The sequence below is a fragment of the Phaenicophaeus curvirostris genome, chromosome Z (genome assembly GCF_032191515.1).
Source record: "Phaenicophaeus curvirostris isolate KB17595 chromosome Z, BPBGC_Pcur_1.0, whole genome shotgun sequence".
Taxonomy (NCBI): Eukaryota; Metazoa; Chordata; class Aves; order Cuculiformes; family Cuculidae; genus Phaenicophaeus; species Phaenicophaeus curvirostris.
Window position 1 is genome coordinate 73,603,190 of NC_091431.1, and position 121,896 is coordinate 73,725,085.

At 44.1% G+C, this 121,896-nt stretch overlaps 1 protein-coding gene across 2 annotated transcripts; it reads right to left on the minus strand.

Annotated features, from left to right (window-relative positions):
• Window positions 1-57,969: 57,969 nt before the first annotated feature.
• On the minus strand, window positions 57,970-102,516 carry SMAD2 (SMAD family member 2). 2 transcript variants are annotated; one of them, XM_069881009.1, is made up of 10 exons: window positions 102,223-102,516; window positions 77,900-77,989; window positions 76,536-76,729; window positions 75,796-75,930; window positions 71,569-71,643; window positions 70,212-70,265; window positions 68,911-69,123; window positions 65,537-65,674; window positions 63,997-64,141; window positions 57,970-59,910 (listed from the first exon to the last, which is right to left on the minus strand). In XM_069881009.1, exons 1-10 carry the CDS (start codon window positions 102,456-102,458, stop codon window positions 59,787-59,789), a joined length of 1,404 nt encoding a protein of 467 aa, XP_069737110.1. In that variant the 5' UTR covers window positions 102,459-102,516; the 3' UTR covers window positions 57,970-59,786. The 2 variants fall into 2 exon arrangements, with proteins under 2 accessions (XP_069737110.1, XP_069737111.1); XM_069881010.1 differs by lacking the exon at window positions 77,900-77,989.
• Window positions 102,517-121,896: the final 19,380 nt, after the last annotated feature.

Below are 121,896 nucleotides of genomic sequence, written 5' to 3' on the forward strand. Positions count from 1 at the left end.
TGATAGGAATGGCTGAACTCAATGATCTGGTGGGTCTCTTCCAACCTGGTGATTCTATGATTCTAAGTAGAGAGTTCTCTCCCATCAGCAGCGTAGTTGCTTATTGTCGGCTGATGCATGGGAAATAAATTAAATACCTAAGAGTCCCAGTGCTGGATGCATGTGGCAGAGTTGGTTGCAGATAAAAAGCTTTCCTTAGCTATTTCTCCCAACACAAGAGACTGGTTATTTTCACGCCATTCTTGCCCAGTGCCCAGTGACACTTTCTGTGAAAAATCTTTTCCTAATGTCCAGCTTAAACCTCCCCTGGCAGAGCTTGAGGCTATTCCCTCAGTTTGTTGCTCTGCTTGGATGATCTGTTCTCCAGATCTCCACACTCATTTTAGATTTGACCTAATAGAGTGATAGAAGAAGACAGGATGGCTCCTGGACCTGCAGTTGAGCCCCTTCACTGGTGCCTTTGCAAAAATCTGACCCCTGCTCAGTGTTTTAGGGCAGCTTTCCAGCAAAATGTGACTCCATGACACATCCAGGCACCACCTTGCAAAAAAGACCCAGGGCTGTACCCAGCTTGAATGAGCAGAAGCAAAGCCAACCAGCATCGCGGATATCTGCCACTACCCGTTTTGTTCCCAGTTTATTCATGAGGTTCTCATTAATTGAATAAGGAACAAATTAAAGGTACTGCTGCCTGTGCACAACCTGAACTGCCTGATAGTGTGTGTCAGTGTTTTCTTTGGGAGAGCTTAATAATCCAAAGGGAAGGCTTTATTTAAGTGTTAGGGGAGAGGGAATCACTGTCAGCCCCATAATGACCACCCAGCACAGACAGAACTGACCTGAAGAGCAATCGCGCTGCCTCCAGGCTTGGCTGTGCCTGTGGCTCACAGAGGAGCACAGTAAGTCCCACCAGAGGGAAATAAAGAGGTCATTTTTATAGCATTTACAGAACTATTCCAGCATTTACCAAAATATCCCAGGCATCAGCCAAAGGTTCTCCAGCAAGGATGGCCTGAATCTGGTGCAGTGGGACAGGATGAGGGAGGTCAGGGTTCATCCACAGCCTCCATCCCAGGACTTTGCCAAGGACATCCCTTTTGCTGCTAATCCTGGATGAGTGGAGTTAAAACTTGCCCATGTTAAAAAGAGGATATCATGTGCTTAACGCTAAGATGCCGAGGGATTCCTTGACATCAAAGGGATTGCTTATTTTTTTCATTTTATTTTATATTTAAACCAAAAGGCAAAAATATCTGGGGTTTTGTTTTGTTTTGTTTTTTTTTCTCTATATACACCCGTTAGCATTTAAGGCCTTTTTTTTTTTAACAAAACTTTCAACACAACAAGCACTAGAATGGCTCTACACTGCCACCAGTAATGAAAGTCAGGCTTACTAGCCAGGAAGGCAGTTTAACCCCTTGGTCACACCTCGTCTTTTAATTCCCTTTGAATAGGCCTGATACAGTTTTGATGGAAAACGCACCCAGTGCATGGTTCAGAAGGCTACAGAATTGAGAGCTATTAAATACTAAAAAGACAAGGTGAGAAACAATTTGCAAAATCTCCTCTTTTTATAGACTGCAGCTATTGAGAAAAATTGAGTAAATTCCCCAGCTACCAAGACTGCAGTCTGTTTCAAGATTCCATCAATTTTTTACGGTACAATCAATATTTATGAATCCCCAAAGAAATGTTGCAAAGAGAAACATGGTGAAACATTTTCCATGCAGTTGCAAAGATGTAACATGGGGACCTAAATAACTTTTAAAATAATCTCAATGACAATCAAAGTGCCTTACATAGCCAATATGGTTTAATGTCAGTGTTTATATTAGCTCTCTTCTAAAGAATAGATGGAAAAAGGGAAAAAAGTATGGAAAATGTTTGCAGTTTAATCTCTCCTAAAGAAGACATTTTGATATAATAAGTATTCTGTAATTTGGTGCTTAAAAATTCAAAGGAAGTATTATATTGAAAGTTCTTTGATTTTTTTATGCATTAAAAATATTCACCATCATGCAAGCAATGGATTTTTCAGTCAGCTGGAAAAAAAAAAAGAATATTTCTATAAAAACTAGGCAAACAAATCCACATTCCTTTAATGGCTACTTTAGGTTTAATATCTAAACTTATTTAAATAACTCTGAACCCTCCTGCTGAGAAATATTGAAAGTAATGGATTCCTTTGTGTGTAATCTCCATTTACATGTAGAGTTTAATTTCCCTCTGGGCTGAACCTGTGTAAAACTTGCCTTGAAATGTCCCTCTGAAAAAAACCAGTGTTTAGGGGGATGCCTTTTATTTTATTTAAAAATTATTTTGCGCATTAAAAAGCAAAGAGAAAACTCACCTACGAGCTGAGGAAGTGGTGACTGTTGGTACGGAGTTGAAAAATCGATGATCATGGGAAAGGACATTCTGCACCTCAGGTGCTGCCAAGTCCACCCAAAAGCAATCTCAGCCCTGCTGTGCTCATTACACCAGTGACACAGGTTTCTCCATCCCTTGTGTTGTGAAAGCAGCAGGGACAGTTTTGCTACAACTTTTCTCTAAGGAAGTAAAACAGAATTTACTTTTTGGGTGGAGCAATTATAGATTTTAAGCTTCTCTCTTGATAATTAGCTGTGTTTTGGTTCCTTACCTTGTCTCAGTGCTGTCCCACTTGGCATTGTGCACACTTTAGCCGCAAACAGTCTATCGTGTACATTTTTATTTGATTGCCATTATCTTGTTTTCTTTTTCTTCTTTTATTTTTTTAACTCAGAGGAGAAAAACTTGGAGAGATCCCCGTTAATGAACCAGTAAATCAAAGCCTTTAATTACCTAAAACAATGTCTTAGCTTTGATGCTAATATTTTATTTTTAAACATTAGCGAGGGCTAAGGGAGTAAGAAAATCTGATGAATTTGCAAAACACTTTCAGTGAGGCTCCTTTCCCCAAATTAATCAGGCAAGTTGCAGTCCCAGCTATTTATAAGTCTACTTAGGTGTTGCTCCCTTGTGAAGTGTATTTTTTTCCACCCTCCCTTCCCATACTTACTGAGGCATCTCAGTAATTCAGCCTCTTACCTAGATACCTCATCCAGGGGAATCTCTGTGGGAAGATCTGATATCTGATCTGTTTCTATATTTAATGACATATTTCATCATAGGGGAATATTACATTGAATCATCTCCCCTGAAATTGTTGGTTCTTTTTAAAGTGAGATACATGGAAAATAACAATATTTTAGAACATGTTTTTGTTGTAAAACTAACAAACAAAACTCCTCTCTTCTTCCAGGAGGATGAATCAGATTCTGTCATTGGGAGAGGGTGGGTCAGCAAGAGAAAGGGCTTGTCCTCAGAAAACTTGGGGGTGTTGTTTGAATTCTTTAAAAATTACTCAACTTCTGACTTTGAAATGCTGAATTTAAAAATTAAGCAACTGCCTGAGGTTGGGGGTGGTGAGAGGAAGCATCCGCAGTAGGGTAACCCATGAGCACTGCACCATAATGGAGATGGGGACACCTCATCTGCCTGCGCTCCTTTCTGTTAAAGACCAGAAAGAGTTAAAAGATCAAATGCTCTTCAACCCCATGCAGCTATTCAGTTTATAAAATACATATTTTTTCAAAACGTTGTCACTGCTGGGACAAAAAAAAATAACAATAATGCTATTGACTGAATTTGTGACTGAAACCTCCCTCTCTGCCAGGGCAGGCAGGGATGACTTGGCCAATGTTTAATGAATTTACAATGTTACATATCTCTTTATGTTTTAATCCATTTAATCAACAACACTTCAAACAAACAACAACAAGAAAAAAAGATGAAACAACAACAACAAAAACCAATGCCCCCAATTTTGTTTTGTTTCACTGCGAGTAATATTCATGTCTGCATGAGGATGGCATGTAATTAACATGTCATAATCAAAATGACTAAGTTTGACACATTATAATCACTGCATGGAGATTATAGCATAGCCACAGGCGATCTGCACAGCCTATCTTAATATCATTTGCATAATGAAAGCATGGTGGCAGTAATAGCTTTTTTCTCTTGTTATCATAATTTCACCCAGGGCTGCAAAGGGCTTTGGTACTGTCAGATGTTGCCTGTTAAAAGTCATTGCAAGTTGAAGACTCCAGTCCAAGTGACCTAAGTATTTCCATGTGAGCTGTCGCTGTGTGGCTGCATGGAAATACAATGAGATAGGAGGGTGTTGCCTCTGATTTCCCAGAAACGGTGTGTGTGCCTGTGTTTTGGGCTCCTGATGGAGGACTTGTTTCTTACTTGGGAGGCTCCTGCACAAATGAACTGCATTTTCTGGTCCTTTCTCAAATTTCCCATGCATTGGGAATAACAGGGCATGGTGACACAACACCTTCCCTGTAACATCCATGGAGTGTACTTGCATGGTGATGTTCCAGCGCGGCCACAAACCCTCCACAGAAGATGTTAGCAACAGCATTATTCTCTTACCTGCCTGCTTGGAGCAGAGAGACCATGTCCAAGCAACAGGTCATGCTCATGCTACCCACTGAAGCTTTCCAAAGCGATGCTAGGCTGGAAGGTGATCACTTGTCTTTAATCATAGAATCACAGAATCATAAAATCATAGAATCACCAGGTTGGAAAAGCGCCTCAGCCCCTCATCCACCCGTCTGTTAAACACCTCCAGGGAAGGTAACTCAACCACCTCCCTGGGCAGCCTGTTCCAGTGCCCAGTGACTATTTCCATGAAAAATTTTTTCCTAATGTCCAGCCTGAACCTCCCCTGGTGGAGCTTGAGGCCATTCCCTCTTGTCCGGTCCCCTGTCACTTGGGAGAAGAGCCCAACTCCCTCTTCTTCACAACCTTCTCTCAGGTAGTTGTAGAGAGCAATGAGGTCTCCCCTCAGCCTCCTCTTCTCCAGGCTAAACAACCCCAACTCTCTCATTCGCTCCTCATAAGGCCTGTTCTCCTGGATGGAGAACATTCTCTGGTGACCTGTATGGTAAATCAGTGATCACCGTTGCAAACTCCTTAACTGATTCCTATCTGGTGATAAGAGATCACTACTGCCTGCAAAAATCAGAGAAATGAGTGCAAACCCTGGGAGGGGAAATTGACTCAAGGAAGGCTGCACACCACATCCTGGCACCTCAAGGGACCCTGTCATGGGAAGGGTCCCAGTAGCTCCCAAATTTTGTGTGTGGTCCAGAACCATAGAATCACAAAACTGTTAGCACTGGAAGGAACCTTTGAAGGTCCCATCTAGTCCAACCTCATGCAATGAGCACGGGCATCTTCAACCAGATCAGGTTGCTCAGAGCCCTGTCCAATGCGACCTTGAAGGTTTCCAGGGATGGCATATCTATGGACCACCTAAGCAGCTAGACTTAGCCAATGCTAGCCACTGCCTCTTCTGCCAAACCAGGCGTCTAATGACAAATACAGGCATTCATTTGGGCTGGACCATGATCTGGAACCGTGTGTTTCCAGTTTTACCTTTGCTCACTTGTTTGGTTTTTCTTCAAGAGTTCACTTGTACCAGTAATTCCGTATTTTATAACTCAAAATATCAGGCTTTCCTATCATTTCTATATTGTTCCAGCCAGTATACAGTCCAATCACATTAATACACAATAATCCTCTGTCAGACATTACAGCATTAGGAATTACAAATTTATCTTGTAGTAAAGACTGTTGCTGTAGCTTGTGTAACACAAACCTATATAATCCTTCCAGATACACTCACGAAAGTTCCTGCAGAATTTGGGGAAAAGCAGAGGTGATGAGCTACATTAACAGTGCAGTGTCCTAGCAGCTGCATAAAATAGTGCCTCATATACAGAATTATCTAAATTTATTTTAGAACGGTGTACTAAAATGCTTATGTAAAGTTAGGCTGTGAAAATCCATAACTACTTCTGCTTCAGTTCTAGACACCTCAAAGAGACTTCACAACTACTTGCTGATGCGTAAAGATGCTCAAAACCTTTGCTCATCTCATGGATCCCCATGTCAAACCTGCAGGGTCCTACAAAGACCCTTTCATCTTTATCTAGCCACTATTTTTTCCAAACAAAGTATGTTTTGAATTACAGAAAGACAAATTTTCACGTCAATCACGTGTTTGTCACTGACATCTAAAAAAAAAGAAATTCCAGCCTATGTCCAGCACCACTGTAAATTCTATGCTACTTACAACGCATTTCTATCCTGCTAATGTCTGGGACTAATACACATAGATTATAAAATATTTTTCTTCTCCCATAAAGGGACTGAGGAGTTGTTTCCAGCCTAATTCAGGATTTCTTGTAGTAGACTCAGCGGCTGTACCTCAACAGATATTATTCATATGACAAAAGCACCTGGAGATCCTGACTGAACTGCATTCAACTCCTAAACCCCATCTTACAAGAGGGAATTGATGCTGCAGAACCAGATATTTCAAAGCAAAAAAACCTTGAGATTGAATTAAACTGAGCTAAGCTCATAGGCTGGTAATAGAGCAAGTATCAGGACCAGGATGGCCCAGATGTTGCCAGGCACCTTGGTCCAAACCCTCCCCCTGTCAGCAAGGCATCATCTCATAGAAAGAGTTGATGAAAAGTGCCATGTTGCCTCTGCTATTAGGAACATAGAATCATAGAATAGTTGGGGTTGGAAGGGACCTTAAAGCCCATCTAGTTCCAACCCCTGCCCTGGGCAGGGACACCTCCCACTGGATCAGGGGCTCCAAGCCCCATCCAACCTGGCCTTGAACCCCTTCAGGGGTGGGGCAGCCACCCCTGCTCTGGGCAGCCTGGGCCAGGGCCTCCCCACCCTCACAGTGAAGAAATTCTTCCTAATGTCTAGTCTAAATCTGCCCCTCTCCAGTTTATACCCACTGCCCCTAGTCCTCTCACTATAAGCCTCTGTGATCAGTCCCTCCTCAGCTGTCTTGTAGCCCCTTCAGGTACCAGACTCTGCTCTTAGGTCTCCCTGAAGCCTTCTCTTCTCCAGGCTGAACAACCCCAACTCAATCAACCTCTCGGATCATCTTTGCAGGCCTCCTCTGGACCTGTTCCAACAGCAACAATGGAACATCCCAGTCCTGTGCTGAAAACACCGTGCTGTTTTCTCTTCTGGGTTGTTCCATCCCCATTGGCAGCAGCAAGCTATCCGGAACCAACACCTGGCAACTCGCATCCCATGCTGAACACAACAGGCTTTCACCGTGGAGGATGCCTGGGCTCTGAGAGCCCCTCATAAGGCTGAGACACACTGAGTGAGGGTCTTACCACCAGTTTGCCTTCTCCTGACAGCAAAAGCAGTGTGCTGCGCTCCCTCCTGGGGCAGCTCCCTACCACTATCACTGCAACTGCTTCTTAAATTCCCGTTCTTAACTTGGGCTAAAGTCAAAGCCCATCTCGCTGTCATAATTCCAGTAGTTCATGTGTCTTCTAATCACATGTTTTATGGTTAGCAAAAACGCCTCATGGGAGCTGATTAAAGGTTTATGAGAACCAAGAAAATCTGATAGGATTTGGTTTGAATCCGACCAGTTTTTTAAGTTTCCTATCCATAAGCTTTTAAGTACTTACAAGCCATTATTTCTGTCTTTGATGCAGTAGGGCAGTTGTTTTTCTTTTTTTCTTTTTTTTTTCTTTTTTCTTTTTTTTTTTTTTCGTGGGGAGCAACATAAATCTCAGTGTAGAGATTTTTAAAAATGATTATCAGATTTGGGTAAGATTTATCGTCCTCTTTAAAAAAAGCTTTTCACAATCACAATATAAATGCATTAGCACAAAAGCAGCCTAAACTCACATTCAGAAAGATACTGCCCTCCCTCTTTAGGAAAGTACCTGGGACATGAAAGCAGCTTAACTCTTTATTTCCTGGGTCTTCACCAAGACCTTGCCTTGATCTCAGCCAGAGATAGTGGAAATTCAGTATTTCAGGCCCTATGAGGTTGCCTCAGTGGAAGATATTGGTTTGGCCATGCAGCTGTTACACCAATTGCTGGTGCACATGAAGTCTGAGATGTCTTCCAAACGAGTTTCTTCTTTGCAGTAACTCCTTGGAGCGAACCTTTTCTTGGCTCTTGATGGGAAATGCAGAAACGTGGCAGTTTCAGCCTGACTTTGAAGCTGGAAAATGTAACTAGCTCCTGATCAAAGACACCGGCCCTCCACCAAGCCCACCCCATAGCTGACAGTCTCCAGAGCCTCAGAAGATGCTCAGATGCAGCTGATTTAATTACTCAACAGTACACCCACTTGCTGAATAACTGAGCCTCAAATACATCACTTCTGCAATCACAGAGGGATCATCTGCACAGTCAGTTCGTTTGTTTCTTCCCTTCTTTTTCTTCCTTCTTTCTTTTCCTCCCACAGTAGAACTTCACATAGTCTACAGGTCTTGCCATACAGGATAGGTTACTTATTTTCCTGGACTGTATTGGGTACTTCACTTCTCATAGCAATGAAACACATTTGGTTCCTTCCAGGCAAAATTATCCTGGAATTTTAAGGCAGTCTGTAGGAGACAGACTGCATGAGGCAGTAGCTGTTGAGTTGGACAGCTGATTGGTTAACAGCCGTAACATGGAGGCCTTGATTCTGCATCCAACTTCTTCCCTGAGCAGTTTGGTGTGACCCTTTTGGCATTTCATCTCATTTTTTCGCCTACAGAGGAAAGGGTGAGAGTGTTTGATCAGGAATACTAGTGAATAAACAGATTACACCTGCTGAAGCAGCATAATTCAAATTCACTGACATTGTTCCCATTTCACATGATTTCAAGCATAGTTTTGGTGTTTTGGTGCATCTTGGCTTGGATCAGAAACGGTGTGACCAGCAGGTCCGGGGAGGTTCTTCTCCCTCTGGACTTGGCACTGGTGAGACCGCTCCTCGAATCCTGTGTTCAGTTCTGGGCCCCTCACCACAAGAAGGATGTTGAGGCTCTGGAGCGAGTCCAGAGAAGAGCAACAAAGCTGGTGAGGGGGCTGGAGAACAGGCCTTATGAGGAGCGGCTGAGAGAGCTGGGGTTGTTTAGCCTGGAGAAGAGGAGGCTGAGGGGAGACCTCATTGCCCTCTACAACTACCTGAAAGAAGGTTGTGGAGAGGAGGGAGCTGGGCCCCTTCTCCCAAGTGACAGGGGACAGGATGAGAGGGAATGGCCTCAAGCTCCAACAGGGGAGGTTCAGTCTGGACACCAGGGAAGAATTTTTCACAGAAAGGGTCACTGGGCACTGGCAGAGGCTGCCCAGGGAGGGGGTTGAGTCACCTTCCCTGGAGGTGTTTAAGGGATGGGTGGATGAGGTGCTGAGGGATATGGTTTAGTGATTGATAGGAATGGTTGGACTCGATGACCCTGGAGGTCTTTTCCAACCTAGTGATTCTCTGATTCTGTGAAAAACCAACAGGAATCAAAAGTATCAATTGAGAAGTATTTTTACAAAAATTAGTTTGACACAGGAATAATATCCAATGCCAATAAGAAGAGGAGACCAGCATGTGCATAAATACTCAAAATACTTTCTCAAGGTCTATGGTACTCTCCTGGCACCAGCAGCTGTTAATTTGATGTCAGTTATTAACAGCCAGATACCTATTGGGCATTGAGCAAATCTTTGTGAAGAACAGCAGATTCTGGTCCCACATGTCCCTTTTTTACCCCTTAAAATGTTTACTCCTGTCCTGATAACCCTGCAGCTCTGCAAACTTCCACTTGAGCCACTGAAGAGGAGGTCCATGACACCACCTGGATGTTCCACCATCAGTGTTGGAGGGAAGGTCTAAGAAGCATAGGAAAAAAAGGGAAGGAAAATATTTACTCACTTCACTAGCACTTAATTGCCAAAAGACCCTTTTATCCTACAACAAGAAAAAGTGCTTAACAAAAGCCATAAAGTGATGGCCCTACAGAAGGACCTAGAGACATGTGTTTCTGCAGAATGTGGACTTACCACGCCTTGGTGTTCAAGCACTGCTCCCAGGCTGCTCTCGGTGTGGACAGACCTTTTGGGAGTGGCAGCGCCAAAGGAAGAGGCTGGGTTCAATTCACATCATTGCCAGCATCAAAGATATAGAAATACTTTAGCTGATGTGCGCTCTACTCTGGTGTTAACAGAGAGCGACACTAACTTCTGGAAAATAGAAGAGCCCCAGGGCAGGCTAATAACAGCACTACTTAAGAATGTAAGACAATTATTACCTCCAACTGTGAAGGAGTCTGAGTAATTAAAAAGGGTTCTTTATTTTGATTAAAAAAGATTCCTTTCAGTCTGTTTGAATCTTTAGTAAAAGCCCTGGATGGTATTTTTAGATGCCAGAAAACAGATTCTGCAATTGATGCAACATGCATAACAAACTCATTTGAAAGATTGTCCTATTATCATCATCATATTGTCCAAAATCAATTAATTTCTCATTCTTTTACCCACATCACTTCCTGGAGACAATGCAGGTCTAACCCAAAGCTTCCGAAACCTTCTTTGGATTAACAGAAATTCAAAATTAATTGGGTTTAATTACTATAAATTTCCTTCCCAATAAAATCTCAGGAATTTCCAATCATGCTGATTTATTTGAGTAATTAGAAAGCCATTCACAGATGTCACACTGTTAGGTAGTGCAGATAAGACAGGATTTGCTTAAATGGATCCTGAGACCACAGCACTGTGAAGAATGACAACTTAAAAAACTCCAATAAAAAGCAGGAGATTAAGGGGAGGCGAAAGACACAACCTCAGGTGGTGCAGACAATGCCAGCAGCTTCCTGTTGGAAACTTTCTTCTGTCTGCCATCCCTCTCTGTGTCTGTTGCTCCAAAATAACTTGCTCTGGTCCTTAAATTTTTCACCAGTAGGTCTTGAGAGGCTTCGCAATCATCCCATCTTTTTCAGAGGAGGAACCCAAGGCACCTCCAGATGGTGCATCTAAACTAGGGTCACCCAGAAGGATCCTGTCAGAGCTGAAGAAGAATTCTCAGGATATTGGGCAGTTCCTTCTCCATGGGGGAAGCTAGTGCAGACCTTGTGGACCCATAGTCTTATTATTTTGTGAACCTGTATTATAAATGGGATTGTGCTTTCTTGCAAAGGTATTTTGCAAAGCTGATGTCTCTGTGTGTGCCAAGTTGGAATTCATTCCACCTGCCTTCAGATTTTGATGACCTGTGCTGCTCAGAGCTGAACCGATCACTCTGCCCATCTGGTGGAGAAGAACCAACCCACAGGGGCAACTCTTCTAATCTCATAGGGGCCCACGTTCTTCTTGTGGAAAGGCTGAAGGATCAGGGTAAGTCTAGAAGAGACCCATAATTTGGTTTTTCTTCCCATCTCTTCTCAGCTAAGCAAACCCTCTGCTCAGGTAGCAGCCAACCTCACTCTTGGGAATGAAAAGTCCTTGGGTTTTCCTGGATGTCCTTTGAAAAGCCCTGGGAGTTTCAGATATTTAAAAACTTGGGGAAAACAACACAGATTTCAGGTTCTGCTTCCCTCCAAGTGAAAAAGAGAGATTTAATACCCTCCCACAAATGGAAAACACTTGATTTAATTAGAAAGGTCATTTGCTGATTAGTAAATGAAAAGGAAGTATGTAAGGGTCACCAAGCTTGAGAGGAAAGATTTAATTTTGTGCCATAAATATGAATAGCAGTTTATAAGATGGGAAGAGCATATTTTTAAAGACTCAGTTGTGAGCTGAACCTAATAGCTTAAATCTGAGCCTTGGCAGAGAACTCCCCCCTTTCCCAGCCCCTGCCCCCCCTCAAATTATCTTGGGTTTATACATGCCAGTATTTGACTAATAACATAATATTTAAATACCACAGTAATCTTAGCATTGTAATCCTGACACTCACAGGTTATCTTAAATAAGGGTCAGCTGAAGAACATGGTGTTGTCCAACACGCCCCCCCGGGCTGTCAGACATCCTCAGCCATAAGAAAATCATCTTTACTTTTGGCTTGAGCCTTTAATGGCTCTGAAAGCTGCTGCTTTTGTCTAAATACATACATTGTGCAGCAGTTTAGGAAATAGGTGAAAAGGCTTTAATGGAGAGATTAACGCTAGACATTGTGAAGCTGCAACTAGGTCGTAAGAGATTTCAGAGGTCAGGAAATTTTACAGGGCTTAAGTGTTTTGTAATGTAGTTTAGTTTGCCCCTGGACCAGGACATAATGGATGCTTCAAAACTTGATTTGCATTGATTAAAAATAACAAGGCTGCTACTCCAGGCTAAGAGTCACTTGACAAAGTCCAGCATGTACCAGCAACTACTCTGGTTTCTGCAACCATTTTAAGGGGTTGGGGTCAGGTGGGCCAGAAAAGGCATTTCTTGCCAAATAAAGGCCACCAAAGTCAATGAATCAGGAAATCAGACAGCTAACAAAACCAGAAGCTTTTTGTCCCTCTTGTATAGGCATAATCTTCCTAGTCTTTGGTCGGATGGATTAGGGAACATCTCATTAAAAAATTATGTACCAACCATTTAAATAAGGTATTCATGGGGAAAGGAGGGGTCTAAGTGCAGAATGAGCCTTCCGTGTAAAATCAATGCTGTTAAACTACATTACACTAGCTTTCCTCCATGCCTAAGTAACCACCCTTCTGACACAAGCCAGAGCATAAACAGTGACCCCAACTGGCACCAGCAACAGGCACGAAAAGAGAGTAGTCATCTTTCAGTTGAAGCATTCTGGAAGATTATTTAAAAATATATATCTGAAAGACATAAAATCTTTGTCCTCTCTGCTCAGAGATGCTCTTTAACCTCTTCTACCCAATCTGCCTACTTATTCTTCTCCCACATTTCTACGATTCTGTAGAGACTTGAAGGAAGAGAACGGAGATGCCCCAGTATGGGAGAACATGAGTTGAGTAAAAAGCCACTGAAGTCAACCTGTACCACAGACACTGACAGGTCTCTACATCTCTGCTTACACATCTGAAATGACACCTTGGTGCAGATTTATTTGGGTATACAGACCTTGTGGATCATTAATAATCAATAATCATTGCCTGAGAAAAGTTATTCTAATGTTTAAGGCGGAATCATAAGCGGTGCTCATATACAATAATAATAACATCCCTCAGTCTCATTCATGACCAAAGTTGGGTGTCACTTTAGAGTAGTTTCTCAGATACTTATTTATGAAAAAACATGGATTTGACTGAAAACAAACAAACAAACAAAAAATCAAACCAATCCTTTGCAACCAAAACTTGCAATGACTCACTATCACTCTGGAGGAAGGCTCCATACTGAAAAAGCAGTTTTGAGAGGAATGTATTTCATGCACCAAGGTGAGACTGATCCTGGAGCACTGAGTACATCCCTGCCAAAAAGCTCCAAATCCTTTGAGACGCAGAAATATACTGAGATACAAAAAGGTACTATGGACAGTTTGTAACTGGGGAAAACTTCTGACTGAGAGCAAGAGCTCCATGTGTTTATCATGATGAATTGTTACCCTCTATCACAAGAATAATAAACTGCCCTTCACAGAGAGAAACTGTAGTTTCTAGGCAAGGTACTAGGAAATATCTGCAAATTTACCAGGAAAGGCAACACACAAATCCATGGCTGGAAGTGAAAGCCAGGGAAAATGTAGCACGGCATTAGAAATCATTGGTAATTCTAAAATTAATTAAACATACATCAAGTAATAGCAGTGTACCAAGGGATACAGTGGATTCCCCATTGATTGATGTCTTCCAGCCAAACCCATGGTTGTTTCCCTGGAAGATGCACTTCAGGCAGACACAAGTTCTTGGCTTGATCAAGAGGGTCACGGGACGGAGAGACAGAGCAAGCCAGACTGGCTGATCCATTCTGGCCTTCATAAATCTCTAAAATCTTTCCACAAGGGCTTGCCCTGGTGTGCAAAAGATACATCAACTGAGGTCAAAGTGTTGGGTCAGCCATGTACATCCTTGTCCATGACTTCTCTCCCTCCTCCCAGCTGAGTGAAAACAGTGGAAGCTGTAGCCACCAAGTTGAGGGGGAGTTTGGTTAAAAACACTGATAATGCACTTCCAGTTCTTTGGAAGATCATGCGGTTTCTCAACGTGTGAGGCCAAAAAAGATGTGTGGCCCAGTGCACTCTTGAAAAAAGCAGAGTTTCACTGAAGCTTATAATTAATATTTAATACCAACAAGTCTTCTGTGATGCTGTGCGGATGTAAATAAGTGGAGAGAACGTGATATTTACCCCACTATAAAACATTCATGAGAGCTAAGCTATTTACAAAAGCTAAATACGACACTGTATTTACTGTAGGTCACCTCCTAGGGTTAGAGATGAAAAGTTTTTGGTCTAATGGAAAGTAACATAATACACCATAATAACACAACCACTGTCTCGTCTGCAAAGAAATATCTCCTGGCTCCTTCTTTCTACTGCAATTACAGGTGGGTAAAGCCATGACAGGGGGAAAAAACAAATAATTAAAAAAAAACAAAACAAAAAAAAACAAAAGGAAAGGGTGCCTTGAGGAGACTCAATACCTTGGGCTTATTTTACTGTGTGCTCTCCTTTCTCATTGTTGAACATTATCATGTTCATGTGGGGACTCAGGTCAGTAGACAAGTATGTGGGATGACTTCACTTTAATTGAAGTTACGCTGTCCCGGGATTGCAAATTAAATATCAAAGTGAGTTGAAGTGATCCAAGGCTTTCCTTCTCCTCCAATGTTATTCAAATTCCCTCTGGAAAGGTTCCTTTGTATATACCGATATCTGCAATCAATACACATGGTTAAATGGGGTTGTCAAAACTTAAAATGCCAATACACTGAGAGTGAACTCACTAACACAAGTCTTGGGGCATTAAGCTCAGGATTTATAGACCAGAATAGTCAGGAATTTGTTTCCACAGACTAACACCCACAGCAGACCCCCCACCAGCCAGCTGCATTATTTGCTATAAGTCTCAGAAATCACTGAAGAATTGTCAAAGCCAAAGCAGAGACTTGATTTAGGAAGCATTTGTGAGAAGTTGCAGTATAAAGACTAACAAAAAAATTGCTTAAAAAGACACATTCATCTCAGAAGCCCGGTTTCTTGTTTGGTTTGACATCCAAAACCAAGCTGAAAAATCATGTAATTTCTAGGGCACTTTCGGTGGTTCAGCAAGAAATGGAAAAAAAACAAAGAAGCTTCAGTCTTTGGTGTATATGGAAAGAGAATATGTGTTACTGAGAGCAAATTAGAAATGAGTCAGTGCCACCTGCCTCAGTTTTCCCCTTACTCACCTAAGGTTTTTCCAGTTGGTGACTTACAGAATCACAGAATCACAGAATAACCAGGTTGGAAGAGACCCACCGGATCACCGAGTCCAACCGTTCCTACCAAACACTAAACCATATCCCTCAGCACCTCGTCCACCCGTGCCTTAAACACCTCCAGGGAAGGTGACTCAACCACCTCCCTGGGCAGCCTGTTCCAGTGCCCAATGACCCTTTCTGTATAGAATTTTTTCCTAACGTCTAGCCTAAACCTCCCCTGTCGGAGCTTGAAGCCATTCCCTCTTGTCCTGTCCCCTGTCACTTGGGAGAAGAGGCCAGCACCCTCCTCTCTACAACGTCCTTTCAGGTAGTTGTAGAGAGCAATGAGGTCTCCCCTCAGCCTCCTCTTCTCCAGGCTAAACAACCCCAGCTCTCTCAGCCGCTCCTCATAAGGCCTGTTCTCCAGCCCTTTCACCAGCTTTGTTGCTCTTCTCTGGACTCTCTCCAGAGCCTCAACATCCTTCTTGTGGTGAGGGGCCCAGAACTGGACACAGTATTCGAGGAGCGGTCTCACCAGTGCCGAGTACAGAGGGAGGATAACCTCCCTGGACCTGCTGGTCACGCCGTTTCTGATACAAGCCAAGATGCCATTGGCCTTCTTGGCCACCTGGGCACACTGCTGGCTCATATTCAGTCGGCTGTCAACCAACACACCCAGGTCCCTCTCCTCCAGGCAGCTTTCTAGACAGACTTCTCCCAGTCTGTAGCACTGCATAGGGTTGTTGTGCCCCAAGTGCAGGACCCGGCATTTGGCCTTGTTAAACCTCATGCCATTGGACTCTGCCCAGCGGTCCAGCCTGTTCAGATCCCTTTGCAGAGCCTCCCGACCCTCCAGCAGATCGACACTTCCACCCAGCTTAGTGTCGTCCGCAAACTTGCTCAGGGTGCACTCGATGCCTTCATCCAGATCATTGATGAAGACATTGAACAGGGCTGGGCCCAGCACTGAGCCCTGGGGAACCCCACTTGTCACTGGCCTCCAGCTGGATTTCACACCATTTACCACCACTCTCTGGGCCCGGCCATCCAACCAGTTTTCCACCCAGGAGAGTGTGTGCCTGTCCAGCCCAGAGGCTGACAGTTTCTCAAGCAGAACGCTGTGAGAAACTGTGTCAAAGGCTTTGCTGAAGTCCAGGAAGACCACATCCACAGCCTTTCCCTCATCCAGTAGCCGGGTCACTTTGTCATAGAAGGCGATCAGGTTAGTCTGGCAAGACCTGCCTTTTGTGAACCCATGTTGACTGGGCCTGATCACCCGGTTCTCTTGCATGTGCTTCATGATAGCACTCAAGATCACCTGTTCCATGACTTTCCCTGGCACTGAGGTCAGACTGACAGGCCTGTAGTTTCCTGGGTCCTCCCTGCGGCCCTTTTTGTAGATGGGCACAACATCAGCCAGCCTCCAGTCCAGTGGGACTTCCCCAGTCTTCCAGGACTGTTGGAAGATGATGGAAAGGGGTTTGGCCAGCACATCCGCCAGCTCCTTCAGTACCCTAGGGTGAATCCCGTCCGGCCCCATAGACTTGTGACTGTCCAGTCGGGCTAGCAAGGCTCTGACCACCTCCTCTTGGATCACGGGAGCCTCATTATGCTCCTCTAGCTCCTGGGTTTGTACACAGACGGAACGACCCTCCTTACAACTAAAGACTGAGGCAAAGAAGGCATTAAGTACCTCAGCCTTTTCCTCATCCCCTGTTACTGTTGTCCCTTCTGTGTCCAATAGGGACTGTATGGTCTCCCTAGTCCGCCTTTTATTATTTATATATTTGTAGAAAGATTTTTTGTTATCTTTCACTGACTTGGCCAATCCAATTTCTAGCTGAGCCTTAGCCCTTCTGATTTTTTCCCTACACAATCTCACTTCCCTCCTGTAGTCCACCCAAGAGGCCTGTCCCTTCTTCCAGAGGCCATAAACATTTCTTTTCTTCTTGATATCCCTCAAGATCTCTCTATTCAACCAAGCTGGCTTTCTCCCCTGCCGGCTTTTTTTCCGGACCACGGGGATGGCTTTCTCCTGAGCTGCTAGGACCACCCCTTTGAAGAGCTCCCAGCCCTCCTGGGCTCCCTTGCCCTTGAGTACTGTCTCCCATGAGACTTCACCAACCAGCCTGCTGAAGAGATCAAAGTCTGCCCTCTGGAAATTTAATGTTACGGTCTTGCTAACCACCCTCTTCACTTCACCTAGAACAGAAAATTTTATAATCTCATGATCGCTTAGTCCTAGGCGTCCACCTACCGCCACATCCCCTACAAGGCCTTCTCTGTTCACCAACAGGAGGTCCAGGAGGGCACCTTCCCTGGTTGGTTCATTCACCAACTGTGCAAGGAAGTTATCTCCCACGCACTCCAGGAACCTCCTAGACTGCTTCCTTTCTGCTGTGTTGTACACCCAGCAGATATCAGGCAGATTGAAGTCTCCCACCAGAACGAGAGGCATCGATCTAGAGATCGACCGCAGCTGTTTATAGAAGAGCTCATCAGCTGCTTCTCCTTGGTTGGGTGGTCTGTAACAGACTCCCATCACAAAATCTCCCTTCTGGTGGGCTCCTCTGATTTTGACCCACAGGCACTCAACCTCCTCATCTCCACAATCCATCTCAGTGATGTCCAAGTCCTCCCTTACAAAGAGGGCTACCCCACCTCCTCTCCTACCCTTCCTGTCCCGCCTGAAAAGCTTATACCCCACCATAGCCGTACTCCAGTTATATGAGTCGTCCCACCACGTTTCCGTGATGGCTTACAGAAAACAAGTTTTCAGCCCTTTCCACAGAAGGAAACTTTGAGATGGCCAGATGCATACATAGAATCATAGAATAGTTCGAGTTGGAAGGGACCTTAAAGATCATTTAATTCCACCCCCCCTGCCATAGACAGGGACATCTTCTACCTGATCAGGTCGCTCAGGGCCCCATCCAACCTGGCCTTGAACACCTCCAGGGATGGGGCAGCCACCACTGCTCTGGGCGACCTGTTCCCGTGCCTCATAACCTCATTGCGAAGATTTTCCTCTTAATGCCTAATCTAGATCTTCCCCTTTCCAACTGAAAGCCATTCCCCCTTATCCTATCACTCCATACCCTTATAAAAATCCCTCCCCAGCTTTCTTGTAGCTCCTTTCAGGTACTGGAAAGTCGTTGTAAGTTCTTTCCTAAGCCTTCTCTTCTCCAGGCTGAACGATCCCAATTCTCTCAGCCTATCCTCGTGTGGGAGGTGCTCCAGCTCTTGGATCATCCTTGTAGCCTCCCCTGGACCCATTCCAACAGTTCCATCCCCTTCTTATGCTGGGGATGCCAGAAGTGGACACAGGACTCCAGGTGAGGTCTCACAAGAGCTGAGCAGAGGGGCAGAATCCCATCCCTCACCCTGCTGGCCACACGGCTTTGGATGCAGCCCAGGACACAGGTGGTTTCTGGGCTGTAAGCACACATTGCTGGCTCATGTTGAGCTTCTCATCAGTCAGCATCCCCAAGCCCTTCTCTGCAGGGTAACTGTTAATCACAACATCCCCCATCATGTATTGAAACCATGGATTGCCCCACCTATGTGTAGGACATTGCACCTTCTTTGTTTACCATGAATTTAGCAGAGACGAAAATAATCTACAGAATCAAATCTTAAAAAATAGAACAGTTCCTTTGGAAGGAACCTACAATGATCATCTAGACCTACTGCCTTCCAAATGAAGCTGGGACTGCAAAGATGACTGCCTTATGCTTTAGACTGGATTTTGAGAAAACAGGCATCCAAAGATGGAAGTAGTAGCTAGCATCTCCCCTCCTCACGTGCAGAAAGTCTTCAAGTAAAATGGGACCCCCAGAATATATTTGCTAACTCTCCTTTCCCTACAAATGCGATCCCCAAAGCTGCCCCAAGGCACATTGCTCCAATGGACACCATCATCTCAGAGTTGCTTGAGATACCACCAAATAACACCTTCTCTTACAGCTCCTTTGTGAGACCCAACAGCCTTTCCACATCCTCCATCTCTGGCGGACTGAACCTCAGGAGCTGAAAGGGAAGTACATATTGACCTTTAATGAGACGCAAGAAAAGGGTCCATATCCTCAAAAAACACCCACAGTCTCTCATCCACATAAAGAAGTTTGAAGCGCTGATGTATTTTGGGTGACAAAGGAGCAAGTGTCTTGCCCAAGGTGACTCCACCTAATCCCTAACTCCAGAGCGCTCTCCTTCACCAGTTATTGAGCTCCGCTTCCTATATGACTGTCTGTAGATCAAACCGATGCTGGATCCAGTGACAAGATAATGAATAGAAACAGTGGTCTTTAACTAAGGTCTGAGATCTATCTCTAGGGGCTGCTCTTGGGAGTAAATCTCACTACCGATATGCTCAGTGTGCAAACTTCAGGATAGATGATCAGTTATTGTGCCATGCAAACCCTTTGTGATATCTGCTTACTTAATTCCCACAGAGACAGGCAAAGTTTCAGTATAATTGATGAAAGTGCAGCTGTAATTATAGGGAGGTCTGCATAGTTTCAGAATTATTTAAGAAAATACAGCTCAACCTATCCCCTCAAGATTTTCCACAAAAATTGGATGATTACCCTTTATACCTGGCCTTTGATGCTTCTCAAGCGATGGGCAGAGGAAGGTGCTGTGCTGAGAGACCAATAGGTGAATCCCTGAAAGTTTTCATCCCAAAAGTGATGTGATTCCAACCTCCTTGCCATGGGCAGGGACACCTCCCACTGGATCAGGTTGCTCCGAGCCCCATCCAGCCTGGCCTGGGACATCTCCAGGGATGGGACACCCGTGACTTCTCTGGGCAACCTGGGTCAGGGCCTCACCACCCGCATAGTAAAAAATTTCTTCCTAAGATCTCATCTAGATCTCCCCTCTTTCATTTAATTTCATTTTGAAATGCTGCTTCTAACACCAACCCATGGAGTTTCTTTAACTATGAATTTCTCTGTCAGCCATAGTAAAGAGACACTTCTTGCTTACGAGAGTTGAATTAATAGGTTGCAGGTGAAGGTTTTCTCAGTATCTACTCCAGTTTTTCACAACCTTAACCTAGGAGCAGGCCCTAAGCTGGCAATCATCTAAAAGAACCTGGTCAAGCTACTGAGACATGTGAACAAAGTGGTGTCACACCTTGTGCTTACAGATTATTTATGAAGAGGTGATGATAAACACACCAAAAGTGGTTGCAGAGAGTGAAGGTAGGTGAAACACTCCACAGCCCTGGAGGCAACACCATAAGCTGGTGCTCTCCTGAAACATGCAGCCTGCAGAGATAACGTGGAGGATTTTCTCTAACTGTTTTCCTTTTCTGCATCTTAACACAACTCTGCAACACACATCGATGCTCCGTGGGAGGGAAGACTTCTCTATTTACCCTGTCCATCATCACCATTATGTTCATGACTACCAAGTTTCTCATGCAAAGAAACATCACCATAGGAGACAGGATAGAAGAGAGGATGCCCTAAATTCTAGTTCCACCTCCAAGATCTGGAGAAACCTTATATTTATCTTTGCATTCCTATCTTCCTTGGTTTACTACTGTGTAAAAAGACAAAAAGGAAATCCACTGCCTTTAAAAGCCTGACGACTTGAGCTATGACATTATGAAATTGATAATGCAAAAAATGTTTAAATATCCTCCCTGCAGAGCCGTGCTGAGTAAGTCAGGTAATCACTAAGGGGTGCACAACCATTTTATGGGTCATCAAGTGATAAAGCTAATATGCTGCTTAAACTCCCCGGGAGAGAGGTCTCATTTGGTTGCATCAGGCCATTACACAGGGCTGTAAAAAATGCAATTGTTTGATTTGCCTAAATACAGGTGAGATGTAATAAAACCCCTTATTTGCCATCCCTTGCTGTGTTATGGCAATCTCAAAGCAGGGACTGACCTTTTTATTTGTCTGTTAAGCTCTATTCTTACCTATAGTACTGTAGAAATAAAACTTAAGTATGTGTATGCGTACATATAATCTATTAATGGTGTGGTGGGAGTGAAATAAAATGCAAGGCGTCTTTTCGAGGTGAGGCCACATGGAACTGGAAACATGATTTCCTCGAGTTCACACCAGTATCTTCAGGCTTAAGGGTAGGGAAGAAAGAGGATAGGGGAAGGTGGTGTGTTCTTGGTTAAAAGAGGAACGGATCCGAGCATCCTGAACGCCAGAGCAAAAAGGTCAAAGAGTGAGAAATAAAACCGTTTGCCTGTGCGGTGGGGGAGAAAGAGAAAAAGAGAAGGACCCCAAGAGCATTACATCTTGATCAAGGAATGACTGATAATATTCCAGCGCACCATCTTTCAGGCCCCTCGTTTGATGACAAAGCACAGCCAACATCCCACATCCATTATCCGCTTCCCTCCCTGAGGCAAGAGCATCAATAACGCTCCCTCTGCCTCTCGGTGCCGCGTCCCCCCGTCTGCGGCTGCCAAGGGCTGGTGGGCATTTCCATACAGCCCGCGTGCATCATTACAGCCCACCAATCTTTCACCGCTTGCACAGCAGATCCTGCTGCTACACAGGAGCTGCGGTTTTAACCAGTTCCTCTCCTTTGGGGTTGCTACATCCATCCCAGGAGGCTTGTAGGAAGAGTGCAGGGGCTGCTTTTTTATCATGTAAGGTCCTTCCCCTCTCCCTTTACACCTGATTGCAGGTGGTGATTAAACTTTCAACATTTTGGCCCAAGAACCTTTTTGGAAGAGGGGTTGTTTGGGGTTTTTTTCTTCCTACCTTTTAATTAACAAACACCCTCATCCCGCTTAGTTCGTCAAAGAGGGCGAACAGTTTGAATGTGAATGTGAACATCTTCAAACATCTGTTGCCATAATTTGGTTGGATTAACAGTCTAGTTTGTTCGACCATCTGCTCCTCTCCGAGAGCAGAGTTGGTTCCTGGCACACACGGTCCCGTCATCCTGCTGTCCTGTACTGAGGTGGTGATGGACTCAACCATGCTTTGATTTCCTCCTGAAAACCAGCAATGGGCTCCAAGACCCTCAGAATTCAGGGGATGATCAGAACTCCTCACCTAGCAACTCTGGGTGAAGGTGTAACTATTTGGCTTGGGAAGGAAACGAGTTGGACACGGCAGCTGGAGTCTAGTGTGGATCACTGTGACAATGTTTTGGACAAGGACTCAAGCCTGCAGGTACCATCAGTGGAAATTATTTTAATTTACTATAGAACTTCCCCAAAGCCGCAGATGGAGACAGTTGCAACTGAATTGTTATTGGTAGTGATGGGGAACATATCATGTGAGAGATACAGATTTACAAGATGTATTGGTCAAACTTCTGGTGAGGACAAGGTTGAAAAGATCTGAGGCAGACTTAGTTACCCAGTTGGCTTTACAGCAACCTCAAGCGACTCCTGGCAGTTCCTTCTACATCTTTGTTTTGCATTTATTCTGGTCAAAAAATTGCAGCTTCAGGTGTGGTGAATATCAACATGGAGAAAGGAGCCTTCTGGCTGGAGCTGCAACAGAGGCAGCTCTTTAACCTCCACCATGCCCAGGCCTAAATCAATTTTCCCCTACAAACTGGAGCCAGCAGCAATTCCTTTTCTCCCTCAGCAGAAGTCAACCACCACCTGACTGCTCAGCCTGTTCATTGCAGGTGACCCGACAAGACAGCTGGTGGTGGAAAGGAGAGCACACATAAGAGAAGCAACAAAAAGCTTTTCTTCAAATTACTGGCTCAAATCCCAGCAGGAGCAGTGGTGGGTTTGAAACTAGATCAGGTAAGTTCCTAGCAGCTTCATGGGCTGCAGAAAAAGTTAACTTATTTCAAGTCCTTTGATTCTCAGCAGATCAGAAAAATGCCCTCAATTAAAGTCCCTGTTCACTCCTGGGATACATGGGAGCAATTCCAGGCAGCTGATAACATCTGTAATAAACTTCTGACCATGCTGTAAAACAAATAGGGACTTTTAGAGGTGGAGCATCCACTTTAGTGAGAGAAAAAAGACAAATGTTCCTAAAAACATCCCAGGTCCACCAGGCTTTTTTTAGCTCTTGAGGAAATGAAGGGGAGCTTACCCCATTGCTCCTGCCTTCCTGATCACAGATTGCACTGCCCACGTGCTGCAATTAAAGCCAGGACTCGGCTGTCACCACCAGCTCTACAAACACCAAATCTCTCCCCTCTGGTAGGAAAAGATAAGATATGTGAGAAAGAAACCTGTGCTTAACGCGGAGGGGTGAGGGCCAGGCAGACTCCAACCTGTCGCCTGCTCCAAGGATGGACTGGGAGGGAAAGGTCAGCTCCATCGAAGCAGCCAGCAAACTAAGCCAGTTAATAGAAAACCTGTTTCTAATTGCTTGCTGTATTATAGCTACGCCTTCAACCACCTGAGACCACCAAGAACCCATTCAAAGCGTTGCTTCCTAGCTTACACGTAAGCCTTTCATGTTTTATTATAACCCTGTCCATTTTTGCTTTCATATATGTGTGGGGGGGAAACAGCTGCTTTGCTAGCCTGAACACACAGGGGGACTATTTTTTTTTTTTTGCCTTATTTCCACATACATTTCCTCCAGAAACCTTCAGCACATCGCCTCTGGACGCCTGCAGTCTGATGCTCAGTGCACAAATGGCTGCATGTGAGACACTGCCAGCACCCTTGGGAAAAGTTTTTTCATCCTTTCTTGCTCTGTGTTCACAATGGTGATGAAACCATGCCAGTGCTGCTCATGTTCTGGGTGTGTTGGTTTTAAGCGTGGTCTGTAATTTAAGTTCCCTGCCTTCATGACTGCAGCAGCTATCAAGGCATGGACGAGGTCCTCCAAGGAACTTCACGAGATCTCCCTGCACTGGCAGCTCTTACTGTTGCTTCTCACTCATGACCAAATTGATATGACCTTGTATGATGCCAGGTGTGTGTTCCCTCCATCCCATCTCCACCCCATCCCATCCCATCCCATCCCATCCAATCCCATCCCATCCCATCCCATCCCATCCCATCTCATCCCATCCCATCTCCATCCCATCCCATCTCATCCCATCCCATCCCATCCCGTCCCATCCCATCCTATGATATCCCATCCCATCCTTTCCTATCTCCATCTCCATCTCTATCTCATCCCATCTCCATCCCATCCCAATCCCATCCCATCCCATCCTTATCCACGTCCATCATGACTTGAGTCAAGCAAAGGATTGGGATACAAAACATGTGATGCAACCAGAGTCTGCCCCAGTATTCCTCTCCTGGCTCAGCCCCAAGATATTCCAGATCTTGCCCACCAGAGCACAGGAAAGCTGGGAGGGTCTCTTGATCAGGCAGTGCAGGGGTAGGACAAGGAGGAATGGTTTTAAGCTGAAAGAGGGGAGATTGATATGAGATTTTAGGAAGAAATTATTTCCTGTGAGGGTGGGGAGGCCCTGGAACTGGTTGCCCAGAGCAGTGGTGGCTGCCCCATCCCTGGAGGGTTTCAAGGCCAGGTTGGATGGGGCTTGGAGCCCCTGATCCAGTAGGAGGTGTCCCTGCCTATGGCAGGGGGCTGGAACTGGATGATGTTTGGGGTCCCTTTCAACCCAATCCATTATATATTCTAACTTTGGGGTTTCAACTCCTGCAGGAAGCACCATGAACGAGCCATGCACTCCTTCACTCCAGTAAGATCTCAGCATTTGGGCTACCTATAAGCACCATATTTCTTTGGTGGAATGGCACACCCTGAACAGGTATGGGAGGGAATTGCATCCTTTCCCCAAGGACAGTCCTCAGCACTGAGCACCTCTCCCTTGCTTGATTCACCTTTCCCTTGACAGCCTACACCTCTGACAGTTAATTCTTCATCACTGACTATTAATATTTCATAGCAGCAACCAGCACCAGGACATCACTCCAACAGTTGCTTCAGAAATGCAGGAGGACCATCCAGATAGTCTGATCATTAAATGGGTTAGGGTTGCTCTGGCATCAAGGAGCACTTTTTTCAGCCTGGCTCAAGGTTACAGCAAGGATCATGAGCTGCCGACACACCTTGCCCTAAGATTTCAGGCAGCTGAAGTAGGAGTGTTCCAAATTACAGCCAAACCCAGCCACGCTCAGCGCTTAATTCTGGCTCAGCTGAGCCCCAGCCACCCTGTCTTTGCTTTTTTTCATATTTTTTTTCCCTGTTATTTAAATGATTTTGAGCAAGAAAGTAGGCCATGAAAAAGGGGGTAGTATTGTTTTAATAATTAGCAATTATGATCGCTGCAATATTAATTGCATATTTCCATAGCAAACACCCCCCTGGAGGGGAAATGTGAGCGGTGGTTAGAGACCGCCGAAGCCTAAAACTGAAATTCCTGGGAACAGGGAGGGGGAAAAAAAGGGAGAGAGAGAATGAACTTCTTACATTCAAGTAAATTACTACAGGGATTCCTTAGAAACCTTTAATTAGCCCTGCTCTGCTGTCGCATTGATTGGTCTGAAACTCATCAATTATTCAATGGCAGCGGCTCTTTCTCTCTCTTATTTTTTTCCCCTTCTTTTCATCCTTTAGGTGGAAGGGCCTGTTCTTAACCTGCTGGGGCGTTTCTGTTTCCATGCCATCAAGCCACAGGCCAGGAAACTCTATTTCCAACCCCCAGGCAAAACCCTGCAGACCTGCTCTGGTCTTCACACTGGAGGATTGAGATCCTGGGCCTTTGCCTTACTTAGGTTGTGCCCCCCTGATGGGGCTGGTAGGGTTAAAAAATGGACCATGTTGCTTTTTAGGGATACCTCACTGGCCTCGGCTGCTTTCCAGCCTGGGTAATTGCACATCACTCTCTGAAAGTTTGGTTTTCCAGGGGACAAGGTGCTCCTCACCATGCGTGGTGGCTGTTACTGCAGGGAAAGAAGGAGGCACAGCTCCTTCCAAGGAAGGCATGAATTTCTGTGTGGGGAAAGCAAGAAAAGTAGATGCAGCAAACAGCCCTCATCAGCTCTGGCAAGAAGATGGGGATGACCTTGATATAGAATAATAGAGTAATAGAATCATAGAATAGTTAGGGTTGGAAGGGACCTTAAAGATCATCTAGTTCCAACGCCTTTGCCATGGGCAGGGACACCTCACTAGGTTAGGCTGCCCAAGCCCCATCCAACCTGACCTTGAACACCTCCAGGCATGGGGCAGCCACAGCTTCTCTGGGCAACCTGGGCCAGTGCCTCACCACTCTCATGGTGAAGAAATTCTTCCTTACATGAAGCCTAAATTTGCCCTTCTCCAGTTTATACCCATCCCTCCTCATCCTATCACTACAAGCCTTTGTGAACAGTCCCTCTCCAGGTTTTCTACAGTGCCTTTCAGGTACTGGAAGGTCGCTATAAGGTCTCCTCGGAGCCTTCTCTTCTCCAGGCTGAACCACTCCAACTCTCTCAGCCTGTCCTCACATGGAAGGTGCTGCAGTCCTCTGATCATCTTCGTAGACCTCCTCTGGACCCATTCCAACAGTTCCATATCCTTCTTATGTCTAGGATTCCAGAAGTGGACACAATACTCCAGATGAGGTCTCACAAGGGAGGAACAGAGGGGCAGAATCACCTCCCTGGACCTGCTGACCACATTTCTTCTGATGCAGCACAGGATATATTTGGCCTTCTGGGCTGCGAGCGCACCTTAACAGCTCATGTTGAGCTTCTCATTGACCAGCACCCCCAAGTTATACAGATAATTGCTGCACAGTCAAATTTGGCCCAGAAAGTTGAGAGTCCTGCATGCAAGGTGCTATATGCAAGCTGTTACTTAACCACTACCTGGGTTGCAGCTGGTAAATCAGTGACACCTATCCCAGACTGGTTGCCTTCTCCAAAAAGCCACAGTTTGTGTGTGTTCTATGTAGAATCATAGAATTATAGAATGACCAGGCTGGAAGAGACCCACCAGATCATCGAGTCCAACCATTCCCATCAATCACTAAACCATGTCCCTCAGCACCTCATCTACCCTTCCCTTAAACACCTCCAGGGAAGGTGAACCAACCCCATACCTGGGCAGCCTCTGCCAGTGCCCAGTGACCCTTTCTGGGAAAAATTTTTTCCTGGTGTCCAGCCTAAACCTTCCCTGGCAGAGCTTGAGGCCATTCCCTCTTGTCCTGTCCCCTGTCACTTGGGAGAAGAGCCCAGCTCCCTCCTCTCCACAACCTCCTTTCAGGTAGTTGCAGAGAGCAATGAGGTCTCCCCTCAGCCTCCTCTTCTCCAGGCTAAACACCCCCAGCTCTCTCAGCCGTTCCTCATAAGGCCTGTTCTCCAGCCCCTTCACCAGCTTCGTTGCTCTTCTCTGGACTCGCTCCAGAGCCTCAACATCCTTCTTGTGGTGAGGGGCCCAGAACTGAACACAGGATTCGAGGAGCGGTCTCACCAGTGCCGAGTACAGAGGGAGAATAACCTCCCTGGACCTGCAGGTCACACCGTTTCTGATCCAAGCCAAGATGCCATTGGCCTTCTTGGCCACCTGGGCCACTGCCGGCTCATGTTCAGTCGCTGTCAACCAACACCCCGAGGTCTCTCTCCTCCAGGCAGTTTCCAGCCAGACTTCTCCTAGTCTGGAGCTGCTCAGGGTTGTTGTGCCCCAAGTGCAGGACCCGGCATTTGGCCTTGTTAAACCTCCTGCCATTGGTCTCAGCCCATGGATCCAGCCTGTTCAGATCCCTTTGGAGCCTCCCGACCCTCCAGCAGATCCAGCTTCCACCCAGCTTAGTGTCGTCTGCAAACTTGCTAAGGGTGCACTCGATGCCTTCCTCCGGGTCATTGATAAAGACACTGAACAGGGCTGGACCCAGCCCTGAGCCCTGGGGAACCCCACTTGTCACTGGCCTCCAGCTGGAGTTAACTCCATTTCCCACCACTCTCTGGGCCCTCCAGCCAACCAGTTTTCCACCCAGGAGAGCGTGCGCCTGGCCAGGCCAGAGGAGACAGTTTCTCAAGCAGAATGCTGTGAGAAACTGTGTCAGAGAAAACATGTCCAAGTAAGGCACAGACCTCATTATGTCCCCCCTCTCACACAAACACTGTCCCAGCAATGCCTTGCTGGGCTGATTTATCCCACCAATGCAGTAAGAAAACCCTCCTTGGCAGCTGTTGTTTAGCTAACAAACGGATCCCAGATCCAGTTTTCCTGTTAGTAAAAAGCCACCACAGTGTCTTGGCCGCGGTGAAAAAAACATCACGGATGACGACGAACTGAAATGATCAAAATTCATTCAGGACTGCCTTGCACTGTTTAAACTGTTAGGAGAACAGCTTTGCTTCCCATGTGTGTACACATATTAGGCTGTGTATTTTCCGATCCCACTTATCCCTGGAATTTACTGTAAAGCTGGCTTTTGGAGACCCCTACGTACGATGCAGCTTCACAGGCTGCACGGCCGCTCTTTGCAATTCAGCGACACCGGCGTCTGCTCAGCACAGAGGAGCCGAATGGCAGCGAGCGCCTGCGCGTGTTATAGTGCTTAGGAAAGAGATGAACTTGCTGGGAATACAGGGTGCGGACCTATCCAGGCTGATGTTTTTCAGCCATCGGTCTTTACCGCAAGCCTTTCCTTGAATTTCTGACTTTGAAAATGTATTGTTAGGTATTCAAGATTTGATTAATTCCAACTGATTTTGTCTTTTAGTACACGGTATTTTAATTTTTTTCAATTTTACCCCCCTCCACCACCCATTTAACAGATGAAAAGGAGCTGTGGGTTTTTTGCTTTTCCCAGGCTGAATGTATTTTCTCTGACTCCCCTTCTCCCCATCTTTAGACTCACAGAAAGAGAAGAATCACAACAAAGGACTTCAGGGTAATAAAAACAATGAGGAAAATATAAAATTCGAAGCCTTTACTCTGTGTGTGGCTCTGAAAGGTACCAGGGGTAAAGCAGAATGGGCAGCGCTTTAGGCTGGGTATCGGCAGCTCTCTTGGACCAAGCAGACCTTGGTCCCCATATTTCCAAGAAGAGTAGAAAAACTGAAGCCATTTTCGTGACAAAGTGCCCAGAAATACTTCTCAAATGTTTCCTCACCAATTTAAATGTAAACCATTATCACAAATGGTGATGATCAGCTTTTCAGAGAGACAAACTTGTCCGCAGATAGGGTGAGTGTTTTCCCCTAAGGAAATAAAACTATGAAGAAACCTAAATAATATTGGGAAGAGGCAAAGAAATTGGCTATTAACTTAAAAAAAAGACAGTTTTCAATGAAAAGTCCTTTGTTTCAGGGAATCCCAGCCACCTCCTGTGCTCTTTTTTGTGCTACTGTCCAATTTATCCTACCTTCTTGAGGAAAACCCAGTAGGATTGCACAAATTGCCCTGGAAAATGGCTTGTCCAGTCAAGACCTCTCACCTTTTGATGGAAACAGGGTTGGAAGGCTGAGGACGACTTTAATATAATTTACCAGGAATTGTGCTAAAAGTAGATGCAAGAAAAAAATTTAAATGCCAGCCTGAATGAATCCTCCAAGCGCTGTGCATCTGCACTCAGATACCAGTAAAAGTCAAATTTAAACCAACAGGGAGAGAAAATCAAGGCAGCAAAGCCCTGTATTTTCTTACCCCTGCAAAATTTTAGAGAAAAACTGTCTGTTGAACCTATAAGCAAAGTTCTTTAACTTTTGCTTTTAAAGTTAAGAACATTACTTTTAGATAAAAGAGATGTTTGATTTGACTCTAGCTGTTTTACACAAATTCACTTTTTTTCGAGGACAACAATGGGGACAAGGGCTTCATGTTTTCAAATTAATTTTGGATAGTTTCAAAATACTACTTAAAAATGTAAATATCCCATTTAGACTAACTTATAATGATGCTTTACCTCTAAATTTTTAGGGCACTTCTGTTTTTCTTTCTCAGAGAAATTGTGTTTAATTTGATGCCATTTTGTAACTGATAACTTAGAACTCCAACTTTTGACGTCAGAATGATTTGCCTTCTCCCCTCCTCTGATTTTCATTCACCTCTAATATACCCCATAGCTTTCACAGTTAAGCTTTTTTTGGCATTTGCTATTTAAGAAAAAAAAAAGGAGGGAACTTACTATTTAACTTTGGCAACAGAAAAAAAGATAGAAATTTATTATATTATCTAAAGATGCAACTTTTTGTACCCCAGAGAAGCCCATCCCCAAGATATATTGATGTGCCTGGAGACCCTGGGAAGGTCAGGATGACCCCACCAGGTACCCCAAGCTCTCCCTGCTCCTACTTCCATATTCAGGGATAACTACAGAGAAGTTACTGTTGTATACAGGAAAAAAAATCCAAACCAAACAAAACCTGAACCCCTTGCCCCAAGAGGGGGATAAGAAATGATCTATTGACTATGAATTTCATTTATCTTACCACCTTCCTCGGTTTGAGCAGTTGCAACAGTGTCGCTTGCAATGCGTGTACACATATTAGCCTGTGCATTTCCCATCCTACTTATCCCCGGGAATTTATTCTAAAGCTTGCTTTTGGAAACCCATAAGTAGGACATAATTCGGAGGATTTGATGTTCTGGTCGATGGTTTGTCAAGTAGTTATTCCGCAAGCCCCGGTATTGTGGAGAAAAATGTCTTTTAAAAAAATTTATTTTTATATGTTACCTGTATTATGTTAAATGTTACTTACATATATATAATCAGAATCATACAGAATACACAGAACGACATGAGACTTTTGGTTTGCCTGTCTATACAAGCACTTTGAGCTCATTTTACCCTAAAATAGGCAGAAACGTGTTCTGCTCTTAGAGGCAGCTCTTCAGGCTCACGGCAGGCAGGCAGGTATGACTGTGCCACCCAGAACTGGCAAAAATGCTGCCAGTTAGAAGCTTTTTTATGATGGACAATGATTTTCGTCCCTGCATGGGAAAGCTGGAGCCCACATGTTCATCCTATTAACTGCTGCAGCTAGTGGGGCAGGGGAATTCTTCTGTATCTGAAGGTAAACCCCAATTTAGTACTATTAAAAGTCCTCAGAACTATTCTTACCTCAAGGTTTTGAAAACAAACGATTTATTTTCTCTAATTTTGAGGTGAGTAGGAGGAAAAAGGAGATTACTTTTTCCTGGCTTTTTACCTCCCACCACCCTCATCTGCCCTCTGAAAGCAAGGGAAGGCGAAGAAAAATTGAAAATAATAATTTTTACCTTATTTTTAATTTCTGTTATCCTTTTAAATTCCAGATACAGGTGGTAAGCATTGCTGTTTTCTGCGGATAAACAGAAGGATTCTCAATTTCTATCAAAGCCATGACATTACTTAAGATCAGACCGAAGAGAATTGGTCAAAATATTAACAGAAGTCTTACTTTCCCACTGACAAAAATCCAAAACCAAACCACAAAACAACTAACAACAACAACAAAAAACAAGAACAAAACCCAAAAACCCCGACCTCAAATCTCTAAAGTGTCTTAAGAACAAGTTGTACTTTCAGGCAAAGTATTTAATTGGATTTTTATGGGATATATTGAAAGACATTTTCTTCAAATGCAGTTTTGTCTTTGCTGTTATAATTTAAATTTCCTGGCTTAAAAAATTAAAAAGTCTGAATTTTGCATTTCTTTTCTTCCTTTCTGCTTTGCAGTACAAAGTAATTTTTCAAAACTTGTGCTTTCAATATAAACTTCTTTCACTATTCCTCCATGAAATGTATTCCGGGTGTCCCCAGGGTGAAGCTGGGGGGAAAAATAGGGTTTCTTGAGCATCTCTAGCAGCTGCCTGTAGGGTTGCTGTGGAAGCCCAGGGGGACACAACCACTTGCTTTGCTGGATCTTGTCCTTGATACAAACCCCAAAGCCCTGATCTTGCTGCAAGTCAAGAAAAAAGAGCCCTTATACATGGGGATGGCAGCAGGTGAACCTTCCCTACAGCTGCGGGGTAGAAATCAGCCACTGGTAAATTAAAGTTTCGTGCACCGGGGAAGGTAAATGCAAGCTCTTAAAATCTTTAACCCTCACTGGAGAGGAGGATTCAATTGTTGCTAATTTTGTTGCTGATTTTCTATTTAATTTATTGCTGGGGTTTTTTTTTGATCCCCTGATCAAGTCACCGTTGATCCCAACACTTTCCATCGGCATCAGTAAAAGGTAAACTCTTCCCAGGAATGTGAGTTTACAACCCAGCTGCACCAAGGAAGGACTGTATGAGCTATGAGCCCACAAAACTTGCTCAAAGGCACTTTAGGAGTTGGAAAAAAGACTGAGAGTGAAAATTACTTTCTCAGCTACCAAGAAAACCCTTTTCCCCCAGATTTGGTAGCACAGTCTTGTGCCACAGTGCAAAAGGACAGTGACTGAAACTGCACCTGCCTTGCAATTTTTTCCCCTCTGCTGGAGGGTTTAAGACTGGATCTCTGCAGTATATAAGAAAAGGCTCTTTCTGTTGATTTTTTTCTTTTTTTCTTTCTTTTTTTTTCCAGGTTCTGTTGCTGTCACTAAAGCAAAAAGATGTGCTAGCACCCCTGCCTTTAAGAGAGTGCTGGTTACTTCACCCCACTCCTCCTCCCCCCAAATTTCAAGGAGAACATACAGCTCATGAAAATTTAATGCTATATGTAACAAAGCAAAATGAATATTTAATTGGGGCTTTTATGTGAAACCAGACAACAAAACCAGTTACACACAGAAAAAAAAAAAAGATAAAATTAAGCCACTCTAATGTTTGATAAAAACTGGTACTGAAGCAGTTAAGCTATTGGCAACAAGCGGCTCCTAATAAACACTCAGCTAATTCTGTAGGAAAAGCACTAATTAGAAAAGCAATAATAATCGGTGTAATTGCTCTAAATTACCCTCCTCACAGAGAAGTGTGTTTGGATACCGAAACGCAGCTGCTCCTGCTCCATCCAGGCACCCACATCCAAGGTTGCTCCTCTTTTCTCTGCTGCCCTCTCCAGGTCCAGAAAGGTAGAAGAGCCATCACCTCTCACATTCCAGGGAAAGACATGGGGAAATCCCTCACCCTGGGCACCCTTGGGTGTCCCAGTCTGTTTTGGTCCAGCCTGGTATCTCTGGTAGCATCGCCTGGATGTCACTGACTCCAGGTGACACAGCACTGGGCTCCAGAGCTGGGATTGGAGTGGATGAGGAGATGCAAGGAGGGTTGGTAGGTCCCTCTGCAAGTTCAGATGCTTATTTATCTGCCCAGATAGAAATAATTGGTGGTTTGGAGACATCAAACAATCCAGAGTGACACAGATGTTGCTTATAGGGTGGCAACTCCGCATGCCAGAACACGTCTGAAGCTTGGAGTGAGAGCTGGAGAGCAGCATCGCTCCTCAGGGCCACATGGACGCACAGGAGCACAAAAAGGATAAAACCCATAGCTCTTAGATACCAAACCTCAGTGGAGAAGCCAGAGCTCAGCTCTCGATCTAAAAACAGGAATATTAAATCCTCTCCGAGTCATGGGGTGCCCAAAGCAGGGGTGCCTGAAGACCTCGTGTCTTTACAGTAGACTCTGGAGGCACGTGAGGGCTGAATCAACCTTTCCTCAGCAAGGGATTCCCAGTGTTTTGTTTTAAAATATGGTTGGGAAGATGGAGATGCTGACAATGCTGTGCTTTTCATGGTCCGGAATACAGATTCTGGATATTAGGAGCCCCCAAATTCTCCTCTGTGCTGGACGTAGAACACTGAAATTATCACCCTAACAATGCTATCTTGCATGATACTTTTGATTATTGGCAAACTCTTTTATTCTAATTTGAGTAATAATGAACAGAATAACAAACAGTGATTGATTGTGTGTCTGTACCAGCTGGTGATGTTGCAGGAGGGTTGATAACCAGCACTTTCAGAGCAGCAAATTACCTCCATGTGCAGTAAGAAGTTAAAAGATGAGATCAGAGTGACTGGAGAAGGCCAGTGTACAGCCGGACTTCATCTTAACCTCACTGTTTTCCCCTAGATGTGAAGCTGAGGTCTTTTTCACCAAAAAAAGCTGAATTAGCTGCAGACCAGGAAACCCTGCGATTAGCTACCCACACACACAACTGCACAAGTCAAAACTAACCTTCCATGGGTGTATTGAAGACAAATAATCTTATCAGTGTCCCATGGAGCTTCTTCTCTGCTTTTACCTGCTTTAATAGCACAGACTAATTTAATCCAATCTTTAACTCAAACCAGCACCATGAAACAATCTCCTGATCAAATACAAATATCCATCTCTTTGAGTGTTCTGTAACCCTCACCTGGGAGCTTTGCCTTTCTCGGTGCGTGGTCAATGACTATAAGACCAGGACACTCCATCCCCAGCCAGCTGCAGGTCAGCTGAAATGGTTATTGAGTTCTCCTTCAGAGCTTGAATCTATGGATGGCAGACACTCAAGGAAAACCCTAAAATGTTTTGCAAATCTGGCCCCAAATGGTGTGATATCTTGATTCCCTTCACTTCCAGTGGCTCCAGTGGTGGTGGAAGAGATCACTGGGGTTTTTCATTACATTGATCTTGATGGAATCATTGCAGAGGAAATTATTCTGGGAACAAAGTAAAATCATCAAAGCCTATCCTCAAATCTTCTCTTTAAGCAGAAAACAAATGCAGAAACCTAAATCAGTGTCTTGGAGAGTTAAACCCTTCCTGAGTTCAGTTCGATCCCCTCGCTTTGGTGATTCTTCTCATGCTGCACTGCAGCCTCGGAACATGGACAGTCACGCTCCCAGTTTCCCTGTGTAATTATGTTTAAATCCTCGTTGCTTCCATGCATGCTTTGGTGTTATTTATATTGGTTTAACAACCCATTAAACAAATACTGTAGTTTGAGAAGTGCTACTCATGGACAATTACAGTTCCTCTAGCTTTCAGTGGTGCTAACCAGAGGCAAGAAGAGTAAGGTGCAGAGTGGGCTGGGAGCAGGGGCTTTTGAAGGTCTAGGGAAGGGCTTTTAGCAAAATAAATGTAACTCTTCATGGTTTCATGCATTTTAGAAAAATATTTTGAGGACATTGAGAAGGTGGGTTGTTGGTTGGTTTTAAAAAGAACTATTTCTTTGTAAGAATCCAAGCTGATTATAAACTGGTCACACTCAAGAGATTCCTACCTGGTAGGATTTATTCAACTGGAGTCCAATCCCACAAATACTTCCAGAATTTTGATGATATGGACATGGTTCTGGCAGTAACGCACATCTCATGAGTCAACCTTGCCTTCCAGATCAAAGACACTGTGCATCTGGCCATGTACATTGGAGCATGTCCCGTGATGATGATGAGTTTGGCCAAGAAGGGAAGATGTGGCCTGGGCCCCTGTGGTGAGCAGCCGGGTTCTCGGATGTCCTCAGCCCTTGGAGTGGGAAGGAGCTCACAAAAGGCCTCCCAGAAAACTGGAGCTGCACCAAGATCCTGGGAGCATGGAGCAACAAGTTTACCCAAAGAGGATCTTTGCAGGCAAGAACCAGGGGGGGAGAAATCCCAGTGCAAGGGAGGAGATGGATTCAAGCCATGACCCTTCAAAGGCAGATATCCAGTAGATCAGCAATGAGAAGTAACACATGCGGTGGTGCCTTACAAGCCCATAATTTCATCCTATGACTGATTTAATTAATTTAAAAAAAAAAAAAACAAGAAGTTTTTTACTCTTCAGTTGAGCAGTTGAGCTTACTTCATCCTTCAAGTTCGCTGAGCACATCAGCTAAGCCTCAGCACAGCGGAAAATGTTGAAAAGTAACCAGAAGGTAGAGGTGGGCAGAGACAATCCCATGGCAAGGAGGTGGACAGGGAGGATTTGGGGACATCAGGGGGACTACAGGGGCTTCTCTCAACTCTGGTGGCATTTGGTGCTGTGAGACCTCATGAGCACCGGCAACAGCTCAGGTCTGCAGGTCTCGGTGGGGGACGGTTTTGTGTTCCACCTAATTAGGGGGCCAGATCTGCCTGAAACGTGCCCATTCACCCTTTACTCCTTTCCAAAGTGGTCTCTTGTGTCTTAAGACCTGTCTTATTGTGTTTGGTCTGGCAGACTGGAAAATTTAATTTTAAACTAATTAGTTTCTAAGTTGCCGAATATCCTCAAATTACCGGGCATCACCTTTCCCAAAGGGGGAGAACAACATAACTCACCTGTATCCAACATTTGACACTGCTGGAGTCAAGAGCACAGAAACAAAGGAACACCAATTGCTTATTGTCTTGGCTTAGAGGTCGAGAGTCATTTATGACAAAGCTCTAATTAATAGTTTATTACCCGTAACTGACCATAGACTCTTTTGTTAGCATTTATTATTATTAGCTAAAGGTTTGCTTTGAATGCAGAATGAGGTTATCTTTGACATCAACTTGTTCGGATTTCCTTGGTCTTCAAACCAGGCTGCCCACCAGCCTGTGGCTGCCGCATTCCCTGAGCAAAGTCCTATTGGTGTCAGCAGCTTTTCACCTGACACCAAATCATTGACAAGCTGTTGCTCTGATTACTTGGTCACTGAAAGGTCACACGGATATAAATACTGTTTTCCAATTATTTTCATAAATGGGCCACTAATCATGTGAAGATCAGCCACCTCGTCAATGCTAAAACCAGCGGTGATTACTATCCAAATGTAGTTTTTCAAGTTTATACATCATCTGGGTTACTCAACCAGCATGCTATAGTTTTCAAATGTTTATGTTGGGTCTTTTTCCCTCCTAGTTTTTTTCCCCCTTCAGTCCTTTGAAAGGCATCAAACGGAGAGAGCAGGCATAGGGTGTGGACACAGCACGTACCTTCATGATAATGACAAGTTCCACCCCGTGGCTGGTTTTAGAAGTGGATTTGGGTAGAAGCATCCTCTCTTCTGGCTGCTGACCTGAACCAACAGCAGTGATGGGGACATTCTAAGGGGATCTGGGGAGGGAAGGGGCAGGAAGTTCTTTGCACGAAGCAGCGTGGCTCCCAGTGGGTGCTTTTTACCTCCCTTGTGTCTCTGCAGAGAGTCATTTAAAGTTTAAAGCACTTATAAAAGAGCATTATATATGACGGCTTGGTTGAGATTCTGACAATTCCTGGAGACCTTTCCCATGTTAGAAAAACCTCCAACTTCCCTGTTGCTGCCTTGATAACATTTCTCTGTGTGGGATCTGCCCAGGGTAAGAGAAGATAGAAGTTAATCCAAGCAAAAAAAATAGCACCCTACTCTGTGCTTCTCCTATACCCCTTTTTCACTTAATTTTGTCTCACTTTTTGCCACAATATCTATTTGCTCAGGATCGAATATGCCACAAGTTCCCAGAGACAACATTGATCACTGCAGAGGTAGGGCAAATCCTTCAATTTGCTACCAATTAAAAAAAAGATACTGTAACAGAGGGTATCACAGCAAAAAGTATTTGTAAATTTAGAAGCCAAATTGTGGGCCAAGCATTTTTTCAACTAGAGCATGTGAAAGTTTATCTTTCCCCACCAGAATTACATTACAAATAAAAAGTATTTTGAAGAAAAAGAATTATTTTGCTTTGAGATTATTCCTTTGAGATATTGCCTAAGCTTTCCCAAATTACCCTGTAGTGACCCAAGCAGCCTGGCAAAACAGATGCTAAGCTAAAAATTGGGAAAAAAAAAGAGTTTTTCATAGAATCATAGAATCATAGAATCATAGAATCATAGAATAGTTTGGGTTTGAAGGGACCTTAAAGATCATCCAGATCCAACCACCCTGCCATGGGCAGGGACAACTCCCACTGGATCAGGCAGCCCCATTATGATGTTATTCTTCAACAAGAGTTTCAGCTAAGAAATTTACCCCAAGTTTTCTTCAGTGCAATATGCCATGGATGGCCTCGACTGCATGGCACGTGGGAAGACCCACGTCCTCTCCTGTTCCAGCAACACCTGGAAAGATGCTGGTGGTATGGCCAGAAACTTCCATCTGTGCTATGCTCCAATTTGGCACTTGCTCCAGTTTGCAGTCACTGGTGGGTTAAACTCCTTTCCCTGAGACATTCTTTGCTACCAAGACTTCTCCTACTATTGACTACTTTTGTCCCAAGTGACACAGCTCCTCAGTTTTTCTTTAGGAGCTCTCGCGCTTGAACACCCCATGGAAAGCTCCCGAATTCCACGTTATGTCTTTTCATGTCCCATTCTCACTATCTTCCTGACATCTCTGGGCAGTGTGAGTGGTGACCAGAGCTGAAGGGACTGCAGCCAGACCCAGCACCACTCACAGGGGCAACCACAGACAACCAGCCTGCATTCGTACCACCAAAGCCAGCACCACCTCATTTTCAGAGATGCTGGTGCTTGACAGAAACAATTCTTTGAGGGTCCTGGAGCTTTCACATTGCTCATTGCATTGTGGCATCCCCAAAAGTGGTGCCTGAACACTGCATAGACTTTACTTCACCAGGAGGGCACAGAGATGCTGTTGGTGAGCTTTCCCCAGGACAGAAGGTATCGGTTTTCCCATGGGAAGGTCACACTAGCAAATCACGCTCTATTTCAGAAATTCCCAGTGCAAGTTTTGCACTGGACAGCAACCCGGCTGGCCACCTCTCTCTCAGCCCAGGTTTTCCCCATTCCCCGTTCTCTGCTGCCATCAGGTGGATATTTGATTTTATTCAGGTTGAAGCTGCAAAATCCCAGTGTTTCCAACGGATTTAACTGTCTTGGCCACAAGGCAGTAGATTCCCTGGACCTTTCATTGCACAGGCAAGGACACAGAGCCCTGAAGATATGGGAAGATCCCTGATATTTACCCCCTTCCCAGGAACAGAGAGCAGGCAAGACCCAAAAGGCAGCATTGTTGGGTCTTGTCTCTAAGTCAGTGGTCTGAATCCAACCCTACCTGGCTGACTGGCACCATGGAATGGCAAAGGGGAGCATCTCCCTTGAAAATCCCACCCCAGGAAGGGTGAGATGTTTAATAGTGACAGGATGGTTGGACTCGATGATCCGGTGGGTCTCTTCCAACCTGGTTATTCTATGATTCCATGATTTAGCACTAACACCCACCTTGGCACTACCCTGGGGGTAGAGGCAGGAGATTCCCTGCTTACACTGGTTCAGTTGCCAGCATAAGTGTCCAAGACAACACAGGGCAGGGTTCATGTCAAGAAGGTCACCACAGCATTTTGGAGATGATCTGGTGCTGAATGCACTGCAAGTGAAGTTGCTGGCAAAGAAGAAAAAAAGCAATGCACATCTTATTTTCCCGGTCAGCTTTGCTGAGACGATCATCCAGCAGCCAAATCCTGCCACAGACAGAGACCGCTCCTTTCTGATAACCACAAATGCATCTTCTTTGTGATGCACACAACTTCTGAGAATTCTTTCAAACTGCAGCCATTGTGAAGGCTTTTTGAACAGTTTTGCCCTTCCTGTGGGAAGAGTAGGTAATTTTAAAAGTGTAAATCACTATTTTCCATGCCACAGAAGCAACACCAAAAGCCCAGAGTGTTGTTCCAGTACTGAAATCCTAGCAGATAACACACTTGTGCAGAAAAAACCATGGTAGTTTGATGGAGGAACCAACCAACCAACCTGATCCTGCTGAGATCAAGGATGCTGCAAAACTGATGCTGATGCAGTGTGATATGCAGCATCATCTACAGCCCAGGTGAATGTGTTATTTCTGCACAGTTGTTAGCGACAATAATGCAAACTCGTTCACCAACCTCACACAGTGTGATACAAAACAGGTGTTAGATGTTCTGCTTGCCCATCACCTCTGATCATCCACCTCTGGTTCTTTATTTCTGGATCTTCCATTACATTTCAACCCATTCCTTCACTGAGGAAGTCCCCAGGGAGAGTTTTCTCAGGAATCACATCTCAGAGCAGGGCCAATATTTATTGGTCCATCAGTGGCAGACCAAAGAGATGAGAAATATCAATCTCACTCTGAGCAGGGCGTTAGTGTAGATGTTCACTCTAGGTGGGCCTAGAAGATCCTACAAGGGTTCCAAAGGCCATGGGAAGGGATAGCCTGCACCAACAAAACAGTGTGGGCATGATTGTCTGACTGAAAAACCATAGGAGGCATTTTCAACTTAAGCAGGAAGAATGTAAGGCAGCAAATCAGGACATTGAAGAAGGCATCGTAGTGTTTCCCCATCGATTTTGATCGCATGTGAGTCGTGAAGCATTTTTCCCATCTTAGTAGAAAGAAGAGGTGGGAAAGTGGCCACAGGGCAGGAGCCAACCCCAAAATCCAGCACTATCTGCTCAGCCACAAGCAGAGAACAGCAAATGCAACAGGAAGGAGAAAGAGAGAAGCACCCACAGAAGCTGGTTCTTGCTTCCCAGGTATATGAATTGCTTGTGGCCTGAAAGCCCTCTGTCAGCTGCTGTTTTCTCCTCTGCCCCTAAAGTAAATAGGTTGCTCAGGCATTGACAAAAGACTATCAGCAGAAAGCAAGGTTAAAAAACCAATAATTCAGCCAGTTAATTGCCATCATTGTTCCTTCCTCCCTCTGCATTCTTGATAAACAAATTCATAACAAGATTTTACTGCGCTGTTCCCTGGAGCAGTCTATTAGTCTGTCGTTCAACATGCACTACCAGTCGAAGCTGAGCTCCCACAAAACAATATCCCTTAAGATTATCTCCTTTTCATTCGCTATGATGTAATTATGCTAATTATCCAGCCAGCTTTGATATCCTCATTTTTTTCCAGGAGGTTTATGATCAAACCTGTTCCTTTAATTTACTTTCCCTGCCATCGGATCCGAGGTGTTTTGATGCGCTCTGCCACACGCACGTCTCTCCACGAGCCATTATGGCTTGTCAAGGCCACAGGGAGCTTAGACATAACTTTGCCCCGGCTGACAAGAATTTTAAAGATTACGTCTCCTAACTAGCATTTAGCAAATGTTTGATGGCTTCTCCCGTCTACAACATTACGCCGATAATGCCTCAGCATTTCAAGGGTTCATCTTCTTTATTTTTTCACAGATCATGGAATTTCCTGGGAAATTTTCACATATTTACCCTTCTACTTGCAATGAAAGCCTTGCCTGTTAGATAGACATTTATCTGCAAGGGAAAAAAGTCCCAAAAACCCTAGAAATTTTAGAGGCCAGAGATTTACAGCTAGAACGAAACCACTGCAGTGCCTACAAACTGGCTTTTCAATGTTTGGAATTAATTACTTTAATACATATGAAAAATATCATTTGACACAAAAATCTCATTATCTTCCCAACTGCCTGAAATACAGAAATGCTCAAACCCTACCAGAGTGAGTGACAGAAAGTCCTTCTCTTTCACTAAGTATTAGCTTACTTAGGAATATCTTCTTTCATGTCTATAAAGTTTCAGTGTGCATAGTCTGCAGGATATGGGTTTCGTTAGCTTTTTCATTCTGGATTTCAGTCTGTGCTTTCTTTATTTGAAAAAAATAATAAAAATCTGAATTTTCGTGGCCTGGGGCAACCACAAATTTTTCTCCCCATTAAACATGATTTAAATACCAAGAACAGTTGGCCGTAATCATAATAAAATAATCAAACATGACCAAGATCCCTTTTACAGGGTTTTTTTTGGTGTGCATCATTTCCATAAATTCCTAGAGTGTGTGGTGGCCTTTAGTACTTTGTAATTTGAAAGCATTCTCACAAATTATTTCCTGTTATTTTTCCCTCTTTTTTACTTCTATTTCAATTGGCTCGTGTATTTATGTGGGAAAAATTACATTCTTTGCAATATTGTATAGATTTATGATTTCCTGAAAGGAGGTTTGGGAGAGGATGGAGCTGGGCTCTTCTCCCAAGTGACAGGGAACAGGACAAGAGGGAATGGCCTCAAGCTCCACCAGGGGAGATTTAGGCTGGACATTAGGAAAAAGTTTTTCACAGAAAGGTTCATTGGTCCCTGGCAGAGGCTGCCCAGGGAGGGGGTTGAGTCACCTTCCCTGGAGGGGTTTAAGGGACGGGTGGATGAGGTGCTGAGGGACATGGTTTAGTGATTGATAGGAATGGTTGGACTCGATGATCTGGTGGGTCTTTTCCAACCTGTGATTCTACGATTCTATGTGCTGTCCATGGGGTTTGTGTTGCAAGCTCTATGCCTCCCTGCATCAGCCCCAGTGCAGCTCTGGAGACACAGTGTGGTGACTTCTGCAAAGCTGGGACAAGCACAAGAGGTACCCACATCTGAGTGCATGGATGGGTGAAGGTCCACCACACCTCTTTCATCATCCTCTCCTACAAAAATATCACTCCAGAAGACTCCGTGCAAGCAGGTGGGAAGAGGATAACCAACACGCATATTCCCTATGTACAGATGTTTTGCCCACATTGGATCTTATCTTCTAATCCTCACCTAATACCAGCTATTTCTCTACACTGTCAATTCAAAGGACAGAGGTTCAGCCCTCCACAACCTTGAAGATGCTCAAGCCAACATTGCATCTGCCCTCAGGGCTTCAGAGATAGGGTGCAGCTTGGAGAAGATGTGGAAGATGACCTATGATATGTGAAGAAGCACTTCAGCTCCTTCAACTCATACAATCATAGAATCACAGAATCACCAGGTTGGAAGAGACCCACAGGATCATCGAGTCCAACCATTCCCATCAATCACTAAACCATGTCCCTCAGCACCTCATCCACCCGTCCCTTAAACCCCTCCAGGGAAGGTGACTCAACCCCCTCCCTGGGCAGCCTCTGACAGTGCCCAATGACCCTTTCTGTGAAAAATTTTTTCCTGGTGTCCAGCCTAAACCTCCCCTGGTGGAGCTTGAGGCCATTCCCTCTTGTCCTGTCCCCTGTCCCTTGGGAGAAGAGCCCAGCTCCCTCCTCTCCACAACCTCCTTTCGGGTAGTTGTAGAGAGCAATGAGGTCTCCCCTCAGCCTCCTCTTCTCCAGGCTAAACTCAAGTGAGGGGACCTGGTCTTTGAGTCTGGCAGTGGAGACACCTCAGCAACACGGCAACAAGCCTCAGCTTGGAATTGTCGAATTCTTACCTTGTAGCAGCAGTTGACAATGATTCACCAGAAAGACTTTTAAATGGGAGACCTTTCCTGATAAAAGGGCGCAAAATAGAGCTTTAGAGATGTGAGGCTTGTGGAAAGAAACAAGATTAATCTCTTGGCTGATTTAAACACAGCCTTACAGAAAATTGCGGGTAGGCTCTGAAGGAATGGTCTTCCCTTGAGAGCTAAGCTGTGTCAGCCACAAAGAGTCAGGTTTCCTCCATCCTCCCACTGCAGGCAAAGAAAGCAGATGAAGGAAATGGATATCCAGCCCACAACCAGGCAGGGGGACAAAATGCACCTTAAAAGAGCCAAATGAGAAACGCAGGCTGCTAGCTCCACCAAATATCCCTAAATATACAGAAGCTTTAACAGGAAAGTCGGTCCTAGGAGACACCTCTTCACTGTCTCCAATCTCTTGTACTACAGAGAAAGATGATTTGGCAAGCAAGGAGACCTGTAAGTCTTCCCAGCTGTGATGATCAGCATTTTAGGGTCAGGATGAATCAAGTGGGCAAGTCTCTGACTCAGAAGTTCAGGGAATATCCCTGATGGATTCCAGGGACCCAGACAGTGATATGGAAGCTGCCTCCAACCTGTCTCAGTGACTAGGAATATCAGAGCATCATACTGTCTTCCTCAGAGCTTCCCAGAGAAAGAGTGAAGGTCGGGAGACACACTCCAGGAGAGTTCAGCATTGCAATTTGAAGCTCCTGAGCACAAATCTGCTCAAAAGCAGGGCAGGCTGGGTTTATTTACATTGGGTTAACCCCACATCACATACCCTTTGCAATACTTTCAAAATAGATCTCCTGCCTGGGAATGGAGGGGAAGAAAAACTGCATTCAGTTCTTCTAGTGTTCAAGGACAAGCAGGAGGGGAGCTGCTGGTACAAGCAAATCCTGTTGTCTTTACAACAAACCCACAGAGAAGCTGGGACTGCCTGACAGAGGAAAAGGTAATCTTTTTGATATAGCAAACAGTGGTTGACAGACCAGAAAGCTTTGCATGAATGCCTTTTAAAACAGCCCAGAGCTCTGGGGCATGAACGTGAAATTTCTCTGGACTTCAGCAAAGCCTTTGACACAGTTTCTCACAGCGTTCTGCTTGAGAAACTGTCAGCCTCTGGGCTGGACAGGCACACACTCTCCTGGGTGGAAAACTGGTTGGATGGCCGGGCCCAGAGAGCGGTGGTAAATGGTGTGAAATCCAGCTGGAGGCCAGTGACAAGTGGGGTTCCCCAGGGCTCAGTGCTGGGTCCAGCCCTGTTCAATGTCTTCATCAATGATCTGGATGAAGGCATCGAGTGCACCCTGAGCAAGTTTGCGGACGACACTAAGCTGGGTGGAAGTGTCGATCTGCTGGAGGGTCGGGAGGCTCTGCAAAGGGATCTGAACAGGCTGGACCGCTGGGCAGAGTCCAACGGCATGAGGTTTAACAAGGCCAAATGCCGGGTCCTGCACTTGGGGCACAACAACCCTATGCAGTGCTACAGACTGGGAGAAGTCTGTCTAGAAAGCTGCCTGGAGGAGAGGGACCTGGGTGTGTTGGTTGACAGCCGACTGAATATGAGCCAGCAGTGTGCCCAGGTGGCCAAGAAGGCCAATGGCATCTTGGCTTGTATCAGAAACGGCGTGACCAGCAGGTCCAGGGAGGTTATCCTCCCTCTGTACTCGGCACTGGTGAGACCGCTCCTCGAATACTGTGTTCAGTTCTGGGCCCCTCACCACAAGAAGGATGTTGAGGCTCTGGAGAGAGTCCAGAGAAGAGCAACAAAGCTGGTGAAAGGGCTGGAGAACAGGCCTTATGAGGAGCGGCTGAGAGAGCTCGGGTTGTTTAGCCTGGAGAAGAGGAGGCTGAGGGGTGACCTCATTGCTCTCTACAACTACTTGAAAGGACGTTGTAGAGAGGAGGGTGCTGGCCTCTTCTCCCAAGTGACAGGGGACAGGACAAGAGGGAATGGCTTCAAGCTCCGCCAGGGGAGGTTTAGGCTAGACGTTAGGAAAAAATTCTTTACAGAAAGGGTCATTGGGCACTGGAACAGGCTGCCCAGGGAGGTGGTTGATTCACCTTCCCTGGAGGTGTTTAAGGCACGGGTGGACGAGGTGCTGAGGGATATGGTTTAGTGTTTGGTAGGAACGGTTGGACTCGATGATCCGGTGGGTCTCTTCCAACCTGGTTATTCTGTGATTCTGTGATTCTGTGATTCTGTGATTCTGTGTCTGCGAGGACTGTACCAAAATGACTCAAGTTGCCTGTATGAGCTGCTCCAACCAGAAAAGATGGTGTTTGCTGATGCTAACCTGGGGAAGAGACAGGATTTTGTTCCCAACCACCACAAAACGAGTCCTGCCACAGCAGAAATGGTAAACCAGGTTTTTGTGGGAAAGCCTGGCAGGAGAGTAAAGAGAGTGCGGCTCCATCTGGGAGCACCTGGAGCAAAGCTTATGAATGAAACCTCATGGGAAGAAGAAAGACCATGCGCCCAAGAGCGACAGACACCATCTGACCACTGTGGTTGGCTGGGACTGCAACTGCAGAATTGAGTTTAGCGTAGTGGAAAACTTGCCCATAGGAAGTCAAAGTTGTCTTGAGAGGGAATCACAAGATGCTCTAATAAAGTCCATGTTCACAATAATATAATTCAAATCCTGCTTGGTATCTACCCAAGACCACAAGTTCTTACCTGCATCCACTGTAGGATCTCTTCAAAACATGTTTCTGTGGCCTTTTTTTCCACATTCTAGCCATCCTACTCATTGTGAGACCTAGGGTTTTGCACAAAACATCTTGAGAGGGGAAAATGACATCTCTCATGATGCAGATCAAGTGATTGCTTCCCCAGGCCATAAAATAGTGAGATGGAGAGTTAAATTATAGCATAGCACAGACAATAGTTGGAAGACAAGTCTTGTTCTTAGGAGGTAGGAAGAGAAGTGAAAACCATGAAGGGATTTAGAAGTGTCCTGAATTCATACAGAAGCGCTGAGAAAGAGAAAAGCTGGCATCCAGACAGGAATTACTGTGCCATGTATAACAGCAGCTGGAGGAACTTTAGAACTGAATGCCTACCCTACGTGAAGGGTGAGAGCAGATTTCCATATTATTTGGGAATAGAAAACTCAAAGTGAGAAATGTTCAGTAGAAGACTTGTCAGAAAAATTTAATTTTTAAGCAGCTGGAGACACACAGGGTGACATAAGCTCAGGGAGGTTGCTTGGCTGGAAAGATGACCAAGGGACCAACTTGTCTGCTCTGCTTTTATTCAGCAGTTCCATATAATCAACACTTTTCCATGTAATATTTCAACCCTGTCAAAAATTCCCAGCCCTTTTATTTTTTTTTAATTTTAAACAAAAATCCAAATTTAACAAAATCTGGTGACCACTTTTGTAGATGGGATGAAAACTACCACCTAATACTGTGCAACAAAGGCTTTATTGATATATTAAGTTGTAACTGTAATCAACAAAGGTTTTTTGTTTGCTGGGGGAGAAGAGTTTGGGGTTTGTTTATTTTTTGGTTTTTTAGAGTAGTAATTTTCAAATAATTGAGCTATTCTCAATGCAACACTAAAGCCACCAAGGTGCTAGTTTGCTTGAGTTCTTTCAGATTTCCTCACACTTACAAGCTCCAGGTTATATTTAAAACCCTGCCAGCCATGAAACAGCCTGTGTTACTGGTCACTCTCACCCACCATCTCTGTGAGGTGAGAAGAGTGTTTATCAGTTTGCCTTGGAAATGTACATTGGGTTGATCCCTAAGGTCAAATGAGCTTCTCTTACTTAAGGAATCAAGGTCAGTGAGGGTTCTCGGGCCATGCACAAAGTAGGTTTGCTTTTACAATGAGCAAGGTTGGAGCGTTGCATCTGCAAAATCCAAGATTATTAGGAACCAAAATAGTCAGCCCACTGAAGCAGAACTAGTTTCATAAATATCAACACCTGTTTCTCATCATTTTGCCTCTTTGAAGAAGATACTTTCCAATTTCAGCTTGTCAGAAGGCGAACCACATCTTGAATTACAGTCTGGTCACAGTGCCTTCGTCACTGCCTCATTAATTAAGGACAAGAGAGCCACCCTGATGGGTCTCATTGGGCTGAAACCACACTAATTCCACAAGTTAAAGGAAGCAGAACATGAAGCAAACCACACACCTGTAGTCATATAGAAGTCAATTCAAGCTTTCAATGGCTCGGAGCTGTGGGCTGCCAATGGTAGTTCCCTGTCAAAAAATATTGTGGCTTAGTGAAATCAGCCTGAGGCTGGAAGGCATGAAGATGTGGGTTTTAACGTTGGCTCTGCTGCTGCAACATCAGGCAACGACAAATGAGAAATTCCCCAGGAGTTAAAAATTACTTGCAAGTAAGTAAAGTTGACACACACAAGTAGTACCTGGGGACTCCAACAGAGTAAGGACATAACATACTACCCACTGACTGTGCTTATCTGCTTTAGATCTTTACACAGACACTGTTCATGATGCTCTATCTCTGCCTCCCTTGGCACTCCTCCACACAAACCTTTAACAGATCATTTTCCCCCTACTTCTCCATAGTTGCAGTAGTTGGGTGTCCATGTTGAGAGAACCTGATGCCTCTGCTGCAGAAAACAACCCATGCAAGTGCTTTTTAAGTTACTGAAGCTGAAAAGAGAACATCCTTTTTTTTTTTTAACTTCTGAAATTACAATCATGTTACTCCTATCATATTCAATACCAGTATTCCAACCATTTTCAGTCTTCATACTTAATTAGTAATTTTTTGTGGGAAGGAGTCTCTAAGGGACTCGGCTTGTGATAAGAGTTGACCGAGTAGATAACAGGAACACAAAACACAGAAAAGATCCTGGACTGCTCAGTGAAATGCCAGGTTTGACCAATGACAGCTAGAGCACAAGATATTTAAGAATATCAAAAGGAGGAATAGCTCCTGTACACTTCAAAGGGCATATCTTAGAAATCATTAAAGAGACATAACTCAAAAATGGTCACAGAACATTCTGCAGGAAAGCTGAGGAGAGGCTCTTGGTCAATGAGTGCAGGGATAGAACCAGGGAGAATTATTTTCAGCTGAAAGAGGGGAGACTGAGATGAGATCTTAGCAAGAAATGTGAGGGTGGGGAGGCCCTGGCCGAGGTTACCCAGAGCAGGGGTGGCTGCCCCATCCCTGGAGGGGTTCAAGGCCAGGTTGGATGGGCTTGGAGCCCCTGATCCAGTGGGAGGTGTCCCTGTGCACGGCAGAGGAGGTTGGAACTGGATGATTTTTAATGTCCCACCCAGCTGAACCCATTCTATAATTCTGTGACACAGCAATATCAGCAACCAATACATGAATTTTGAGTCGAACTGTAATGGCCACTAAAACACCCTGTGACATGGGAAGAAGTCCACTGATTCCTCCCTCCTGCCCCACTGTTTTTATCCAGCTGTAGAACAAAAACACCTTGAGGTTTAAAAGCTGCCGCTGTGGAAGGTCTGAGGAGGTATGTGAAAAGAGGCTGAGCTGAAGATATGACAGAGAAACAAGATGAACTAATGAGGAACGAGCAAGCAACAACAACCCTACTGAGATAACAAAATGACCTAACTGTTATTGTTTCTTTTTTACTTGACCTGTATACAATAAAATAGAACACAGGTGGAGTGTGTTGGCTTTTAGGAATTGCCACTCAGCACCCACCTCTTCCCAGACACGAAATAAGCAAATACCTGGACTCTGTCTGTGGATCTGCTCTTTGAGCACCAGAAAAAGGACACAGACTTGGGATAATGCAGCTTTGTGTTCCCTTGGTGAAACGGGTGAAGGGGCTAGAAAACAAGTCTTGTAAGGAGCAGCTGAGGGAACTAGGATTGTTTAACTTGGAGAAAGGAGGCTGAGGGGAGACCTCATTGCTCTCTACAACTACGTGAAAGGAGGTTGTGGAGAGTTTTGTGTTGGTCTCTCCCGCAAGTGATAGGTGATAGGATAAGAGGGAATGGCCTCAAGTAGCATCAGGGGAGGTTCTGATTGTGCATTAAGAAAAAGTTCTTCACAGAAAGGGTCCTCAGGCCCTGGCAGAGGCTGCCCAGGGTGATGGTGGAGTCCCCATCCCTGGAAGTGTTTAGAAGTCAGGTAGATGAAGTGCTTAGGCATATGATTTAGTAGTGGACAGGTACTGTTGGAATTGATGATCTCAAAAGTCTTTTCCAACCTAGGGATTCTATAGTTCTATATTATCATGTAATTATGGTGTTACTACTGCAGCAGCAAAATATCCTGTTAGTCCCCCTTGATTTCAGCTAGATGGCCAGAAGAAAGGTCTAAGAATATATACCTGAATGACACATGAGAAATGCGACTCCTGAGCTTTAGTTTGTGGCCTTGGGATGGTACCAAGATCAGAACTGCCTTCCCAGATGCGTCAAGGTAATTTCTTACATCATAGAAAATTAATAACTCAAGTGATGGCTGACCTGTTTTCTGGTGTCTTCACTGGAGACAGGACACCTTTGCCCTTTGCCATGCTGACTCGACAGCCAAATGAAACTACACGAAACAACAGTTCCTCAGAATATAATACGCATTTGTGATCAAGAGTTCTACACTTGAAATTAAGCCTCTTTGAGCTTAACTCCAGCCAGGCTTTGGTCCATCATCCAGGTAAATTTCAACTCAAGTGCTCTGAATCCAAACACAATGAAAATATTTAGGTTGTTACTGGCTAACTAATTCTTTTCCTATCCAAACTCCTTTAAAAAGCAGGTCGTTTTGAATCTGTTTTTCCCTCCTCCTTTCTAATATGAGTTCCTGCTACTGGAAAATAAGAATGTTGGAAGAAATCCTCTTCAATATTCTTCCTTAGAGCCTCAAAAAAGGTAGTGCTTTATCCACATTTAACAAAGACAGCTGCTGTTTGTCATGTGAAGATCTGCTAACTTTGGATTTAAGTGTTTTTAGAACAAATTCAGGAGACAAAGATGTCTTGCAGAATTTCAGTAAGCCAGACTCTCTCCTAATTCCCTTAAAAAAATCCCTCCTTCCTAAAACCTACAACGAAACACCAACACTTCAGAGTATGAGATGTACTACTTGGTGAGGAGCACTTGAACACTCGCAAGGATTGTTCAAGCATTATCTTTAAAGGAAAAGTAGAATTAATCACAGAATGGTTTGGTTTGGAAGTGATCTCAAAGTCCATCAAGTTCCAACCCCCCTGCCATGGGCAGGGACACCTCCCACTGGATCAGGGGCTCCAAGCCCCATCCAACCTGGCCTTAAACACCTCCAGGGATGGGGCAGCCACAACTGCCCTGGGCAACCTGGGCCAGGACCTCCTCACCCTCACAGGAAAACGTTTCTTGCTAAGATCTCATCTCCATCTCCGCTCTTTCAGCTTCAAGCCGTTCCCCCTGGTTCTATCCCTGCACTCATTGACCAAGAGCCCCTCCCCAGCTTTCCTGGAGCCCCTTTCAGTACTGGAAGCTGCTCTAAGGTCTCCTCAGAGCCTTTTCTTCTCCTGGTTGAATAAGCCCAACTCTCTCAGCCTGTCTTTGTAGCAGAGGTGCTCCAAATTCTCCTCTCCAGAGTCAAAATTCATTTAGCAAGTGTCTTCCCATGGAGGTTATGGGCTTTTCATTACTATTTATTTATTTGTAAACTGCTTCTCCTTGTGATCAGGTAACAGGTTCTTCCATCCAGTGCCAGGCTGCAGGACAAGCTGTGTCAGTTCTTCAGTCCTGAGCTCAACTTGCTCCTACGCTGAGCCTTAGCTTTGACGATTAACAGAGATGCAAAACAAGATCTGTGCTCCCCTCAGCCCAATTTCCATTAAGCTTGCTCCTGTGCTCCAACAACTTCTTCAGTGCTGTAACAAAAGGAAAACTAGTTTTAAGATCTTTAACTGGCAGATGTATATGAGGAGCATTCAGATAACTGGTACGGGTGCTTTTGAGACTTCATACCACCGCTGCAGCTCAGCACCACCACTCCTTCATTATTTTTCCAGCTCCACCACTTTTCGTGTTCTATCAAACCTCAGTATTTCTCAGCCCTGGCTCTTTGCCCACTTTAATTTCATACACTACACAAACCTCAGAGTCTGAGTACATTAGGAAGATATTTTCCCTCAGATCAGCACTAGCATCAGCGTTGCTAATAGCTGTGGTTTTTCCTCCCATTGGACTCTCAGACTTCTGAAGCTGCAAAAGAAAAGATAGCATACTTGTCTAGAAAGGGATTATTGTTCCTAAATTAACGTTATCATTTGCAGTGCTTAACTACAAAAAGAGGAGAGAGGGTTTATGTTGGCATATGAATGCACACCTCAGCGCTGTACACGTATCTCTTCCGCAAACCGGTCTCCTATTGCGCATGTCCAGCCTGGAGGGTGGATTCTCTCCAGAGCAACCACAGCCCTTCCCAGCCCACAGCCTGCCTCAGTCCTCATCCAAAAGACCATTTCATTTGTTCCCCACTGGAAGCCTAATTTGTCCAGATCCTCCTCCACTGAAGTCAATATTCTTTGCCACTCAGCAGACCGCTTACAAAACAACACTACAACTAATTATTCAGTCCTTTCTTCATCTTGGACAGCGGTCTTGGCAGTGAACTTTCATCCAACCTTCAAGCAGATGCGGTTGAGCTCCTACCCAGCTACCCTGGCGGCAGAGAGGAGCTCGCGGATGCCTTTGTGAGCATCGGAACCAAGGAAGCACAGCACAGACACAGCATAACTCAGCTCCTGAGCCAAAATTCCTTAAGAAATTTCAGAAGGACCTGTACCAGAGCTTCAATCTCTTCTGGTAGTAGAGCCCTTTCTCCCCTGTGTGCTCCTCAGCTCACAGATTTCACCACTGCCTGGCACTGTTTTGTGGCAAGATGAATTTCACTCTGCTCAGAGGTTCTGTAGGATCAAATCTTGTTCCCCTCCTGAGAAGCTGCCTCTCCTGCCTGAGGCTTTTTCCTTTTTTACCCCAGGCTTCGTCAGTGACTCCAGAAGAAAAAAAAATACACCAACACCCAACTGCGAAAGCCCTGCGGAGTCCATAACACCCACCCAAACTTCAACAGCTTAAGCGCATCTTTTTCTCAGCTTCTCTGTGTGAATCCTACAGATCCAAATCTTCAAGGAAATGCAACACAAACAGATGAGATGGGACTTCTGAAGCGTTTCTGAACTCATTATGCACGTTTCATTTCAAAGCGATACGTGTATCTTGACAACCTAAGCTTACCTGCGTTCTGTCCCCTGCCCAGCTGTTCCCTGTCCCTGCAGAGTTTGGAGCCTAAGACCATTCACCCTTGGGAGTCTGCAGTTCCCTGCTCCAGAGCTCAACAGCTTGACCTGCCTCCAATCCAGATTTTTTGTAAACTGGCTGCAAGCCTAATTCTTCCGCCTCCCTGTCCTGTTACCCCTTGATCAAAGGTGACCAGCCGCCTAGGCAGCTCCTTTCAAAGATTAAATAAGAACCGGTGGACAGCACCCACCCCTTTACCTGATGATAAACTGCAACTGCCGGCAACATTAACTTTAATCATTTTCTACGCTTGGTGCCACAGCAGTTGTTCTTGGAATCTTACTTCAAAAAAGAAAAAGCAAGTGAGTTGGACTTTAAAGCAAAGACAACTTTAAAATCAAATGGAATTTGCAGCCTCAGGTATACATTGCTCATAAGCTCAATTAATTCATGAGGCGTGCATAAATTTTTTATGATACCCATCTACAGCTTTAGACGAGCAAATAACTAGATGCTGCTAACAAAGGAAAATCAAGAGTGAGAGCAGCTTTGTTTCTACTTTCACTGTTGAAAATAAAAGGAAATAAACAGTAATGCGGGAGCACCTCCCACACGAGGACAGGCTGAGAGAGTTGGGGCTCTTCAGCCTGGAGAAGAGAAGGCTCTGAGGAGATCTTAGAGCAGTTTCCAGTGCTGAAAGGGGCTCCAGGAAAGCTGGGGAGGGGCTTTACAAGGGCCTGGAGTGATAGGATGAGGGGGAATGGCTTTAAATTGGAAGGGGGAAGATTGAGATTAGACATTATGAAAAAAATGCTTCACACTGAGGGTGGGGAGGCCCTGGCCCAGGTTGCCCAGAGCAGTGGTGGCTGCCCCATCCCTGGAGGGGTTCGAGGCCAGGTTGGATGGGGCTTGGAGCCCCTGATCCAGTGGGAGGTGTCCCTACCCATGGCAGGGGTGGGACTGGATGGGCTTTAAGGTCTCTTCCAACCCAAACCATTCTATGATTCTGTGATTTTATGAACAGAACAAGCACTCAGGCTGTACCAAATCCATTCTGACCAGATCTTCCAGATGAGGGAAAAGGATCAAGGGCGTCGAGGCCTGGCATCTTTACATATCCATTATTTGTCATTCATTTTTCTTCTGCCAGCTAACTAGATTTAATCCTGATTACAGGTAATGAAACAACTGCTAATGTAACATCAAAGCCTGTTCCCAGCTTTGAAGCCTTGATTCCAGTTTTTGTAGCTGCGAAAACCTAGTAGTGGAAATCCACCCCACAAACTGTGCTTTCCCAAGAGAAGAAACAGCCTTACGTAGAGGACTTTTTACATAAGAGAGAGATAGACAAGAGGACCAATGTAACTGTTATTTTTAAGTTGCCTTCTTTAATACAATTCATAGAATTACAGAACAGTTTGGGTTGGAAGGGACCTCAAAGTCCATCCAGTCCCACCCCTGCCATGGGCAGGGACACTTCCCACTGGATCAGGGGCTCCAAGCCCCATCCAACCTGGCCTTGAACACCTCCAGGGATGGAGCAGCCACAGCTTCAGCGGGAAACCTGGGCCAGGACCTCCCCACCCTCATAATGAAGAATTTCTTTCTAATGTCTAATCTCAGTCTTACCCCTTACAATTTAAAGCCATTTCCTCTTTTCCTATCACTCCAAGTGCTTGTAAAGAGCCCCTCCCCAGCTTTCCCAAAGCTCCTTTAGGCACTGGAAGCTGCTCTGGGGTCTCCTCAGAGCCGTCTCTTCTCCATGCTGAACAATCCCAACTCTCTCAGCCTGTCCTTGTATGGGAGGTGCTCCAGCCCTTGATCCACAGCCTCCTTTGGACCCGTTCCATATCCTTCCTATTCCAGAACTGGACACAGGACTCCATGTGGGGGTCTCGAGAGAGGAGTAGAGAGGCAGAAACCTCACCCTTACCCTGCTGGCCACACTACTCTGGATACAGCCCAGGACACAGTTGGTTTTCTAGTCTGCAAGCACAGGTTGCTGGCTCATGGCAAGGTTCTCATCTATCCAGCAAAAATGCAGGGTTCATTAATACTTTCCTAACAGTAATAAACTTTCAGACCAGCTGCAGTTTAATTCTCTGAGCAGGTCCTTCAGGAAGGACTAATACAGCCAGCATCTTACTTGCTACACATGTAATTCTTCTAATAAAAACAGTACTTCAACTCTTCAAGGTAGAAGAGAAGCCTCAGCGCTCCCGAAATTAGGCTACAGTCAAACTTGTTATGGTAAAAGGAACACTGCTTCATACTCAATAAAACACCGTGTGGGTGGAGCATAGTGAAATCCTGTATTTCACAATATTTTAACCGAAAACCCAGCTTCAGTAGAATTTTTGTAATACTAAAAAAAAAAACCTGTAACGACAACGAAGTGTGACAAGTTTGAAGGCTAAAACAAAACACAGCTCACTGTGCCAGCAATTTAGAGCTGCAGATGATTATCAAACCCCTAAACACTGTACCCTCCCACTGCAACATGAAAACCTGGATACACAAAACTAAAAAGCGCAGTGAAAACGGTACCTGGGATTTCTAGGTTTTACTGTGTAAATTAGCTTAAAGCTGTTATTCCTAAACATCTGATATTACTTAGATATACAATATTTTAAGGCAGATAGTTGTACTTAATTTATGCATGTCTGCCAGGCATCTCAGCCAGCACCAGGTGCTCTACCAGGAAGCGATTCAGAGCCCCAAATTCAGACTTTACTTCTCCCTGCTGGCTGTCCAGGAAGCCTTAAGTTGAACTGTTTACTGCTATTGGTCTCAAGGAGGGTAAATTCAGATTAAGCACAATGTCCCGCATAAGAACAAGAAAACACCACAGCTCCCACCATGTCCCAGATAATAGTACCTGGATGTCAAAGGACTCCTTGCAAGATGATAAAGTAACAGCAGAGAATTCCTGTGGCAGAGAGCTCACCCACCTGGGTAGAAAACACACACAAGGGAAGGGGGAACTGCGGAGACGCAATGTTCTAATAGGAGTTCTCACAGTTTGAAGGTGCAAGAGTCCAGAGGTTTCACCTTACTCTCAAAGCCCCAGCCGCGGCACTAGAAGAACCTGAGACTGGGCTTTGATTTGGAGAGGGGAGAGCTCTGAAATGTCAGCTCAGTGCATGCAAGCTGCAAAATGGTAACTTAGAATCAAAGAATCCCTAGGTGGGGAAAGACCTTTGAGATCGTCAGTTCCCACTGTACCTGTCCACTACTAAATCATATGCCTAAGCACTTCATCTACCTGACTTCTAAACACTTCCAGGGATGGGGACTCCACCATCACCCTGGGCAGCCTCTGCCAGGGCCTGAGGACCCTTTCTGTGAAGAACTTTTTCTTAATGCACAATCAGAACCTCCCCTGATGCTACTTGAGGCCATTCCCTCTTATCCATCACCTGTCACTTGCGGGAGAGACCAACAGCCAACTCTCCACAACCTCCTTTCAGGTAGTTGTAGAGAGCAATGAGGTCTCCCCTCAATCTCATCTTCTCCAGGCTAAAGATCTCCAGTTGCTGGTCCTCCTACCACCTTTCTCCAGGCCCTTTACCAGTTTCGCTGCCCTTCTCTGGACGTGCTCCAGCACTTCAATGTCCTTCTTGTAGTGAGGGGCCCAAAACTTCTGGGAGTGCAGTATTCAGCTACATGAATCTTGATTACTTGGCAATCACTACAGCTACTCCTACTTTATATATCTCTGTTTGAGTACTCCCTGCTTCTAAGTGTTTTATGTAACAAATATCCCCAACAAATAAGAAAAAAAACACTTCTGATTTGTAGTTTGGACATCAGTACTTTGACTGGAGGAAGAAGGATGAAGTCACATTCCTTACATACTACAGGCATTCCGCGTTAAGGTGCTTTAGCAGGCACTGGTTTTGAGGAAGAGCAGAACAGCAGTGGGATAAGTCAGAAAGGCACTAAATTAAGGAGAAGGATAAAGTTACTCAAGAACAGCCAAACACGTTTAAAAAAAATACAGGCAAGCAAACCAGTAGCTGAAGGGGGTACAACAAAGCTGGGGAGGGACTTTTTACAAAGGCTTGAAGAGAGGACATGGGGGAATGGCTATAAACTGGAGAGGGGCAGATTTAGACTATATGTAAGGAGGAATTTCTTCACACTGAGGGTGGTGAGTCCCTGGCACAGGTTGGATGGGCCTTGGGCAGTCTGATCTAGTGGGAGGTGTCCCTGCCCAGGGCAGCGGCTTGGAACTGGATGAGCTTTAAGGTCCCTTCCAATCCAAACTATTCTGCGATTCTGTGATCCTATGGAACACTTTCAATGCAGGCAAGTTCCCTTGTTCCACCAAGCTGCGGCTGAAACAGTAATGGCAGGAGAAGATATTTTAGTGAAAGAAGTCAAAGAAAGTGACATACATAGAGCAAGACAACCTTGCTGCACACCAGCAGCACCACAGATTGTTTGCAGCGTCCTTGTACACTTCTTGGAAGCACACACCAAAAAAAAGGTACAGGCAAGGTTATGACAATGTTCAAGGGAAGGCCAGTAACATCATCATAGCTGAAACAACACGTACAGAAATCCACAGTAAGGAGAATACGGAACTAGGTCACCCACTGATTCAAGTTACAGCCTGCTCATAAACACACTGGTCTCCCACCCAGACAAGTTGCTCTTCTCTACCTGTTTCACAGATAAAATAAACATCTGAGTTAGTGGGATGTAATTTGATAGTGGTAGAAGAAAAGCAACTGCTTCAACAAACTCCGTCTGGAGCAGAGACCTGTATCATTAAACACACACAGATACAGAATCTCCACTGCAGCTGCATCAGAAGCGATTTTAACATCTAAACCGTACCTTTCCAACCATAAAAATGTGGTACGCTTGTGCCTTTTATTTGAATGATGGAATCATTTGGTTGGGAAAGGTTTTGGAGATCATCAAAACCAACTGTACCCGTTCACTGCTAAACCAGATCACTGAGCACCTCATCTGCCCATCTTCTAAACACCTCCAGGAATGGTAATTCAACCACCTCCTGGGCAGCCTCTGCGAGGGCCTGAGAATCCTTTTGGGGAGTAAGTTTTTCCTGATGTCCAATCTGAACCTGCCCTGGTGCAACTTGAGGCCATTTACTCTTGTCCTATTGCCTGTTGTTTAGGAGAAGAGACCAACAACCACCTCCTTTCAGGGAGCTGCGGACAGTGACAAGGTCTCCCCTCAGCCTCTTCTCTAGGCTAAACAACCCCAGATCCCTCAGCTGCTCCTCATAACCCTTGTTCTCCAGCCCCTTCACCAACTCTGTTCCCTTTTCCGGACATGCTCCAGCTCCTCAATGTCCCTCTCACAGCGAGAGGCCCATAAATGGACACAGGACTTAAGGTGCAGCCTCATCAGAGCTGAGCACAGGAGCACAATCACTGCCCTGCTCCTGCTGGCCACACTGTCCAAGCCAAGATGCCATTGGCCTTCTTGGCCACCTGGGCCACTGCTGGCTCATGTTCAGTCGCTGCCAACCAATGCCCCCAGGTCCTTCTCCCGCAGGCAGCTTTCCAGCTGCTCTATCCCAAGCCTGGAGCTGCACGGGGTTGTTGTGACACAAGCGCAGGACCCAAATTGGGTTTGACTGGAACGATTCTTAACCTTCTACAGAGAATATACGAAACAATAAAAAAAAGAACAACCCCACAGCCACCACGAGAATTAAAACTTTTATTAGTGTATTCACATATTAGGCAAATGCAACACGCATGAAGCTTATTTCTTAGGTTCACAAGTTCTACCAATACATTAGTCTACTGGTAAAACTAGCACAAACAGGTAACTGCTTTGCCAATTTTTTTAAAGGTGTCTGGCCCATTCTTTTTCAAGGCTTGATTTTTGGTATTGCTTCTATGCCCTAGACATTATGGCATAAAAATATCCATCACTACCATCAATTCAGTCAACTGATTAAAAGCTGTAACACTGGCCACATTTTTGTTTCTCAAAGCTAAGTCATCACTAGCTGTACTTACAAAGTACAGGACTAGTGTAATGGATGAAACAACGGGAAAAAACAGACAAAGGCAATCCTGCTACTGCCACAAGAACAAAAGAATGACAGACAGCTAGATCACAAGATTGTTAGTAAGATGTATATTTTTTCAAGTCAGAATAACCCTCCTATACAGTTTCCCAACCCTTCCCCAACCCAGACTTAACTGTAGAGAATACATTTCAGAGTATTTTTAATATGGTGCAGCTGTAGTGTCCAACAGTTCACAATAACATGCACTGTCATGAAGAACCCAGCAGTCCTCCTTCACTGGTCATACCTCAGCAACCACTATCCTAGAGGTTTTGCAGAAGCAACTACTTTTAATAACAAGGCCTGTTATGACATAATGAACACGTAGGATCTGGTGTATAAGTAAGCTGTAAGAAGCCACTCAAATCAGAAATTTAATGTTAAGAAGCTGCATCTATTTAAAACCTATAAGAAAGAGCCTAGTTTACCCCAGGAAAGGATTTTTTTTCAAGGTATTTGGCTCCAAAATCTAAAAAAAAAACCTCAAAAAAACCCTCATAATTTTTACTGACATCTGTTTAATGAAAATACACAGACGTAAGGGGTAAGCCAATAACCTTGTGTATTTAATCTAGTATTCAATGCTACAGTAAATTCTCATTCCATGAGAAAAAAACCACTGATTTCATTGATTCAAGGTACAAAAAAGTCCCAAATTACATCAGTGCCAGCAATACTGCTGGCAATGGATGCTTCAGATGGGTAGGGAAAAGCAGACTCATGGTGTGATGGATACTTGGAATTCATAATATGAGTTCATTTTAGGCCCCATTAAGCATATAAAGCGTCTTAAGATTTCAAAGATGAGTCTCAAGACATTTCTTTCCCTTCCAATGGAGGGATTTTCTTTCTCTTTAAGAAGGCAGCAAAAAATTATGCTTTTCTACAAGGAAAGTCCACTTTTTATGTTTAGGACAACAACCTGAAAACCTGCTTATATAAAAAAATATAAAAGAATAAAGGAGTAGAGTCTTCCAATTTCATGAGAGGTTTGCTCCAATCAAAAAAACAAACAAGTATTTATGGGAACTAAAATGTAGAACAGCACAATGCCATGATATCTGAGATCATGATACATTACCTGTACATATACTTAGCTATTCATGTTATTGATAAACCATTAGGACACTCAATTATATACCCAGTAAAAACACCATTAAGAGTCTTTAGAACTGTCCCTTCTTCTTTCTGAAGAAGGCATTTCTATACACTAAATTTTCATCTAGTATCAGAGTATAGGAAACAGAATCCACAAGGTGCTTTAATTGATGAGACCTCAAGTGCTGTTTTTCTTTCTTTTTTTTTTCTTTTTTTTTTTAAAAAAACTTTTTTGGATAGTAAACAGTTCATGGGGACCACACACAAATACTACGACAGATGAGCTGTTATATTAAGTCTGTTGATCGGACTCGATATTTAGCCCACTGGTACTGGAGGAATGAGTTTTACGACATGCTGGAGCAGCGTACTGAAGGGGAGCCCATCTGAGTCAATACTTTGTCCAGCCATTGTAGAGGTCCATTCAGATGAAGTTCAATCCAGCAAGGAGTGCTTGTTACTGTTTGCCGTCTAGAAAATAAAGAATAATACGAAAGTCAGAAAGCAGCTGTGGCTGCCATAAAGTTCTCCATTAAATGATCAAATATGTTTCCGTCCATACCTACTACACAAAGATAAAAATCTGCAACCACTGTCGTAACTGCTACTAAGACTTTCTCCAGACAGTCTTTGAAGAAAAAACAAACACCCAACAAAGAAATCCAAACCTCCACATCATAAGACACGTCAATAATTACATTCTTATCCATAATACACTGAGAATACTCTGCTCTGAGAAATAAGATAAGAACTGGAGTATTTGCTTCAAGCACCACACCAAGAGACTGACTTCAAAAGAGAAACTCAAACCCAAAGATTGTCCAATCAGTGTGTTATTCAAACCACAAAAAGTTGTACGCAGCTGTATCTCAAACAGTCTGTGTGCGTAACTGTTATTTGAATTTTGTAGACAACTATTGAGAAATGTGGAATGAAAATGCTTGGCTCTGCACTGTCAGTGTGGCCAAACAGCACAATACCTTGGTGATCAAAGGCCTGGCTTGCTGGAGCACTCGACAAGATAAATGTAGAAGGAAACTCTAGATGTTGTCAGAAGCAGTATGTCAAAATGCAGTTTGTGGTTACCCTGTGCTAACTGATGCTATCTCAAAGGAACACCAAACTATCTCCGATTTCCTGTAATCTTGTACTTCTACACGTGTTTTGTAGTGCAACATCGTCACTCAAACTATTTAACTAGAAATTGTTTCCCATGTCTTCTATATAAACTTGCCTAGAATTTTCCAAAGAAGCCCTTAATTATCATAGAATGGTTTGAGCTGGAACCTTAAAGACCATGCAGTTCCAACCCACCTGCCATGGGCAGGGACACCTCCCACTAGACAAGGCTGCTCAAAGCCCCTTCAAACCTGGCCTTGAACACCTCCAGGGATGAGGCAGCCACTTCTCTGGGCAACCTGGGCCAGTGCCCCGCCAACCTCAGCATGAACAATTTCTTTCTAATGTCTAATCTAAACCTTCCCCCTTCTAATCTAAAACCATTCCTCCTTGTCCTGTCACTCCATGCCCTTGTGAAAAGTCCCTCCCCAGCTTTCCTGGAGCCCCCTTCAGGTACTGGAAGCTGCTCTAGTGTCTCCCTGAAGCTTTCTCTTCTCCAGGCCGAACAACCCCAACTCCCTCAGCCTGTCCTCATAAGGGAGGTGCTCCAGCCCTCGGATCATCTTCATTGGACTCCTCTGGACCCATTCCAACAGTTCCACATCCGACTTATGGTGAGAATTCCAGAACTGGACGCAGTGTCCCAGGTGGGGTCTCAGAATATAGAAAGCCTTAGCCTTAGTGAAGCTGAAGGGCTGACAGCCATAAAAGCTTCATCCACTCTGCCATATCCTTGATTCAGAGACCTGTTATTCAAAAATCTTCCCTCTCATCTCCAAAATAAAGAAGTCTGCATCGGACATACTCTGACTGAGAAATCCTGTTATTTCACTGTACCCACTCCAGGCATGGGAGTTTTCCTAACCAGACTGGTAAGTCTACCATTGCTAAGCCAGTTTTTCCCAGTAGTTCTAGCTATCCCAAAGTCAAAGCAAGGAAGCATTTAGATTCAAAGGCAGCAGATCAGTCAGACACAAACCCAGCCCCTTCATCTTTACTGTTGGCACTGCAATCCTCCGCTTTGAGTAAATCTGTTTGTATAAACAAGAGGAACTGAAAAGGCAGAAAGATTAAGCCAGTGAGAAGATGGATTTCCAAAGTTGTCAGTGATTTCACAATTTCTAGGAGAAGAAAGCAGCTGGTGTCTGTGCTCTCTCAGCACTCTAAAAAACATTGTTATCTTAGCCCCACATGCCTATGCCGAAACAAAGTGAGCCAGTAAAAGAACAATCTAACCCACAGGAAACAATTCCATTTAGTCTCGAATCCCCTCTCAAAGAAGGAAGTTCATTACTCCATCACTGTCAACCCCCCTACAACGTGTTCCACAACACGCTTCCTCCAAATTTTAGAACTGGTTCATCCAACAGCCCTAGCTTTGCACTACACTGGTAAAAATTATCAAAATAGTGGCAATCATTTAGCAGCCATCTTAGAAGTGAAAACTCAGCCTCTTCCACCCACAGATCTCCAGTCCATACACAACTAAGTCTCTTTGCTCCAATTGTCTGTACTAAACTTTCTTCAGAATAAGACCACAGACCTGGACAGTTCTGTGTCAACGTGAACTCTTGTCTGCTGATCTGAACCTCCACCACCACCCTCAACTCAAACCAAAGTGTATCCAGCAAAACACTATAAGCTATTTTACCAACCAAGCTTATAAAATTTACCACTTTTCCACATCTGCATGTTTATGCACGCATGGCATATGCCTAAAATGTAAAGCTTTGTCTCTACCCAAGCCTGGGTTGTGACAAACATTTTTGACACTGTAATGAAGCACAAAAGTTTTAACAAGAAAGATGGATTTTAGAGTGCTTCCTCGTCTACTTTAACAATTCAGACTAAATTCATTTGCATTCAAGGTTGTGTTTGTAGGAGCAACCTTTTTTTGCTTTAATTACAACTGCAGCAAAACTTACAGGTTTTGTGCATCAATAATTTACTGGCATCATCTTAAACACAGACGCAAAAAAAACAGTTCAGTAATCAGTTACTGTGCTGTTTCGGCAGTGTCTCCACTGAATCTTTTTCAATCCTATGGTCTCTGAAGGGTTTACAGACTAATAACAAACAACATTCTACCTCCTGAGAAGTAACTTTACCAAAAGCCTCCCTGCTGTTTTGACCCAGCACTTACGCTCCATTCACTTCAAGCTGCCTCCATATAATCTGACTGATTAAGCCTTTCTTCGGTTCTGATTTGATGCTTAAGTGTACACATACTCCTTTTAAGCCAAACCCAACAGTTCTTTAAACCTGAGCCAGATTCCTTCTTCTGTACCTCTTACCAAGAAAGAGGTAATTTATTTAAAGTAATTTATTCCATTACTTTAATTTCTCATTTCATTGGATTAAGATTTTACAAAATTAGGTTTGTAAATTTTACAAAATCAGGTTTTTTTTTACAAAATCAGTTTTTTTTTTACAAAATCAGGTTTTTTTTTACAAAATCAGGTTTGTCATGCCAGTAAGCCTCCCCCACATATTGATGCTGCTATTTACATGTATAGATTTCAAAAGCAGATAAAGGAGCCAAACACCCAGGATCCACAACAGGAGCTGCATGCCATTATTCCACTTCAGAAGTGATATGGACTTAAGAAAATCATTATGTATTGAAACAGGGTATGGGTACATCAGACTCTCATGCTTTCAGAGGACAATTTCTAGAGAGGTTTAAGGGATTTGTTTAAAACCACATCGCTAGCTCTCAAAAATAATGAAATCCTTATCACTGCTTAGTTAGAAGTCCATACTTTTTCTTTCCATATTCTACATCACTAACCTCATCTAGTCCCTAGTTTGTGCTGATAGAGAATACAACTGGAACATATTCAAAACTACATATATTCAAGACTACATTTTCACCACACAGTCACCTTATTCCTGCAAAGTTTTTTTTCTGCAAGTTCAAAAATATTCAACATTCCCCTTAGATGAGTGTTATCCAGCTGTTTTGTTCTGCAGAACACACTCCAAGTGACTCCAATTCTTTCTATCTTTGTCAACTGCATCCGACACAGCAACCTAAGAACAAACTCATCATATTCCATAAAGAACACTGAGACCAAAATGACCGCATGACTAACAGACAACATAATCTCATAGCACAACCTGTGAAGCTTCCAGGTGTTGCCAGCAAGTTCACCACCATAAGCAAGCAAGTGGGACGGAGAGAAGAAATGGAACTTTGACAACATTCCGTGCTCACCAGCTGGCTTCAATGCAACACTAAAATCATGGTTTTTGTCTTTATGACTTAGGAGTTCTATAGCTGAGGGGGAGAAAAATGAAAGTATGGGTACAGCTTGCAGACAGCATAACTACCATGGTGCTAAGAAGCCTGTACACATGGCTTTCAAGCCAGAAAGAAATAGTGTATTAGTGAATGAAGAAATATCATTAAATATAAAAGCAAGGCTTTTTTCTTACCTGTATTCAGCTCCCCATCCTTTAACAAAACTCATTCTTATGGTACACATTCTAGTAAGCTGATAAACTGCTTCAAAACCCTGATTCACAGATTGAGCCAGAAGAGCAGCAAATTCTTGGTTATTAAAGATTTTTAGATTGCATCCTATAAAAAAAAAAGAAAAGTCATAGAATCATAGAATTGCTTGGTTGGAAACGACCTTTGAGATCATCAAAACCTACGGTACATGCCCACTACTGAATCATATCCCTGAGCACCTCATTTGGCCAGCTTTTAACACCTCTATGGATGAGGACTCCACCACCTCCCTGGGCAGCCTCTGCCAGGGCCTGAGAATCCTTTCAGTGAAGAAATTTTTCCTGATGTCCAGCCTGAACCTGCCCTGGTGCAACTTGAGGCCATTTCCTCTCATTATGTCATGTGTCACCTGGCAGAAGACACAAACACCCACCTCACCACAACCTCCTTTCAGGCAGTTGCAGACAGTGGTAAGGACTCCTCTTCTCCAGGCTAAACAAACCCAGGCCCCTCAGCTACTCGTTGGAACCCTTGTTCTCCAGCCCCTTCACCAGTTCTGTTCCCCTTCTCTGGATGCTCTCCAGCTCCTCAATGTCCTTCTTTTAGTGAAAGGCCCAGAACTGAACACATGATTCCAGTTCTGGCCTCACCAGCACTGAGTACAGGGACACAATCACTTCCCTGCTCCTGCTGGCCACACTGTTTCTGATCCAAGCCAAGATGCTAGTGGCCTTCTTGGCCACCTGGGCCACTGCTGGCTCATGTTCAGCCGCTGTCAAAAAACACCCCCAGGTCCTTCTCCTCCAGGCAGCTTTCCAGCTACTCTTCCCCAAGCCTGCACGGGGTCATTGTATCCCAAGTGCAGGACCTGGCACCTGGCCTTGTTGAACCTCACCCTGTTCTCAGCCAATCAATCCACCCTGTCCAGGTCCCTCTGCAGAGCCTCCCTACCCTCAAGCAAATCAACACTTCCTCCAGCTTAGTTTCATTCACAAACTTGCTAAGGGTGCACTCAATCCTCTCATCCAGATTATTGATAAAAGATATTGAACAGAACTGGACCCAACATTGACATGGCTTATGACTGGCCTCCAACTGGATTTAACTCCTTTACCCTCAGCTCTTCAGGTCTGTCTATCCAGCCAGTTCTTTACCCAGCAGAGGGTTTGGCTGCCCAGGCCAGTAGCAGCTAGTTTCTCAAGCAGGTCATAAACAGTGTCAAAAGCTTTATGAAAGTCCAGGCACACCACATCCACAGCCTTTCCTTCATCCACTAAGTGGGTAACCTTGTCACAGAAGGAGACTGGGTTAGTTTGGCAGGATCTGTCTTTCATAAACCAATGCTGACTGGACCTGATCACCTCTTTTGTCCTCTGGTTGTCAAAGCGTATGATCAATGAATACTTGCATTGGCTGCACAGAAGCCCTAAAGCACGAAGAAACAGTCAAAAGGAAAGGAAATGTCATCCAGGGAATACAGGCAGGGATATTTTCACACGAGACCATCGGAAGGCTACTAACCTGGTGGGATTTTGCACACAGTTGCAGGATGCCAGCCATATCGTTGATTACAGTTTGGGCTCTGAACAAAAATCGCACTATCGCTTAGGCACTCAGCAAACACTTCTCCACCGATGTAATAGAGACGTACTCCCCTTCCTGTAGCAAAATTCAAAAGGAACTCTAGTTATGATACGACTCAAACAGATTAACAAACAAGGCAGTATTTTGTTTCACTAAAGGCCAAGGTTTTTCTTTACAACAAAACCACAAGTCAAGTATTTACAGGACCACGCCACTGGCCTAACAGCTGTAGCAGAAGTGAAACACAATTAATGTGCGTTTTTTTTCCCGACACATAAGATCTGAAGGAGAAGCACAATAATTTTTGGTCAAGAGTGAGACAGAATTTTCTAGCCATTTAACAGCCTGTAACCAAACCAAAGTTGGGAAGTAGCCTTCATCACCAAATGAATTTCACTTAAAAAATCCCAAAATTTAAATATAAACATTAGATTCAATGTAATAAAAGCTAGTATTGAGTGTCATATGTGTAGTGGCATAGGTCACAACAGTAAAAAAGGAAAACAAGCACCCACTTCAATGCTCTCACTTATGTGTGCCCACACTATTTCACAATCCACTATGTACCCCTTTCTCTACACTACCTTGACAAAAATAATAGGACTTCATTTAGCCCTATTACAAAAATACCCTTAAGAAATCATAGAATGGTTAGCATCAGAAGAAATACTAAAGCCCATCCAGTTCCAATCCCCCTGCCATAGGCAGGGACACCTCCAACTTAGCCAGGCTGCTCAAGGGTCAGGTTGCCCATCTAACCCGACTTCAAACATCTCCAGAGACAGGGCATCCACAGCTTCCCTGGGCAATCTGTGCCAATGACTCACCACCCTAATCGTGAAGAATGTCTTCCTGATGTCTAATCAAAATCTTCCCCCTTCTGATTTAAAGCCATTCCCCCGCCCCGTCCTATCACTCCAAGCCCTTGTAAAAAGTCTCTCTCCAACTTTCTTGGAGACCTTTTCAGTACTGGAAGCTGCTCTAAGTCCTTCCTGGAGCCTTTTCTCCTCCAGGCTGAACAACCCCAACTCTCTCAGCCCGTCCTCACAGCAGAGGTGCTCCAGGCCTCAGATCATCTTTGTGGCCTCCTCTGGACCCATTCCAACAGTTCCATATCCTTCTTATTTTGAGGATCCCAGAATTTTACACAGTAGTATTGTTTGCTTTTAAATTGTGATGTTGCTCTCTCTCTGAGAGGGAAGAATCTGAATCTGTAATTTCCAGCACATGTAAGAGAAGCAATGTGCCACTGATCACCCAAAGAAAACTATTTTTAATTAGTCCTGTAGAGGCCTTTTTTCTACAGAAATATTTTCAAACAAAATCCCTCTTCTTTGAAAAACTTTCAGAAGTGGTGTTCCCCAGGGCTCAGTGCTGGGTCCAGCCCTGTTCAATGTCTTTATCAATGACCTGGATGAAGGCATCGAGTGCACCCTTAGCAAGTTTGCGGATGACACTAAGCTGGGTGGAAGTGTCGATCTGCTGGAAGGCAGGGAGGCTCCAAAGGGATCTGAACAGGCTGGACCGCTGGGCTGAGACCAACGGCAGGAGGTTTAATAAGGCCAAGTGCCAGGTCCTGCACTTGGGGCACAACAACCCTATGCAGTGCTACAGACTAGGAGAAGTCTGTCTAGAAAGATGCCTGGAGGAGAGGGACCTGGGGGTGTTGGGTGACAGCGACTGAACATGAGCCAGCAGTCGCCCAGGGGGCCAAGAAGGCCAATGGCATCTTGGCTTGGATCAGAAATGGCATGACCAACAGGTCCAGGGAGGTTCTTCTCCCTCTGGACTCGGCACTGGTGAGACCGCTCCTCGAATCCTGTGTTCAGTTCTGGGCCCCTCACCACAAGAAGGATGTTGAGGCTCTGGAGCGAGTCCAGAGAAGAGCAACAAAGCTGGTGAGGGGGCTGGAGAACAGGCCTTGTGAGGAGCGGCTGAGAGAGCTGGGGGTGTTTAGCCTGGAGAAGAGGAGGCTGAGGGGAGAGCTTATTGCTCTCTACAACTACCTGAAAAGAGGTTGTGGTGAGGAGGGTGCTGGGCTCTTCTCCCAAGTGACAAGGACAGGACAAGGGTCAATGGCCTCAAGTTCCGCCAGGGGAGGGTCAGGCTGGACATCAGAAAAAAAAATTTTCACTGAAAGGGTCATTGGTCCCTGGCTGCCCAGGGAGGGGGTTGAGTCACCATCCCTGGAGATGTTTAAAAAAGACGGGTGGATGAGGTGTTCAGGGACATGGTTTAGTGGCAGATAAGAATGGTTGGACTCGATGATCATGGAGGTCTTTTCCAACCTAGTGATTCTGTGAGTCTGAGAAAATGCAAGCTGCTGTATAAAAGAGTGTTCCTTGTATTTTTACTTTTCATCATTATTGACCGTTTTGATAAGTCAGCACAGGCATAGGCTGGGTTTCTGCACGACAAAAATTTTGTTAGACCTGGATTTGGCATAGAGGATTCAGAATGTTCTATTTAAGAGGTGAAACTTTTCTAAAATTAAAAAGAAAAGAAATCTCGTGAAATTTCTAAATAAAAATTCCAGAAAGAAAAAGAGAAAAAAGTAGTTTAATGAAGAACTCAAAGCCAAGGTAGCCACTGTAGTAAACAATAGTCTTTACTAAGCATTAGAAAGAAAATTCTGACTATGTTCAAAACAGCACGTCACCTCAATGGAAGCTTTTCCCTTTACAGAAAAGAATTTCAAAAGTACTACCTGTGTCCATTCTAAAACTATAATTAGGGTAAACCTAGCAATATGTTAATATTTTCTAATTAAAGCTTAAGATTTCAGTTATAAGCAACTCTGAATATAAACGCTACCCAGGGCACAGTGGTCTAACGAGGAGCCTGAAAGCCAAAAGCCCATCCCTCAGGATGGTTTGGAGCACTGCCTATTTCCAGAAGGTGGAGAACAGCAACAGAAGCAACAGAAATCCCATAAAGCTGTGTTGTTTCCTCCTGTACCACACTCAGACTGACAGCTGCTGTCACTGACTTCGTGACTACTGACTGAGGAAAGGCAGCTCCTTTCAGCTCCAGCTACCACTACATCTCTTTCCAATTGCAGCAGGCTGTGATAGCAGAAGCTGCTGCATTCCTCCCTGACTTCAGAAACAGTGACCTCTATGTGTTTCTATTTCTATCCTTAGGAAGGGAAACTAAGCTCTCCTTGGTGTGCCTTGAGAGAGACGTTCAATGGCTGACTAGGTACGGCTGAAAGGATCCCAATACATAGGTCTACCCATCTTACCTGGACCATTGTGGATAACTTAATGGCTAAAAGGAAATTAAATAGTTAAAAGATCAGAGACTTTTACCTATGTGTCGCCTTGTCATTTCCACTGTAGCATTTCTGTTTACGTTGGAAAGCAGACCTAGACAAAATCGTTCTGAATTCGATGGATCTGTAAAGCCGTCTACGGTCAGTGAAGGCTGTGAGGCATGGAAGGTTTCTCCCACTCTCTGATTCAATTCATAATATGCTATTGAACACCAAAACGCAGGCTCCGAGTAAGTAACTGGTTGCAAGTCTAAAGAAAATCGAAAAAAAAAAAATTAAGACTAACACAGAATTTGAGGTTGAAAAGAAGTCTACCTATCCTGCTATTCATCTCTTCCAGAAATGACAGCGTTAATCTCCTCAAACTACTCACCCTATATTTTACTTGCTTTCAGTTTTACCTTCCCAGTAAAAAGAATGGAATTCAGTATTCCACACAAGGGAAGCAGAAGGGGGAGAAGAGGTGACCTAACCTAACCACAGCTCATGTCATTCAGTATTTGCTTTCTGCTCATTAAAATTATTAAGCTAATGTTACTGTGGGTGCCAGATGTTGAGGCATTTCTGCTACCTTTCTGTAACTTGAAAACATTCTGGTGATGTTAAAAGAAAAGATTGAACTACCAAACATTGAGCCACACAAAGGAAAAATATATTAATATGGAAATTATGTTCCCTTGTATAAAACCAGATCTTACGCTGCCTGTTTATGTTAGCTTTAAGCGGCTTTTACTCTTCCCTACCAAAAGTTTGGTATCTTTTCTGTGCATCTCCAGCTTTTCCCATGCAGCCTCCCCTGTCTACCTACCACAATTACTTACTAAGTGTTTTGAACAGCATTTTCCTGTCATATCTTATTACCATTCCTAAAGCAATCCCAAGGGAATCTGATCTTCCTGAGGCATTTATACAGACACATAGCAGCGGCACCTGATCAAAGCAGGTGGGCAATTGATGTGGGACCAACAGTTGTGTTGTGGTCACAGCTCAGAGGACATGAGAAGAGCAGGAGAGCGCAAGCGCAACGGAGACAGCAAGTCTGGGCAGCGCTATAGACAGGCTAATATCTTTTAAACTATTTGTTTTATAATTGCTTTTCTTGCACACACAGACATATTGCTCCTTCTCTTTACTACAAGTTCACAGTTACAAAACCACAGTAGTTATTAACAAGTTATTAACTCAGCCCTATTATGTTTATAATCAGGAAGCCAACCCAAAAGTCTCCTCCTCATACAGCTCTTACTTTCTAAAGTGCATTTTCATTTTTAATGTAATTATATATATATAAAGGAGTCATCACACATACAGAAACAATTAAAAGTATTTCCAGCTTACCCAGGCTATGATTAACTGGGGAGAGTGTACTAGGAGACAGCTCTGCGGGAGATCCTGTTGAAGCAATACAGATTATTTCAGAGTGAAGGATTCTTGTTATTTCAGATGGGTAGGCATAACCATTATCTAGATGTAGTCCTACATTACTATTCTTTGGAATAAGAAACCTCAGACACCCGACAACCAGTTTTCCAGCACATCACATGCTCATTCCGAATTAAGACTACATTTAATTTTCCAGACTCCTGGGAACCTACCCCTCCTTGCAAAGACTTGATTAACATCTTAGTGGTGTACTTGGCAGATCCCTTACTTCATGTATATGCTGTGAACATAACTTTATTTGCACCATGCTCCAGAGAGAAGGTAGTGACTTCTTCCCAACTCAGTGAAACAAAGCTAAGAAAGTGGACAAGACAATCAAGATGTTACCTCTCCATTCTCAAAGGAGAGAGTTTATCTCTAGAAAAGAACAAGCAGGATTTCCTCATTAGAGGAAATTTTTCTTTCCTGGAAGGAGAAAGGAATAAGCTCAGAAAAACATGAACTCTCCGACATAATTTTGTGCAGTAGCAGGCAAAAACACATAGAGACTTTGCACAGAAACATCCCTACAGTGACTGCTGATGTCAGGCTTTTTTAATTAAGGTACAAAGAGCCACAGAGTGGGGAAAAATTGCCATCCTTACAGAAAACAGTGCAGTTGAGTCCAATTAAATGAGAAGGGTTGCTAACATTATCTAATCAAACACACTCATGTCTGCCAGCACAGAGCAGGGAGTTCTTATCCAGCACATTAACTGTGCTTCGTCCAAGAACAAGGCCAACCAGATTACCTAGAAACCCCTTCATACCAAGGCATTAATGCTGAATGTTCCTATTCGTCCTAGAATAAGAACCTTCCATGAAAGAATTAGTTTGAAACACGTCAGAAGTGATGAGTTGGTTGGAGTTAAGAGGCAGGTTCTCCAAATGCAGCACTTCTGCAGCTTGTTAAGGCAAGAGACATTTTGTTTCAATTAACCTTCTTCCAGAAGGTAAAAGGTAGGGGTGGGCTGAAACAAGTGAACCATTAACATCTATTTTAAGGCTTTCTGATGGAAGACTTAATTACACCTGTATGCTTTTGTTATGAAACATTCTTAACATGGCACAGAATGTTTTAAAAGCATTGCCCTAGCAAAAAATTATTTTGTTCGCAGAAGGCAAAGTGACATTTAAACAGAAAACACCAGGTTGTACTGAGGGCTACTGCCATCGTCATTCAGGCTTAAATTCATGTCGTTATGCAGGGGGATCACAGCCTGTGATGCCAGATCTTCAAAATAGTGGGGGGGTGAGGGGTGGGGAATGTTACCTGTATCCATGCTTTGGTTCAACTGCTGGTCACTTGTTTCTCCATCTTCACTGATGTATCCTGGAGGTGGTGTTTCTGTCAACAAGAAAAATCCAGGTATTGGTTCAGTGACTGGGGAAATTCATAAGATTTAGCATTTGAGGTTTATGTCCTCGGGTCTTCCTGATAACTGAACACTGAATTAGAATTTCATTTTGCTGTCCCTTTTTCCTTCTGCTGGGACTTCAAACCCATTACCTGCCTTATTGTCTATGTGAAATGTATCATCTCTTGCATGCCAGCCAACTGCTCAACTGTTACATAATTAGCAGATAATCCTTGTTTGTTCCATTTAAGACAAGATACTTTCACTAAATGAGTAACAATTTTGCAACTGTGAGCAACAGCTTTCACATTTAGTACAATTATAAAGGAAAAAACCATCTGGTGACTTCTACAGGAAAAAAAAAATTGAGGTGTCTATATATTATAACCACCAGATCAGGCACCCTCCCACGCCTTACCAAAGCTGCTAGATTTAAAGGTTATTTTTCATTTCAGTCCGCAAATTTATTTTACTTCAGTACCCAACAATTGATCTCACTCATTAATGATGTCAGTTTATGTCAGAGCAAGGGAATGATAACTATATTATGTAACTAGTTACACTGCACAGGCTCTATTATCACTATTGTTACTTCCAAGCTCTGTTAAAACAATCACTTAGCCTTTTAACTATCTTTGATTAAAGATTAAGTTTCACAGACCCAAGGAAACTCAGTAACAAAGTTTGAAGCATTCTGATACTGTGTCTAATTCTACAGAAATATCTCGAAACCACAGGCTGTTCTTTTTCTCCACTGAAAATGTACTTTGTCATCCAGATAATGAGTTAACCAACTGCCTTTCAGGAAACAATATTCTTTGAACAGGGCAAATGGCTTCCTTTATATTAAAGGCAAACCTTGGTTTTCTGCAGTGGAAGTGTTTGAACCTAAATATCTCTACAACTGCCTTAGAATTGTCTCTGAGACATCTGAGAGATTAAACATATTTAATTACATTATTACCAAACAGCAGAAATCTAAAGATAAAGAATTTTTCTTAAGAACTAAAATCAAATTATATCCAACTTCATGTCTGAGATTTAGTGCAATACAGCAATATCAGAAGGAAGAAAGTGAGAGGAAACTAGATTAAGTTAGTTGATTAAATAAAAATGAACCGTAAGAATTGTACCTTTGGTTCATTCTGTAAAACTAAAAACAGATGTGACAAAATTCAAGAGAGCATTTACAAGGGAAATTAAAGGAAATCTTTACTAGGAAGAAGTATGACAAGAAAAATCATACTCGTTTTGAACATGTTTATAGAATTCTGTGTAATGACATGGACTCCACCCATATCCAAAGCTAGAGTTAAGCCCACAGCCGTGGTAAAAGGTCAATAATCATTTCCAATCCAACTCACGCCTCCTATTTCCAGTTGCTAATCTAGGCTCTTTGGTACAGGTTATTTTCCATATCTCGTCTCTGAACAGAGAAAAACTTCCTCCACCTATTACTATTAATACAGTTCCAGGGCCAGAGGCTGAACACCACCATGGCTGGTAATGCAGGCTCAAGTGCGGCACTGGAAATTCTCAGCCAAGCTTGAATCCTGCCAGAAGTTTGGACAAAGCAGCTCTGTGCATCCGTAACCTGAAAAGGATCACAAAGCCCCAAGGGGCTCCCGCACCTTCACAATCATCATCTTCCCACGTACAAGCAAACCCAACCGGTGTGCAACCAAATGCCAAGACGGCACTGTGGTGCAAAACCAGCACAGTCACTGGCCTGACTGCTAAAGACAGCGCCTCTCTGAACCAGGCTTGCAAAGACATGCGAGACAATTCCACAGCTCCTCGAAAGGAAATTGTACCAAGGCAGGTGCTGGTCTCTTCTCCCAAGTAACAAGTGACAGGATGAGAGGAAATGCCCTCAAGTTGTGGCAGGGGAGGTATACATTCGGATACTAGGGAAAACATCTTCATTGAAAGAGTGGTGAAGCACTGGAAGATGCTGTCCTGGGTAGTGGTGGAGTCACCATCCCTGGAGTGGTTAAAAAAAAGTCTGGACATGGCATTTCAGAACATAGTTTAGTGGGCATGGTGGGGCTCATGGCTGGACTCGATGAGCTTAGAGGTCTTTTCCAGCTTTGATGATTTTATGATTCGAAAATTTACCAGAACTTAGCTAAGTCCCGAAAATCACATTAGAAAGGTCAAATAAGGTAAAATGCCATGACAGCAACACAACATAAAGGTGTCAGTGATGGAGAGGTGTTCTTGGCTGCATAAACACTTGAAGATTATGTCAGTGTTCGCAATCACCTTGAACAGACTTCCTGGAAATAACTACCTAGTGGCTTTAGCCGATTTCCACCATGTTGAACTTTCAAATGGTGGCTTTCAACAAGTAAGCTTTTGAAACAGAGTCATAGAATCATCAAGTTGGAAAAGACCTCCAGGATCATCGAGTCCAACTATTCCTATCAAACACTAAACCATGCCCCTCAGCATCTCATCCACCTGTCTCTTAAACCCCTCCAGGGAAGGTGACTCAACCACCTCCCTGGGCAGCCTCTGCCAGTGCCCAATGACCCTTTCCATGAAAAATTTTTTTCTGATGTCAAGCCTGAACCTTCCCTGGGGGAGCTTGAAGCCATTCTCTCTCGTCCTGTCCCCTGTCACTTAGGAGTGAGCCCAGCACCCTCCTCTCCACAACCTCTTTTCAGGTAGTTGTAAAAAGCGATAAGGTCTCTCCTCAGGCTCCTCTTCTCCAGGCTAAACAACCCCAGCTCTCTCAGCTGCTCCTCTTGAGAGTTGTTCTCCAGTCCCTTCACCCACAAACTTGCTAAGGGTGCACTCGATGCCTTCATCCAGGTCATTGATGAAGACATTGAACAGGGTTGGACCCAGCACTGAGCCCTGGGGTCATCACTTGTAACTGGCCTCCAGCTGGAGTTAACTCCATTTCCCACCACTCTCTGGGCCCAGCCAGCCAACCTGTTTTCCACCTAGGAGAGCTCCAGGAAACTTCCCAAAGAGTTAGGAAGCAGGAAGTTGGGGCAGGAAACAAAGGTCACTTATTTTATGTTGGGACACAGGTACAGGCTTTCAAGTGCACTGTGACAGATTAGTTTTAGTTATTGTTTTGAAGAGGGGAAGAAGCAAAAGGAGGGAGAAGAAATCCTTTAACAGTTCAATATAGTTAGGTTGTTCTTTTGTACCAGAAAGATAAAACAGCATGTACACCACTGTAACAAATACACAAAACAGACCTTGATCAACTGTGCACCTACAGAACACGTCAAGTCACTGTTCTGCTGTTCGAGGTTTTCCCCACATAATACACATGATGAGATTAAGCAGCTACTTGTTCTTCAGTACTTCATATATTTTCAAAACAGGCTTAAAAGCATAAGAAGGTCTTCTTTGTATTCATTAGCATTCTCCATGTTTGACAAGCTAGTGAAACCACGTAAGCTATTGTGAAACCACAGCAATGTGGTTTCACACAGGAACACGTTGTGTAAACAGCTGTGTTCAGGTATTTCCACTGGAATTAATATAGGAAACCAACTATATTAAATTTATTGGTGCATCTTTCAATTACTCTAATCACTTAGAAAGATATTACCACCATTTGGAGTCCTGTGTCCAGCTCTGGAATCCCCAGCTTAAGAAGGATGTGGAACTGCTGGAACACACCCAGAGGAGGCCACAAATATGATAAGAAAGCTGAAGCACCTCTCCTACAAGGACAGGCTGAGAGAGTTGGGGTTGTTCAGCCTTCTCTGAGGATAAGGCTCCAGCAAGACACCAGAGCAGCTTCCAGTACTGAAAGGGACTACAGGAAAGCTGGGGAGGGATTTCTTAGAAGGGCCTGTAGTGATAGGATGAAGGGGAATAGCTCTAAGCTGGAGAGGAAAGATTTAGCTTAGATACAAGGGAGAAACTCTTCACAATGAGGGTGGTGAGGCACTGGCAGAGGTTGCCCAGGAAAGTGGTGGCTGCCCCATCCAAGACAGGTTGTATGGGACTTTGAGCAATCTGGTCCAGTGGGAGGTGTCCCTGCCCATGGCAGATGGTCGGAACTGGATGAGCTTTAAGGTCCTTTGTAACCCAAACCATTCTATGTTACTATGATCTTTGCTCCAGCGGCACAATCTTAAGTGAACTATTTGTGGTTGGAGTTAAGAAAATACCTGGTATGTAATTGCTCTGTGGTTCAATTCCAGCTGGAAAGTTAGTGTTTTCAGGAATGGAATGGGTATAGTCATCAAGAGGAGGAAGCTCCGTTAGAATCTCAGTGTGCCGTGGCACTAGTACAGGAGGCAAGACTGGAAAAGCAAAATTCAAAGCATTAGTAAGACTCTCAAAACACACATTTCTGCAAGCTACCAAGTAAAAAAAAAAAATTATAACACTTAGCAATTTCTTAACAGGCTTTAAAATTTTCAGACTCTCAGTACTGCTCACATTGCAACTGTACTCCTTAATAGCAAAACCATACTCCTGAGGTGGAAGTTGAGTCCTCTTGAGCAGGACCATTCCATATTAGCACAGGTAAGTCATCCCTGTTCTTATTTTCAGTCCAGGCTGTACTTAGCCAGCTGGGAACTTCTAGCAGTGCTGGAAGTGTTTACCAGGGCTGACCATCACCTTTGTAGAGACTGATGAGCAACCTGGTTTAGTGGAAGGCGTCCCTGCCCATGGCAGTTGGGGAGGGTCTTTAGGGTCCCTTCCAACTGAAAACATTCTGTGACATACGATTTTCCAGTGTCTTTACTATTAAAAACTTCCAGGGGATGGTATTCGCAAAAGCTGTATCTCTGGGAGTACTTCTGGTGAGAGAAGACATAATCTTTTTCTGTTTTTCACTTAAAACATTAAGCTGAACAAGTACACAGACAGATGCTGCTACAGAAAGTCAGAGTCTTCCTACCTGGTGTCTCCACTCTCTGGTAGTGGTAAGGGTTTACACATACTTCATCCTTTTTAAGATTAAAAGCATATTCACAGTTTTCAATTGCTTTGAGTTCATGGTGACTGTGAAGATCTGGCCAGCGCCACAAACGACAGTAAATAACATGCGGTAATCCTTTACGGTGAGATACCTGTAGACGGCCATCGAGAGATCTAGATGGGAAAGATGTGGAGAAGTATTTACAGACTGCACGCTGTCTTTCAACTGCTTAAGCAAAAGCGTACACACACAGGATGGGTAGTTTGTTCGTTCTCAGGATTCAGCAGATTGACAATGTTAGTGACATCTATACTCTTGTTAAAAGGATTCAAATGTGATAAAAATGATGGTATCAAGCAGTGTCTTAAGATATTTTCAAGCTGCTCAAATTATTGCCAGTGAATTTAGAGTTCATTAAAAGCCACTTAACCTCCAACCAAGTATTTAAGATGATTGCTTCATATACTTTCTTTTTAAATGCAGAAGACATTTGTTAAATAAATAAATAAATTTTAAAAAAAAGTAATCGCACACTTAATAGTCCCTACCGTTACTAAACCTCAAGGCTTTGCTGTGGCATGGATGCTTCATGGCTTTTAACTATAAGAATGCCCACAGGACTGCAAATAAGCCTATAAAGCAGTCAGCTGCCCCAGCAATCCACATGTCAGTATAACTGTAATGCAAAAAGCATGAATGCTCATCTTGTAAGGGCTGTACAGCTGATCTTCTTGACTTCATCTGCCTTGCTACCAGCTGAAAACGTTTTGCTAGTTTTAAGACAGACTGCATATGCTTACACAAATGCAGATGTTTATGATTGTTATGGGATGGGAGACAAACCTCAATACACAAATCAAGTAATGTGACATGGAAAAATAAAGACCCTGTTTAGAATTTGCCCACCATTAACTACTGAAGAATTGACAAACAATTCTTTAGTAGCTCACATCTGAGCCAATTAGCAAGATTTAACAGAAAGCTTGCAGCATACAAAGCAGTTTAAACACTTTGTAAGATTAAGTCTAAAGAATTAGATATCCCAACTTTGTTAATATAAATACAAAATCACATTAGAGCTTGCATTTTAACAAGTCTTCCCATTCTTTCAATGGCACTGGTGTGAAAAAGGAATATTCCAGATTTAGAGTTTCATTGGTCAAAACATCAGCTGAGAACACTTGTATTTCTACACTGGCAAGCAAGTATTTTAAAATGCTGTACCATGAGAGGCCTAGGAAGCATTTTAGTCTATTTTACAGCTAAAGCATCCCATTACAGACCCTCCAAAGCCAATCCCTCCCACAAGATTTCTATGATGCGAGAGAGGGCAGAATATTCACCTGGTTTGTTCAGAGAAGCTGTAAAGGCCTGTTGTATCCCACTGATCTATCGTGTTTGGTGTACTCAGTCCCCAAATTTCAGAGCAAGTGCTGTGCATAAATTGAAAACAAAAACAAAAAATTGATATGAATATGGAACATGGTTATTCAAAACACCATGATGTCAAACATGGAAAAATGTACAGAATACTTCCTTTCACATAGAAGATAGAGCATCATTAGACTTGCATTTAAACTGAGATCTCATGCTATATTTTCTATATGAAGGAGGCTATCAAAATGGAACACGTGATTCAAGGTAAATGATAATGTTTTTAAAAGGTGAACAAGTTCCCTGGTTTTAAGTAGTCAATACAGTTATAATGTTCCTTAAAACAGGCAAAACTTCCTCAGCCTAGCTCTTCACAGAATTAAATTTTAGGAGGAGGTCTCTGTGCTGAGTTTTTTGGTTTTGTTTGTTTTTAAACATAAGCTTCCCTAACACCTCAAATAAAGGCCAACTGTATCCAAAACTGAACAAAACAATCTGACTTTCAGGTGCCATTCTCCATGCACATACTAGTTTGCTGCTTTTCCCAAAAGAAGAACACCTGGACTCCGACAAAAAGCACACTGTAGCTGATACTTTTGTTTCCTGTACTCTCCTTAATTAAAGAACTAAATATTCTTTTCCATTGCATACAAAACATAGAATGCTTAACACAGTTTTACAGCATAATATTTTAAGGCTTAACTACAGAATAACTAAACTTTAATTGCTAAATCAAGCAGAAGGAAAGGAGAGAGAATTAATTCTTTACTAAAGTGGTTCAATGACAAGATCACAGCAGCGAAGAAAAAGGAGCCTTCAGTGACAAGCCCAAACTAAAAGGAGTGGGTTGAAGTAAAGCAAGAAAATAGCACGGGCTTGCAGATGCACAGCAGCCTTTCAGAAGCACTCACCAAGCTCAGCTCTATCACAGACTTGCTCTGTGACCACTGAAAACTGGTGCCTTTTACATATTTTACATAAGTAACATACAACTAGACTCTACACCTCAGAAATTAAGAGACTTTGTTTGGCAAGCAACTTGCAGCTTCACTCCCGAATGACAAAGCCTGACATTTGACTGGCTGCTACATTACTTTTCGTGAACGGAAAAGTTGCACCAGAGAATCCAAGCTCCCGAAACTCCTGAGTTTAAGTACAGGATTAGCTACTGAAATTTAAGCTCCTCTGCTTAGCTGATACACTCACGAATCTGCATTTGAGTAATTATGGGAAGAGAAATGAGGCAGGTACTTTTATTTCTCCTCCCTACACAGGGAAAATTCACTACTTTTATAAAACAAAAGAGCAGGCGAAGCCGCACTGCACTGAGAAGCATTTTCAATGCTGCCAACCATCTCAGTTCCATGGTGACTTATAACTGTAGACTACCGATGAAGGGAACGAATGGTTCTCATCCCTTTCTTGACTTGTCCTACAAGAAATCCAATGCCACTCCAGGGAGGACGAAACATCCATTCAGTTCAGTAGCAACCCAAAGCAATGCACTGGTAATTAATTAATGTTTGGAGTTACTTTTCAGACAGACGAGTGCCTCTGTTCACTATGGAGTTGCACAAGCACTACAAAGGAGAAGCGAGGCTGTCATTTTTGGCAGCAGCTTGCATTTACCACAAATAAAAATGTTAAATAAAACATGGCCTGTGACATGATTATGGATACAAGTAAAATCTTGCGCTGGATGACTTTTTGTCAGGAGAGAATCACACATGAAGGCACATTAAGCTCTTCAAGAAAGCAAACTGCCCAGAAAAAGTTATACTTATCTCAGACACAAGCAGCATCACAACTCTCCAAAAACAAAGCAGGCAGAAGAGGGACACTGACCATCACCACATCAGTAGGGCCTGCAACCTCTTTGCATATTTCTACAACCCCTCCAGGACAGCAGGCTGCCAGAAGCTGTGTAAGGACTGAAATAGTTGCCCTGTAGACTCATAGGCAGCCTGTGGGACACCAGGGAGTTTCCTTGCACTGTACTGTGTTCTTAAATACACACCATTACTGCTAGTGAGACAGATCTTCAGGCACATTAAATTAGAGGAACAATCAGCAGACACAAAGCCTGCTTCATATTAATTGACGCAGTCGGCTCTGACAGCTTACTACCTTTGCGCAACGGATCCTTTATACAAAGCAGTGCTCAGAGGTGATGATGTCACACTGATTACATGTTCCCAAAATGGCAGGGTGTATCACTGGTATAAATGTGACAAGCCATGCAGCTGCAACACGAGACTTTTAAGATAACACACGCAAAAGTAAAATTTTATAGCCTTTGACAAGGCATGATGAACAGCAACAGTACTTTACATTGCTAACCTCTTCTCTCTATAAATATTCAAACTATCAGAGCTGACAGCACATTCTGTAGCCTAGAGGAAGACAGACAGTATCCTGAAGTGACTGTGTGACAGAGCCACAGCTTGAAATGAAACTTGGGACACCATGGAGGAAGGGCAGGTGAGGAGATGCAGAAAAAGTGATTGTCAGAGCAAAACTGCTCCAATACTCAGCAGCTGACAAGATGTGTTGTCTTTCCAGGATGAAGGTTTGCTTAGAGCTGGGATTCATATCAACGTTTTACTGTCTCAACTACACTTGGTCAATGCTCCAACTCCAGTAATCCACAAGCAAACACTGAAAAGCCTGAAGGAAATCACCCCATATGATCAATAGACAGCTCAACACAGCTTTTACCGTGCACTGGAAGAAATATCTGAGGAAATAAAGTGAGGTCCCCGCTCCTCTGCTCACACAAAGGATCCACTGCTTAAGAGGCACAAGACCTTCCCCCACCACGTCACCCAAACAGTAAACTGGGGCTTTTAATATTCACACACATCCACACCCGATCAGAATGAAATTCCTCATGACCACAAAGCGTATACTTCATCCACAGTGCTTCCCTGGAAGGCCGGAGTATGTTCATTCACAGGCAAGCAATAGCCTGAAAAGAGGGCAGACACACCTACTCATGCCAGAAAAGTGGTGGCTGGAAAGAAGGTGACTGCAGTCTGAGAGGTGTATGAACAACCACTAAAACCATCTAAAAAGGAGACAAGAGGCACAGGCCTTTTAGCAGTACAGAATTACTCTCAACCCCCATCTCCCCAAAAACAGGAGGTATTCTCTCCCAAACCTACCTTTCTGAAGCTTTCTAAACCCCTCCAGATGTGAGGAGTCCTTCTGTGCCTTGGTCCATAAAGAATTTAGAAGAATCAAGGAGTAACAACTGTACTTATAAGTTAAGTCTTGTCTGGAAACATTCCCAGGCCCCGGAACACTGTCACGTACGCTAGAAAGCAGCTAGGACATTCCCCAGCACTGTGCTGTGCCAATTACTGCTCTCCCACACAGTTCCCAGGTTTGTGAGCCACACATCATCAGGACCACTCACAGTGGGCAGTTCAGATGCGGCCATCCTGCCTCGATAGCTAAGAGTTTAAGAGTATGGACGAGGCAGTTCTGAGCCAGTGGGCCATGGTGCCTGGGAACACTTCACAGGCACGTTTAATTTATTAGGAGGGAGGCAGCCAAGATGGATCAAAATTTCACCTTTAGAAAGCAGACTGACCTCAAATTGGAATCTAGAAGCACGTTTTGGCTTCGAGTTTTACCAAACAGGGGATTTTGGATTTGAACTCACTGTTTCCTGCAGCACTCCTAAGCCATCATTGTTTTCAAAATATAATTTGCCTCCTGCACCCAAGCTGTACTTACAGCTTTCCTGTGTAGACAACTTTTCAACATTCTCCAAAACACAAGTTTAAAGCCAATACACTTCCTCCCACCAGAGCGAAGACTTTCATTCCAAGAAGCGTTTTCACTGTTGTTTTCAAAACAATTTGTCTGTTGACAGAAACAAGGTCAACTGCACAAAAGCTAATATTTTTATCTTTTCACCACTAGCTTAGATGAGTGAATCACTATGTTCTGTGGCCTCTCACACTCCCAGAGCAAGCTTGCCTGAATACTGGATTGCTGCTTTTGCAGACCCCACAAAATAAGCAGATTTATCATAAGGGACTCTATGGATATAAAACATCAACTTGGCTCAGCTTCCCAGATGTTTTGAGGTTCTAACAAAAGAAAATCGTTTCGTTCTAACGAAAGAAAATCCTTTGAAAAATGCTCAAAGGACACTTGCAAGGAGTAACAACTACTCTTGAGATCAGTGGTTTTTTTAGAGAAAAGTCAAAATCTAGCAGACATCTAGTTAAATGGCTTACGCACCAAACCTGTGACAAGTCAGTCCCACAGCCCCCATCTCAGGACCACCCAGAGGAGCAATTTGGTAAAGAGAGGGTCAGACAAGTTATTACTGAGTGGAATTGAAGCTGCTTCCATTGGAGCCTTTCCCTGAGTGGAAGGGTTGTGAGAGTTGATGTTTCAACCTGACTTTTCATATGCTTATAAGGAGCAGCATCTCAGATGATATTGTACAGTTCTGGCAAGAAGAATCTTTAATGTGGCTATCAGCATGCAACAGCATACAGTATGCTTTCACTTCTTCCATGTCATCATTTCCTTTAACAGGAAAATCTGACTTCCAAAAAAACCCTACTCTGGGCAAGAAATTACCTAAACAGCAAAGAGCTGTAGCAATGCTTCATAAATTTGAGACCAAGTGCCAAAACTGCCTTTCTTGAGCAAGACAGAAAATAATGACACATACAAGAAAAATGTGGACACAGGCAAAATCTAAATATTAAAGATAACCAAGAAGTATTTGTATTGCCTGGTCTACATAACCCGGATGATGTTCCCAACCAGCTTCAACAGTGCAAACTATCTTAGTGGGATAACAGTATCTGTAAGTCTGCTACAGAATTGGACTATTGAGTTTCAGTTCAAACACAGATTAATTATTGATCTGCCCACGAAGATGGACAAATGTGGATTGTGCCACACACACAAGTCAGCAATACGACTGCTTGCTTTATTGGAGGAATTGAAGTCCAATAATACACGGATATTAGCTCAACTGGAACACACTGCCTCAGAACAGGCTCTTGTATTTGCATTATGATTAGGTGGCGAAGGACACTGACCCATCAAGGTTAAAAGAAAGGAACAGGATAAGGCTGAACAGGATAAGATGACCGTTGCCAACCAACAAATTAATGTTAGCCTCCAACAGAATTACCTCATATTAGCGAATACAGAAATCCACTGCATCCTGTCTTGCAGTGGATGTTAAATTCTGAATTAGAAGCTTTAGTTGGAGATGCAGCTACACAGAACAATTGCCTCATTTATGTCCAGATGCCAACTAACAAAGCTAGCTGAAGTTGCTATTCAACCTAGGCTGCTTAATGAGCCTCAGTTTCTCAGGACAGTTAAAAGCCACATGTACTGATCTGGAGATCCAAGCAAATCATTGCAAGTGCGAATATTCCATGACCACAGCATCAAACAAGCTGGTCCCTACACAAAGCACTGCACACATTTCAAGATGTCCCTTTTACAGTCCCCATGTACATTTGCAAAATAGAAGACACAGCTAGGGATAAAGGTGGTAGGCTGTTTTACCTGAGCTGAAAGAACACAAAGCCAGCAGACTTTTAAACAGTACCATACGTACAGCAAAACTGTCACACACATGCTCAGGCTGCTGTCTGCATATTATAAGGTGTTGCTACTAAAGAGTTTTTAGAGACACAATGAATAAAGCAACTGTCCTACCACTGAAACTGTTTACATTACTGGCAATGCTGCATTCTCCTCCTTTACTGTGCTCTCCTGAGATCCCAACTGGAGTCCTGTGCCTAGTTCAGGAATCCCCAACATAAGAAGGATATGGAACTGTTGGAACGGGTCCAGAGAGACCACAAACAGGATCCAAGAGCTGGAGCACCTCTGCTATGAGGACAGGTTGAAAGAGTTGGGGTTGTTCAGTCTGCAGAAGAGAAGTCTCTAGGCAGACTTTAGAGCAGCTTCCAGTACTGAAAGGAGCTACAGGAAAACTGGGAAAAGACTTTTCACATGGTCTTACATTATAAGAACATTATAGAATGTTGTTGGACATTTCACTTGCTTATTTGTGAAACATTACACTGAACGCCTAACGTCTTTTAGATCTACAGCTACTAACAATTTTGCAAGTCCATGTTCAAGGCAATCTTCTCCATCTGTCTTTCTCCTGCATCTATCTTATAATCACCACCCGCCTTCCAATGACTCCAATTTCCCTGTCCCTGTGTTTTCTGAGACATTTGTTGTGTTGGAGCTGCAATGAAACAAAAAAGAATCTCAGTAAACTGTGGCAGAATGCCATTTATGTGTTTTAAAATGGGAGATACGAATGAAAGTTTGTTTTCAGATTCCAGAATCCTCATGCAAAGCTTTCCCTATTGATGCAAGGCAGGTACTTGTTTTCACTCTTGTTATCACTCTAAGACTAAGGAAGAAAACACCAACAACAGAAAAGAAGATCAGGTTTTCACATGAACTAGAGAAATTTGTTCACACAAGCACACCAACACCTTCACATCATCTTAACACTGATAGGACTTACTATCTTGACTGCTATTTTGTCAAGGGGGCAGAAAAGCTGTGCAGATTTGCTTCAAGAGCTACACCAAGTTATCCAAAACAAAATTACAGCAGTAAGAAATGGCGATGAGATCTGTGGAATTCCGTTTTCTCATAACAAATGGGCAGGAAATCAAGGCAGGAATGATGCTACAATGACTTAGGCTCTGGTTCATCACTGGTGTACCTGCTGCACTAAGGAAAATTACATAAGTAACCTTCCTTATAAATGGATGCACACTAAAAAAATAACACATCAAAATAGCCAGAAAAGCAGGACGGACAGGATATAATTAACCTCTCTAACACTGTGGGTAAAGGAAAAGGTCAATGAACAACTCCCATTCCATCCAGCTTTAAGGACATCCACAGGGGACACAACATGGAATGTGAGGTACAAAAAAAACAAAACCAAAAACCTTAAAACCTAACATTCGAGTCGCCTGTTGCTCATTTCAGGGCCAGTAGCTAGTTTCTTCCAGTTCAACAGAGCACAGGGCCAACAAGGCATCTTGATGAACAGTAAATGTCTCTGTTGCGTTTTCTAAAGCCATGCTTCTTCCAGGTCACATGCCCAAGAAATTGCATAAAAGGCAGAAATACAAATATAAGGCGGGCCTCTTCAAAGCACTTTATCCTCCTCCCTCCTCTCAAATCCTGACACACTAGCTCAGTGCTGTCAGAAAAAAATAAAGCAGCCAAACAGTTTATTTTTCTCTTGATGCCATGAGATGCTAGAGGTATACCAACTAGCAACTTCTGCTCAAGAGCAACTTTTCCATGATCCATGGAAACCAAGAAAAATTAAGATATTTATTTCTTTTCTTGTTGCCCATATGGTCTGCTCAGATGCAGGAGTCTTTACTCTCTGCTCAAAGTCAGGTGGAGAGCTGCCTGCAAACTTCTAACCTTCTAAGTGGCAAGGTCAAGCAGCACAGCTATGCCATTTGGGAATAAGAAATAAAAGGCATGCAACGCTGCTCAGCCTCACTTCAGAGCTGGTGGGGAGCTAGCCACAAGTCTTAAGCCAGAGGGACTGAAGACAGGGAATGTGCAAAAGCAGCCTATGGAAACAATGAGCTAACAGCTTTGCTGGGAAACTCACCATGAAGTTCTCTACTCTCAATGTAACACCACAGCCCCCAGCAGCTGCAGTCTCTATCTCTGAAGGAGTCTGACTGGAGATGAGATTAACCACAACACAGATTTATGCCCCTCTATCACAAGCTTTTTTTTCAAGAACAGTGACTTCCAGATGCTCTGCATCCAGTGAGGATGCCAAGTGTACAACCACCTTCACAATGGCAGCTCTGGGGTGGGGAAGAAAATCACCACTGACAAGGAAAACAAGATTATCATGTGGACCCACAAGCTCTGAGGATTTGAATGTTTGTATGTTAAGAGGGCCTTCTTGAAATGATAACTTGGAATTCCTACACTACTTTCATTTGTTACAGCGTTATATCAGATAAACGGCTTCCAATTACTGAACTATTTTGCAGTTGCTCACAGTATCATTTGAAACATAAATACAGCCCTTCCACTGGGATAGGAGTTTGTAAGTTTGAAACTCCCACAGCTGAAAATACCATGCTCATTACATGCTTCAGCAAACTAATGTTGAAGGTAAGTTATCTGTACTTCATCTGGGAATGCCACATTGGAAAACGTCTTCAGACTCTAACAAAAAGTGTGTTTAGCCTGGATGACACTGCGGTGAGACCTTGTCACAGTTTACTGCTTCCTCACAAGGGAAGGAGGAGGAGCAGGTGCTTATCTCCTCTCTCTGGTGACCAATAATGGATCTGAGGGAACAGCAGGAATATGTGCCAGGGAGGTTTAAGTTGGATATTAGGAAAAGGTTTTACATCCAGAGGGTGGTGGAGCCCAGGAACAGCTCCCAGGGAAGCAGTCACGGCACCAAGCCTGACAATATTCCAGAAACCTTTGACACACACATTCCAGAAACTCTCAGACACACGGTGTGAATGTTGGGGTTGTCCTGTACAGGGACAGGAGCTGGACTCTATGGCATTCTATGGGGGCATTCTATGATTCTACGAAAAGCTTTCCAGAGAATAAAAGACCATCACTTCCTGAAAGAAATAAAAGATCAAAACTATTTTCAGAAGCAAACCCTGGAAAAAGCTCTGGAAGTGCCCATTGAGGGAAAGAATCAGAGTTGTATAGCCAGGGATATGTTGCATCACACTGTGTAGCAGGCAGCCATGAAGCAAGAATGTTCACCAGCTCATCCTAACAGATAAATCACCGTCTGTCCTCCACTCTCACCACACCATGCTTATGAAAACAGTTGATGAAGTAACTCCTTGCTAATGCTTAAACTACCACTGAAATGCTCCAGCTATAGAGATGGATGATTAGCATGGTCTTCCAGACTGGAAGCAACATCAAGGTGCTAAATACCCTTCTTTTACTTACAAGTTACTTAAAGAACCTAACACTTTCATCTCAATTTAATTTCATACCACATGCAGTAACTTTTTCTTTTTCTCTGATTTGTATTAGTAATATATTTTTCACTGTGAGGGTGGTTGAGGCACTGGCACAAGTTGCTCAGGGAAGCCATGGATGCTACAACCCTGGAGGTGTTTGAGGCCCGGTTGGATGGGGCTTGGAGTAACCTGATCCAGTGGGAGGTGTCCCTGCCCATGGCAGGGCGGGTGGAACTGTTAAGAGTTTTAAGGTGCTTTCCAACCCAAACCATTCTGTGAGTCTATGATCATGCAGTGAGCGACAACGACCCAGATAAATGCTCTCTATCATCTTCAACAGACCTGAACAGAATCAGAAGTATCAAAGCATAAAGTACCTTTATAGGAAGACAGATCCATCACAATACTGGCTGATCTAGCCTCAATAAATAGTTTTGCTAACAGCAAACACCAATCTCATAGAAGATGATGCTTTTGAAAGACATATACAGAGCTTGGCTTTCACATTTCAGGACTAGCACCAAACAGACAGTAAAAAATGGCCTTTATCTCATGTTCCTTAACCACCATGAGTCACAGTAGCTGTGGTGAAAGCTTTTCCCACAAGATAAAAGGTACAGCTACCAAGGGCTAAGTTGAATAATTTCTCTCAAGCAGTCCTCCATCCTTAAGTGGGTGAGGAGCTGATGCTACTGGATGAGCGGGCTGTTTTGTAAGTGATGGACAGCTGAAAAAGGGATGTGACATTTCAATTGACCTGAAAGAAGTGGGTATTTGGGGTAATGAGAAGGAGGGCTTAGCTCTGCAAGACATTTATTTTGTCCATGTTCCTTGATAAATATGCTAACTTAGCAAAATAATTAGTCTTTGAACAGTTACAGTATCTTTTAACACCTTATTTCAAACTGAAGCTGCTCTTGGCCAGCTTCCCCTATGAGCCACACAAGAAACCAGGAGGACAAGTGTACATAGGACATATAATCACAGAACGGCTTGGGTTGGAAGGGACTTTAAAGCCCATCCTGTTCCAACCCTCCTGCCAGCAGCAGAGGTTTCCCCACCAGATCAGGGGCTCCAAGCCCCATCCAACCTGGCCTTGAACATCTCCAGAGCTGGGGCAGCCACCACTGCTCTGGGCAACTTGGGCCAGGGCCTCCCCACCCTCAGTGTGAAGAATTTCTTCCTAATGTCCAATCTAAACCTTCCCCCTCCAACTCAGAGCCATTCCCCCTCATCCTATCACTACAGACCCCTGCAGAAAGCCTCCTTTACAGCTTTCCTGGAGCCCTTTTCAATAATGGAAGTTGCTCTAAGGTCTCCCTAGAGCCTTTTCTTCTTCAAGCTAAAAAACCCCAACTCTCTCAGCCTCTCCTCATAACAAAGGTGCTCCAGCCCTTGGATCCATGTTTGGTAAATATGTAAATACAAGAATGATTTCCTTCACTCACAGCAATGCCTGTATTTTATGAGAAATATTAAAGAAAATTCACAACTGTCAAGAAAGCTCTAAAAAGCTCTAAGAAAGCAGTATTTCATTTTTAAATATAACAGCATGTTTGCTGATATATTATACTGCCTTATGTGCTTAGCAAAGGCAAAATCAAGCAAGCAACTTAGTAGCAAAGGTGCCTCACTACAGGCCTCCCCTTAGGCCCCAAAAAGAACATGGAACCCTGTATTGTATACTATTGGCAGAAAATCACGGAATCACAGAATGGCTTGGATTGGTAGGGACCAGGAAGACCACCCAGTCCAACCACCCTGCAGTGAGCAGGGACACCTTCAAAAATGTGATCAGGCTACTCAGAGCCCCATCCAACCTGACCTGGAATGTTTCCAGATCTGGAGTCGCCACCAACTCTCTGGGCAGCCTGGGCCAGTGTTTCACCACCATCAGCAAGAAAATCTGAGTATGCAGGGGACACCCTTACAATAAGAATCAAAACTTCTTTCCTAAGCTTCGCTGCCTAGATCAAGGTAGAAAAAACGGGTTAAGATCATAGACAAGTCCTGCAGTCTTCATATCTTGCTCAAGACCCATATCCAGAATGCACATCTGCAGTGCAGGCAATGCCCACAGGCACTCTTGCCTCACATGCAAATTGCTTCACAGTAAACGTGCTTTCCCAGGACATCCAACAATTTCTACTCCTACCTCCACCTAACAGGAGACAACCCTGATCTACTACTACCCACCCTCTGCTGAGGTGCAGCTGCCCTGTTCTCTCCCTGCCCTACTATAGTCAAGATGACTTTCAATGGCTTGCTGAACATTAGCATTTAAGAAAGGGTTACACAGCTTCTCCATCACCAGGAAAGCTGTTTAAATCTTTCTCGGAATGTCTGCTGTTACTGGCCAAGATGCTGGAGGGCTCCCACATGATGAGCAAATGTGCTGACACTGGGCTCCAATAAAAATGTCCTCCTATCATTGAACAGACCAATACAGCATTTTTAACATGACCACACCAATGCAGATTGTAAGAGGACCAAATACATCAAGTATGAAGCCTTCTGTTCTCCTACTTCATCTTCGTGGAGATGCAGAGGGGACAATAAAACATTGATTTCTGGTAACTAAGTACGATAAGGTTAAGTCATCAGCATGTAAGACTAGTACACAGCACAAACACAGCATCAGACATTCAATATTTAAATACAAAGAAACTAAAAATGTACTTACATTACTAGCTTTGTGGAATTCATCAGAATGGATACACTAAATTGGCCATTAAGCTTATAGTCAAGTTCTTTCTATCATAACGGAAGCGGAAATTTATTACAGAAAAATAGTAATGAACTATCACCAAGCTTTAGTGATAGGAGGCTGCAGTGCTGTAGGCTTACAAAAACACTTTAAAGTTCAGAAGGTGTTTCTGGAAAATCACAGAATCGTTGAACGGTTTGGGTGGGAAGGGACCTCAAAGCCCACCCAGCTCCAACGCCCCTGCCACAGGCAGGGACACTTCCCACTGGATTTGGCTGTTCAAAGGTTCATCCAACCTGGCCTTCAACACTTCCAGGGATGGGGAAGCCACAACTTCACTAAGCAACCAGTGCCAGTGCCTCACCACCCTCACAGTAAAAAATTTTCTTCCTTATATCTAAACTAAATCTCCCCTCTTTCAGCTTAAAATCATTAATCCTTGCCCTATCACTTGCAAAATGTCTCTCCCCAGGTTTCCTGTAGGCCTCCTTTAGGTTCCTGAAGGGTGCTACAAGGTCTGCCTGGAGCCCTTTCTTCTCCAGGTTGAACAATCCCAACTCTGTCTTTCTTCAGAGGAGAAGTGTTGCAGTTCGGCGTTGATGAAATTAACCCTTCAGTTACCTATTAGAAAGACATTTGCAACTGAACACCTGAGTGTTAAAACACCATTTTGAACACAGCATTCCATGTTACCTTGGTTGAAAGCTGCTCTTTGCAGGAGTTAAAATTATTTCAAATATCAAAGGAACCTGACCTGAAGCCTCCCACAAAAGTAAGAGGAAGTGAAGACCAAGTCTGCATTTAACTTACCAATTCTACTGAACAGAAACTTTGAATTTCTGCATTTAAGCAAAATTCAAGAGCTTGCTTCTCATGCATCAGGATTCTCCCTGACATATCCTAAGCATTCAAAGAAATGGTCAGTTTACCCACAAATACAGGCAAAGGCTCCAAATGAATCATTTCAATACTTGACCCTACTGAAACTTGCTTGCACATTTTGGAATAAAAAAAAAAACCCACAATTTGAGGGGATCTTTCCTGAAAAAACGCTGAAGTCAGATTACCATGCAGCACTTGTCCAAGGGGATTTCCCCAATCTCATTGTTCTTCTGCCAGTTTTGAAACATAGGCAGCGAGATGTGAACTTATTCCAGCTCCTAATTGTTCTCTTGTATCCTGCTGGTCTGCTTCAAACAATGCAGTGTGACTGAAGCCAACGAAAGCTATGTGTGATGATACTACAAAACTGTACACTCTGAATTTGAGAAGCTTTCTGCAAACCAACGCTGCAACGAAGTCAGAGGAAGTGAACAGAAACAAGTAGTAAACAAAACACGGGAAATCACTTTTATTAAATTAGCAGGTGTAGATTACAAGCAGGATTAAATCAGTAGGGAACCCATTAACTACCTATTTGTGTTCAAAGCTGCAGCAGTAAAAGAAATGCAGTATGTTGTTTATGCTATAAATTCTTCCCAGACTAACAGCCTGAGCCACGCAATTGGAAGTTTTTCCTGTAAAATAGCTCTGGTTGTCATAAAACATTCACACAAGCAAAAACAGCACTCAGGTGTTCTGTTGTAGCACCAAGAACATTAACTTGGCTGACTTCTACAAAACAAGAATATAATGAGGAGAGGAATCCTCACCACACCAAACAGTTGATGATATAAAGATACTAATTACTAATTTGCAAGCCATGGAATAGTTTAGCATTGACTTGGGCTGACTAAAGATCCAATTCCTTTACTGAAGAAAAATAAGTACTATTTATGAGATGATGTGAGGCTCAACATTGGCAATAAAGCACAAAACGTATTTTTCTTGAGTGATTAACATGTCTTCTTAATAGTAGCATGAAGTGTTTGATACAAACATTCTTCCTCATTAGAGCTTTGCACCAGGATCCACTAGGCAGGTAAGTTGCTAGAGTAATCACCAGCGGCTATTTTTCATTTGCTTAAGATTCAGCAGCCTCAGCATCATTTGTTAACATGCCAAATAACTAATGGCACACGAAATCAAGCAAGCCTTAACACTCATTTTTGATTCTGACTCATCCTACTTCTTACCACTGAGGCAGTCCTAATGAGGAGCAAGAGTAACTTAAACAACTTTCACAAATTCCACCAACTCATCACCCCCAAATTCGCTTTCCGCATCACTGATACTCCAATGGGAACAATGCCTTAAACTCACACTCCCTAGCCAAATAATACAGCTTGTTCCAGTGAGATTAAGAGGTGGCATTTTCACATGCCTTACAAAAATCCATCTTGATATATAGACTGCAAAATGACAGCAAATTAAAAACTCATGAGGTTAGCTGGGAAAAAGGGGCTGAGCCAAGGCCAGAATCCATACTCCCTGACCCTTTATCCAGTGCCTCAATTAGCATGCAACACAGTCCCCAAAATTCAACAATTTTTTTCCTCCTGCCTGGAAAGGAAGCTCCTTTGAACTACGCAGCATTTTGCTATTGGCTAAGTATCTTGCACACTCTTATTTTTACATGATGACCTACCTCGAATGATGCGCCAATACTTTCTGCTTGGCACACCAACTCCGTAATGAATTATGTGGGTAAGTCACATGGCTTCCTGAATTGCACACGCTTTAAACCTGGCAGCCCTGAGGTTCTTTATTCTCAAAACTTCCTTTTTCAGGATGACGTCAAGATTATAAGATGGTATAACCTGAACTATGTCTAAACTGAAGGTTAACCTTAGTTATAGCGGTGATCCAGTTCCTGGTCCTTCTGTTCATATCAAAGTACACTGAGGCTACGAATCAAACAGGAGAAAGCAAACAAATTTTAACTTTAGGCTGCAATATGGAAGTGCTAAGGGTTAAGGAAAGAGGGAATCATAGAATCACAGAATGGTTTGTGTCATAAGGGACATTAAAAGATCTTCCAGTTCCAAACCCCCTGCCATGGGCAGCGACACCTCCTGCCAGACAAGACCACTCAAGGCCCAATCCAACCCGGCCCTGAACACCTCCAGCAATGGGGCAACCACGGCGTCTCCAGTCAACCTCTGCCAGGGCCTCACTACCCTCATTGTGAAGAATTTTTTCCTATGTCTAATCTAAATCTTCCTTCTTCCAACTTAAAAGTCATTCCAACTCATCCTGTAACTTCATGCCCTTGTAAAAAGACCCTCCTCAGATTTACTCTAGCCCTTTAGGTACTGGAAGGGTGCTCAAATGTCTTCCTGAACCCTTCTGTCCTCCAGACTGAACAACCCTAACTCTCTCAGCCTGTCCTCATAGCAGAGGTGCTCCAGCCCTCAGATGACCTTCATGGGCTCCTCTGGACCCAATTCCATACTGGAATGACAGTATTAAACTTCCTGACTTCTTTCTCTTCAATATTCGCTGTAGTCTGTCACATCCCATCTGCGATAGCACCTCTCAACAAACAGGACCTCGAGACAGCACTGGCCAGTTCACAAAGTATTTATAGTAAGAAATGCTTAAAGCTCCAATGTTTTCACAATCAAGTGTCAAATAGGCATTTATTTAAAGTCAGTTTCTGATGACAAGTTGTTGCGGCTCAATCTGGACTCGAGGAGTGGGTGCTCTCCCTCATTCCTTCCTCCCCACCCTGGGGTAAATTTAGAGACTCCCCTCAGTTAAGGTAAAAAATTACACCACCATTTATCTAAAAGGTATTTGTTCTCACAGGCAAAAATCTTGGGAATAGGAAAAGTGTCAGGTTATAAAACCATCCACAGGAACAACGAGGAGGCCCCCTCTTCTAGAGTATTATTTACAGGTTTTTTTCAGCCTGCACAGTGCTTCTTCTAAGAAAGTTCTGAACTGAGTTCGGGGGGTGGGTGTATCTTCAAAGGGGGCTCTTTGTGAAATGAGTGCAGCTGGGCTGCTTGCAAGAGTGAGATATGGTGTTGAAGGATACTGCAGCTGCTACAGTCTCAACTGTTATTATAAGGCAGCCAAAAAGATTCAGCCACACAAGCACAACAGAAGTTGTACAGTTACCCAGTTGTACAGACACTTAAAAATATGTATTTCAGTAATATCAATGCTTAACAAGCTATTTCTATCTACACGGTTAGCTTGTCTAAACAGACTTACTTTTCTCTGCTCCGCTTAAAGGAAACTGAGAAGTTTGTGAGTGACCACCAGTTATCTCACAGAGAACTCAAAGCTGAACATGACATTAACTTCTATTTCCCATTTTTGTCCACATAGCATCTGAAGTTCTTCTGCAGCCTAGAGTCTGAATATGTTGTTTTACACATATGTAATTAGGGCCAGCGTAATTTCGTCTATAACCACACCATCCCAAACATTTACAAACTTGGAAGAGCTGGAGCCACTTATCTCTGGGCAGGAGATGGAAAACCAGGTGCCATCTTCTGCCATCCCAGCTCTAAGAAAGGCTCCAAGGAAACCAGTGCTATCTTTCAGGGCACTCCTGAATATGGACCCTTTGAAAGCTGTCAACACACTATGGAAAGAAACTCCCACCACAGGTCAGAAGACATTGCAAAATGTCAGAAAAGCATTCCTAAAGCCAACTGCTTCGCACTCGCCTCTTTCAGCAACAATACACTGTTCCTCTTGCAGGATCTTCCCTTGGCATTTAAAGGCAGTGCAGGTGGACTCTATCCACCTGGCAAGGAGCCGTCTGGCTGTATTCTAGGCTTGAAATTAGGGCTGCACAACACCATTTACTAAAAGCAAGTCAGAAAGCTAAACAGCAAGCTGTCGGAGGAGTTATGTATACACAGGGCCAGCTCTAAGGTGAAGAGATGCCACTCAAAGCCACTGCAAAGAACATCATCATTCTGTCCTTACCACCCTGCCAAAGTCAGAGCCCGGAGTGACACACTTTGCACCAAGAACTTGCTCCTCTCTTTTACAGAAAACACAGCAACAACACTCAAGTCCCACCATAATAACAGGACTGAAAAGAGCAAGGGTAATTTGATCCTCCTGCTACACTGTTCCAGTGAACGCATCCAAAGCCTTCACAGCATCAGATATTGCAAGGCGGATCATTGATTTTAAGGCTAATCTTGGCCAACGCTCCCCAAAATCTCAGCAATCTCTCGCCACACTTCCAGGAAAGATCTCTTTGGATTTGTTTTAAAGCATTATTTTTATTGAAATTCCAACAAGAGAAAAGGAGAGTGGGCTCTGCTTCATCCTCAACAATCCTGTCATGAAAAAAAGGAGCTGGCTTATCAACAAACAATTTACAAGCGCTCCCTTCCTGTAATCTCAGCAATAAAAATGGTGCTTTAGTGTATTCTGGTGTACTACACTTATTTTAGAAAGCTTAAGATGTTCAACTGTAGCCTTCAAACATTTATAGAACCAATTTACAGCTAAGGGAATGCATCCAGACTGAAATACGGTATACGTGGTTTGAGGACTTTCTTTATACATAGCAGTTCTCAACTTGCAAGCTATAATTAAGAATCAATGTCCATCCCCAACCTGAAGAGTGAATTATCCCAGCTCTGCAACAAACTATAGACAGTGTCAAGGTCTGTTTCTGGGAAACAGACTTCACCTCTGTCGGGAGAGCAATGTTATTTTAGGATCTGCTGTGCCAATCCAACTGCCTGATGTTGTCCTCTTCGCTAACTCACTCATAGCTTAGCAGCACATCTTGGGAAGTCTCCTAAAACAGAAGAATCTCCCTACCCCAGTGTAACTGTTGAAATCATCCATCTCCTATGGCTTTAACCTAAGAAGGAAAAAAGGAATTTCTGTACTGCTCTCCTCTGAAGTAACCTATTTTGGAGAAAGATCTTAAAACTTGAAAATGATCTATTCTAGAAGCCACATTCGCTTGACAGCTCTGCTCTATGGGTGATCAAAAGCATGCCTAAAACTAGGCTACTGCATGCACCTAAGTGATCATTTTCCTGACAAATATTCCCAAGGAAGTAAAGAAACCACACTAACTGGTAGGACAGGTTATATTCAAAAAATACTGTGCCCCTTACACGTAAATTAGAAATTACTTTTCTTCAAATAACTAAGTAGAAAGGGATCAAAATGTTATTATATTAGAATCATAGAATCACCAGGTTGGAAAAGACCCACCGGATCATCGAGTCCAACCATTCCTATCAATCACTATGTCATTGGTTTAAAGTATTTGCTTGCTCCCAAACAGCAGTTCCAGGCCAGTTCTGCCATCTTTAAACAGGTCTTTTCTTTGCCCAGCTTACTTCTGCTGTTAACTCCCTGTTGAAACTCTGATCAGCTCTACTAAGTTCCATATATGGAGGCTCGTACTAACCAGAAGGGTGCCAGCCTTTACAAAACAGTTCTAACATGTGCCTTAAGCTATGCCTAGGCTGCTGATCTTATCTATAACGTTACCCCTCTGCAGGGAATGAAGAAAGGGCTGCAAGACAAGTAAGTGCAGGAAGGATAAAGGAATTCATAGTTTCTTTAGAGAATTTTGATCATGTCAAATGGTGAAGAAATTTTTCCTTATGTCTAATCTGAACCTGGCCTGGTGCAACCTGAGGCTCTTTCCTCTTGTCCCATAACCTGTCACTTGGGAGAAGAGACCAATACCCACCTTGCCCACAGCCTCCTTTCAGGGAGTTGCAGACAGTGATTAGGTCTACCCTCAGCCTCCTTTTCTCCAGGATGAACAACTCCAGGTCCCTCAGCCTCTAGTGAGGCTTGTTCTACAGCCTCTTGGATTTAAATCAAGATGTACTGAATTTATTCAATGGATGCTGTAACCAAGTATAAGAAAAGATGTCAAGTGCCACCATTATTAGTCACTTTAACATCCAGAGTGGCATTTTAGATTCAGAAGTCATGTGGAAAAGAGACTTCTGGATATGTAGATTCTTGCTTCCCAAAAAATACCCAAAAACACTTTGGTTTCCAGAAGCAGTCAATACATGCTACTACATTTTTGCTTTAAGGAAAAAATATTAATAAGGTATTCTGAACACAACGCTTAAATACCATCACTATATCTCCCCAGGAGAACATTGAGGCAATTGATTCCATGACAGCAGTTTAAAAAGTCATCAGCATTCACTACTGGCTGAAGTGAAAGATAAGCCACAGATATGGCTTTAAAATATTACTACTTCATCCAAAGAAGCTCAAAGAAAACCAGTAGTAGTGAAGCTGATCAGTAAGTAGTTCCCAATTTCAGTGCCAACCAATCGTTTAGCTTGCAGCTCTCTGCTTTGCATTTCCAATACTACCCCACAATCTTCATATTCCAAAAACCATGAACACATTGCAGGGTTTCTTCTTTGCCTGTGGACAGTGAAAAAATATAGAACTCATCTCCTCTGAAGAAGTGAGGTGCTTCATAAGTCTAATTGTTGACTGTAAACTCTGCAAATCGGCTACACTCTTCAATAAACAATGGCAGAATATGAGCTTTTCTCAGTTACTCAAGTCAGAATTTGGCAGCTGCAGAAAATAAAGCAAAAACATGCTTCTGAAAACCTGCAAGCATAGCACAGGGATGCCATCTATCCTAACGCTAAGCAAGAAGTACAGAGGGCACAGACAAGACTAAATTTTTACATACATATTGAATTGCTAAGCAAGAAAAAAAAAATTTCAGATAATACCTTCTAAAATTCTAAAGGCACAACAAGCTGGAAAGCGAGGGTTTGAAAGCCTTCTCTCTGCGCTGGAAGCAACTACTGCATTTTGCCTAAGACTCTTAAGCACCTGCACAGCACTAGCACCCCAGCAAACAATCTCAGAATTGGGATTTAAAGATCCTAAAATCTTGCTTCAGTCGCTGATCAGCCAGATTAGTGTTCATCAACATCCAACATCACTTTGCTTTAGCACTGCAGTATCCTCTAATAAAATTTACCTCCTGTGCAGAAGCTCAGGACTTTAATGGGAGCCCAGCTCCCATTAAAACCAAGAATCAAGCATTACATACTGTTCCATGCAGTATCAAAAGCCAGTTTGTGTAACCACTGTAATTTAACTATTAAGGTCAATAGATACTTTATCCATTCAAGAAGAAAGTTTAACTTATCAAATCAGAAAGTTATTTGATGCTGCATGAAATGCTTCTACAGTACAAAGATGAGTACACAAGCATCTGGAAAGATGATAAAAACGACATATACTGTTCCACACGCATCTTTTAGCTGCCTGCTTCCTCTCAACTACAGTCTTTGTCAGGTCATGTGTGAGAACTAATCCACTATGCAAAGCTAAAATGAATGAAAGCTAGAGATGCTGAGACTGATTTGAGACATCTCTCCTTCATCCTCCCGCACACTGCTCCAGGGAGACCTTACAGCAGCCTTCCAGTACCTGAAGGTGGATACAAGAAAGCTGGGGAGGGACTTTTTACAAGGGGATGGACTGATAGGACCAGGGGGAATAGCTTTAAATTGGAAGGGGAAAGAATAAGACATTAGGAAGAAGTTCTTCACAATGAGGGTGGTGAAGCACAGGTTGCCCAGAGAAGCTGTGGATGCCCCATCCCTGGAAGGGTTCAAGAACGAGATCCCTGGAAGGGCTGGACAGGGCTTTGAGCAGCCTGGTCTGGTAGGAGGTACCCCTGCCCATGGCAGGGGGTTGGAACTGGATGGGGTTTAAGGTCTCTTCCAACTCAAACCACTCTGTAATTCTATGATATACTGGAAGAAGAAACAAAAGGTGCACCTATACATTGAGCGACCTCCTATGCCTTGGTTTAGTGCTGGATTGTACAGACCATGTCTGTAGTAGAACAGGGAAACTGTCAGCAAGGAGGTGTGACATAGCAGTGCTCTGCGAGTTTAACAATGGGTAAGCAAAAGCAAGGGGCAAGACGGAATCTTCTGGAGAAGCGTGAATGGGTTACGACATGCAGCAAATGGGGACTGCAGTTGTACCTGGGGAGCACTCCATACAGCTGGTCATCTCCATTACTGCTCATCTTTCATAAAGTATAAGGACCTATCACAGTTGTCGCATTACCCAAATGTTGGCATTGAACCAGAATCCAACATATGATATGGATGTATCCACAACGTAATGTAACATGTTCCCAAATCCGCCCCAAGTAAACTCCATTATCAGTTGTACATTATGAAATATTTTACAAAAGCAGCTGTATTTTGTTAAGCCTTATTATAAGAAGCAAGAAGAAAGCATGAGTCTTATCTATACTCTTAAACTGAAAAAGCACACAACTGATCACACCAAAATAGGGGACACAAACTAGTGATTTGTCTTTGCCTGCTCTTCAGTGACATCACCGAGATGACTTTTTAAATAATGACAACAGACTACGAATGTGGCAGGTGACTATTCACTACATGACATGGTTTCGTTTGTTAAAAAGGCTTGGATTTCAGCTACCACTAGTTACAATGTACTTATTTCAACAGAACAATCTGTGCTAATAAGGAAAAAGCCACTCCATTAGAAGAACAGTTACATGAACGGACAGTCATGCTCGCTCTTCCTCACTGACTGCTTCTTGTTCTCCATCTGTGTGAAAATTGAAAGAGAGCAGAAATATTGGACCTTAAACTCTACTGAATTCATTATGTGTTTTCAAAAAGTGAACCTGTGTGCCAACATTTAGTTTTGGGATACAGGGATTACGCGATTAGAATCCTACTGGCTTGCTGGAAGGATTCAGCAAGATAACTACAAATTACTTAGAAGGCTAGTGTCAAAAAGACCTCAGTACTTATTTAGCCTCTGCTCTAGATTACTGACCCACTTACGAAGGGCTAAGCACCCCCACTGGGCGGTGCAAACACCCACTCCATCTGTTTGCTTCTGCTTTCTCAGAACCGCTATTAGTCTGTGTAAGAAGTTCTGTTAATTACCGTAGGAGCAGCTTTCGCATCGTACACACAGTACCAGCCTCATTTAGTATGAAGTCACCTTGACAAACAGCATAGAAACAGAACAATCCTAACCACATCAGAATCATCAGTGACATAGAGTGAGTATAGACAGGTGTAATGTTATTCAATTTTTGACCAAGCTGCTCTGTTTTGAGAAAAACTTGCAGGTGTTTAGTTGCTTTACTAATGATGAAAAACTGTCTGTATCAAACTCTCTGGAAAACTCCAAGGGGACCAGAAATCTGTAAAACCACAACTGAAACTTCTGCTGTAGGAATTATCAACAGCTGCAAACAGAAGCATCACACAACCCTTGTCCATAACTACACTGAGATAAACAGCATTACTAATTCAATCTAAAGCTAGTTAAAAAAATAATCCCACCCACAACCTAACACAAAAACCCTCCCCACATGAAGAACGTTCAGAAAGTTAGCCCAGTTGTCACATCAGAACTGCATCAACAGCTTAGCACCTCAAGCTTCCTGCTGACTAACAAGGAAAAGAAGGTTCAGGTTCAGCATTTTAATATTTCTCCCTCTTGATCTGCAGATCTTAAGACATTCATTAAAGTGGATCTCAAGCAGTGGTTTCATTGACTTACTAAACCCAAGAACAAGAATCTCCAGAAGTCATTACAGTACTGAGCTGACATTTGTCCTTTCTTGGGAACCCAGACTACTGCTGCCAAAGTGAAATAACATCAACAGTCCAAAAGCCAACTATGAAACTCAAGAATTCCATATAGCACTGCTGGCAACCCTGATATCATCTCACCCCTTAATACCAAGGCCATTTCTCAGTTTAATTTTAAACCTTGCATAAGAGCCAAAACGATCTGAAGACCGCTCCAGCTATCAGCTTACTTCCAAGGTAGTCAAGAAAAGTGAAAACTAAGGTCCAGTCCTTTTTAGAGCTGATAGCCAAGAGCAGTACATCACTTCCCAGCAAGAACTGCTGGTCACAACGCAGAGGCCACGCAGAGTGTAACTGAGCATCATATTCTGTTTTGAAGAACTACTTACTAAGCCTAATTTAACTCAAAAGGCCATGAAAACATGAGGAGATCTCAAATACCGACAATCAGTAGATGAGAAAAACAATGACAGACAGGAATACTGTTTGTATCTCTGAACATCATAAAATTTTAATTTAGACAATTATTTCTCTGAAGTAGCTATGTTCACTGCCCCTGTGCCCCAGCAGGAGAGTTCCAGGAAGTCTCTCTAAAAGCTGTAAAAGTCAAACTGCATTTTTTAGGAAGTTAATAGCATATTTAGCTTCTGTCACACAAAACACCTTCCAATAAAGCATTTTGCCTTTGTCATGGTAAAGATTTGTTACGTATGCGGAGTCACGATAAAGATGTGCTAAACAGAGTCATCTCATGTCAAGTCAAGAAATATACATCCCCTATGGGTTCCAGTCTTTGTCTACTGATACACACTAAGAGAAGGAAGCCCTATGATTTTGTTACTGATTGTTTTCCATCTTGTAAAAGGAAGAAAGCAGAAGGGAAACCTGGAGAATTTTGGGACTGCTCTAAGGGAGAAAATACAAGCAAAGGGCAGCATTAGACACCAGCTGTGAAAAAACAGAAAAGAATTGATGCAGTCATTCATTCAGGATAGTACTCATTCACAGCACACTCATTTTCCCAGAAAGCTGTGTCAAATCTAGAAGTGAATGCTAAAACCATTATCAAATAACAGCTACAACACATTTGATATAAGGAAACCATCACTGACACCAGCCAAATATAGTCTGGGCTACGATAAACAAAGTTTAAAAGTAGTTGGGATGAATATACGAATTTGGAAACTAAGGTTATAGAACAGATCCAGTTTCACTCCCCTAGAAATTATTTTAAGAGTTGATGGGCTAAATGCCCAGAATATACCTGCGCCATCAGATCCTCTCACTTTTCATAGAAAAACACACCTGTGAAGTGATTTGAAATTTGTCGCACATAATTAGCTTACGTATGCACCTTAGTGGGATTTCTGTACAACATGAATTGAGAACAGTCTGCATTATACTTACAAACAGAACCCCTGCCTCTCACACAGCAGTTGCTATGAATTAAGTTGAGAAAGTCAAAGGGGTAGAATGCAAGTTGTTCATCTAAATGTATATACATAGCAGGAGCAGAAGAGGAGTCCTGGAAATACTCAAAGTTATTAAATAAAAAGGACTTTCATTAACCAATAGCAAATAATAATTACTAGTAAATAAACTAGTCTTCAGACAAGCTGCCTCCAACGATAAAAGTTTCCCTTCAAAAAGGACAATGGATGCAGCTTGTGCAACTTAAAACTACCATATAAAACTGAAAATAATTAGATAACTGAAGTGTTGACCAAGGAAAAACTACTTTTTTTTTTTTTTTCCAAAGGGGAAGGTTCAAGTATGCCCTCCTACTCATAGATAGGGCTACTAAATAAAAGCACAAGGCAGTGCTGCAAACTAAGAGCTGCGCTGGGCACCACCAGAATACAAATAAATTGGAACCTACGTAGTAATGAAAATTGAAATGTAAAGTTATTATTAGAAACTGTGACTTTACAAAGCATGTGATTCAGTTGTAAGCAAAGCATTGCATAAAATCCAAAACACATTTTAAAGGGTTTTTAGGCACTCAAAAGCATGCAACTGATTTTTTAGTCACTTGTTCAGTTATTTGTCTTTTCTTAAGTGGCTGTAGCAATTTCAAATAGAACAGCACTTACCTTGGTATCGTCACACATTTCGTATTGCAATTCTGAGTGGTAATTGCCTTCTCAAGCTCATCCAGCTGCCCCGTTTTCTTCAGCTTCTTGACCAAGCTTTTCACTGCTTTTTCACACCACTTTTCCTCCTGACCATTCTGCTCACCACCGCCAGCCCCTCCAGTGCCACTGGCAGATTTTTTCCACCCCAGAAGTCTCTTCACAACTGGTGGAGTGAACGGCAATATGGAAGACATGACTTTCACCAGACAGAACACTCAGCAAGCAATAAATTAAGAGATTCCCGTCTGATCCCTAAAAATACAAACCAGAACAGACACATTAGCACAGAGTTTTCACATGAAACAAATACCTTGCATAGGATCTTTCATTACCACATGCCATAGGATGCTGCATCCCAAAATAAGTCAGGTAACTGTGAGAAGTAGTTTGCATCACAGTCAAGTGCTTCATCACTGAAATTAAAATGCAAGTTTGCTGCAGACTCTTCAACAGTTAGCACAGACTAAGGTTACTGTTGGATTATACATTCAATTTTTCCTCATCTTTCCTGGCCAAGGTCAACTCCAGAGAATACAGAAGTTAACTTAAATCTAGCTTTGCATCTAGGCTGGCTCGTTTTAGTAATTCATTAAAATTTTCCACAAGCGATTGACAAACTGCATACACATATAACCATGTTCTTCCCATCTCCAAGATAATTTAGCAAGAAAAATTGCATTTGGAATGTCATTTAATCATTACAGCTTGACAGAGTTCTTCCAACAGCCAACCATTTCAGAAGCCTTTTCTCATTTTGTTAGTCGTGTTTCAAATACATACCAGTTTTTGTTCCACTGGGGACACCAATTTGAAATCTACTCCTAAGTTTGATAATAAGCTTATAACCATCTTTCAATCTAGAGTTCAATGGCCAATAGTTAATCAATCTTCTCATCTGGCAGTGTTTAAAATCAAGCCTTTCAAAATTCATTAAAGGATACTTAAAATCTTATTTTGCAGACACTGAGTAGTTTGTTTTTAATTCTGTTTGTTTTTAATTAAAACTGTTTGGTTTTAATTCTGATACCCTTTCACTCGGTTATCAACCCTTATCAGGATGTTTATATAAAATAATAGATTAGAAAGGACGCTAAAACTTGGGCTATGCTTAGCATTCACTGCAATTTGCACTTCAAATCTTTTAAAAGAGAAAGGATAGCTATTTAGGAAAAAAAACAACAAAATTTTGATTTGCAGCTTCTATTAGGCTGGTTTTAGGTGTTAAAACACACACCCCAAATCAACCCTGTTATTGCAGGCAAAAAGCTGTTAGAAATTGCTTGAGGACACAAAGGTCCTATGGATAGAAGTACTGAAGTCAAAAATAACCTAATTTCTAAGCAGAAATTTGAACTCGAGAAAGTTGCCTTATTTCCATGCTGTATAAGTTAATTCAGTCAGTTAAAAATACCGTGTCCTAGCTAAGAGCTAACGCAACCTTCAGGCTACTTGATTTGAGCTTTCAAGGCAGCACACAAGCCTCTCCATACCATACAGGCACATGTCTGACTTCAATTCAAAATATACCAATTTTATCTTATTGAAATTTCTCATCTGCAAAACAGCACGGTTGATTTGGGGCACTTCAGGCTATAGTTATTCATGGATAATTTATGCCTTGTCACATCTTTTCAGTTTCAGTGAGGACCAACAAGTAAACAGACACTAAATTATATTCTACAGGTAGCTTTAAATCATTGCTTTTCAACTTCCCCACAACAGAACAGCCAGTAGGAATGACACTTCAGTTTCAACTTAATTATACCTCCATAAACCAGAATGAGAGCACATAAAATATGACTGAAGCAAGAATTTTCTGGGGTCAAGATGACAGAAGTTCCAATTAACAGTGGCTCAAGATTAACACTGGCAACTTCATGCAAGGGATTCAAAACAATCTGTTCTAAATCAGAGAATCACAGAATGGCTCAGGTTGGAAAGGACCTTTAAAAATCATCTAATCAGACCCTCCTGCCATGGGCAGAGACATCTTTCACCAGATCAGCTTGCTCAAAACCCTGTCCAACCTGACTTCCAACACTGAGGCATCCACAATAACTCCTGGTAACCTGTTCCAGTGCCTCAACACCCTCATCATAAAAACCAGCTTTCCCAATATCCAAATACAAATCTACTTTCAGTTCAAAACCACTGCTCCTCGCCCTTCTATTAGAGGACTCGATAAAAGGTAAAAGAATTCATTTTCAGATGAGATTATAACATGAAAAGAATTTTTATTCTTCCAATGCTGTTTAATTATTACAGAATTGTCCCCAGTATTTCAGACTGCAGGTTTTGCAGATTACAGAAGCACTGCACTTGGAGCCTTGGCCACAGCAAACAAGAAAAACAAACTCAATATCAAACATTTTCAAATTAAACCCTGACCAGGACACCCTGGGCAGAGTTTCATAGGGAGCCAAGCCAGCGTGACAGCTTCCTGCCACAGGAAGCCGAGCTCTCCTTCCTTTCTTTCCTGTGGCACCATCACCACCTCAGCACTACTTTTCCACAAAGCCTCAGCTAGATCATAGAATCATAGGATGGTTTGGGTTGGAACATACCTTAAAGATCACCTGGTTCCAAGCCCCTCCCCACATACACAGGATCACATTGCTCAAAGCCTCATCCAACCTGGCCTTGAACACCTCAAGGGATGGGGCAACCTGTGCCACCCTCATCATGAAGAATTTCTTCCTAACGGCTCATCTAAGTCTTCCCCTTTCCAATTTAAAACCATTCCCCCTCATCCTATCTCTCCACACCCTTGTAAAAAGTCCCTCCCCAGCTTTCTTGTACATCCCACAGAGAATCTGATCCACAGCATTTTTTAAGTCAGGTTAATTCTCCTTCAGACAAACAAGTTGCATCTGCTTATACACAGTGCTGTCAGTACGCATGCTGATGTCAGGTGAGTTACAGGAATGCAGACAGACCCCAGCCCCAAGCTTCAACAGCATCGCTGAAAACAACCTGGGCACATACTTCAGGTCATTTATTTACGTGGCAAAGCAAAATTATAGTCTTACTCTCTCTTCCACATGTTCTGAACTGTCTGCAAGCCTGGGAATGAAATATAGCAGACCCCTAATGCCACACACTGGGTAGCCCTGGAAATGAAACAGGAGAGTGGCAAGGCCACTGCTGTTTGAAGCAGCACTCAGACTAGGTTTATTCACCTGATATCACGATAAGCAGTATCATTGCTTATCCACGTACTTCTCCTACGGAGCTCACTGACACATAACTTGTGTATTTCCTGTTCTTTATCTTCAAATTTGACACCTTTTAATGCCCCAGAACGCTCCTTTGGTTGTCAGCCTTATAAAACACACACACGTCGGTAGGGTCTTATTTACCACCAAGATAAATTGCCTGTTCTTTCAGGCCCTCTAAACATCCACAAAGCTATAATCTAATTTTTCAGCTTTCAATACCCCTTGTTTTGCACTATTCTCTCTCCCTTGAGTCCTAATGCTGATTTATGTATCATTTTATGTATTCAAGTGCTTTTTTGAAAAAAAAAACCCTAGTATTTGCCTTTCTGCTTCAAAGGCACATTGAGTGATTTACATCTTGCAGCAGGAAAGAATTCAGAAATCCTACTCATTTTGGTTTTCCTTTATATTTGAACTCTCATACTATTTTGACATACTCAGAGACCAAAAAAAAAAAAACCACCCAAAACTTCCCTTTACCATTTCCAAAAAACTCAGCTAAAATCTAACTGATCAGAAACTTTCAGATACTATACTTATTTTTAAGCAGCTCCCTTACAGAAGTTTGCTCATCCAGTTTATGTAGCTGTGAGGAAGCACAGGTTGACCTGCTACCCCTGTGAAAATCAGCTTTTTATTTAAAAAAAACCCAAAAACAAAAAAAAACCCCAACGAAACAAAACAGGGAACATGCTTAAAGAGCCCTTTATTACAAGGATTATTGTAGCTTAGCAGCTATTAACAAAAAAACCCTGCAACATGCATCACAGCTGCAGACTGAGAGTCTGGGAAGCTTAAACTAACTTTTTCCTCCTAGCTGTTGTTTTGCCACGTCAGGGATTTGCCAGGAGTATCAATAAGAATTTCACTGAAGTTATTCCAGTGGTGGTCCCATATCTTTCAGAGACTGAACAGAGAGAATGTGACAAGTAGGACAGGACTTCATTCAGCTTAGCAGTTCGGCCTACTGTGATGAGGATTCATAGGAGAATATTCCAGCCAGTTTAATTTCTGCAGAAGTGGCACACTGCTCCAAGGCTAGAGAAGGCACTGCCAAGTGCAAAGCACGGTTAGGCTGAATTCTGAGCAATTTCAATAAATGTAAACTATGCAAGGAAAAAACAGCATTAAAGCAACTAAGAAATACCTTACTGGGACAGAAGAGTGGTGCATCCAAGTGCTCCATCTCCAAAGGTGACAAAAGGATACTGCTACACAAGGAAAGCACATGAACCTGGCTATTTTATGTAGTCCATTCTCATGATTCTTCAGCATCTTAAACTGCTGCAGCAGGAAATTTAAGGCTACATTCCCACCTATTCCCTTCAGCAGCCATTCACAGACTTGCTATCTACAAATTCATCTAACCTCTTTTGAACCTGCCTTCACAACCTTTTGTGGCAGACAGCACCAGAATTTAACAGCCCACTGCTAAACAAAGTGCTTTTGACTCCTTCAAACAGAGGACTATCACCCTTTCCTCACAAAGAAAGTACCTCAACGCAGCTCATACAGTTTGGGAAGCTCCTCTGGACAGATGCCAAACCTGAAAGCTTTACCACTTCAATTAAATTACGAGTACTTGAAGATGTTGCATGAGGACTGATCTAAAGACCATGGAAAAGTTACATCAATCCACGGTTAACTTTTCAGTTATGTTTTTGGTCATACTATCCTAATGTTCAACATTATAATTAAAAGTACAAAGACAGAAAATCTACACCTCATGAAGCATTTGGAGACAGCAGGCAGACAGAACGTGACAGGACAGTTCTGCCCCATCCCTGGAAACATTGCAGGTAAGGCTGGACTGGGCTCTGAGCAACCTGATGAAGTTTAAGATTTCCCTGCTTGTTGCAGGACGGTTGCACCAGATGGCCTTCACAGGGCCCTTCCAACCCAAACCAGTTTGTGATTTCTATGTCTACTGCTGAACATCTAGCAGGAGCTCAAAAATGAGAAGCGTTCACACTGGTTTCGCACTGTATCCACCTAGACAGACTCAGACACTATGTCTATCCTAATGGGTTTAGGAGTAACTACTGTACCTCACTTGGGACCAGGAAATCTGGTAAAGTAAAAAGTAAAAACTGTAACTGTAAAAAGTTACATCACCTGTAACTTTTGCCTTCAAACTCCTACAGTAATACAAGGAGTTTGTATTTTTTCCTTAAAGAATCATCCTTTCATTTACTATCACTGTTGACACTAGCCCCTTGCTAAAATCATTCCTCTAGTTTTCCCTTGTACATTTTCCTCATCCACAAAAAGATATAAAACACTTCTTCCCCAAAAGCATCCAGCAAACAACCTTTGCCAACTCTGCAATAAACATTTCCACACTGCTAAAATGGCTGTAGATTAAATACATGCTAGACATGTAAAATCCCTTTGTTCCTTGCAATACAGTTGGCGATTTCCTTGCTGTCTACGGCCAGACACCTCCCTAACTGAATACTCATTTAAAGGACCCTTAAATGTGCTTTGCCACTGCTTACTCTTTGCACTGTCTCTCCTTTGCTCACTATTCTACCAAGGCCCAACATCACAAGCCAAATGCAACCTTTTACCTCCCTGTGCACTATTCCCACTACAGCACAGGAACCTACTGGGACTCCAAGTAACTGCAGGGAGATTACTAAAACCCCTTTTTGAACTCAACTACAGCTGAAGTATTGGTATCAAGGCAGCACTACAATACAGAGCAGAAAATCCTTCACTATTTTATCCCTCTGCGTGTTTTCTGGGTTGTGCCTTAACACAGCACCTTTGAATAATCAAGAAGTACTTGCTCTGCTACCCAGAGAGGCATGACTGCTTCTTTAGATCACTGGAACACGGGGAGCACGTGCTGTTATTCCCAAGAGACAAATACTGGAAAATTTACAAATCACCTAACCTTGGCAGTATTTGTTTCATCTTTGCCCCGTAGCACATCTCTGCCTCCCGACACACACGTTTCTACAGCTGGTCAAACAGTGTCATAGTTGGCAACTTTTAAAGTCACAGTTTGAGTCATGTCTGCTATTATTCCATTTGACTGTGGTTCTCTGGAACAAGTATTAAACATTAAGCCCACGATCCCAGAATAACTAGGCACAGAACATAAAGAAAACCTTAATGGCAGCATGCTAGCAGACTAAAGTCTTCAAGGGAAACATTCCTTGCCCGAGTGTCTGAGGCATACTACAAACACACCGGGCTACCAAAAATACCAAATGATTTTTTGCTGATATATTCTAAAGTCTTATGCTGCATATTTCATATCAGACTGCCTATTCATCTTAAACCTGAAATAAAGAAATCTGATCTCTCCTGGTTTTACTAGAAGTATTCTGGCTTAGAGGAATTTCATTTGCAAGAGCTCTTCTGGAATAAAGAGGACAGAAGTTAAGCTCCTGAGGAAAGAAGATCGAGGAAAATAATTTGTGGCATTTGAGAGTCTGCATGCTCATTTCCTCCCTATTTTAGTCCCATTTTTCTAATTTTTTAACAGGCTTTTTTTTTTTTCATTAATCCTGGGATTTGCCCAAGACTATTTATCAATTCCACTGAGTGCACAGTATTTCAGATCTTTTAGAAAAGGAGGGAATATCCACCCTTTTCCCTTCATCCTGTACTATCAGTAACTTCAGAATAAGGTAACATTAACTGAAGCACAGTCTAAAGCAGCATCAAGACCTTATGCTAAGCTAAACAACACTAAGAGTTGAAATCTTAAAACTACATAGCTTATGTAGTACTGAATGTAGTACTGAATGTAGTACTGAGCATGACTCCTATATTAATCCAAAATCATTAAGACTTAGAAAAGCAATAAAACAAGTATTTTATCTTGCACTGAATAGAAACAAAACTTGTTTATGACCTGCTCCGGGTTCCTTTAGGCTGGTTATTGCAAGCAACAAGGAGACAGTTTATGCTCAGCGGAATGTGTGAAAGCTTTTCCCAATGTTAAGGATCTCAACTTGCAGGAAACCCAAATTCTGTATGAAATTCAAACTAAAATCAAAGCCAGTCCCCTCCCTTTCAGATAGAATACAATTTAGTTAAATCGCCCAGTGGAACAGAAAAGATATTTCATTTCTGTTACTCATAACACCTCCAAGAACTGACTTTAGAGATTCCAGAAGGGCCAATTCTTCCCTTTTTCCTCTTCAAATGCAAATTAAAAAGACCTGTTTTGGTTTTTTTTTTTCCTATACTGGAGCAGCTCAAACATGCTACTACACCTATACTGTCCAGAAGAACAACTGCACAAGACAGTGAGATGGTGCTCATCCTTCTTTTCTTATACTTAGGTCACAGAATGACAGCTTCAAGTACTCCCTTACTGTTTTGGGCTTCTTTGCTGTGGGAGGCAGGGGTGGAGAGCTGGAGGAAGGGAAACCCAGTCCTAGTAACCAATGCCCTCAGATCCATCCCCAGTCGAGCTTTTCAGCCAATTAGGCCAGCAGTGGGGAGTGGCTCTGAAGAGCTCCCTCCAACGGGGCTCCATCTGGCCCCAGCTCCATCTGGCCAGCTGACAAATCAAAGCTTCCAGGAGGTCCCGGTTTGGCTTAGACACCAGGTGAAGTTCAACGCAGGCTGCTTGTCATCTAGAGGGACAGGAGCAAAGGAAATTCTTCCTCTGGATCAGCTTTAGAGTGAGAATTTTGTAACGTGTCAACATACAGAACCAATTTACACATTAATTTTGAAGTTTCTTGTGTTCTAGTACCACAATATATCTTGAGACTCTGCACGAGTGTGTTATCTTTATATAGCCCATTGAAAACAAAACTAACCATCTACTTTGAAAGCAGACCTTTTTCCTCTCACTCATTTAAAGAAGTTTAATTATGAATCAAATAAGAAAATTCACATTTCTCATACACAGAGCTAAAATAACCACGATGTCATGAAGGCTTCAGAAGTGGGATTTTTCTTCAATTACTAAGGACTACTGCCAATTACAGACAAATCTAATAATGAAAAGCTATATTGCCATTAGAACACTAGCACATTATATTAACACATGCACTCATCGTGCACTAAAATTGCATGCAACAGGAGACACGTAAATGAAGAATGCCAATTTTACTGACCTTTGATTAAACTAATAGCACCAACATATTTTAGCAACTCTCCCAGAATTACAAGAGAGGAAAATTACCACAACTGCAGCTGGCCAACCCACCTGTCTCTGCAAAGCAGCAAACTTCTTCCCCTTACAGAATGATTAACAACCTCATAGTATAGCTCCTTACAACTAAAAGACCTTAATACTGCCACAAAAGCACCAAATAAGCACTCCAAACCACAGCAATTTAAGCCCTTCTCACCTCACTTGTTTTGACCAAACTTTTCCAGGTGTAACGGGCAAGCCTCCATTTCATTGTTTCAGAAAATAAATGCTCCTGAGCTAACTTGGACAGGAATATTCAGGGAAGTGATTACCAGGTACCTACGTACCTGTTTCAGTTTTTATCTGTACCGCTTAGCAGCTCCTCCACTTTGTTAAACCGCAAACAACTGCATTTAACAATTAGTTAATGCAAGTTCACTTTCAATAAGGCCTAATGCCAATGTTCTTTAAACAGGCCAGCCCCTCACCCCCTCGATAAGCACAGTTCAGTCTGCACTCAAGAGTGTCTTATGTTAAGTTCAAATTACTTCAGTGTAATTAAGTCAATCTTGAGCACCAAACCAAACTGATAGGAGACCCAGGAACTGCTCCCTCACAATCTCTTCTTACTTCTCCTCACTATGACTGTCAAACACACATTACCATCATAAAATGTCACCTGGAATGCAGCCTCGCTATTTGTTTCTGGAAGTGGAAAGAAACATTTAGGAAGGTTTTCTGCAGTAGCAAATTTCTTTTAGCCCAGAGAGTATTGAACACAGGGCTGCCTGTACTCTCCATTCTATTACAAAAAACTAATCCCATCGCATGACCTGCAGCAATTCAGCTTAACAAATCAACAATTACAAATATTTTGGCAAAGTAAGCCTAGGTATTGTTTGCCTCTCGGCACAGTTCACAACCAGTTTGTGGCTTTATGATAAAAGTCATTAAATCCAATCTGAAAAGCAGTATTCACAGCTCACTTAGCAAGCCAGGCCCATAAATGGATGCTTTCAATTACAAGGCATTTACATACACAATCATTAAGGCAGCGCTGAATACATTTGAAAACTCTAGAATACTTTTTCTAATAATTAAATTTTGCCTACTGTTCTTTATATAAAGAAAACTTAGGAATTCTCTTCAGTCTCAAGCAGAGCTCAGATTCATTGTTACCCAGAACATACTACAAAGCCTGTTCTCCCAGTACTTTTGTGGGAAAGGGATTAGAGAAATGGAAACAAGTTTTGTTTTTCAAAGTTGCTCTCAGTAGTAGAGATTTTTTTTCAGCTCAAATAAACTCAATTATATCAACTGCTGCTCAACACTTCTGAAAGATCAAGTGGAACAGGAAGATAAAGGAGGACCCAACACCACCTTTCATTTGGAGATTCAGTGTGTCCCTCAAATTGATTTGATTTTGTTCATGAATCCTAGCTTCTGGGTGGAGGAAAAGAAGAGAAAAGCAAGGAGATCAATTTTTTAAACCATATTTTCTCAATTGTGGTGTTCTTTTTATCATCAAACAGAACATCAGGAAAACTGACAAACTCTTCTCAAAGATTATACTACACACACAGAGCTTCTTCCATAAAGAAAACTGGAACTTTAAACACTTCTGTTTCTGTGACTGTCACCATAGTCTAAGCCTGACCTACACAATCACAGCTACCAGGTTACTCTATTAAACAGCCCAATTAACTGTTAAATATGTGCTTAGATGCATCCTTCAGTTCAGTGCAAGCCACCTTAAGAGAGACCCTCCCCTTCCTCTTCCTAAAGGCATTTGTAGCTAACGCTATCTTTCATCATGATAGCTCTGAACATATGGGAGAAGGGACTTCAAAAACCTCCCCTTAACTTATTTTCTCATTCTCCCCTAATTCAACAGTTTGTAAATGTTAAAAGTTTTAAAGCTAGGCCTCAAAACAAACACACACACAACTGATCAACTCACACACCATGAAAGCTCCAACACTGCGATTAAGCACAATTAAGTCTAAACAGCAACCTTGTTCAGCTAAGAGAAGCCTAACAAGCGGTGTGTTTTTTCATTCTGGAGAACAGAGTAAAGACTAATCAGTCTCTCACTACAAGAGTCCAGCCCCCACAGAAATAATATCATGCATCAGTCTGAAAGTTCAACTCTCCAGGCAAGGAGAGGAACACTTAGGCACATAACTTGCTGTTATACATAGTCTCTTAATAAACTGTCATGGACTTCTTGCTACAGATGGAATCTGATTCGTTTATAACTACGGCCTGTGATGACATGAGCTCTTACGCCCAATACGAACAGGTTACAGCGTTTTCAGAAATACTTGTTTGGCAAACCCAGTAAACAGAACTTTTTCTGAATGCCACTCGCTTGTTTGTAAAGTGTTTCACAAGAGCACAACACTTTGTTGGGGGTTTTTTTCAGTCAAAAACTGAAGGACAACCAAAACAACCTGTACTCCACTGCAGCCCGAATCCCAGCTGTTCAACTCTAACAGCTCTCCAAGGCTACCACAAGGGCTCTTCAACCACCCACTCTTTCCCCTTCTTTTATATGCCCAGAGTGAAGACCATAAGATCGCGCTTTGTAACACTTCTCGTCTCCCCCTTCACTCTCCATCACAAAAAATTGCAACTAGGAACTCCACAACTCTGCAGCAACACTAGCTCCTCGTGCTTATCACAACACAACCTCTCCCTTGGCTTATCTAGGTAAATGGAACACTTAGCAGATAATGTTTGTTTGAGACACATAACAGATTATGCTTGTTTACATCTTGCAAGGCAAAGACAGCCACGGCAGTAAAACAGGGGCCATGAAGAGAACCACTAATCTCACTGCACAGCGTGTATTCCCCAACCACATCTCTGAGCTAGGAAAGGAACAGACGAAAGGACACTGGCTGAACAGAAGTCTGCAATCCCAAACACTTCTTTACAACTTTCCACACCGCCCCAGCACACCTGATCTCTCTGTACAAGACAATGAGACCAGGCAGAGAGGGAGGTACAGAACAGAAGGAGAAGCAGCACTTTCTCCCCTCTACTCACACCCGCACATCTCGGGGGGGGGCACCCAATCTCATCCCACCCTTCCCCACCCAGCACTGGGGACTCTCTGGGGGCACGGGGTGGGGGCTGACAGCAAGCCCTGCTTTTCACAGAATCAGAGAATGGGTTGGTTGGAAAAGACCTTTGAGATCATCAAGCCAAACCGTAACTGTCCACTACAAGCATCTTGTCTGCATGTCTTTTAAATACCACCCCCACCTGCCTGGGCAGCTTCTTCCAGTGCCCAAGAATCCTTACCATGAAGAAAGTTTTCCTGATGTCTAATCTGAACCTGCCCTGGTACAGCTTGAGGCCATTACTTCTCTCCTATCACTTGTTAGCTGGGAGAAGAGACCAACACCCGCCTCATCACAACCTCCTTTCAGGGTGCTGCGGAGAGCAATGAGGCCTCCTCTCAGATTCCTTTCCTTCACAATGAAAATCCCCAGGTCCCTGAGCTACCACTCATAACACTTGTTCAATGTCGGTTTTGGAGTGAGGGGTCCGGAACTGAACGCAGGATTCAAGGTGCAGCCTCACCAGCACCAAGACTAGGAGCAAAACCACTTCCCTGCTCCTGCTGGCCGCACTGTTTCTGGTAAAGGCACTTCCCCTCAGGTGAACTCAGGTTTCGTGGAGCTGTCCCCCTTCTGCCCCAAGACACCTCCCCATCCCAGCACACACCCCCAGGAGAAGTGCCCCCGAGTCCAGCGCCCCTCCTACTCCCGAAGCGCCCCGCCCCTCCGTGGAGCTGCTCCTCCATCTCTGAGATGCCCCCCAGCCCAGCAACCCCCCCGCCAAGCATTATTCCTCATTCCGGAGACACACAATCCCACCCCCGAGGTGACCCTTCCACCCCAGCGACCCCTCCCAGGCCCCAAGGCGCCCCTCTTCCCCTGGAGCTGCCCCCTCCTCTTCCTGAAGCTACTGCCCCTCCAAGGAGCCCCTTTCCCACACCCGAGGCACATCCCCCACCTCCGACGTGCCCCCCCTCTACCCCAAGACGGCCTCCCTCGAAGCTGCCCCCCCACCCCCTGACACCCCCCATTCCTGCACCACCCCCTCAGAGCCACCCTCTCGAGGTGTCCCGCCATCCCAGTGCCCCCCACACCGAGGACCCCCTATCCCCGAGGTGCCCCCCAACTCCTACTCCATGAGATGCTCCCACCACCACCACACCCCTTTGCTCCCCTTCCTAGTGCCGCCCCCCAGCATCCCCCTGCACCCTAATGCCATCCCCATTCCCTCCCAAAAGGGCTCCCCTATCCCAGCATACCCCCCGCCCGAGGCCCCACCCTAGGCATCCCATCCTAATGTGCTCCTCCACCCCCGAGCCCCCCAGCTCCTAGCTGCGCCCCCATCCCATCGCCCCCCACCACAAGGCGCAGCCCTTCACCCCCAAGCTGCCCCCCGACATCCCCCACCCCCAAACTGCACCTTATCCCAGCACCCCTCTCACTCCCTATGATCCCCTCTCCAAGTTGCACACCTATCCCAGCGCCTCCCTCACTCCTTTCTCCCTCGCTCCCCCTGAGCTGGGCCTCCACCCCAGCACCCCCACGCCGAGGCGCATCCCTCCACCCCCAGCGCGATCTTTACTGAGACCCCCCCCAAGCCAAGACGCCCCTCCCCATCCTAAGGCGCAACCCTCCACCCCTAAACTGCCCCCCAAACACCCCGAGGTCCCCCCCGCACCGCTCACCTTACTGAGACCGCCCCCATCCCAGCGCCCCCCAACCCCGAGGCGCTCCCCTTCATCCCCGAGATGTCCCCCCAGCGCTCCCGTCACTGAGAGCCCCTCCTCAAAATTGCATCCCCATCCTAGTGTCCCCCCCTCACGCCCTATTCCCTCCTCAGCCCTCCGCACCCCAGCTCCCCCCATGCCGAGGTGCATCTCTTCACAAACAGCCCCCAAAGTGCCCCCCTTACTGAGCTCCACATCCCACCGACCCCCACCCCAGAGACCCCCTTCCCCAAGGCACATCCCTTCACCCCCAAGCTGCCCCCCAACACATCCCCAGTCCCGAGGTGCCCCCCAGCGCTCCCTTCACTGATCCCCCCCGAGTTGTACCCCTATCCCAGCGATCCCCCCCAACACATTCCCAAGGCGCCCCCTACCCCAAGGCGCATCCCTTCACCCCTACGCTGCCCCCCAACACACTCCAGCCCCCCAGACGCCCTCCCCAGCGCTCCCCTCACTGAGCCCCCCACGTTGCACCCCTATCCAAGCGATCCTCCCACTCATACCTGCTCCCAAACACACCCCCAGCCCCCAAGGCGCCCCCCACCCCAAGGCGCATACCCCCCACCCCCAAGCTGCCCCCAACACAACCCAGCCCCATAGTTGCCACCCCAGCGGTCTCCTCACTGAGCCCCTTCAAATTTGCACCCCTATCCCAGCGACCCCCCCCACCCCACAGCTGCTCCCAAACACACCCCCAATCCCCAAAACGCATCCCCCTCTAAGCCGCCCCCCTACCCCAATGATCCTCCACGCCAAGGCTCATCCCCCCACCCTCACGCTGCCCCACAACACACCCCAGACCCCAGATGCCCCCTCAGCGCTTCCCTCACTGAGCCCCCCCCCAAGTTGCACCCCTATGCCAGCGATCCCCCACCCCACAGCTGCCCCCAAACACACCCCCAGTCCCCAAGGCGGATCCCCCCCCGGCAAGCTGCCACCTAACACACCCCCAGAACCCAGGCCACCCCACCCCCCCCACCCCGCGCGGCCCAGCACCTCCCCCCCCCCCCCCGCACCACAACAAAGAGGGCGGAGAGGGCGGGGAGGCGCCCCCCGCCGAGGCTCGCTCCTCGTTCCCCCTCAACCACCGGGCCTTGGCTTCGCTCCGCTTCCCGCCCCGCCGGAGAACCCCGGGACCAACCTCCTCCTCCTTCTCCTCCTCCTCCGCGAGCTGCGCGGCCGCCCCGGTCCCTCAGCGCGGCCTCCCCGCCCTCCGCGCGCCCGCCCCCCACCCCGCGCCCATTGGCCGCGCCGGGGCCCCGCCCACCGCCGCGGGGCGGGGCGGTGGGTCATTGGCCGGCCGGCGCGTCAGTTAAAGAGCGGAGCGCCGCGATTGGTTAAAGGGGCGCGTAGGCCCCGCCTACCTGGGCGCTGATTGGCCGAGAAGCGAGGCGGGGGCGGGGGAAGGGGCGCTGATTGGCCGAGCCGGCTGTCGCTCCGCGCCCCGCGCGCCCGCTGAGGGCGGTGGGTGGGTGGGGAAGGGAGAAGCGCGGCGGAAGGGTTTGGGTGAAGCGCGCGCACGCGCGCCCGCGCAGGTGACGTTTCCGCGTAACCTGCCGCGCGGGGCGAGGGAGGGAGCTGAGAAAAAGTAGTGCGTTCGTTCCCACCTGGAATTGCATGAGGAGGAGAGGCAGGCGCGGCACGGGGGTACTCCGGCCGCCTGCCCTCGAGCGGGCAGTGAAGCCGTGATGGCTAAAGCGAAGTTTAAAAGCTGCTTGGACAAGGGAGAGTGACCTCTCTTCCCTGAGAGCGCGTGGGCGTTGAGGGAGTCATTGGAGACCCTCAAGGGCACGAGGCCTCTCTGTCCCCATGGCCCTGGAGCAGCATGTCCCCTCTGTGCCAGCCTCATTGTCTTGATTTGATCCCAAAGAGGGTTCAAACTGCCCAGGGCTCCATCTCCTTCCATAACAGAATGATGGAATTGTCTCGTTGGAAAGACCTTTGAGATCATCGAGTCCAACCATTCCTGTCCACCACTAAACCTCACACTAAACCACTAAACCCTGAGCACCTCATCCGCCCGCCTTTTAAACGCCTCCAGGGATGGTAATTCCACCACCTCCTCCCTGGGCAGCCCCTGCCAGCGCTCAAGAGCCCTTTTAGTGATGAATTTTTTCCTAGTATCCAGTCTAAACCTCTCTGGTGCAACCTCTTCTTCTTTTCTTTCTCCTGCTATTATAATTTCGCATCCGGTTAAAAGCAGTTTATTCTCTCTTCCTTTGGAGTTTAGGGTAACTAGGTAGTTTTCCACAGGAACTTGGAGGTTGGAGCGAGGTGGGTGTTGGTCTCTTCTCCCAAGTGACAGGTAATAGGACAGGAGGAAATGGCCTCAATTTGTGGCAGGGAAGGTTTAGACTGGATATCAGGAACAATTTCTTCTCTGAAAGAGTGGTGAAGCATTGGAAGAGGCTGCTCAGGGAACTGGTGGATTCTTTATCCCTGGAGGGGCTGAAAAACTGTGTAGATGCAGTACTCGGGGACGTGGTTTAGTGGTGGAGTTGGTAACGTTAGGTAAAAGGGTTGGACGCTTCAAGGATCTTGATCCTCTCTCTATTCCTGTCTTGTGAGACCTCATCTGGAGTCCTGTGTCCAGTTCTGAAATTCTCAACAGGGTGTGGAACTGTTGGAACAGGTCCAGGAGATGCTACAAAGATGATCGGAGGGCTGGATCACCTCCCATACGAGGACAGGCTGAGGGAGTTGAGGTTGTTCAGCCTGGAGAAGAGAAGGCTCTGGGGAGACCTTATAGCGACCTTCGAGTACCTGAAGGGGCTACAAGAAACCTGGGAGGGACTGTTCACAAAGGATTGTGGCAATAAGATGAGGAGCAATGGGTATAAACTGGAGAGGGGCAGATTTAGACTAGACGTAAGGAAGAATTTCTTCACCATGAGGGTGATGAGGCCCTGGCCCAGGTTGCCCAGGGTGCTGTGGCTGCCCCATCCCTGGAGGGGTTCAAGGCCAGGTTGGATGGGGCTTTGGGTAACCTGATCTAGTGGGAGGTGTCCCTGCCTGTGGCAGGAGATTAGAGCTGAATGGGCTTTAAGGTCCCTTCCTACCCAGACTATTCTATGATTCTATTCTATTATTCTATTCTATTATTCTATTCTATGATTCTGTGATCTTCTCTGACCCTAATGATTCTATGGTCAAAAAGGTCTCCAAATTCCGGCAAGCCAAACTTTTTCACACACAAGAATACTTGGCAGGGAACAGTGACAGTGATAACCTTGAGTCCAGAACTACTGCAGACGAATGGGTCCCCACTAAACCCTGGAAATAATTTGCCATTTTCCATGCGAAATTGGTTTCTGTCTTTCGATCACAATTAACGGAGGGATGGACTGGTCACCTATACTATAAAATAAGAGAGACTAAACTACTTGTAATGGGCTGTGAAATAAAAATAGCAGGAGAAAGAGAAGAAGGAAAGGTTGCACCAGGGAAGATTTAGACTGGATACTAAGAAAAATTTCTTTACGGAAAGGGATTGCAGGCGCTGGCAGATGCTGCCCAGGGAGGTGGTGGAGTCACCATTCCCTGGAGGAATTTAAAAGACGGGCAGATGAGGTGCTCAGGGATCTGGTTTAGTAGTGCACAGGTACAGTTGGACTCGATCATCTAAAAGGTCTTTTCCAACCAAACCATTCTATGATTTTGTCTGCTATTTCAGGCTGGGACAGGCAGTGTTCTCAACAGTGACCAAGGTGTGATGCTGAGGTAGGGCTGCCTTGAAGCCTTCCAGCCTGCCTCTGTCTCACCTCACAGCATCGGGGCTGCCCCCTCCTACTCAGTGGCTTGTCAGAGAGCTGGTTTCCTCTCATATTGTTGGGCTGGGTTTGTTTGGGTTTGGGTTTTTTTCAGCAAACTCTTCACCACTTTAACCACCTGTGGTGTGCTAATGATGTAATAGAAACAAATTCCTACATCTAAGCCAATGCCCAGGCTCACCACAAGTAAATGAGAGCCTGTTGGCGGCTGGGAACCTGTCAGCCCGCGAAACCCAACACGGCTTTCTCTGCAGAGGTCCTTGTGGCGATACCTGGCAGCTTGTCTGAGGCACGAGTGAGAAATTTGGGAGTTTAATGGGGTTTTTCAGGTGAAAAAGTCTGTTCCTCTTTTGCTGTATGTCTGTTGGAGCTGATCTGTTTTTTTTAATTCCTTCCAATTTTTGATACTTACCCTTATTTTCTCCCAGACATCTCACAGCTGCAGGCCACTTTTCTTATCCCCATGGTCCCATCTCACCAGCTTTCTTCCCATGGGCACGCTCCTCTTCCAGACTGAAATGGTTTCTGCACTTGGTGACGTACATGCTATGATTCAGCGTCCTGGGCACACATCCCATCTCAACACACTTGGTTATTCTCAGGAGCCCGGTGCAGCACCTTTCCCATCATTTAGCCTTTTTGACAGAATGATAGATGGGGACTCACAGAAATCTCCCTCTTGCCTTGTCTGTCCTTGGATTTTCCTAGCTTGGAGCAGACATGCAGTTTATTCAGTTTTTTTATTGTATGTTTTTGCCGCCAATTCCATCGGTTTGCGATTCAAGCTGGCCGTGAAATAGATGCAAAGGGGAGAAATTACCCACTGCAGACAATGCAGAGCTGCTAACAGATTACCATCATGTTTTTGAAAGATAAGGAGGTGTTCCAGGCATGTTGTACCTGGAAATGGATACAGGCTATTCAGCCAGCACAGCACTTGCTTAGTGGGGGTTGCACTGCATTCAGAGAGAATTTATTCTATCAACAACAAGATAATTAGGCTCAGGTTTTGTGTCAAACATTCCTTTCATTGTATCCTGTGCTGCATCTGAAGTATGACCAGGCAGGTCGAAGGAGGGGATTCTGCTCCTCTACTCTGCTCTCATGAGACCTTGCTTGGACTCCTGCATTCAGTTCTGGAGCCCTCAGCAGAGGAAGGACATGGATCTGTTATAGCAAGTCCAGAGGAGGCCCCAAAGGTGATCTGAGGCCTGGAGCACCTCCTGTCCCAGGACAGGCTGAAAGAGTTGGAGTTGTTCAGCCTGGAGAAGCCAAGGCTCCAGGGAGACCTTAGAGCAGCTTCCAGTACTGGAAGAGGCTCCAGAAAAGCTGGGGAGGGGCTGTGGATCAGGGATTGCAGGGACAGGATGAGGGAGGACGGTTTGAAGGTGAAAGAAGGGAGATTGAGATCAGATTTTAGGAAGGAATATTCTTCTGCAAGGGTGGGGAGGCACTGTCAGAGGTTGCCCAGAGAAGCGGTGGCTGCCCCATCCCTTGAGGTGTTCAAGGTCAGGTTGGATGGGGCTTGGAACAACCTGATCCAGTGGGAGGTGTTCCTGCACGTGGCAGGGGGTTGGAACTGGGTGGTGTTTAAGGTCCTTTCCAACCCAAATCGTTCTATGATTATAACCCCATGACTGACTTCCGATACATCCAATGCTCCCTTCTGTGGTCCCAGCCTACTTTTATTGGCTTGCTATCTGGGCACAGAGAAGCACATGCTATGACTCAATCGGGGCTATGCATGTTCTGGCTGGCCAGCTGCCCACAATTTCTTAACTTCCAAGGAAGCCAAACAGTACCAATAATGGCTGAGATTCCTCTGCCTTTCTCCTGAGCAGAGCACTGACAAGGTTTTTCTTTTGTGAGGCAGCTGATGTTTGCCTTGCAACTTAGTCTAGAAACTTTGTGTTTCCCAAAGCTCCGCATCTGTTAGATTTGGTTGGAATAGGTCAGAAGATTGACAAGCTTTTATTGGGAGGCTCTGACAAATCATAGAATGGTTTGGGATGTAAGGGACCTCAAAGCCCATCCAGTTCCTCCCCCCTGCCATGGGCAGGTACACCTCCCACTGGATCAGGGGCTCCAAGCCCCATCCAACCTGTCCTTGAACACCTCCAGGAATGGAGCATCCACTTCTTCCCTGGGCAGCCTGTGACACTGCCTCAGCACCTTCCCAGGAGAACATTTCTTGCTAGTATCTCATTGAAATCTCCCCTCTTTCAGCCAACATTTGCATCACCTTTCTTTAGGAAATGAGATAGCAAACGAAATAAAGCAGGAGAAATAAAGCAAATGGAAGAAAGTGGCAGTGGGGCTGCAAATCACAAAGCCCAGAAGTTGCCTGGGAATTGTAGTTGCCATGGGGAAGTCAGGCAAGATGACCAGCAACAGCTTGAACACCACTTTAGAAAGAGCTCCCAGCTGCACACCTGCAACTGCAGGAACAGCACCTGATCTGGTAAAAACAACAAATGAGTAAAACCCAGTCCCTGATACAAAAGCTGCATACTATTGACTAAACCACATAACGTGCCACGTTTTGGCCAGTAGCAGTCAGGTACAGATGATTGACAGTCCCATTTGGATTTGAACCTGCCTGGAGAAGAGACGCCTGTGGGAAGACTTTTCAGCAGCCTTCTAGTACTCAAAGGGGGCCAATAGGAAAGCTGGGGGGAGACTTTTCAGCAGGGTCTGGGGCAATAGGACAAGGTGTAGTGGTTTAAAACTAAAAGAGGTGAG

What these genes read in the sequence shown, in the direction of transcription:
- SMAD2 (XM_069881009.1), bottom strand. Translation starts at nt 102,458, where the DNA reads ATGTCTTCCATATTGCCGTTCACTCCACCAGTTGTGAAGAGACTTCTG. An exon ending in AAATGTGTGACGATACCAAG is followed by an intron (nt 77,990 to 102,222) that starts GTAAGTGCTGTT and finishes ATTTATGCACAG; the next exon opens with CACTTGCTCTGAAATTTGGG. An exon ending in AGCTTCTCTGAACAAACCAG is followed by an intron (nt 76,730 to 77,899) that starts GTGAATATTCTG and finishes TTTCCCATCTAG; the next exon opens with ATCTCTCGATGGCCGTCTAC.